The following is a 113,234-nucleotide window of genomic DNA, read 5'->3' as shown; positions in this document are numbered from 1 at the left end:
AGTTTCGGCTGTTTTTTTTCGATCGTGGATCTAATGACGTAGATGAGAGTGGAACTCCTTATATGAGCATTTCTCTCGGAAAAGCTCGCCCGCGCACACGTCGACCAGAGGAGAGCGAGACCGCGCACATCAACGCGCTTCAACAGGAAATCATCGGCGCCAGCGCTGCATAGGATTTGTTCAAGAATGTCTCCAAAAAAATGTGTATTTGGATGTGAGGGAAATCTTACCGTGTTCAGCTTTCCAAAGAACCCAGTGTTACAGGAAAAGTGGATGCAGTTTGTTTTTCCGGGGCAGCAACGGAGTGTACCAAGTGCGGTTGTGTGTTCTGGTCATTTCAGTGACGAATGTTTTATTAACAAGGCTCAGGTCAACGCTGGATTTGCAAATCGTTTGCTATTAAAACGTGGAGCGGTCCCAGTGTTAAAAGACCCCATTCATGTAAGTACAACTGGATCAGATTTCTGTCTTTTGCTGGAAATCAAGCACTACCGCTTGACTCTAGCTCGGCCTCCAGGACTTCGGCTTTTCCCGGAGAGAATCGGAAAGCTGTATTTTTCTTTTATAAATATAATAAAACTAAACACTTTTTGGAGATATTAAGGATGCACTACTACTCTATAGGTACTCAAGATTAACATGAGATTAGGTGAAACTGTGCATGTTATGTACCCTTTAATATTTTTGCAGAAACTGATATATTGTTTTTCAGGATTCTTTGATGAATAGAAAAATGGGAAAACAAAAACAAAAAACAGCATTTAGCCTACATTGATAAAATGATATGTAACATCAGTCACTTTTGATCAATTTAATGCATCCTCGCGGAATAAAAGTATTAACTACTTTCCAAAAAATTGAGCAGTAGTGTTTAAACATACAAGCAAGTGTGCTAATGCAAAATTTAAAAGGTATTTTCAACAAACGAAAGACCAACACAGATGTACAGGAAACTAATGTCGTTTATTTAAGAATCTTTTTACATGTCAATCTGGAGAAACAGATTCTCTGCTACTAACCAGACGTGTTGACAGCAGCAGCGATGGCATCATACCAATGCTTGATAACAAACAGGGGAGAAGGAAATAAGCAAAAGACAAAAAGGGCCCACCCTGGACGAGGCCCCTGGACAGAGCGGCGAGGCGCACGCATGCAGATCTGGTGGCTTGACCCGACTGAGATATTCACGGAAATGATGAACAGTCTTCAGAGTATCCAAACCCATTTCATCACACACTCAACAATCAAAGAGAAACAGAAAAACATACAAGTCTTTCACTGTCTTATAAGGCAAAAACCTTTATCCAATACCATTAGACAGCTAACAGAACAACAAAAGAAGAAAAGCAAAGGGTACACAAAAAGGCATGCATGAATGTACTGGAACAATATAAAATCAAGAAATTCTACATAGAGAGAGAGAGAGATCTGAAATTAGAACAAAAGCGACAGAAAAGGTCTGTGGTTTAAACTCATGTACAGTACTTGATTTCTGCCGAGTGCAACAGCAGAACGACACTCCAAACAGAACATAGTCACGTTAAAAACCAGTGACGCTATATGTGGGGGAGTGGATAGTAATAAAAATCACAATAGTCATTTTACAATTGCACCAGCCTGCAGTTATGGCTCAACACTCGTACATCGGGACGAACAAAGCAGCTGTTCCTGTGCCTAAGGCTGAAACTGCCCCATCAAAACCTGGCCATCTTACAAGAACTGTGATTGGCTAACACATCTAACCACCTGTATGACAAGCACTTACAGTTAATCCCATGAAATTTCAGTCAGGTTTAAGGAAATTACAATTTTGTATTTCGGGGGCAAAGCCAAGCGTTGGGTGAGCAATGGATTATTTTCACAATAAAAACCCATTATGTTCACATCATCTAGCGGGATTTCATTTCCGCTGGATGGGCTGGGTGGGTTCCTCCCTTCAAGTAAGCTCTTGGCAGCATGTGGCAGAGCAGACAATGATATGAAGACATATTTTTAAAAGCAGCTCACACCATAGTCACAGAATCACAAGACATCTGACAGCACAGGGCAGCTGAGCGTTAAGGGTACTTGAAATATGTCTATATGCGGTCAAATTGCTTTGGTATAATTGGTCAAAATCTGCCATTTCCATCACCGGGTCATGAGACTCCTGTGGCACATATGCACCGTCACAGTAAAGCAGTACAGTACGCTGACCGCCTGATTTAAAGGTCACCAGAAACAAGGGAAGCAAAATTTGGGAAGAAAATGTGCAAAGTCGGATACAAAGCCAGGCTGAAATGTGAATTCACTGAGCTGAGAGATTACCCGAGAGAAACTGTTTTGGAAAATATTTGTTACAAGAGAGTGCGAAACATAGAAAGAGAAAGACAGAGAGAGAATCAGTATCCCGAGGATGTGCGTATGCAAATAAGAACTCAATTATAATATAAAAAACAGGGAATTGTCATAAGAAAGGGCATCATTCAATCATTTTAACAGCCTATGAAGGTCATTTGCCCAAAATGAGGTGTCATGTTTTCGAGGCTGAAATCTGCATTGTCTTTTGATAGATCTATTCAAAGATTAATGTAATACCATTTAAAAACATGTTCTTAGGTCTCTTGCCTTAGGTTAAAGTAAGAGTACGGTCTAAAATGACATTTCCATGCATTTCTTGTTGTTCTAAATGCGTTTTCTTTTTTTCCAAATGGCTGATTTACAGCACACGACTTTAAATCTGAACAGATTTTAAATTACTAGGCATCATACAACAAGAACTCAGAGCAAACAACGTCATACATTGAACGACTGAGGATCACACTCTACCAGAACGAAATCACGCAGAAACAGAGATCTACAGAGGTGGAAGTTGTATTTAAATTAGCGCACAGATCTTATGGACTGTACTTCTATGATTCTTTTTAGTCCGCATTTAAGCTTGACAGCCCCTGGTCACAATCGGCTTTCATTACTTGAAAAAAAAGTGCTATTAACATTCTTTAATTCTAAACTTGTTCCATAAACGAAAGTCACACAGGTTTGGAAAAGACATGAGGGTGAGTAAATTATTATAGATGCTCATTTTATGGTTAATTATACTTTTAAAAGTAGATTACCATCATGACTTCATGGTTGGATTTATAATAAATTTCGGCTTGAAGCAAGAAGTTGCGACCATCTCTCCCCATTACTCTATTGTTGAGTTTTACACTATACAAAGTGATTGTTAGTATTTTGAAGTTTAGTAGAAATACATTTATTCCCATAATTACATTATGGGATATAATTCTAAAATACAAAGTCACCTACTAAATGCTTCTCACATAAGCATGTTATACCTCTTTGCACATAACTGAACAAGACCTAATGAAAGAATGAAGCCAAGAACAAAGTTTAAGTTTTAACACATCTTAACACAAGTGTCTAAAAAGTTGTACTTGGCTGATCCGACAAAGGATTCTGAGACGGGGTTTCCATGAATTGTTCCCTGAGAGACCCTGCCCTTATTTGCGGACAACTTTGTCCAATTTCCAATCACCATTTTACCGGTTGCTGATCTCCATCCAGGCATTCCTTCAGAACAGAAGATCTAATTATACACCTGAAGGGGAGAAAACTGGGAACATTTTCCCAGATCCTCTATATCTATAATACAGCTTACTCACTGGGCCCATCAGTAAAAAAAGTTGTCCCAGGCCCTGTGAATTGTAGTGACGGCCCTATTTCAAGAGTAGAGTAGCCCTGGCAGGTCAGACTAAGGTCTGACAGAAATGCACACATTCGCACACAGATTTGTAGACTACAGAGGAAAAAAAACAAATGTCAGGCCTAACGGTGATCCTCAAATTTCCAATTTTTCCACACAGTATTTTCAAGTAGTTCTGTTTTACAAATGACCGCAAGCGCTCACCAATACCCCTCCCCATTATTCCGCTCTTGTTCATCATGAAACATTGAATTCAAGACAATTTCTGCTCTAAAAGGGAATATTAACTACCAGGCTTCCCTTGCCAAAGGAATCCTATGACGTTTTTATATATATACACACGCATATATAAAAAAAAAAATCTGTCCAGCTTTGCCTCAAAGCATCCATGAACAGTTCAAGTGTTGATTGACTAAGGAAACAATTTTGAAATCCTTACGCCACTGGATCACAGTGAAGCATTTTAGTTCTTGCCTTATGGCTTGGCTGAGGCATGTGTTCCTCAACATGGCAAAACAGGCCAATAACGCCTCTCCTTTCTGATCCTTGCCAAGGGGTAAGAGTGACCTCAGAGCTGAGATGAAGAAATGCACACCAGACCACATAAAACCTGGTCCTGTTGCTTAAGGTACTCAGCTTAAGGTACTCCGAGAGAGACCCCCCCCCCCATCCACCATCCAAGGCCAGCCACATCAGATAACCTGCCACGCAACTTGTCCATACGCATTTAAAAACACTAATAAGTTAAAAACATAAAAGTCAAAGAATTGTCGAAGGCTGGCTGCCTAGTGAAAATTAATGGATGGTTAATTTTAAAAAGCTCCAGATAAGACGGGTCTTCAAAAAAAAAAAAAAAAAATTAGAGCTGTGTGTTCACAGAGACCAGTGCATCTCGTTAAAGTCCACGGCTTCACCCAGGTTGGCATCGGTCTCCAGTAAGCTCATAATGACTGCCATGGCTGCCTCATCAGTGCTTAGAGCGGCCAACCCAGGAACCCCCTCAAGATCCAACTGAGAGCTTCCCTCTGGAGGACAGACACAGAGGAAGAGAATGGAAAAAAACTAAGTGCCATATTTTGCCATATTTCATTTGGTTAAAGCAAAGTATTGCACAGTATCTTTAGCGCAACATAATTTCAAAAAGATTTCCACACTTATTTCTAAAAACATCTACATTTAATAATAACAACTGTAAAACATAAAAGTATTGATTTTAGTTTTTAATAAATTTGCCTTAGTCAACAGCATAGATTTGGCCCAATCATCATTCATCTGCCATGACAAAAATATTGATCAGCGTTTTACTAACGAATCATCAAATATATATATTTGATACCAAATAATAAGCATGATTCTCATAGCTTGCCTGGCCATGGTCATGAGTTAATTTCCTAGAGAAAGCAAAAACTGATACAATGTCTACCATGATTGCTTTGGATAAAAGCATCTGGCAAATGCATAAATGTAATTCATATTACTGTATTATGAGAATCAATATGAATGAGAATAAACAAAACAAAACTACATAATGTGAGAAAAAAGCTGTTTTAAAAAACAGGCTTAATTTTCTTTTTACAAAACAATCCTCGCTCCTCCAGGAAAAACCCAGACATGTTCTTGACAAGATATAGTATCTTTAGTACCACATGACTAAATGCAATATAGTGCTGTTTTATCTACCCATGAGATTTTCACCCGCTGTGAAGGGCCCACCCCGCGCTTCATCCTCTGAGCTTGATTTGCCAGGCATCTCCACGTCTGTTGCTTCCCCATTTGGCACCTTCCAGCATGAGGAGTACAGTTGTGTTAGAATACAACAAAGCACAAAACCAGTAAACTCATTTCTAAACACACAGACACAGTTGTTGGGCAGACTCACGTTGCTGCTGGCCTGCGCAAGGGCCAGTGGAGACTTGTCCTGCAGTACACTGAACGGACTTGTATTGCCGCTGGATGGTGAGGAGTTCATCCTTAAGAAAACAGCGTGACATCAGAATTCAAAGATCTTTTCTTTAGGGATGTGCAGAACTGCATATTATCAAAACTGACTAATTGACGCAGTGCTTCCAAGTATCTTTTGCCATGCAAACTGCCCGGCAACAACAGATAAGTACAGTACGCCAAAACACTGCTGCTAAAAAAATCTAAAGTCAAATCAGATTTTTTTTTTATATTAAATACAGAAGGAAAAAAACTTAAACTAATTGACCTTACAATTTAAGTCATTTGTTGGATAACTAGTTTACATTCAATCCATTTGCAATTTTCATTGCTTGTAATATTTCACTGTAAATCACGTATAATAATACTAATAATGGAAAGGAAGCTACATAATTTGGTTTACCTATTATAGTCCATTATCTCATTAGCGATTTGGGTCCCTATGCATCCAGCGTAAATCATGCCTGACGCACTGGAGATCCCTGGGATGATTGGAAATTGTTGAGACTTCTTGGCATCATCTACAAAACAAAACACAAACATTACTATCGGACCAGAGTCAGATATGTCGGGGGGGGGGGGGGGGGGGGGGGATGCTGTTTGACGTCCTTAGCAAGTGGACTTTGCGTCTGTCTTGGTAATGTCATCTGAGCAGCTTTTTTTATGCAGGCAAAGGGCATACAAGTACAGTTAAAAAAAGCAAAAAAGGTGATTTTATCTATCTAAAAAGGTGACTGGCTCTTTTAACTGGAAGGATAGACTTCCATTCATACAGCTGGCACATTAAATAATGTGTTTAACCAATTTGTTTTTCTATTTGTCTCTTTTCCCTTGTGTATGATCTTGCAATCCAATATGTAAATTAAAGGGACACGCCTAGAACTAACCATATTTACAACATTGGTAGATCTTAATACTCACCCTCCGAGGCCTTGGAACTGCTAGGCTGTTCGGCTTTATCCCCTGATCCACCTGGATTACTTTTACCGCTGAGTCAGGTGGAAAAAGAGTCGATAATAATCTGTTATCTCATCGATCTCAGAATATGGCTTCGACAGGTTGAATCATGACATTGATACCGAGTAATAGCAAAAATGCGCTGAAAAAAAAAAAAGGTACTTACGATATAACTGTGTTGGTTGACACTATGTATTCTACTTCTTTGGTCCAGGGATTTATAAAACTAAACCACTGACTTTGTAAGGTAACGAAAGAGCCATATTTCGTTTTGAACTTATAGCAATTTGTCTCAATCTTCTCTTTACTCCTCAGCACTGTAAAAAGGAAGCAACCAAAATGACACATTAAAGGGATAGTGCACCCAAAAATACAATTTTATGTCATTTACTCACAAAATTCAAATTCCTTATGACTTTTTATTTACGATAGAACACAAAAATAATGTTGAATGTACGGATCACTTATTTGCATATAATGAAAGTAAATGGAGATCCAGGCTGCCAAAGCTCCAAAATGAGCAAAAAGCACCACAAAAGCAGTCAATTTAACTCTTATTTTATATTTTGAGGAACTTGACGGGCCCTCATTCAGTTTCATTATTTGGACGAGTGGTCACTACCATCAACACATACAGGATTGGATTTACACGAGTGCAAGTAAACAATGAGCGTTTTTCTTTTTTTGTACTTGCACACGCATGCATGTAATCCAATATAAATCTACGAGGATCTCTCTGAGGCACTGGCCTTGCGTATCTGCCATTGAAAGCTGTTCTAATGTTCTTTAGAAGTAAGACTAATGATTAATGATGGATGATGAGGATTTGTCCTTCTCTGTTCTAGGCAATCTGCCCAGTTTCTTGGAAAAAACTTTCAGGAAACTATGTTTACAGCTCCAATGTTCCTAATAGTAAGAATCTAGATGCACTGTACCTTTTCTGTGTCTATCCGCCAAATGAGGCAGGTCGTCCAGATGGAAGTATTCATAGCAGGATGTGCCTAGCAGCTCCTGGGGTAAGTAACCCAAAATAATGGTGGCTCTGTGTGCACAATACAAATGGATAAATACTTGTTAAATACTTTCTCCTATCACAACATGCAGAGGCAACTGTAAGTAAACCATTGACAGGTTGATTTCCCAGAGAAAGTGTAAACACTGTGGCACTATCAAACCTTATCATTTGAGAATCTCGGCTATCCTTACATGACAGCAGTGCTGTGAGTTTGGGGGGGGACTATTAAATACTAAATTAAATACTAAATAAATACTATTAAATACTAAATAAAAATTACATAAATAAAAGACGGTTTCAAAGCATTCATTATATTTGGTACACCAGAAATGATACAGTTCATCTTAAATTATCAGCTTCAATTATCATAGAACGATTTTCAAACTTGAGCAGATTAAAAAGCAAAAAAAAAAGAATGATTTTTTTCATAATTATTCTTATTATATTAAAGTATTTGTATTATATATTTATATTTTAATTTGTATTATATTTTAAATAATTTACATAGATTACTGAAAAATACTGTTAAGTATTAATACTATTACGAAAAATGGATTATGATTTACTCAAATTTTCTCTGCTAGTAAATTTCACAAATAATTACAAAACAAACGGCAAGTAACATTGAATTAAGCATGAAATTTTGTAGTAGAAAGACTATTTTCTTGTAAATCATACTCCAATAATCCTTTTTTTACAACTTCAAAAAAACATTTTTTACAGTGTAGTTACTCCCCAACGTTACAACTAAATATAGTTTTCTCCCTTTAACAAGTGCCAAACTAATACAAGTTTTGATAAGAAAACACATGCCGCCCTCTAGTGAGAATGGCGTGTCCACGTAAAGTCAACTTACTACTGAATAAATGAAGGTAATTGCATACTGTGAGGCTATTTTTGTGCAAATGACTATGATTCAAAGTAAAAAAAAAAATTTTTTAAATCACATTTAGTTTGTCCTAAAACGAGGGTAAACTAACCGTTGATCCACGAAGGTGAATTTGCCATCCATGGCGTAGCGGGTGACAAATTCGGTGGGCTTGACCTTTATCTCTCCGTTGGCCTGCGGGAGGGTGTGGGGGTGCACACGGCCAACTGCTACCAGGCAACTAAAGTGGGAGCTCTCTTTGTCCACCTCGGCCTCCCCCTCCGTGCCCAGCTGGCGCGTGGGCCAGACGCGCATGTATCCCGTGCAGTGCACGGTGCAGTACCGCTGGGACTCTGATGGGGCAGCCAATCAACACGAATCAATTTACAGGTGAGCTGTGAGCCAAAAGTTCCATCATATGTTGTTAAAGAGGGACACAAGGTGCACGTTTCCTTCCCTTTTCGATTTGCTCTATTTAATCTAAAAACGTGTGGTGAAAAACATGAATTTTTAGTTATGAATAATTTTTTTTAGTATTGTGCCAAAAGTGACACACAAAGCTTAAATATAAGCTTTTGCTTATTTTGAACAAACTGTATTTTTAAAAAAAGTGTTGATAATGCATGTTTAATGCATAAAAATAATAAATGCATAGCTTTACGGGGCTGTCTGAATGACTAGTCAACTAACTGCTCGGGCCAGTTTGGAAAAGACTATGCTCACCAAGAACAGAAACATCAATGCTATCCAAGTCCAGACATCACAGCACAACACTTTCCAAAGTGAAGTCACTATCCAACTATCCAAGTTTGTAGGGATACAGCTGTCGGAATAAAATCCCACAAGCTGTGCTCACACTACTGCATGTGGCGAGAAGAAAGAAGAAAAGATGACGTGTGTAATGGAGTAAAATATGCAGGCCACGTCATCAACACGTCACAAAATGACCACTTGGATAACTGGTTCTCAGCAAGAACAGAGACATGAAGATGTTTTCCGCTCATATGCGGACTGAAGTCAAGGAAATTGAAACTTTATTTTAATTTCTACTATTTCTTTTTTTTTTTTACAAAGCAATCACAAAAGACTTCAGTAATGTGTTTCAACACAGTCGATTAGCTTCATGAACACAAGTCTCTTCTGATTCATTTAATGTCATCTCTGGAATTAGAAAACTACCTTTAACAACTTGACTGTAAAAATGTAATTCTACTGACCTTTCTTTTTTGAGGCACCAGCCTGAAAGTCCTTCTCCTCTTTAATGCTAACTTTATTGTACTTCATTCGGCAGAAGAATGAGCGCCGGGCTCCAGAGCAAAGCCGAGCTGCTCCGACAGGGAGATCAGCCTGCACCTGCAACCCCGCTACACACACACACACACACACACACACACACACACACACACACAAACACACACACACACACACACAAGAGAGAGTTGGATTGGTTAAAGGAATGCTTCCCCCAAAATGCATGTTCTGTTATCATTTACTCACCCTCATGTTGTTCCAAATCCTTACAAAAAAGCAATCCTATTTTCTTTACAAAAAGCAATTTTATGGCTTCGATGGGCTTCAAATGCAGCCCATGAGACATTTGGACTACTTTTAATTGTGCTTTTTTGCCAGGATCCAGGTTTGAAACATGTGGGAAGGTAATAAACGAATAATAAACTAACACTTTAAACACTCATGAGAGACTTCTTTCCAAAACAACTTTTAAATGGTAGTGTTTACTTTGTTTATTAAGCAGGTTGAACACAGTGTATACGGAAAGACATAAAACTGTCTAACACGGAAAGACATAAAACTGTTTAAGCACTTAAAAGCATTAAGGAAGCATGCACAAACTTGACACAGATAACAACATTTATACGGCCTAAATATGCTTACTTTTGGCATCTATGAGGCGCTCCCGTGGGTAGAGTTCAGAGGCAGACAGCTGTTCCTTCACTTTTCCAATGTCCTTTGGATGAACGTAATCAAACAGGCTCTGTCCAATTAACTCAGTCTGGGGAGAAAAATATTCAAATGAGCCATGATCTGACTAATATATTCTGCTAACAGTTCACAATATCATCAGCTTAACTGTTTATCATCAGGTAAACTAATGATTTTTTTTTAAAACGGTCCTCAAAATACTTCAAATATTATACTACCAGTAAAATGTTTGGACATTCTAGACTGATTTATGTTACTTGTGACCTCATAAAACCCTTTAAACAAAAATCTTAAGCTTAAAGGATTGAAATTGTTTTTATAGACATATGTGCACAGGACTGAATTCCAATTTAGCAACTTTTCTTCTTCAAAATAGCGACTAGCAACAAATCTAGCAAATTTTTGGACTGCTATCATACTCGTTCCATTGGCTGACAGAAAATATGTAAATAAGAACAGCTGTATTGGACATTTGGTGGCCATATATTATAGAAAAATTACAGTATGTGAGCACTGAGAGAAAACCGATGTAAAAAAAACGATGTAAACTGCAGACAGTTGGTGAATTGCGTCATCTGGTGACATTTAGTGATTTTTTTTTTGCAGCCTTTAGCTACTTTAAATTGAAAATACTTGGCAAATAGTTGGTCTTTTTAGAGTCAAATTCTCCTACCCGACAGTAGTTCAGGATTTTTGAAACGGATTCTGAGAAGAAGACAATTTTTCCACGATCACAGCCAACCACAAAGAGAAATCCATCCGCAGCCTGGACAAGAGAGAAGGAGAGATCGTTTAAGTTTAATGTTTAATTTCGCAATTGCATACAGTCAAAATGTCCTTCCACCCACATTATCAATAATTTGCTGTGATATTTCTTCTTCTATATTATGCATAGCTTCAAGACATAGCTCTATAAATTGTAGGATTTACCCTTAGGACAAGGTGCTTGAGCTCATCATCTGGGAGGAATGCAGGTTTGTAATTGGCTTCTGCAAAGGAGTTGGTCGCTCCTAAAAACAGGACTCCATTACACCACTGTATGGCCATGTTTGTTATGTTTTACGTATTCATGAGGAAAAATACATTCTCAAGCTCAATATTAATCTTTGTGCATGCTAGTCTACACAAAAAGCTAATTGTAAAGACAGTCGTCTAGGTACCTTTGAGTGATTTGAGGTGCTGGACAGCCATTCGTAACACAGTGAGCTTGTCAAGCTTTCGGGACATGGGGTTACAGGTGGGAATCATTGCTGCCAACTCGTCAATCAAGTTATTCATCTTATCTCGCCGTCGTTTCTCGATCTGACTGTGAGGTTCCCTAAAAGATGACATTATGTCGTAAGTACCAAGATACTCAACGTTGCTGAAATATAACGTCTATAAACTACTTAAGTCTTTGAGTTTCAATGGGAGTTGAAACTGCAAATAAAAAGGGGGAACAAATAAATAAATAAAGGGAGAAAAATAAAGGGGGTAAATGAGAATAAATAAATTAAAGTACAAATAAATAAATAATCCCCATAAATATTTAGAGACAATAAGTACCTGATGCACTTAATTTTTAAGTGCTGGTCGTCTCCTTCTGATCTATAAAATCAAAATAATAAAAGGCATACAGACGTTAAAAATAAAGAATAAAATTGTGGATCAAGACGAGTCATACTTAGTATCGATAATGGGCACAATACCTTTCCTGATCATCCTCCATATCCTCATCTAGATTTGATGCAGATTTTGTTTCTCTGGAAACAAAGTGGTTTGATGAGTAAAGTGACTCATGAAATGCTGCCGTGATTCAAATAGGACATTATACACAGACCACGCACTTCCCTTCCCAACACATCTCGACTCATTCAGAAAAGTAGGACAGGGGACAACAAGCCAAACAAGAGGATATTAGTCATACAAATCAGCCCAATATCTCAAACCCACATATATACTCTTTCTAGACACTAGAGGCTGGGGGGTATGGCATATCATCATTTATGTGGGAAGCACAGTTTTTTACAAAAAAATAAAAAATAAAAATAGAGAATAATACAAAAATCAAAGAGACAGAGGCAAGTTAATATGTTGTTAGGCAAACCCCAAAAGATCAGCTGTTTACAGCTTTAGTACTATGAAGGACTAAAAATGACAGAACGAAAAATAAAAAAATAAAAAAATAAAAGTAGAAATAAATAAATAAATGCAGAAATAATAGTAAAAATAAATACATTTTGGTAATATAAATGGCTATTTCTGTATTTTTACATGTATTTATTTATTTATTTATGCATTTCTATATGAATTTATTTATGTATTTATACATTTATTTATATATTTATTTATATATATATTTATATATGTATTTATTTATACATTTATTTATTCCTACATTTAATTATTTCTGTATTTCCACATTTCTACATTTATTTATTTCTGTATTTCCACATTTCTACATTTATTTATTTCTGTATTTCCACATTTCTACATTTATTTATTTCTGTATTTCCACATTTCTACATTTATTTTTCCCTGCGCATGTATGCTAATTGACAAATGGCTAAGCCACGCCCCCAAACGCGATGAGCCAATCACAGTATGCATAGCTAACCCAATACACTTCGACATTCTCTGCTTCCTCGTCCATTGCAATGCTTTGCAGTTTTCAGTTTTTATTAGTTTTTATGGTTTTTCTTGTCATTTTGGCTTTTAAACAGCGTGTGTGTGTGATTTTGGTTGGGTGACAGTTGTAGGTTACAGTTTGACAAGAGTTTACAGTTTGACAAAAGCACAATGTTGTGTTTTACACAAATATAAGTAGGCTAAACACTTTGCAGTGTTTTAATGATGTCCTGTATGAACAAAATGGAGTATGTTTTTATGTTTCCACTGTTCGATCGCGCCCCGGCGCCCGCTCTCTGACACACACACACACACACACACACACACACACACACACACATTCCAGCAATGCAATCTTGACATCGCAGCCTGTTCATTATTCTGCGCTCCCACCAAACGCGAATAGAGCATCAAATTTGCGCGTATCCGCATCTAGTTCGACGCTTGAACATTTTGAATCCAAAGCGAATAGGACGCGCGTATAAAGCGAGCGTTTGAAGCGAAATAGCACCAAACTATAACGTTTACACTGTGAACTGTAAATCTTTGTTCTGGAGCTGAAGCTTATCGGCCTTCTCAACAATAAAATTATTAATATAACCCTCCAATGCATATTTAAGGCCCTTTTGGTGACATCGAGATGATATATAATCTTTCTGTCTCCAAAAAATCATCAATTGCCTCCTGTGAAATGTCTCCTACTGTGACAGCTGCCATAGCGCCCGTTACCGAATGTTGACTGAGTGAGTGGAGGGGGCGTGGTTAGCCATTGGTCAATTAGCATACATGCGCAGGGAAAAATAAATGCAGAAATGTGGAAATACAGAAATAAATAAATGTAGAAATGTGGAAATACATAAATAAATAAATGTAGAAATGAGGAAACACAGAAATAAATAAATGTAGGAATAAATAAATGTATAAATAAATACATATATAAATATATAAATAAATAAATATATAAATACATAAATATATAAATAAATGTATAAATACATAAATAAATACATATAGAAATGCATAAATAAATAAATAAATACATGTAAAAATACAGAAATAGCCATTTATATTACCAAAATGTATTTATTTTTACTATTATTTCTGCATTTATTTATTTATACTTTTATTTATTTATTTATTTTTCGTTCTGTCATTTTTAGTCCTTCATATAGTACAACTTCTCAATTTGCCACATTAATAGAATTAAACAAATATGCAAGTATGTGCAAGTGACCAATCAGAATTAAGAGACAGAACTACCTATTTGTATTCATGTTATAAAGTTATACAATATGAAGATGTTTTTGCACTGCTGCCATATTAACTTATGAACAAAAATTACTTTTCCTTTTGTCTATTAACTTCCTAATAAACAAATAAACTATACAAAGGAGATAAACAGAGTTAAATAATAAATTTAAAAAAATATGTTTAGGAATAAATTACACTACCATTCAAAGAAAGAAGTCTCATCAAAGCTGCATTTATTTGATCACAAATACAGCAAAACAGTAATATTGTGAAATACTATTATAAATTCAAATAACTTTTTAATAAATAATTAAAATGTAATTTATTCCTGTGATGGCAAAGATAAATGCTCAGCATCATTATTAGTCTTCAGGGTCACATGATCCTTCAGAAATCATGCTAATATGCTGATTTTATTATTACAGCTGAAACTGCTTAATTCTGTTGTGAAAACCGTGCATTTATTTGGAATAGAAATGATAAATGTCACATTTGATAATTTTTTTTTTTAAAAATGTGCTCCTTGCTGGATAAAAGTATTAATTTCTTTCAAAATAAAACAACTTCTGAAAAATGGTGTATATAAAATTTTAATTAAATCATTATTTTTAACTTAATGTTTTATTATTTAAAAAAGGCAATACCATACTGTTATTTACATTGTTAATATACAAATCATTTCATCTTTAATTTTATTTTACTCTAAAAATAACAATATTGTGATATGCACAGTTACTGTCAAATTTTTGTCAAACCACCAGCCTCTACTAGAGACGAATAAAAAATATTAAATGTACTTACGGGATGTCCATGCTGCCTTTCCGTTTCCTGGGCAGCTCCATGCCTGAGGCCATGCCGATGACTGAGGTGGGGGTCATCAAACCAGACAGAGAGACGGAGAGGCCCTGGGGTTCCTCTAATGCATCTCCTGCCATTAGTGGGAGGGATTTATTTTAGTAAAGTGACAAAAAGAAACGTGCCAAAATATTGTGAAGTAGGCAGGACTGCACGTGCTACATACTGGAACCAGGGCACCGTGGAATAGATTTCATAACAGATTTTTATGTGAATTCAGAATGATACTTTTTGTCTGCGTGGCGACCTAAATAATAAACAGGACATTTTTATCTTGTGAAAGCAGTCACAAAGAATTTTTTTTTTTTAAAGTGTAATCTTAAAACCCAGAAACCCAGTTTATACCTGTTTTTTAGAGAGGAAGTTCAGAGAGAACTACTTGCTGTATTGAGGCAAGCCGACCATAAGCACAATACAGACAACCTACTTCACCACCGCTAGAACTTGCATCACTCCTTCCTTTATGCTCATCTATCGGCCCATTTAGACAATGAAACATCAATTAATATACGGTCTTTGGCTTCCTGTACAAACAAGGCTTCAAAACCAGAAGCCTTTCTGGCAGTGTATCTAGGTTTATTTACATTATATCCAGCCTGAGGACAAAACACCAGTCAAACAACATACAGTCATTGAGTTCAAACAGATTTACCTTCTTGGTTTTGGCAAAAAAAAAAAAAAAAAAAAGAAGAAGAATTTTTTTTTTCACTCAGCAGTATTTAATTACTCTTTCAAATGAAATTAATGGAATCTGATGGAAAAAAATCTCTTCAATATCGTCAATAGATACCATTTCAGTTTTGGTTTCTATTTATCGAAAGAAAAAAAATCCATGGCTTACTGGCCTAGTGTGATTATTAAAATGCAGAAAAGTGCAATTTAAACAAATATATTCAAAGTTAAAAAGGGTAAGTACTCCACACAAACTCTAGCAGGTGATAAGATAAGAATCTTTATTGTCATTGCACATCAGGTATACAATGAAATTGCAGTGCATAATAAATATATAAACATTAAAAAGAAAAAAAAGAGTGGCTTGGTTTACAACATGATTTTGCGGAGCTGAAATGCATTGTGAATGCAAAGTGCACCAGCTTCTCTTTACTGGGGAACCGAAGGGGATGACAACATTTAACAAAAATGGAAAGCATATTAAAAACAACAAACACAGGCTTAAACATTTTCTACCAAACTCAAAGTAAAGAAATGTAAACAGAAATGTTACTACTATATTATAAAATTCAATAATGATAATAAATTGTAATTATCATTATTATTATGACAATTAATAATAATAATAACTTTAATCGAAAAAAATTATACTATTGAAATAATAACAACAACTAGCCTAGTAGTCCATGATTAAGTAAAGTTACAATGAAAAAAACTCACTTCACATGAGGGCGGTTCATTTCAGTTCATATCGCAATCATAGTATTTGTTCAAATAACTGCAGTGTGACTTTTTTTTAAATCAAACTCCCTTTGGCAGCACTTTCTGCCACCAAGGGACATAATGAAGCTGTATTTGCCATCTGTTATAGCCATTGACCACAAAATCCATTCACAAACTCCCTGTGAGCAGAGCAACTTATTCATGAACAGGCTTTCACAGTGCAATCTGTTTTTCCCGCCTGCTTCACCTGTTCCTTTAAGCCTCTAAGACCAACAGACACACTAGTCCTTGGGCATGTGTACACGTGTGTACACGTGTGTGTGTGTTTTCACAGTGCCATCAGGTTCGGGCGACAATGGCACGGGCCAGGCCAAACACAGCTTGTGGCCCTGGCTCCTATATTTAACAGTCCTCTGCAAGCCTTGTGACCTAAATAGACTTTAACAGATCGGCAACAACCTGATTTTTAATTCTGCGCGCTGGAGTGAAGATCTGCGGTGGGATTATTTGGTTTTATGAGGCCGATAGGAAGGCCGTACCCAACAATGAAGAGCTCCGTCTTTCACTGGCTCATGATATTATCTGAACTCCACTGACCTGCATTTAGATGCTAGCGCTCATGGCAACTGCGTGTCATTTGCACAAGAGAAAGCCCATTTCACTGACTCACTATTCACACTGATGTGAAGATGTTCAAGGACCATTCAAACGCATACACACGCATGCATATGCGTAGGAATGGACCAATCATATTCCAAAGTATAAGTATTCAACCTCAAAACGAAAACATCACTCACATATTAACCTTACCTGCTTCGTTCTCAAAACAAATGCATTGTGAGTGTAATTATACTCTTTAAAAGCATTAAAAGCAATACACACCCACACTTTGCAAAAGTGCCTCAGTAGTCAAGTCAGTACTAGATAGTTCAACTAAATTACTTGAAAAAAACGGTCACTGTGAAAAATCACAAAGAAAAATGATCATGTCATAAGGTGAGCTAATTATTCATAAGCCTATACTTTACGCTGAGCTGCATGAGAAACATGTCCAAACTCAATTTATTTACTTCAACCACTGTGCAAAGAAATGTGACAAAAGTGCATGAAAGTAGGTCAGGGAATCGATTTTAGCACACTTTTGGCACCACACCTTGGAAGTATTTTGCGTTTCATCAACCTGAGTTAAGCATTTAAGTGACTGTTCAGCTAAATGTTTGACAGGTAAACACATGGTTCTATAATAACTACTGTAGACGCATTGTCATTTGTTAGCTGATCATAGTGTTTGTGTCCTGCAAAACTTTAAACATGTCAACATGGTTAAGTTATCTAGCTGGCTGGCATCTTTGAGGTTTTGCGAGTGAAGAATGATTTGTGATTCGCGGCCTGAGCTTAGACAGGTCATAACGTCGTGTTATCAGCTCTCTCATCTTTAAGTTGGGTATCACAAAAACTTGCGCTGCCAAATCAGCTTTTCATTTTCAATCAATTTATCACTCATGACACAAAAACTTAAGTAATCCCAAAAATAAGTCACAATAGGGTGATCAGAACCCCAACATTAAACAGAGGGTATCGTTTCCGCCAATGCATTGTTATGATTTTTCTTCTCGTAATTACGATATAAACTCGCAATTCTGACTTTTTTTCTCAGAGTTGTGTGATATACTGTAAAGTCGCAATTGCGGGTTATAAAGACAGAATTGTGAGATATTAATTTGCAATTCTGAGCAAAAAAACTAATTCTTTCTATCTTGCAATTCTGATGTTATATCACACAATTCTTCACAAAAAAAAATACTTTGGTATGATTTTTTTTTTTTTTTTTAACCTGCCACCAAGGGACATAATGAAGCTGTATTTGTCATCTGTTACAGCCACTGACCACCAAAATCCATTCACAAACTCCCTGTGAGCACTGCAGAGCAACTTATTCATGAACAGGCTTTCACAGTGCAATCTGTTTTTCCACCTGCTTCACCTGTTGCGTTAAGCCTCTAAGACCAACAGACACAATTGGGAGAGAAGAAAAGTCAGAATTGAGAGATAAAGGGCCCTATTTTAACGATCTGAAACGCAAGTGTCAAAGCGCAAAGCGCAAGTAACTTTGTGGGCGGGTCTTGGGCGCTCTTGCTATTTTCCCGGCGGGATAAATGACTCTTAGCCTGGTAATACCAAACTCTGCTACTTCGCTTTGCTTTGTAGACAGAGTCTGGCATGGCACAATTGAAAAGTGTTTTCTTTCTCGCGGAGGGCGCTTGTCTGAAGTTTAAAATCATTGGTTACCCGTAAGCCAATTACATGACGTTTGGTTATGGCGTGTGTTATGCGCATGCTCAGCCGCATCTAACTTCCACTGTAAACACATGTATGATGTATGTATGTAAATGTCAGTTATATGCAGATGACACAGTCATTTATGTATCTGCAAAGACTCCAAGTTTAGCTGCAGAAATATTAACAAATGAAATGATTGGTGTGTCACAGTGGTTACAGAACAGTTGTTTGACCCTGAATTGTACAAAAACTGTCTCAATGTGTTTTTCAATTAGAAAGAAGGAAATGAGTGGTTTTATAATTAAGATCAATCAAAAGGAAATTGAAACAGTTAATAATTTTACATATTTAGGTGTTATTTTAGACTCTCATTTGAAATTTGATATGCATGTTAAGAAGCTATGTAGAACAATCAAAACAAATCTGAATTGTTTTTACTTGATTAGACCATATATATCCTTGAAAGCAGCCAAGTTATACATGCATGCAATGATTTTTTCACACTTATCTTACTGTGTGACTGTCTGGAGTCAGGTTTCTCAACTGACTATTAAACCTGTTAGATCCCTATATAAACAAACACTAAAAGTTTTGGATAAGAAACCAACCAGATGGCATCACTGTAGCATTTTACAAAAATATAGTTTACTTAGTTTTGAAAATTTTATAAATTCATCTCTTATTAAAATGTTTTTTAAATGTTTAAATAATCTTGCGCCAAAAGTTATATGCAAATTAATATCAAAACAGAGTAGTAAGGGGATCGCTACGAGAGGTGCAACTACGCAGAACTGTATAGCACCACAGAGAAAAACTAAATTTGCACAATCTACATTTTCAGTTCAAGGTACGTTGTTATGGAACAGCTTGCCAGCTGAATTGAAAATGCAAACACAGTTGAATATTTTTCAAACAAAACTGAAAAAGTGGTTCAAACAAAAGCAGATATGTGAACATTGATGGTGGTACATAGTCTTAGTTGTTTATTTTATTCTATTTTATTTTATTTCATTTGTTTTTTTTGTTTTTTTTAGCCCAACCAGGGACTGGGGCTGCAAATTAGCCTCCGGCTAGAAGCCTATATGTAGAGCATCGGCTGCATGAAATTGTAGCAATGTTATACTGCATTGTCCCTGTTAAATAAACTAATAAATAAATAAATGCGAAAACAAAACCATGAAATACCGGAGTGAACATGGCTGTGAACGACTTTTGCAGATTATGTGAAGTAAATCTACGCATCCACGGTACAATCAGCGTCTACGTCACGGCTCTCAGCCCGCCCTCTGTTCGTTGATTGGCCCGGCCGTCCGAAGGCCGCTGGAAAACTGAAAGATATCTCAGGCTGCTATCTCAGACTGACTACAGAAATGAAATTGAGCGGAAGTAGGAAGTCTGACGTAGTCAGGCTACATGACTCTTGCACCCGGCGCCAATCTAAAAGGGGTTGGTCTGAAGTAGCTTCATTATTCATAGGTGTGGTTTGGGCGTAATGTGAAATAAACCAATCAGAGAGTCATCTCACATTCCCTTTAAGATCAGATGCGCTTTTTCCATAGTGGATTGCTATTGTAACGGCGGATTTGCCAGGCGCGCGCCAGGAGCGGTTCACAGCCGAGGAGAGCAACGCTCTCATCACGGCTGTAAAAGAGAGAGACGTTACATTGAAATGGAGAAACCCACCCAAATTAACTTCGGTTAAACAGGCGTATGATAATTTGGGTAAATGTGTAAGCTAGATGTATGCTTTTATAATAAATTGTCTATCTATCTATTGTAATAATATATGATTTGCAAAAATGAAAACTGCTGCTTCTGTGTAGCTGAGAGAATCAAAGTGCGCGTTGTGCACACGCTACATTGATTATGGCCAAGCATGCGCCCTTAAAATAGCATATGAATAACATGCGCAACACGCCACTGACTTTAAACTATTTTTTCCTGGTTAGTGGCGCAATTGTTTTCTAAACCTGCAAAATAGCATGAAGGAACGTTTGCGCCGGAACACGCCGCCTCTTTGCACTGAACCGCCCTGGGGAGCGCAAGTGTATTTCCTAACTTACCGACGTGCGTCTCTGAGGGAAAAGTCCGCTTTGCGCGGGTGCAAAATAGGAATGATACATGCGTCGGTGTACAAAGTCAATTGCGCTGGGTGCAAGATAGGGCCCAAAAAGTCACTGTGGCTGAGGGGTCTGCTATCAACCTGAATGGATTTATTTTCCATCAATGACTGGCTGAATGTAGATTACTCCACTTATTAAATGGCTACTTGCCAAAAACAACTAAATAAATAAATATATACACATGAAATATTGATTAAATAAACAGACATCTTGCAATTATTTGTTATGTGAGGTTTAAGCTTAAAAAGAAAAGCTATAGTTACTGATAAACTGAGAAATTGACAAATGGTTTAGTGCCTTATTAAAATTTTACAACAAATGATTGATTATTTAGATGAAAACCCATGTTAATTCTTCCCATGGTTAAATAAAACACTGGCGCATTCCTGTCACTAAAGCCAAAATGTCCATTACTAATGTCTAGGTTGTTTAAAACCACAAACCAAGCCAGTTGAAGCATCTTGGCAATAAACAGAAGATTTTCTGTAAGACGAAAGCAAAACTCAGAAGGCACTGATGTTTATTTCCAGAGTTTTTCATATTAATGTAGTGAAAATGACTTCAACTTTCCCTAATTTCAAAACGCGCAAGTTTTACTCTAGAAATGTGAGAATCCATAAACGTGACAAATTAGTTTAAAAAAGGCATTCAAGTTTAGACATGACCTAATTTTTCTAACAAATTACAAAAGTGCCTTGCCTCCACAGCTGACAATTTAGAACACTTTATCATTTTGATAATTGGGCAATTAATACAGGGCTATAACCACCACATAAGCTAGAGCACTATTTTAAAAAGCATTTACTAATTAAACTAACTAAAAAATGCAAAAATAAAAGTATAAAAGTATTATGTAGCTGTATAAAAGTATCATTCTTTTTACAAACCATACATATTTCTAATGGAGTTTCAGTCTCACGCTTTTTCGTGTTTACCTCTTAATGTATAAGAAAAATTGTGGCATAGACTTTTAAATTTTAATGTACTAATTATTATTGCTTCTAATCCTTTTATCTGTCAATTACACTTTATACTGCATGTTTTAGTTTAGAAAGTTTGATTATATTTTATTATAACACACCTAGTCACAGATTTTAATGACAAGAAATTATTTTGATGTGGATTTGCTATAAACTGGATAAACTTGCTTGATGCTGTTACTTCTTTAACATAAATAATAATCACTATACAAACATGAATAACCAAGAATGTGAAACTAGGTAAGACAATCAGTTAAAATGCTTAACATCTAAATAGCATAATCAACAATCACATGATTTTCTGATGTCTAGACATGTAGGCAACCGGAAACCATCTCTTTGACAGGAGAGGAAGTCGAGTGCAAGCCATAAAACTGACACAAAGAGTTGCGATGGGATAATCTGAAAGACTGACAGCCAAACAATCACTCCTGACTATGATCTCCAGGATTAAAAAACAATGTTGTAAAGAGGGTCCTTGAGAACGAGACCATGAAAAGAACTTTAATCAAACGCGTACTCAAAATAGCCTCGCCATTCAAATCAGAGAAACTCTTCAAGGACCATGACAAAGTGTAAATTCAACACTTACAGGAATATTACAGAAACTTCCCTGTAGCTCAGAATCAGGTGTAGCAAGCCATAGTGCAACACATTTCATCTACATCATCTACATCTACAGCTAGACATGCAGTGGTCAAAGTGTTGATTAAACAGTGCAAAAGTATCGTAATACACCCCTGTTCTTCTGACCTACTTTTATGAATACATAAAGACTATGAACTTCTATTAAAACATTTGATGTTTTATGTCTGTCTGTCCGTCAGTGTACTGTATACCTCCCATACGTATTAATACTGTGATGGATTTTTTAATTAATCATAACTAAATGTTTCCAAACCCTTTGGTCAAAAACACTCAGTCAGTGTCTGTTTGTTAGTGAATCATGTCTGAATATAACAGTCTTCAGTCAACTCGACAATACATATACATATTATGTGTGTGTGTATACAGTATGTACACACATGCACACAAATGTATAACATAACAGTTTTTTATGTCAGATGTGATTAATCGATTTGACAGCACTAATATATATTAAATATAATAAATTAAATATAAAACATTATATATAATAAATAATATATTAAATATAATATTATAAATATAGGACTTCAGCTCATTCTATGTGCATTTTTCAAAAACATTTTATTCTCTTTATTATCTCCAAATATTAATATATATTGTCATTGAGGTATACCCCACATTAAATCATTAAGAAATGAAGGTATTGATGTTATGCTGTCTTGTTCCTCCATGAATAATTCCCAGACAATTTGCCAGGGCAAACTTGTCAGCCAAGTTATAATTTATCAGATGGGCCAGAAAGTAAATAACTGACCTGAAAAAACGCCTATCAGTGAAATGACTGGAAAGTTGAAACTATAACTCAAAAGGCCAGTTACCTAAGAGACACACTTTCCAGATAAGACCCTAAATTCCAGTCACGTTTCTCAGTGTTGGGGAAGGGAGGGGGTGTCTGTCACGAGACCAGACAAACCAAACTGGCAGCAGATTTAGGTTACACGTTTAGCAGGAATTATTAGCACAATTGTCCTATTACATTAAACAGCTTTGTTTCGGATTGTTTATAGGCTAGTTATGCAAAGGCTAACTGATTGTGTTAGGCTGAAAAGAGAAAGCAACGCCTGAAGAAGAAGAGGGCATCACAGCCCAAGCCTGCACGTGCGCTGTGTAAGTGTTTGACCTACATATTACACAACCGTCACGTTACAAGGCCACGTTACAAGAAATCAGACTACATCAGGCAGCACGATGACCTCACAATGCGAATGATTCACATTTACGTCACAACAACATGCAGTTTCACTCATTAAAGAGGACACTGAATTCACCAGGGGAAAGGCATCTGTGCTAGACAGAGTTTTTGTGATCTTTTGTGTTTTTGTGAACTCATTTCACTATCAAAACAGTGAATGAAACAGCATTGCAAGTATGAAACCAGCATTATAGCCTAGTTTTCTATTTGTAAGCTAATGGTTGAGAACCGAGAACATATCAATCTTAAAATAATAAACCAAAACATTTTTTTACTACTTTTTGATTGGTTATGACAACGTTCCGATATACATGGGGTTTGTGGTGATCAGTAATATTTTATAAAAAATAATTGAAGGAATCAGTTAATAGTCATCTTCTGTTTGTTTACCATTTAACTTACTGTTTTCTTTTAAACGCATTTATGTCTCAGTTAATAGTCAGAATTTTTTATTTAATTTTGTGTTAAACAATAGAGTGCTGAGTTCAAAACATTATTCCTCAAAAGTACTATAAAAGAATGGCTAAATTTGTTAGGGAACATGAATAATTAAAACATGCAAACAGAAACAGAACAGCTACATTACAATTTCCAACCCTTATACGCAAATGTAAACACAGTAAATCGTCGTGTTTTTCCGGATTCGATTCTTTTTTTTCGATCCTCGGAGTAGGTTTAGGAAAATATAGCCTATATATAAAAATAGTTGGCCATTTAACGAAACAAAGTTCAACAAAACAAAAAAGAAAAAGTCGCTAGTAGCATCTAATGTAAATACATTTATTAAGACGTTTAAAATAAACCACAACTGAACTGACTGAATGCGACGGCAGCCAATCAGCCAAGGCCTCGCAAAATATCTACAGAAAAACATGCTACATTTAAAATACGTGCCTGTCAGTCACATTAAAACCAGAATATATGATTAAACGCGGCGTTAAAGACCAAATGTGCCTCTGAGAGCAGCTCCAACGCAGCCCTGCCTGTGTTTGCTAGAGTTCGCTCTACTGAACTACTGACCTAGTTTCGCTGCGAACGCGAGTGTGCAAACCAATCAGCGGGGAACACCGAGATCTCCCCTCTCCTCCGCCCGGCCGGCACACAGCGCAATTACACCCAACTTCATGCGGACCCGTTGAGGGTGGACTAACTTGCATTGTTTCAGGCTGCGTTACCTGTCTTTTCCCCCGTCGCTCCGTCACCGCCGCCAGCCGCTGTATTCCTCGCCGACATGGCTGGAGCCGGTACGCCGCGGCCCAGGACTCCGACGCTGCATGTGGAGAACCCAAGGCGGTGGTTATTTGAAAAAGGGGGGAGAGAGAAAAAGGAGAGGGGACGGCGGAGGGGGAGGACGGCGAGGCCTGTATATTGATTCAATTATTTTTCTTTTCAACTAACTGAATTGGGAGGGTGGGCTGAGCGTAAAAACGTGCGAGGAGAGGACACGATGTAAGCAGGACAGTGGTTGAAATCCCGGGAAACGCGGAAGACGACGGCGCACAATCTCCTCCTACCATCATCACACCGCCTTCTCGTGTCCTTACCCTCACGTTACTAACCTAGTAAGTCACGCGATATGTTACGCAAGCCGAGAAAAATGCGGTCACGGATGCGATGGCGGTATGCGGGTCCCGAACGGAACGGGTGCTGCTGGACACTGTCATCTTTTCGATTGCAGCAATGTGATTCGACCATGTCGCATTCAGCTTCTGCACCATCATATTTATATTTAGACCAGAACTGTTTGATTTATTAAGTCATTACCTGAAAGTACATAAGTAACATAGGCCTGTTGTTTTGATTATTTGTTGGGGTAAGTTTATCAGTAGCCTAGCCTATTTAAAAAAAATATATATATAATATATATATATATATATATATATATGGTTAAGAGTGTCACCATATTTTAAAACATTTTATGTCATAAAAGGAACGAATGTAAGAATGTCTTACATCGCCTGTAAATATTCTCTTATGCCCATTTGTTTGCAGCAAATTCATATTTTAGATATCTGCTATTTTGTCTACCTACAAAGACTTACAAACCACATTGACATTTTAAAATTGAGCATGAATTCTACTGTTTTGTTTTTATTCATTGTGGCAATCAAATTTCAATAGTCGTTTGAGTAATCGTTGTGTATAATGCTTTCACCGGGAAACATTATTTAATGAAAAAAAAAAAAAAACATTTGCTCGTTCATGCTGTTAACTAAATTAATAAAAACGATGATAGCTATATAGGTAATAATATCTTTGAAATAAAAAAGTGAAATGTCATGTTTTTTTAACATGAAACGCCCCTTTATATAATGTTTTTAAATGTCTATTTAAATTTCATACATTTTTTTAGAGGAACTATTGTATATTTGAAAATCGAGTGTGTGTGTGTGGTTGTGGTTGTGGGGATGGGTGGGTGTCACGTGAAAAAATAAAGACTGTTATTAATGCGGCATCTGTTCTTATTTCGATTCTAATCATTGTGATCTGAAGAAACTACATTTAAATGTATCTTATGGAAGTGTCTGCATTTTTTTAGTTCAATTACAGACGTACAATGCAACAAGTAGGCTACAAGGTAAATATAAGTAATTGTAGTAGGATACATTTCAGAGTAGCCTATGTGAAACAGAATAACAACATCTAAAACCTAAAATGAACACACACACACACACACACACACATATATATATAAAGAACTGCATTTATTCAAAATAAATATTTTCTAATAATATAAATCTTCTTTACTATCTAAAAGAAATTAAAAAAATCTCTTATTTTGAATAAATGCAGTTCTTTTTAACATTTTATTCATCAAATATATTAGCAGCAGAACTGTTTCCAACACTCATAAATCAGAATATTAGAATGATTTCTAAAGGATCATATGATAGACTGGATGTGACACTGAAGACTGGAGTAATGATCCTGAAAATTCAGCTTTGCATCACAGAAATAAATGATAATTTAAAGTATAATAAATTGAAAACCAATTATTTTAAATTGTAATAATATATCACAATATTACATTTTTTTCTGTATTTTTTATTAAATAAATACAGGCTTGATGAGCAGAATAAACTTTTTTCAAAAACATTAAAAATAGTAATGTTTCCAAAACTTTTGGCCTGTACTGTATATATATATATATATATATATATATAAGACACAACTATATTGGGATAATAAGTGCTAATATTAGGGCAGTAACATTCATTTGAAAAGCTTTAACATTTTTATGCTTTTTGTTTTGTGATCTCACGTTTGTAAGGGTTTCAAAGTATATTGTGAGATCAGCAATAAAAAAGGTAGCCTAATATATATATATATATATATATATATATATATATATATATATATATATATATATATATATATATATATATATATGAGGGTTTATTTTGAGTTATTTTTGTCTTATGATTAAAAAACTGCCAAAACCGTACTACCCTCCCTGTTTGCATCTACACGTTTGATTAAGCATATAACCAACTCTGAATGGAAAATTGAACACTAGCGCCAACTAGTGGACAAGAGTTGCACATCTTAATCATTTTTATTTTACTCTGTTGATCTCATAGATGTGGCTACAACTAAAACTGACACTGCTGTTTCATAGCCACAAACAACACAAATACCCACAAGCAATTAAATAATTATTTCCAAGCCTAGAAAAGTAAAGAATTTCTGTAGTTTAGTCAATTTGCTCAGCTCTCATGTTTCACCAGGTTGCAAGTTTTTTCTCTATAAATATGTTTTTAAAAGCCCTTATAATAATGACGAGTCACAGGAAAAGCATAGGCTACATAAAGATAGCGTGCTTTGTGATATTTGCATATAGTTCAAAATTATTATTTTTTTATTTGTTGCGTCTAATGCTTTAAACTGGCCATAAACTATGATGTATGATGCAAGACAAATGCTTCATGAGTTTCTTTTTAAAACCCTGATAGTCTCCAGCTCAAATATAATTGAACACTTATAGGGACAGTTCACCCTAAAAATTAAAATTGTGTCATCATTAACTCACCCTCAAGTTTCTTTTTTCTGCTGAACACAAAAGAAGATATTTGAAAGAATATGGGTAACCAAACAGTTAATGGGCCCCATTGGCATCCATGGGGGGAAAATTCTATGGAAGTCAATGGGGCCCATCAATGTTTGAACTCCTGTGAACCACTAGATGTCACTCTGTTATTTAAAAACAGAAAGCGTCGTGGACAATAGTATCACTATATGGAAATATTAATATAGAACTTACTAAATAATAAATAATTTTTAGTAAAAGTATATGGGTCACTGACATGGAAACTTTTTGCCATGTTATTCAAAAAACATAAAAATTAAAAAAATTGGTAACATTTTACAATTAGGTCTCATTGTAATAATTAACAAACTAACAATGAACAAAACATTTGTTATGCTATGTATTAATCTTTGTTAATGTTAGTTAATCAAAATGCATTGTCATGTTGGTTCACAATGCATTAACTAATGTTAACAAATACAACTTTTGATTTTAATAATGTATTAGTAAATGTTGAAATTAATTTTAATTTTAGAATAATAAACGCTTTAGAAGAATTGTTCATTATTAATTCATGTTAACTAATGTTAACAAATGAAACCTGCAAAGTGTTACCAAAAAAGTAAAAATGTCTAACGAGGTTTAATTTCTTGAGAAAAAGAAATTTCGCCATAAGACATAACCTTTTATCATTATTTATTTTGGGGGAAAATATTGGAGCAATATTATTAAAATTCTAAATTATTTTGTCTGCCAAATCATTGTCTGTATTGCGCAGCCAACAGGTAGGAACCTTGTTATGTGACAAAAAAAAAAAAAAAAAAGACCTTCATGACAGTGTTTTCAGGTTAGTACGGTACTGATTTTGAATTGATGGTTTGTTAAAAAATAAGCATGTGCAGTATAAGTTTTTTCTACTATAAGTCTGCACTGTATATATTCAATTTGCAGATGTTAAAACCAACACTGTGGACAGTTCATTCCTCCAGAGTCCAGGCCAACACTTTAACATTGATGATTTTTATTCACATTGTGTGTAAAGAATCTTCACTTTTTGAACACCTGTTGATTTTGATTGCATATGAAAATAGTAGGCCTAGCTTAAATCCCGATTTCTGCAGGGGTCTTGCACTGAATGGCAGACCTTCACTGAGACAGATTTTATTTATGGCATACAAGCATCGGTGAAACAGAGCCTGGGAGTCCAGCGCAACACCATACAGACTCCCAATGAATTTTTTAGACCTCAATATATGAATTTTTAAAGCACACTGCGTTTTTGATGATTATTGCGTAAAAGAGGCTTTCGCAGGAAAAAAGGTGCAGTGCTTCACTCACAAAAGCAATAGAATTCCATTGCGAATGTGAGATTTGAACATTGGCACTCACAGTTTGAACCTTTATGTCAGTGCTTGGTTGTTGACGTTGATACGTTTGACCCGTGAACCCCTGGAACGGTTCCTCGGGATAAGGGTTAGACTGGGACTGTAGGACGCAGTGTCTTGTTACACCTGCTCATATCATACAACCTCGAGCCTGCGATCCTTGACTTCGCTATCAATATTTGATGAGTTCTGCTAGTCACTCTTTTTGGCCTGCTGTTGTGTAGCCAAGAAGACCGAAAAGGGAGGGGTTGGAGAAGAGGCAGGTGTTCTGTCGGCATCTTCTGTCACTGTCTGTGAAGGGACCGATGAGAACGTTGGAGTTTCCATTATTGATGTATGTCAGCATAACTTTCGCAATGCTGATACACTGAACCGAAGACACCTGGATTCGTCCCGTTTCTCTCCTTGTGCCTTGGATGTTCTGTGGCCAAACCGCATGAAGGATTGTACCCAGACCGTCAAAAACCAAAGTCCCTCCTCTTCTTCCTCTCTGTGTGTCTTCTTGTCGTCCCTGGCTCGGCATCTCTCCTCCTCCTCCTCCCCTCCAGCACACCTAGAGCATCTCAGTCCAGCTCGGGAGAGGATGCGCACCAGCGCCTAGTGGATATCCTGCTGGTTTTTTCTGCAAAAGCAGAAGAGTGAGAAGACAAGTGTTTGAGGGACAGAAGTGCAAGGGAAGGAGAGATGCCACTGGGGGGGTTTGCGGGTCTAAAGGAGAAGCTCAACCCGGGGAAGGAGGAGTTGAAGAACAATGTGGGCGACTCTCTGGGGAACCTGCAGAAGTAAGTGTGATGGCAGTTGAATTGGAAAGGAAGATGTGAGAAGATTGCTTGTGCACATTTACTGCATTTTGGTATAGTGAATGAAATTGGAAATTATATAGAATTTTGAAATCAACTCAAAATTTATTGAGCAGCTGATTTTTGAGAGAAATAGCCTATAATAATATTAATATATATATATATATATATATATATATATATATATATATATATATATATATATATATATATATATATATATATATATAAAATGGTAAAATAAATAAAGTACAGGATGTATAGTACATAGATAGATATGATGTTTATAATAGGTATTTGGATTTTGGTATAATTTTGCTAAATATATATATTTTCAATAATTTGTTTTCCATAATGTTTAAAAAACTGCTACAAATTGTTTCTCAAAGAAAGTAAGAAATAAGAAAACCTTACATTATAAATGTAAGATTCATGCTTTTAAAAATATCTCTTCATCATCATGCACAAACCTAATAAATTCACTTTGAACCTTGGCCAGTAATTCAAAAACATTATATAGTGTTATAGGTATGTATCCATACATATTTAATATCTAGTTCATCTGAAGAGATTAAAAAACTGAAGATTCCATGTAAGAGCGAGATGTATGTCTCTTAAATTGCATGCACATTAGACAGCTTAATATGTGAGATAATGTAAATAATTTCCTGTGTCTGAGTAATATTGCCAGGGAATCTAGCTTGTGATTGTGAAAACTGAATATATGGGTACACCAAATAATAAAGTCATGCAATATTTATTTTCATTCCTACTTAAAAACTGTACCGTACATTTAGATTTGTGTATTAACTAACCAAATGCACCATATTTTAATGAATAAGTCAAAGTAGAGTTGTGTAACAGTTGCTCTAGAGCACTGCCATTTCCAAAAACAATATATTATATATGAATATAATTAATTATATGTATTAATATAATCATTATAATTAATTATAATTATGTCCATGATAGAAAATAAGTGTAGTGACAGTTTATCACAGGTATTATTTGCGAAAATGCAATGCTCAGATAGAATGGTATCTACATCTGCATCTTATTTTTACTTTTTTGTTGTGAAATGAGAATAATGTATTATCTTGGCTAAATCTTTCTAATTTGTAAGCTGCTATTGTCTGTTGATGGCAACAACAGGGATGCACATTGAGCAGTTATATAGCCTACAACATGACGTTATGATTTAAGAGGTGATATAGGTTACAGTTTTTTAACTCTCCACATCTGTGTTATTGATTTTTTTTTACTTTTTTTTTATCTTATGGCAATTCTAAAAAAATTAAATGAAAAAAAATCTATACTTATACTAAAATCGAAATGATAAGAAGTGTCTGGAGAGACGAAAAATAAAGTTTTTCTGATCTGAATAAGTGTGTGCATTGTTCACAATTGAAAAAAAAAAATGTGTGAGGTCCGTTTCGAGTGTGTGCAATACTTTTGTGCAATAACAGCGTTAACAAACATACGGCTCTTAAAATGATTCCTCTTGATCTGCCAGTATCCAGCTTTTAGTGAGCTCCTTCTTCTGTGTATGGAAGAACTCAGGTGTGCATTTCAAAATAGACAGATGAAAGTAATTCCTGTGAGGTGGGGGATGAGAGGAAAGATGCAGGTTCAGTAATGGAACAGGTGCGTGCAGGCGAGAGGGGGGAGCACCAAACGCAATGTGACCTTTTCTACTCCACACTCTGGAAACCAAAATTTACTCTGTCCATCCAGTACATCATAATATGGGGAAAGCTAAAGATAAATTTGCAATCCAAAAAGCAGTCCAGTTCAAAATGTTGCCACGGCATCTAGCACACTATCACTACATCACCATGCACAATATTCAACCTTGGCCAGAAATTCAAAAATCTTATAGCTTTATTGGTGTCCATCCATACTGTATTTAATAAGACATAAGACGAGATTAAAAAGCTGATATCTCTTATATATTTCTTGAACATTAATACAAAGTTTTGTCATGAAACTCTAGATGGCGAAAGCTGATAGCTCCGTAACTCATTCTGCTTGCAATCTTATCATTCTCTATAGGGCCTAGCTGATTGGTTCCTGCTGTATCAGTAGCCAATGAGGTTTCATAAACACCTTCCCAAGCTCTACCTGTATATATCTGCTATGGGTAATTCATATATGCTATTGTACAGCAGCAACATCTTACTTGCTCACAGCAGGGTGTTGGCAGTAGCAAGTCCTGTAAACCATTCAGAGTTGCCAAACATATCGGCATTGTCATCCATTACCATGCCAAACACTCCGAGAGTTGTCATGACAGAACTCAGTTGTCTGTGAACTCAAGCCATTTCTAAACCATTTGTTATCCCATGGTAGGAAGATTGATGGCACTAATGTGGATGAAGAGGACAACATTGAGCTGACAGAAGATGGCCGGCCGGTGGCAGCCCCTAATCGTAGCCCACCCCTTTTGGATTGTGGCTGCTTTGGCCTTCCCAAACGTTACATCATCGCCATGCTCAGCGGACTTGGCTTTTGCATCTCGTTTGGCATCCGCTGCAACCTCGGTGTGGCCATTGTAGAAATGGTTAACAACAACACTGTCTACATCAACGGGACTGCCGTCATGCAGGTGAAACCAGGAAAATATCCAATGAAAATAATGGCATTCCCATACATCCCTCATGTTATTTTTAGAACAATCAAATTTATCTTAATAATTTACCACAGTTTGTATCTGTTTTCTAATCAGATGTGATTATGTGAATGTGTGTGTGTGTATATATATATATATATATATATATATATATATATATATATATATATATATATATATATATATATATATATATATATATATATATATATATATATATATATATATATATATATATATATATATATATATATATATATATATATATACATCTCTCTCTCTCTCTCTCTCTCTCTCTCTCTCTCTCTATATATATATATATATATATATATATCCTATATAAATACACTATATATAATTTTTTTTTCACAAATTAAAAAAAATATTTTCCAATCACACACACACACACACACACACACACACACACATATATATATACTGTATATATATATATATAGGAAAATGATTGCTTAATTTGATCATGGTAAATATTTTTCTCACACAGTCAATTGGTCTTAATACATGAAAATATACAGCTTTAATATATTTTTTTACATAGTGAGTCCCTATAATCAGTTCCTTGGCACGAAAAGTTTAGACAGTTAAGACTATACATTTTACTTCTTCAGCTATCAAGTTCAAAGGACAGATTCTTTATTCGCATCAATGATTTGTTTGGTAGTTAGCGGACACAATTTCCTGTAATTTCCTGTCATGAGAGATATTGGGATGAAGACATGACTTACACACACATATTAACAAGGTAATTTTACTATGTATGTCTTGTTATAAATCAACCTGAATTTTCCCTATTATACACAAAAATGTGCAACAAGTTTGTATTTTTTATTCTTCTTCTTTTTTTATATATTTTCAAGCTAATATGGTCTTCTCTGATGTTTGTGTCCTTTAGCCAGCTCAGTTTAATTGGGATCCCGAGACAGTGGGATTGATACATGGCTCTTTTTTCTGGGGCTACATTGTCACTCAGATCCCCGGAGGATTCATCTCCAATAAGCTAGCAGCTAACAGGTGAGCCTCATCTTGATACACAGGCCTCCATGCCCCGTTTGGAAGGAAAAACGCATGTTATAGTATAACTCTCATATTACATTCAATGTTCAGAGGTGTTTCAAGACCCAAGGGACCACAGTGGTCAGGGCCGCAAGGGTTAAATTTGTGCCGTGTGTTGATTAGAGGGGCGATAGCGGTCTTGTAATAAAAGCCTCACAGGAAAAGAGGACACGTGGCTGACAGAGTTAATAATGAAAGATCCAGCAGCAGATCTCTCGCTGAAACACCAGCCACTAGAATATTACAAGTGTCACTTACACAGTGTTTTGGAAAAAAAAAAAAGAGGCAGATGGATGGATTAAATGGAGATAAAGGATAAATGAATGAACCAAAATGACTCTCTTCGGTGATGTAGCTGTGTGAGAGTGTGCAGGGCCTCTAAAATCATTAGAATCACAAGCATCATGCCCATTCAAACTAATGGGATTTTTAGCAAAGTGGATTTTGAATGCAAAAATAGGTCTGTGATAATTAAATTGCAAGAATATTCAATATTTGGTCAGTCCAGTCAAGTTGCACTGTCCACAGGTCATTTGCACATGCATATATGATCAGTCAGGATTTGAACCTGTGCATGCTAAATAAAAGCTGTACCACTAGACTAAATAGTTCAAAAATGTTTACCTATGGTCATGTCATGTCATGTACTTAAAGTTCCTGAATAAAACAAAATATATTCAACTGTAACTCCAATATTCATTTAAGATGATGGTTGCACTGACGCTTCAAACTATTCAGTGAAATTCTAATGCATTTTGATACTGTCTTGTGATAATGAAGTTGCCATGAAACGGAAGTTGTGATAGTCTTTTGATGTATGTCCGAGTGAAACAGCTTCTTGAACAATATATATATATATATATATATATAGGGCAGAACTTGGTTTTGTCAGTCAGGAATTGATTGGATCATTGTAGTTTTTTTCCCCAGATCATAGCTATAATCTCATTTGAGTGACAGGTTGTCCCGCCCTTGAGCTAGTAAACCCATCATCAGAAAAGATATGTTGTTGCATGTCCCGCCTTTGTGCCAGTAAACCCATAATCAGAGAAGATATGTTGTTACATGTACAATATATTATAAATCACAAATAATAAATCCTGCAATATTGCATAAAAAAGCAAAACTTGTCAATTGGTGACTTTAAAAGGTTCTGTCACAAGGTTCAAGTTACAAAAATTACTCTTTAGGTGTCACTAATTTACTAATGATTAATGTCTTAATGTCTTTCAGAATTCCAGAACTGTTGTTAGATTTATTAAATTCAGTTATTCAGATACCATTATGGAATTATATGTGCATGTTTTTCCACAACAATCCTATTTAATTCCACATTATTTATGGCTTCATTGATTTTACATTGCTTCATATTTCAATTTAATACCTGAATTAACTAACATACCAAATGTCTCTGAATTGTTTCTCAGGGTGTTCGGAGCGGCCATTTTCTTGACGTCATTGCTAAACATGTTTATTCCGTCAGCTGCCAGGGTTCACTACGGCTGTGTCTTGTTTGTGCGAATCTTACAAGGTCTGGTGGAAGTGAGTGGTCATCAGTGATCTTCAAATCACATCTTCAAATATGTCACGTCATAAATTATGAACTTTTTAAAAATTAACTTACATATAACGTAACTTTGTATATTACATACTCATTGTAAATGGTACGTTATTTATTGATCAGTAAAAATGTAAATTCTGTCATTCTCAATGAATTTTTTTCTATTCACACAAGATCAGAAGAGAATATTTACATAGTCTTTTTCCATATGCTTATTTTTTAAGCTCTACAAATAGCTTAAGGCACCATAAAAGTAGTCATGGTAGTCATTTGAAGCCATACGATACAGTAACTTTTGAGTGATGAAGGTTTATTATTCATTAAGTCATTGGGTGAATTGTTTCTTTAAGTATTAAAGTATCAAAATGGTCATTAGAATCAGCCATTTTGGTTTAAAAAACAACAGTGCATGATGTTAACAGGGTGTCACATATCCAGCCTGCCATGGGATGTGGAGCAAATGGGCTCCTCCGTTGGAGAGAAGTCGTCTGGCTACTACCTCATTCTGTGGTGAGTAGGTTTGTGAAATAGGCCTATTATTTATAGAAATGGTCAGGAGACGTTTAATGTTTTAGAAATTACAAGAACACACAAACTATTTACTTCATCAATGTATTTATTATCATTACCAACGAAAAATGGTTTCAAACGAAGCCAAAGCAGAACAACCATTACGTCTCTGATCAACACAGTAGTGGAGTTTGTTAAAGGCACACTATGCAGTTTCCGTTTTTCTCAAACAGCGACCCCTAGAGTCGCTGTGGAGTACTTGTATTTAATGTTACTGTTGTAAATTCCACTCACGCAGAGCCGTCTCTGCACTCTTCAGACCGCGCTTTCTTCGTCGACTCTGCCTCGTCTGAAATGCGTGCTAGTGTCTTCCATAGAGGCTGCTTCATATGTTGTTGATGTATGTGACGGCGTGCCGTAAAGCAAGTCGTGATTCTCGCGAGATTTGTCAGGGCGCCACCTCTCAAACTTGCATAGCTGGTTTTGCAAGTGGCGTCCCCCTCCCCCTCCCCCGCTTTGCTATCAGGATGATTTGCCCTACTACGAGTTTGTTTACCATCGAAATGATTTCGAAGCTGTTATATTAAGGTACAAATCTTGCATAGTGTGCCTTTAATTTGCTGAATGAATCACTGTTTGAATCGTTGAGTGAATGATTCAATGGCTGCATCCGAAAACTTCAAAAGGGATGTGTTTGTACCTGTTTCTGCATTAGAAGTAAACACTCAAGACTGCTCACAGTCCAGTTGACCAGTATTAGAGCCAACTGATATTCCAATGCTCATTGCCCCTTGAAATGCATTCAAATAGCCATATTCCACAATAAACAGGTGCCATGACAACCTCTGCTTCAAACAGCTCTTGACATGACAACTAAATTAAGATCCGTACACAGCTTCACCTTCTGTATGTTTAAGAACCTTTCTCCTGATGACACAAATTAAGCAGCGCCCTCTTCTATTTTCAAAAGCTCACTCGAGAATCCTCTCCTGCGCCAAACAGGAAGGTTTGCAAGTGCATCCCAGTAATAAAATATACATTAAGGCACCTTTTCATTAAAATCTCATTTCCTGCAGCTGTGCTGCTTCAGGCAGAGGCACGTGTTGCACGGAGGTGTGAAGTTGTTGCACATGCAGATCTGTTCCTCCTAAGGACTTGAATGCTTTCGGGCATTTATCGCTACAAAGTTTCCTCAAATTTATGAGAATCTGAAGCTAAATGTAAAATTTATTACAGTAAAAATTAGGGATGAACGATATATCGGCCACCATATGGGTATCGGTTTGTTTTTAATGTTACTGTTACTGGCCTAAGAAAATCTGCCCGATATAGTAAAGCCGATAAATGATAGATTTCCTTCAAGACACTTCAGATGCGCACTGTTCACCATGATGGTTTTGAATTGCTTGAAATATGCTTGAAATCAGTTTAAAAAAGGAAAATACAGTGAAGTGCAGTGCAAGTCTGTCATATAGGCTACAGAAAATTATAATGAGAACATTATAATTGTGTGCTTGAGACATGGCTTTTAATGGTGAGACTTTTGTTTTTGTAATCAGGCTCTCAAATATTATATAATTATTTGGATTTAAATTTATCGGCTTTCAAATATAAAGAATTATTGGTTATCACTATTATAATAACAAAATATTATCGGTGCATCCCTAGTAAAAATTTACAAAACCAAATCTGCTTTCTCAAAGCTGAACCACTCGGTTTTCCTCTGTCATCTAAAAGGAAACCCCCGCAGTGGCTTTAAATGATTGAACTGTCATGCGAGGTGAATATTACAGGTTGATTAATGTCCTCCCTTTTAATTGAACTTTCTTAATTACACTTGTGCGTGTGTGTGTGTGTGTGTGTGTGTGTGTGTGTGTGTGTGTGTGTGTGTGTGTGTGTGTTCTGGTTGACAGGATCTTATGCAGGAGCTGTGATAGCCATGCCACTGGCTGGAATATTAGTGCAGTACGTGGGCTGGCCCTCTGTCTTCTATATATATGGTGAGTTAGGATAAGCTTTTGAAATGTATTGATAAAGAATGATTTATACACCAAAAATAAGCGATGACTCCAATGATTTAGATTGATTTCCCAGTCAGCTGTATAGCTCATCATTCCAAATATGTACATTTACTACATTTAGTGGACAGTGTGATAATGTGACATTCAAAGATCAAGTGTGTGATACATAAGTGATATGTGGTTATGTGCTCATATCCAGGTGTGTTTGGCATTATATGGTATATCTTCTGGCTCCTGCTGGCTTATAATAGTCCAGCAATACATCCCACCATCAGTGAAGAAGAAAGAAGATATATAGAGGCCTCTATTGGGGAAGGAGCCAATTTAATGAGTTCTACTGAGGTAGTTCTAAGTCTTCTGTCATGCATTTGTTACAACAAACACATTGTTATACAGAGAAGGAGGTTTTTCCCCATATATTTATTCAAATATTCTCTTTGTAGAAATTTAAAACTCCTTGGCGTAAATTTTTTACATCTATGCCTGTCTACGCCATCATTGTGGCAAACTTCTGCCGCAGCTGGACCTTCTACCTCCTGCTTATTAGTCAGCCAGCGTACTTTGAAGAGGTCTTTGGGTTCCCCATCAGCAAAGTGAGCTGTTATGTGATTTATACAGAACTATCAGTGATTTAAATGAACAGTCCTTTGCAATAACCAATTCCCGCTAAAAATAGGCTAACTAATTGATGTTGGACTGTTTCAGGTGGGCCTTTTGTCAGCGGTGCCGCACATGGTGATGACGATCATTGTGCCCATAGGAGGTCAGCTGGCTGACTTCCTGAGGAGTCGGAAAATCCTCTCTACTACAAACGTGCGAAAAATCATGAACTGTGGAGGTATGCTAAGCTCTCCATGAGGCCCTGCCCCAAACTCACACCATTGGCTGAGAATTTACTTGCACATACACTTATGGTTCCATGAAGAACCTTTAACATCCATGGAACTCTTCCATTACAAAGTTCTTTACAGTGGAAAAATATTTGATTACAAACAGGGTCCCTTTTAGATATTCTCTTGACTGTACATAACGTTCCACCTTGAGTATTAGTAGAGTTTTAGGGGTAGGATTAGAGTTAGTAGAATAAGGGGTTAAGGCCGGGTTAGAAGAATAAATTGGCATGTACTTGCAAAGTTACTTAGTCAGTAGAATGTCTGTTGGGGGAGCATCAAAATAAAGTGTTAGCAGATAATAAGCAGACAGTTTACTAGTACTTAGTAAACTTAGAGTTAGTTGACATTTAGGTGCAAAGTTACTTATAGTCAACAGAATGTCTAAAGGGGACCATGAATATAAAGTGTTACCAAATGTTCTTCCCATTATGAAAAAATGGTTATTTTAAGAATTTACTGAAAGGTTCTTTGGGATAACCAAAATGGTTAATTCTTCTATGGCATTACTTTGAAGTCCACCTTTTGGAACCTTTATTTTTAAGAGTGTATGCATATTTTATTGGGATAAGAGAAAGTATAAAAATACACACATTTACATGTAAAAAAACAAAACAAAAAAAACAGGAGCAGTTCACACGTAGCGCGTTATTGCTTTTAAAGTCTCGTTTTAAAGGTTAAACTTCATAGTGTTTAGGGTCACCCAAAAAATTAAAATTCAGTCGTAATTTATGGTGCCTTCACGTGCTATGGTAATTATGGTAAATACCAAAAGCCGACATGGAAAATGCACATGAACACCCCCTTATGTGGTATTTTCCACTGGGCAACTCGTAGAATATTTTGATGCACGAGTTGCCGAGATGAGATAACCTTTGACCTTTTCAAAATGGCGGAGAGCAATGCAAGAGTCGTGAATACTGTTAGCGGATAGTTTTTGTAGCCTATACAATGTTGTGTCATTAACGATTGTAATATAATGCGTTAACACTCAATTTTCAACTTCGCCGCAATTTCCTTGGTTCATATGTAATCATTTTATGTCATGTTTTATTTTTTTTTAATTATTAATTATTTTTTAATCACCAGAAAGCACCACATTTACGTTTTTTTTTTTTTTTTTTCATTTTTGTAACGATAAAAAAGATACTCTACTGACACAGACCTTGCGGATACTACATTACGACAACAAAAGCACTTGAACACAACACACTGGTAAATACCAGTTCACAAGTGGAAAATATCATCTTTTCCATAGCACGTGAAGGCAGCATTACTCACTCTCAAGTACTTCCAAACCTGTATGAAGATGATATTTTGAAGAATATGGGTAACAGTTGATGGATCCCATTGACTACCATAGTATGGGAAAAAAACACTATGGAAGTCAATGGGGCCCATCGACTGTTTGGTTATCGATATTCTTCAAAATATCTTCTTCAGAAGAAAGAAATTCATACAGGTTTGGAACAAACTGAGGGTGAGCAAATTACGACAGAATTTTCATTTTTGGGCGAACTATCCCTTTAAGAGGCTATTCACACAGAATGCATTTTTGCGATTAAAACGCGAGAAGCACGCAGGGCAAGGAACGAGAGCAGGTATAAAGACACACTGATCTGACTTCTGCCATCATCCATAGGTTTTGGCATGGAGGCCACGTTGCTGCTGGTGGTCGGGTTCTCACACACACGTGCAGTGGCCATCTCATTCCTCATCCTGGCAGTGGGCTTCAGTGGATTTGCGATATCAGGTGACTCATGAGACGGGTGTCAGTCACCACAGTGTCAATCAACATCACCCTTTGCCGTTTTGCTTTGTTTGATTCTAACCTTTCCTTCAAAATATGGCAACATATATTTTTTTCTTGAATGTTTCTTTGTTGCTCAGTTATAGGAGAACAACAACAAAGTATAAAGTGCATGATGATGCAACCTGCAATATTAGTTTCTGAAATTACACATGAGAACATCTAAATATGTGAAATGTATTTCTGTTTTACATCACAGGATTCAATGTAAACCATCTGGACATTGCTCCTCGCTATGCCAGTATTCTTATGGGCATCTCTAATGGAGTAGGCACCCTGTCTGGCATGGTTTGCCCCCTCATCGTCGGAGCACTTACTAAACACAAGGTACTAAATCAGATTATCCTTGTGCATAGAGAACCATATGTATTATTTTTCTAACCTAAGAGATACAAGCTCACGCAACATGTCTTTTTCCTTATATTAGATAAAGGGAATTTTTGAGTGTGTGAATATTCCTGGGTATTTAAATACATGACCATATTTATAGCAGTGTTGCTCAACTCGTCAGCCGGGGCCCACTAGGGGGCCTCAGTAAACTTCCAAGGGTGCCTCAAGTAAAAAAGTATTTAAATTAATAATTGTTATTAATATATTAAAATAATTGATCTCTAATCTAAAATAAAATATGTAAATTGAAATGTATTTCTTATATAGTATTAGGTAACACTTTATTTTACAGTGTCAAGGAGTAAAATAAAGCTGATGGTGGTTTACATCGTTACATGGTTTCATTCAATTCATTAATGTAAGAAAAGAAAAAAGGAATATAATAAAATCAACCTGACTACATTAGGATACACCAGCAAAAATATATTTCATTGATCAGATCAGGTAGAAATTGAAGAGTTCAGATGCAAAAGCCTCTAAGTGCCATCTGAAATTTTCTTCTAGAATGATCATTTTTATCAAGCTTGTATATTTAAGTTCAATAATTTCACTTAAATGGCAATGCAAATGACCTATTAATTGAAATTACTGAACTTAAATATACAAGCTTGATAAAAATGATCATTCTAGAAGAAAATTTCAGATGGCACTTAGAGGCTTTTGCATCTGAACTCTTCAATTATACTTTAAGGTAACAACCGCACATTTTCACTTTTCTACAGTGTAGTGAAGTTATTATAAAAACTAGGAAAGTAACCAGAAGGTTTTAGGTTCAATCCCCAAAAGTTGTGATACATAAACTACAGAGCTAACAAGTACACCATCAGCTTTATTTTACTCCTTGAATAAAAAATAAGCATATTGCACATGTATATAATATATTGCATATCCTCATTACATTTCTGTCTTTGACAGACTCGCCTGGAGTGGCAGCACGTGTTTATGATCGCGTCCATGGTGCATTACACTGGCGTGATCTTCTATGCCATCTTTGCCTCTGGTGAGAAGCAGGACTGGGCTGATCCTGAGAGCACTAGTGATGAGAAATGCGGCATCATCGGGGAAGATGAGCTGGCCGACGAGACCGAACCCAGCAGCGACAGTGTCCTGGCGACCAAGCAGAAGACCTACGGAACAACAGAGAACTCTGCAGGCCGCAGGCAAGGATGGAAGAAGAAGAGAGGCGTGACCATGCAAGCTGATGAAGAAGATCACGGATCAAATCATTATGAAAATGGGGAATATCAGAACCAGCAATGACATTTTGGTTATCGAACGCCCAAGACTGAATGGTGAGGTGTAGGAGTATTTATTTAAGCAACTGCAGAAATAACCCCAACCAGCGGCTACAGCATTTCACTTGACGTTCGACACAACAGTAGATTTGAGTTGTGAAGAAATATTTTGGATGGCTTCCTTAATTATTTCACCCTGCTGTAGAACCTGAAGGAAGAGTCACATGAGACAGATCTGAGTAGATAATTTGACATGGAGATTTGTAGCCGTGAAGAAAGTGGAGTCAACTGGAGTCTACACTATCATTCTAAAGTTTGTCTTTTTTTGAAAGAAATTAATATTTATCCAGCAAGGATGCATTAAATCGATCAAAAGTGACAGTAAAGACATTTATAATGTTACAGAAGATTTCGGTTTTCATATAAATGCTGTTCTTTTAAACTTTCTTTTCACTGAAGAATCCTGAAAAACGTATTACGGTTTCCACAAGGAATGAAGGATCATGTTTTAAGAATGATTTCTGAAGGATTAGAATGATTCAAATGAAATTAGAAGGATTTCTGAAGGATCATGTGACACTGAAGACTGGAGTAATGGCTGCTTTGAATGAATAAATTACATTTTAAAATATATTAAAATAGAAAACAGATATTTAAAATGTAGTCTATATATAGTGGTCCCAAAAGGTGGATATTAAAGTGACACTTAAAAAATGTCTGAATGCCTTTGCATTAGATAATAAATATCAAACCGTGGCATCTGCAATCAAATAATTCTAGAACTTTCTCAAAACGGATTTCACTGTTATTTGCAGATAGTCCTAATTGTATTTATATTTTTGTGAATCGTTTGTTTAAAAAGTGTGCTTGTGCTATATTTCTAAACATTTCTAAAATAAGTGCCACTAGATTTGATATTTTTTGTACCTATGCAATGACATTCATATATTAAGTCTGGCTTAAGTGTCCAAATACTTTTGAGGATACTGTAATTTAGTCTGGAAACAGAACAAAGAACAACAAACACATGCATTGAAAAGCTTTACAGTAAAATAGACCATGCCAGAATAAATTCAACTTAATTTTGTTCCAAAGGCTTTTTATATCTACCGTATTATAAGGCTGACAGCAAAAAAATGCATCAGTTCTTTTTTATTTGTCAGCTATGCAAACAAAGCAGACGTATAGTTCATAAGCAGGTTAAACATTTGTCCATGGCTTTTCTTGCATGCAGTTGTGCAGCCTCCACAAACCTTTTTGCTGGTTTGATTAACACTTCTCAGAAAATATCGTTCCTTATTATCCTGAAAGTTAATAATGGTCTGAAAAGGGAAGTGTATTTAGTGGAGTGCCTTTGAAAAATGCCGTATGACCACCATTAATATCTCATTGTTCAGTTTATCGTTTACATATGTTTAGGTGGGAGAGCATGGATGAAGTTTATGTGTGGTTGAATATGTAGAAATTAACCATTTTAGTACTGAAGAACTTATTAAATTGAATATGGATTTCATTAAAAAAAAAAAATCCGCAATGTGCCTGATTTTCCCCCACCTTTCTTTTTTGCACAATACTGGTTATGAAAAGACATTTCATCGCTTACATGGATGTTAAGATGATAGTTTGAAATGTGCACTTTACCATTGCATCATTGTAACTGATGTCTCTTTAAGTGTTTATTTGGAGGAGAATAAAAAAATGCTTTCAATTGATCTTTTACTTTAATTCAATTATATGTGATGGAAAATAATGCCATTTTAATATGGCTCAGATTACATGCATAATTCATTCTGTCCGGCACATTACATTGCAGCAGCGGTTGCCCTTCTTTAAACAGCATCTTATTCTATTAATGAGTTGAGTGTGGAACAAAAGAAATCGAAGTACACGTAACCTAACTCACGCCATGTTCTTTCTCAGAGAAAATAGATGCTTTTCAAACAGCTTGTTTACACTGGGATTCTTAAATTAGCTCACTTTGTCTTTGTTGGGAGCTAACAGAACTTTCCTGGTTTCTGTCATGTGGGAGTAAACATCCTTCGCATTATCGCTATTCTTAAACACATGTTCACACTCACAGCAGCATTTTACAGTGTACACAACAAATTAGTCTGACCACCCAAAGCTTCGTGAACTACTTGGCAACAAATATTATTTTTTAATAATCTCTTTAATGGGGCGTTAAAAAGACACTTTGGCTACGTTCACACTGTCAGTCCAAATCTGCTTATTTGGGTATCCAATCTAAATCATTGTGTATCGCAACTTTTTAGATCCGATTTGTGTGTCCATGCTGCTCTTCCATTTTCCGGAATATCTGCATTTGTTTCTATGGCAATGACGTTGAGTTGGTAGGTTTACGCCAAAGACAACAACAGCAACATAGAGGGGTTTGCATTAGATGTTGTCTTATTAACAACATGACAATAGCTGGACTACTGCGTCTTGAGGCGGCAGCAGCAGAACAGTAAGAGGTTGGAACGTGCGGCTTTTTTCTGTGCTGTCGTCTCCACCGGTTTCAAAACAGGTCTCCATTATATTGTCATTTTCTGCTTGTCTGGCACTTTGCAACGACACAACCTTGTTTCTGCAGCAACTTTCAGCATGTTTCCTATAACAACGTCTGACGTTTACGTTTTACTTGGCGTGAGAAAGTCACCTAAACAACGCAAAAATTCGATCAGAGATAGACATTTGAATGCATTTCATGCATTTTTGGCCGTTCACACTTGCTAAAGCGGATCTGATTTCAATCGGATATGCACAAAAATAGGATTTGTACTGACATTCACAGAAAACTGCCGAGCGTAAAAAAAACTTACATTTCATAATTGGTCCAAAAGATTAAATAAATATAAAAAAATTATAAAAAAAGTTTACTCTCAATTAATACAAGTAAAAAAATAAATAAACAAATGTAGTCTACTGAAAAGAGTGTTCTCCCTTGATGGGTTTATTTTAGAATATTATTTATGTACTATAATAGTTTTTATTAATATTGAATTATAATTGTAAAAGGTTTATTTAGGTTTAATTTATTTCATTTCAGTTTTAGTTTAAGACAGTCTCACCTTAGTTTTAGTTTTTATTTGGTTAGTAAAATTAGTTTACTATTTTTTTAAAACATTTGTCTATTTAATTTTTTTTATTTAAATATTTATATTTGATTTAATTTCAGCTTTATTTCACTAAATAATTTTTTTTTAATAATTGTATGGATAAACTAAATAACCCTGATGGGTTGCCATGTTTTATAAAAAGAAAATTCAATGAAATCCCTAATGCAAATTTTATTTTATCCAGTTTAAGAACATTAAAGAAAAACTTTTAATGTAACTGCCACCATAAAATGTGCAAATAAAACATAAAACAGTGCCACCATAATCAAACGTAAACCGTATGTGGAAACTGTTATTCAGCCCTCAAGATTCAACTTCTTGAATCTCTAGTTCCAGCACAACCTAAAGAATAGATCAGAGTAAAGTGACACTTCAGCAATGTGTGTTCATTAATTCAATGCACCATCATTTGATGTGCTTGGTTGACTATACTACTACATGATAACAGGTCTTTTTTGGGTAAATCTTGGGAAAGTTCAAGGTTGTGGACCTTGTTATGGTGTGTAATGGCATTTTTTGCGCCACAGTCCTTGACAGCTCATGTTTAACATGCTGATATGCAGTCTCTCACTGGGTTGTAGTACTGTTTGATGGTCTTATCTCTACATCTACCTTTTATGATTTGATGTGTGGTTCTAAAACAGTAAGCACTTTTTATTTGAGATTAACTATCAGATATCAAACATAAAGGGGCTTTAGGTGATAGCTACTCTCCATTATTGTACCATAGCTGTAATTACTCAGAATGTATTAGAGATAACACATTCTTGCATTTGAGACCTTTTAGTTTGCTTTGGCTTAGGTTTATCAAACTACATACATGGAGAAAGATTAAGCGCTCGCTACATTCACTTGGGCACCTCAATAAGACAGCAAAAAGTATTTTTGATGGGAAATTTCATTTAAAAATGTGTATTTAAATCTGTTAAAATGGACTGTTGTGTGTGCCGCGTGACTCACAAAATAGCTGAAGTGTTTGATGATAGCGTTAAAAGATATTTAAATGGTGCCATGAGCGTGTCCTTCACACAAGGCCATCCATACCTCCCCCACCCTCCATGCTAAGAACGACTGCCAGCCTATGGCAAAGGTTTTGTTTATTTCAGAGTGCTGTCTGTTGACTCAGAAGGGCCCTCTCTGGATGGAGCAACAGCCGGTAAATGATTAAGAGCTTGTTTTTAGATACATTTGCAATTATACTGAGATGCAGGACTTCATCACGTTTTGGTCAAATTACACCTCACAAGTAGGGTGTGACTCACCTAAATGTCACGGCATAGAGAACAAATTATACTCTTGGTTTTATATAGAACCTTATAGGGTTTCTGTCAGGCGCTTCATATATAGAGCCTTTTAAGAGTTTCCATCATTTTATGGACTTACTTTTAATGAATTAATTTAGCTTTAATTAATTTTTAAACGTAATTATATTTTATGAATTAAACAGCGTGTAAACATACTTTATCAGATCAAATTTAAATAACAACATAAAAATATTATGCATTTTTTAGCATAAAGTGTTCTTTAAAATTGAGTCAAGATCCCTTGGGTTTTACCACATTAAAACATTTTTTCGAAGAGTACACCATCTATGCATTTGTACACAAAAAAATTGATGAAGGATTTAATTTGAAACTATTTGAACGGCTAGTATTAGAATTAAATTGCTATAAAATAACGGCAAATAACACATTGAATTTAACGTGACATTTTAAGTAGTATTTTCTTGTAAAATATACTTTAATAGTTTTATTTATAGCGTCTTTTTACAGTGTATTGTGGTGATTGTCTTAATTTATTTCGAGAAATATATTGGGGGTTCTGCAAACAGTTTTTAAATTTTGTTGCATTCAAGTAGCAAAGTATTTATTTTTTTGTCAAATCAATTCTTTTTATTCATTTATTTAGAGGACCCAACATAATACAAAAAATGCAAAACATTTTAGAAATGTAATCCAATTTAATGTTTTCGAAAATTATAGTTTAATAAGCATAATATTACATTTTTTTAATGAATTTTGATTAATGAAGTATATGGAGTGTTTCTAAAAAATTCCTTGGAAGATTGAAAACATTCTAATAATCTCAAAGTTAGGAACACAAATGATGCAAACGTTTCTAGTAAATGTGCATTTCAGTGTATAGTATGGAACGGTCTTTGAGAAGCGCAGTGAAACAGATCGTCTAAAGTTTATTTCCAGCAATTGACACTAGTGTCAGCCTGCCATGTGTTACCAAATGTGTCATCATGCCCGTTTAGAATATCATGAGCCAAGTTGCAGTATAATTGGTCATTGAGCAATTCAGCAGACCCTGAAGTAGTCTACTGTTCTCTTCATGTAATATGAAATGTGACCAAATTGCAATGCATAATTTTGAACCAAACCATCAAAGATCAAGCTTATAATTTGAAGACAAGTATCGGATATCAAAGTTTTCAGTCATGAGCCAAAATAGAGCTGATGTGCTTCTATCCAAATGCTTTGAATTGCATGAGAGACTGGCGTTATTCAGTAATAATTGTGTTTACATGAGCGGTATGTGGGGGTGCACCACTGGGGAAGAATGTGTTGGGAAGAAGGGTGTGCTGGACGGGTTATCTCTCACTATTAAGGAGGTAATGCTGCGTTTGTAGGCCTGTCAGCCAAAGTTTGGAGCACATGGGAGAGGGAGGGACTGCTACTACTCATGAGTAGAAACAGAGAGATCGTTTAATTAATAACCACTGTCCCTTTTCCCCATGACCCCATCCGAGAACTGTCTAGTTACACACAAAGCTTGATGCCTCTTCCCAAATACTGATGGCTTTGAATATCAAAACGGGACCACAGAGCACACAGCGTCTGTTAAAGCAATAGGTAAGAAAATAACATTTCTGATATTTGTTACTAAAATAAATCAGCTTTGATAGCTTATATAACTTTTGGCGAGGGTGGGTGAAGAGATTTACTGATTGAAATGTTATTAGACCCTCCGTGTGTATGAGCATGTGAGCTCATGGGAAATTATAGATTGGATTAATTGCATATAAAAAATGGGAAACTGGTTGTTGTGACTGATGTTTTAATCAATATCGCTAATGGGTGAGGCCTGGTCTAATAGTAGCTTGTGACACTGTGGCCTTGTCCACATATCCTAAATCACAACACTGTTACTTTTCTTAGAACCAGTTTCATCTTGTATTATTTACAAGAAAGGCGTGAACATCATAAAACGGCACTGTTGATGGAAAAAGAGCATTGCTGCTGGGCGTAAGATGGTGTGTTACCTCCAACGTTTTCAAAGGAATGGTGCTAGAATTGCTTTATACAGTTTCAAAAGAACATAAGAAGAAATGCTAATTTTGATATTTTAAGAACTTTTAAGCACACACAACATTTTCCTTCCTGGACAAGTTTGTTCAGTTTATGGTTTCTTAAAGTAATAGCACTGTGAAGTAAAGTAATTAAAACCTAATTTCATAGTGCTGGAAGTTAAAGTAATTAAAACCTCATTTAAAGTCCCAATGTAGTAAAACTTCTGAACATTAATCTAATATAGATTTCATTTCAGCCACATAAGGTAGGCGAACACTAAATGGATCCATCTCTACCTGTCAAGATTATAGGTTTTTATAAGCACTATGTTTTTATAAAAATGATATAGTTGCCTGGTCTAACCTGGCCTATAGAGAAGAATCTGAGATTACTGGATGAAATATTGTGCTGTGCTATCAAAACATAGAGTGAATAATCCAAAAGACGACGATAGCTAATTTAGCTATTGAAAAACATGGAAAAAGCAGACATCATGAAATTTAGTGCCAGATTGTTCAGGTGTGCCAGAGCTGGAACTGGTGCAAAGGTCACTGCAATTATTTCTAGCATTTCCCATTGAAAAAAAAAACCCACGATAATTATGTCCTGCATATCTGAAATGACTTCCAACAGTTACAACCATAAGATTAACAGGACATTGTCCTCCTAAATGGCTTCACAAGAGAACCTGAATGAATTCTGAATGATATTGCTGTAGTATAAAAGGTTAATCACTGTTTTTTGTCCTGAATATTGCACCTAAACCAAAGTGTAACAATTTATGTAAAGTGTTTTACTAGATTTGCAATAAAACCTTCCTCCATATGCAAGTAAAGAAATCACTTCCTCCATTTGTCTAGAAGAAACAGGATTAACCCCATCATTTCCATTCTGAACTGAGGGATCTTTGGACGCCAAGACTCAACACACAGGCTTCTGAATGAATGAGTGGGTGGGCCATGACGTCAATGTGGTGGGACCTTTACAGATCCCAACCAGCGATGCATTCCCTCTATCAGAGGGTTCACACTTTTTTGGTGAGTAGGCTATATTGGAAATTCACACTGATTTCTTTCTTATGTTTTGCTAATCCTATATATTTTGCCATGGGTGATGTAATAAAACTATGAGTCAGAAACTAAGCAAATATCTGTTATAAGCAAAAAAGTGAAACTGTCACCTTTAATTTTACCACCACGCGTCAGCATGTTTTGTCCTATGACATTTATAAAACTAGATCGATCCTACCTGTTATAAGACCGGGAACTGTGACTGTCAGGTTAATGAGCAACTATAGCAACCTTTGTTCACACTAGCACTTCTGAGGATTTCGAGTGTTCAGGAACAGTAATACTTTGTGAAAAGAGACACAAAGACACATGCTGAGGAGTTGAAGGAATGTAGTCGGATGATTAGGAATCGATACAGCTAATGATCATCAGTACCCTTACTGGGTTGCACTGAAATGGCCATGGTTCAGGAGAAGGGTTCAGGTCGGTACCACTCATGATACTGACACAGTGCTCATAATATATTGTGTTATGAATATAGTACAAACTTTTTAGATGGCTTTTTACTTGAAAGTTATTGAATTGCCATGCAAGTTGCAAGGAGTTTGTTGTGAATTTTTTTTTAGAAACTGAACTACATTTGGGCATAAATGTTTTTTTCATATTTGTTAATAATGAATATAAAACAGGAAAAGAGCAGATGACCTGATGACTGAGCTAGGCTAGAAACATATTTAATGCAAGCAACATTTTTAGACACTATTCTAACTTTATTTCCAGCATCATTGTGTTCTGAAATTGTTCAGACCACAATTCATAGCGCAATACGTAAAAGAAAGTGCTTGTAAAATTCTCAATGCTGCCACATGAGACACTGTATTGGTTATTAGCATAAAGTAAAGTATTAGCATCTTTTATGGTCAAAATGTGAAGAAAATCTTGCTAAGCAAGTTAATTAAAGTCAACATGTTTAAATAATAAATAATAACAAATGCGGTTTAAAGCCGCAATGTAATAGCCTGGCAAGTCAGGCCTACATCAAGATGTTAGGTCTGGCAACTCACCATAGACACGGCTCAATCCGAGGGGCGGGATAAACGGCTGTCTTTCAAATTCCCTCTGCACGCAATAGGACAGCGCTTCAACCAACCAGAACGTTTTCCCAACAGCGGAGCTAACGTTAGTTGATAGATTCAACTTTTGAATCTGGCCGACAAAACTACGAACACACTACTTCCTTTTTTAAGAATAACTTAAGTGCCGTTCTTTGCTCTTTTCTCTAAGAAAAACTTAACTCCAAGTCCTCCAGAGTCGCGGCCAAAGCCGATTCGAAAGACTGTTCGCCAGCAGCAGCAGCAGTTCTTTGTTTTCAAGTAGCAGGGAACCGTCGCAACTCTGTCGTCATTATGTTAAGCCCGCCCCGCCTACTCTATACACTATGTGATTGGCCTGACCCAATTTAGGTTTTTACAGCTCCGAAAGTCAACGGAGAGTTGCTAGACTATAAATTTTGCTGCCGCTAGGGTGCGTCTAGATTTCTAGGCTAGCAATGTAACAGAAGTAGCAACAAATCTGTTCTTCTGTGTTAATTATTGAACATGAAAAAAAGGTAGGCCGGGTTGTATCCATCGGTTCAGTTGTTGATTGGATGGAGGCAGATCTGTATGCGAGCTTGTAGTTGATTGTAAGAAAGGGGCGGGGCTTATACGAAATAATTGGAGAAGTACGGCATACAACATCAGAGAAGTCTGTCGTTTCAATGGAAAAATTAACAATTACAAGCTCAAATTAAAAAGAAATATTACACATATGCAATGATGAATCGATCAGAATAAGATGACTAAACTTAGTTTAGAAAATGGATAGGGTGAGTTTTCAATTTATGCTGACTAGATATTTGAAATGAATATAAGAAGATATTCCCTTGGAGTGGAAACTAATGCATTGGCTCAGCGCTTTTGTATCCATTTGTGTACATGCATAAAGTGTTACTTGTCTTTAAGGATGCACCAATATAAAAATTGTGGCCTATACCGATAAACGATATCTTGGCCGATAAATCTAAATCCAAATTTGTATATAATTTGTGGTCTCAAGAACACAATTATAATGTTCTCATTACAATTTTATGTAGCCTATATGACAGATTTGCGCTGCGTATTGCACTTAACTGTATTTTTTTAAGTGATTCCAATTATATTTCAAGCAATTCAAAACCATTATGGTAAACAGTGCACATCTGAAGGAAATAATCCACTATTTATCGGCTTTAATATATCGGCCAGATTTTTAATATTTAATATTTAATATTTTAATATATTTAATATATATTAGGCCAATAACGATACAATTAAAAATAAACATATATCGGCTGATACCAATATGGTGGCTGATATATCGTGCATCCCTACTTGTCTTGTTTATTAATAGAGCCGAAAAAGTCTGCAAGTGAATGCTTTTAAACCTACTACCCACAAAAGTGACAATTATCAAATATCGACAAACCAAAATTGTTATCAAAAAAATATAAAAAATCTATAATCAAAACCCTCAGACAGTGATCTTGTGTATAAAAAAAAAGATCTTGGTTAATGATTTCTTGTTTTATTTCTGGGTGTGTTCGACTTCTGTATTATGTACAGTACGTGTCACAAAATCTCCTGCTACTATATAGATAGAGGCTGGTTATGTTTTTAATACTCACTTATCAGTAGTGGAGATTGTAATGGCTCTGAGGGTGTCTGCAAGGTAACAGTACCTCAGTGTGTTGTAGTTTCACTAATCGTCCTGTTGGCATAAGAACTATTAGCACTTTGTGCTGGGCTAAATCAGTAAGGTTAACCTGATCTTTGCTTCTCCATGACACATGTAAACTGACAAGCACTACTCACTCTTGCCATCTTCTCCTCAGATATTCTGGCAGAACAGAACAGTCCTTTGCTACATGACCAGGAGGTCATGCCCTTCACCAGCTATCCCAGCATGCAGTACACCTCGGTGGAGCCCTCCATGTCATCACCATCATACTACTCCAATCAGCATTGCTACTCACAGTACAGTGGGGAGGATTGGTACTCTACATCCAATGTGTTTGAGATGAGGAAAGGGCCGTTGGAAGGCAGCTTTGATAATGAGCTCGACGAGTCTTGCCCTATAGTCCCGACTGCGTGTAAAAGGTCCAGACACGCAACCCACTCCGGAAGGAGCAAAGGCGAAGAACTGTGTGTTGTCTGTGGAGATACAGCATCAGGGTATCACTACAATGCACTCACATGTGAAGGATGTAAAGGTGAATCCCATTTTACTTTTATTGTGCAGCCGTTATTTGGCACGCTCAGGCTTTTCACAGGGCTGGGAACCATTCTTAGTTCTTATTCAGATTCGGTTCCACGGTTCTGTTAATGGTTCTCCCACGTCCACGGAACACCGCTACTGAATGAATCAGACAGCTCGATTGCCAAACTAATGAATCTTTTATGCTAGTTCTTTTTTAAGTGAATCAAAAGTATGTGTGTTGGAGCAAGGTTGGAACTAAACCATGAAGGACTGTGGCCCTCCAGGAACTGAGTTTTACACCCCTGTGTAAGCCGTTTGTGTTTAATTCAATAAAAAGAACCGATTCATTAGATTATTATTATCAGAAATCGGACTACACTAGTTTTTGATTCTCCAAATATGCTTAGTCATTAGTTCGGGAACCTGACAAGACTGGTTGTGGTGTATGGTTTTGCTTGACTAAAAAGAACCAGCATATGAATTATAGGTTACTTTCGGGAATCGGATCGGACTACATTTCCGCGCGCTGTTTTTCAAATGATCCTGAAGGACTTTATTAGCTGGATCAGGTGTGTTTAATTGAGGTTTAGGCTAAACTCTTTATGGCTGTGACCCTCCATGGACTGAGTTTGACACCCAGGCTTAACTATAAAGGCTATACTGAGATCAGTATAGTTACAGGTTGTTCATATGACAACATGTAAAAATAAAGATACAAGTTATGATTTTCTCAGTAGGCTAATAGTTTTTATATAAATATGACTCATTTAAATATGTTGAAATGTTAATATGGTGTTAGAGTTGCTGTATAGCTATTAGCCTATTATTGGATTGCATCTTTTTTTTTTATTTACACTATGTAACTTTTGGCCCTCTAGCGGTTAAAAAACAAAACTGTATTTTGCGAAAGAACAGTGTTTTGGTTATGCTTCAGCTGTGTGACTGTGCAGATGGTTCTTTCTTCATAACTATAAGAGATAAAGATTATCCTACAGCTCATAAAACATTTACTACTAAGCTTTAGAGACATAACCAGTTTAGAAATAGACACGGTAACTTGCTTCCTTGAAAATAAATTCCAGCACATTGCAACAGTAACCCAATGAAATGACGCTTCACAGATAATGCTCCACAATCTGTTACATATGGCAATGTATCTGTTCAGTAACATTCCTATACTCGCCTGTTGAGTAATAAAAACACAATCTCTCGCTTTTACAACATTTCAACTGAGTTCTCGCCATTTCCGAAAAACCGAGCCAATTGTTGTTCGTTTTATTACGAGCTCTGACTCATTCTCCTTTTGCCAGCAGGCTCTGTTCGGAGGTTGTTGTTGTTTTAAACGGGTAATTCCCCGGAGGTTTAAGATTTAGCTACTCCATGTCAACCTTTTTGGTTTGGTTAGCTGGTTGTGATAACTTACCTAATACCTAGAAAGTAGCTGGGACACCGGATAGGACAAACGCACACTCGAGTGACGAAGGCCTACGCAATTTCCCGCGAAAACGATCCCGACTGGTAAAAAAACGAAAAAAAAAACAAACAAAAAAAAACCGTATAATAGGTTCACCATAGTAAATCAGGTTAAAACATGTTTTGCAATAAAAATGAATGACGTTTTGTTAATTTTGAACAAAGAAAGTTCTCATCATTTGCCTTATATATATATATATATATATATATATTATTTATCTGACCAGCCTGACATAGCAACATAGCAACAATTATTTTTGCTGTATTATTTCATGCAAGAGACATATAAATTACACATAAACTTTAAGGTCAAACATAGCTTTGCCATTATTTTTTTTATTTGATATAGCCTATAACGTGCAGTTGCACCCTTTGTTCTGTGACCTCTTTAAACCTTCATATTGCAGTGTGCCTAGTCTTACAGTGTAGCCATGGCTACATAACTTATGAAGGACGTAATACATGACATGTATAGCCCATGCATGCGCCAATTTTAGCTCTTTGGAAAATCATTGGCTGAATGACTGCAAGTGTAATTCCACCTGTGCATGGACAATGCCCAAAGGGCAGATTCTGGGCTATGTGTCCCGAGTCCCATAGGGTTGGCTGGGTTTGCACCTTCACGTTCAGTTTGGATTGGGTTCCCTCTCAGCTTTCTGCTGAATAATGATGTAGGCAACCAGAGCCACACGCCGCCATGCAAAGTTAATGTGTGTCATTGTGCTCATGGGCTCATGCTGGAATAATTACCTGTTCCAAAAACAACTGCACATGTTTGTCTGCTGCCTAGAACTGGAAATCAAGCATCCAGGAGTATCGGTATTACAGTACTGAACGTAATGTCTTAAACATTACACCATATACGTTACATGTACTGGGCTGCAATGAACCTATTCCTTGATCTGTGTTTACAAATTGACCTTCTTGTCTCTGCTAATAGTCTAGGCTTGTAGCCACTTTTGCTTCTAGCATTTTTACTATAGTTTTCAGAATAAGAGAATGGTTATAGAGCAAATTATTTAGCAATGAATTTTGCACCTGAATGCTTTTGTATGTATATTCTTGCCATCTCTGTGTCAGACAAAACAACTAATAGTATGATGGGTGCCCCCCCCCCCCACCCACCCCCAGAACAGTGGATTTTAGGGGGTACATTGTCAAAAAAAAATTGAAAAGGAAGACGTCCATAACTCTGTTATTGATGCAATGGTATTTCTTCTAGGTTTCTTCAGAAGGAGTATCACAAAGAATGCTGTATATAAGTGTAAGAGTGGAGGAAACTGTGAGATGGACATGTACATGCGCAGGAAATGCCAAGAGTGTCGACTCAGGAAGTGCAAAGAGATGGGCATGCTCGCAGAATGTGAGTAAAAGCACTGCAAACTTTGTAAACTTTGTTCCTCGTCAGCCTGAAAGTCACGCAATAATGTGAAATCAGATGAGACACTTTGATCTGTAAAACATTTTCAATAAAAATACAAAGTTCTGTCTTGAAACTCTAGATGGCACAGGCTAGATGGCAATAGTTCCTAACTCAACCTGCTCGTAATCACATCATTATTTATAGGGCACAGCTGATTGGTTCCTGCTGTATCAGTAGCCAATGAGCTCACGTGCTGAACCTTCAAATACATGGCGAGATGTTGGGATCGCGTTCAAACAGAAGTTATTCTTTATTGAGCGTTGCTGCAGTTCGTCCAACAATCTGACTAACGTAACTTTACATGGTATCTTATAGGCATTCAGTGGGCAGTCCTTAGAGGTGCGGGCAGTCCTTAAGGGGCCGTTTACACCTGGCCACTTCATGCGTTTTCTCAGATCGGATACATATCCGATCGTGAAAAGACCAGGTGTAAATGCCCTCCGAAACGCATTCGAGACAGATTTGAATCCGATCGCTCAAACCACTTCAGGAGGTGGTCTGGGATTCTTTCGTCCGCATTCCAGACGAAACTGGACAAGTGTAAATGCATCTGTTTGTGGAAACCACATATGTAAATTGTACTCCTCCCAAAAATGCTAAAAAATAAACGTGTGAGAGCGTGTTATAGGCTATATCTAATGTTATAGCCAGATATGACGATGCTACTGGAACACGCATCGCCGCAGATAAGAAGCTGAGCATCTATTCATTAAGCCAACGTGCAAACTATCGCAAATCAAAGTGAAAGTAAGTCGCAGACGCTTAATACACAATCATCATCATTAAAGTAGAGAAACCAATGATCTTACCAGGGCTGTTGCCGCTCTCTCTATTGCGGTCTTTGATTTTGAAATTTTAGCTGATGATCAATAAAATGCAGCTCATATCTGTTGCTTTCGGTGACGTGCACTCCATTAAATCTGCATATAGCGCGGGAATTGAAGATCGGATTTAAATCCGTTTCGCAAAAACACATTTATGTGACCAGGTGTAAATGGATTCGTTTTGATAAATCAGATAGCTATCCGATCTGAGAAAACGCATGAAGTGGCCAGGTGTAAACAGCCCCTTAAGTCTTGACCTTAAACACTGCCTTAGAGATGACCACTAAATCTAATCATCTAAAGACAATAGAGGCAATTACCCCCAACTGAGATAATGGTAGGCCTACCCCCCAAATTGTATAAAAAAACACATGGTCACCAGAACTAAGACTAGGTAAACATTCACACAGTTCAACTCTCAGTAGGAAGATCAAAGACTAACAAAACCCTTTCAAAGGAAACTATGTTAAATCTAATCAGTAAATGGATGCCCTCATGTTCACCTTGAATGCCCAATACAGTATAGTTCACCTTTTTTATGTGATGTTATGTAAGGAAGTAGGATCAGCAGATCTAAAACATATTCTTAAATTTGTAATCCTACAATAGGATGGATGAAAATATTGAATTGTTACCTAGAATCATTATTTTTAATTAGCATACAACGAGTCTGTCGTTCAAAAGATATTGTACATAAACCTTGATAAGAAACAGATTGCTTGTATCCAGTATGTCAATCTAGTTTATGCATCTCTTTTGTATTTGCATCCTCAGGCTTGTTAACCGAAATCCAGTGTAAATCCAAAAGACTGAGGAAAAACACAAAAGCCTCATCTGACGAAAGTATAGGGGATGATGTTGGTGATAGTAGAGATGCTAAACAGGTTGTATCTACCACAAAACCCTCCCAGGTAAGAGCGCAGGTACTGATCGAGTTATTATTATAATCAGTTGTGAGTTTCTAGAAAAACAAATGATGCAAAAATGTCACTTTTTGATTCGTTCAACTTTAGTTTTTGAGATACAGTTTCCTTGATGCCATGTTTGTTATAATATAACTTTTCAGGTATAATTGCAAACTGAAGTTAAGTGTGTTCTATGGCAACTTTTATTGAAGTGCTATAAAAGGTTAAAGGGCAACCTCAATGATTCTCTTCACCATGGTGACAAAATATCATTCTTCTCACTTTTGCCCATATATACGGTTACAAAAGTTGGCTCGTTGACACCACCACCAAAAAAAAAAAATTGACACCACCAGTCTTTATTCTTTAGTCCACGTATCTGAATTCCCCCTGATCCAAATGCAGAAAAACAAAAGGTTTATACATTTTGACTTTTTGCCACATTTTCTCATTTCAGGAAAATATAGAACTGAGCCAAGACCAGCAGGCTTTAATAAGTTATATAGTTGACGCTCACAACAAACATCGCATCCCCCAGGATATGGCAAAAAAACTGGTATGTCTTCTGGAAATAAAAAACCCATCAACCTTACGCCCTTACTTATCTTATTTTAGATCACAATCTTTTATCTTTTTATGATTCATTAATGTACAAAGCATTCAAATGCTACTGTTAAAATCAGTAAACAACTTTACCTTTTCTTATCTCTGTTAAATCATTATATAACCAAGGTTATTGCCACCCCAATGTCACAAAACAGTGGCTTATATTTGCATGCTGATATTTTCCCCCCTTCTAATGTCCATAGCTACAAGAGCAATTTAACACAGAAGAAAACTTCCTTCTACTGACCGAAATGGCAACTAGTCACGTCCAGGTGCTGGTTGAGTTCACAAAAAACATACCAGGTACTGTTATTTCTAATTCTAGGATTCTAGAGTTGCTGCCTTAAATTTTTAAGTACAATCAACTTGGATGTTTAAGTAATTTCAACTTCAATATTACATTAAACTGACTTTTAGAAAAATGAGTTGAGTCTTGTATAACTTATAAAAAACAGCTAAAGCAATGTAAAAACAGATGTTGTCATAACTTATTGATCATATAATTTCTTTACAGTGTATAGTAGTTTCTATACAAATTGTTTGAAAAAAAAAACAAAAAAACAAGATCACATAGTTCAAGATAAGGTCATGTGACACTTTTTATATTACACTGATGTCTTATGAAGAGGTTGCAGTAAACTCCACCAGTTCTAAGTAAACATACTCAGGTTCTTGTTTTCTGAGCAGGTTTTCAGTCTCTGGATCACGAAGATCAGATCGCTTTATTGAAAGGTTCCGCCGTAGAGGCGATGTTCCTGCGTTCGGCCCAGGTTTTCACCAAGAAACTGCCCAACGGACACACAGAGGTGCTGGAGGACAGGATCAGAAGGAGCGGTAAGCTCATTATTTGGATTGCAGCATAATTTACAGCATGATTCATGAACTGCTTCTATGGAGTGTTCAAAGGATTCATGACTCTGGGATTGGGTTTCAAACTTCTTGTTGAGCCCCTTAAAGCCCAGAACAAAGTTCATAAAGTTCAATGGGCTCGTTATATTAATAATGTATCTGTCCGCCCTAAATAACCTCAGGAAATTTGCCATTGATAATCGCGTGGTGTATGTTACACGTGTAAAAGGACACTAAAAGTCCATCTGGTTTCGGTTTCACAGAAGTCTAAGCACTGGATGACTGCCAGGAACAGCATAAAGAAGAAAGCCCTCATACAGCATGTTGCTAGTGAATATCATATCTTCTGCTTTATATCACATCGAATTGTGTAGAACACTTGGTTGTGTTACAGTAGGGTGCACAATCAATTCTCTCTCTTAAAAGCATCTTAAAGGGATAGTTCACCCAAAAATACCAATTCTGTCATTGTTTACTCACCCTCAAACAGTTTCAAACCTGTATACATGTCTTTGTTCTGCTGGACACAAAGGAAGACCAAGCAGATTTCATGCCCCATTGACTACCATAGTATTTTTGTTCCTACTGTGGAAGTCAATGGGGCTTATCAACTGTTTGGTTACCCATATTCTTCAAAATATATTTTTTTGTGTTCAGCAGAATAAAGAAACCCATACAGGTTTGGAACAACTTGAAGGTGAGTTGTTGTCAACTCTTTGTTGTCGCCCCACGTTTACTCCACGCTGAATCACCTTTATTTCAAAGACGGTTGCTTTCAGCCTCTCAGTATTTGAAAAGCTGTAACGATTCGTCCAGTTAGTGATATTTCTGAACAGACAGATGAATGCAGAGTGGTGTACACCGTTTTGAGTCCTCCAGCATGGGCTTGGGAATATTCACGCAAAAGGCCAGCGAGGGAAAAATAGATGCACTGTCTAAAGAGACTATTGTTCTCTATCTAAACATCGAGAGGCCTATTGTCCTACTCTCTGGCTCTCAGCGCCTCTGACATTTCTGCAGCGTGAAGTGCGTCAGTGTCAGTGTTTTTTTTTTTTTTTGCTCTCTTTTTTTGGAAAGTTATGACAAAGGTTATCCTTTCATCTGAAGGGAAATGAATGAAACTGAGAAAGGAGTCTGCGTGCTGTGATCATTTCATCTCTCGAGGCGGGTGGCGACTGTTTGTTTATACTGAGTTTTTGAAAAGTTCGTTACACTCCAGCACTGTTTTTCTTTAATATTAACATTTTGGTAAGCTGAATTGTTAAGTCATGTTTTTAATGTCCCAGCTGCATCAGTGCGTCTTCTGTGTGTCGGGTTTCCCTGATTGGTCGGTCTGTAAAGCAAACCCTTACGGCTCTTCACACTGAATGCTTTACATCAGAAAAGAGCTCTCGGCTTGCATAGCCAGCAAAGTATGATAATTATATCAATGATAATGATAAAGACAAAGACCTCGCACAAAACACAGGAAAGCCCTTCAAATACAGGCTTCAAATGAACTGCTGTTACCGAGAATCCCACTGAATGTGGAAACGCACAGCTGTGGGGATCCGAGGCCAGATTCAGATCAGCTCGGACCTAACAGACAACACAAAGCAACAAGGTCACGACCCTTGATGATCTTATTTCTCGTTTTTGTCATATTGTATACATTCCATACAAAAGATATGAAATATTATTTTAAGAATGGATTTTAAATTCATTTTATTTTTCTTATGCCTCACTGACAAATTGTTTTTGTTTTTTTAAAATGTCATTTAAATAATAAATCTAACCAAGCTTAAAATTAGAGATATAATCTTTTAACTTACTATCACAAGATATGAATATTTCTTTTAAAGGGTTAGTTCACCCAAAAATGAAAATTCTGTCATTAATTACTCAGCCTCATGTCGTTCCAAACCCGTAAGACTTTCGTTCATCTTCGGAACACAAAGACCGTCAATGGAGGGACAGAAATCGCTACGATTTCATTAAAAATATCTTCATTTGTGTTCCGAAGATGAACGAAAGTCTTACGGGTTTGGAACGACATGAGGGTAATGACAGAATTTTCCATTTTTGGAATGTATTTTAAATTGTTGTCTTTGCCTTATCTCACAGACAAATAGTATATCTCATTTAAAGTATAATTCAAACCAAACTTGAGTAAAATTTATGCTGAAAATTCAAGATGTAATATATGAAAACAATTGAGTCTTATTATCTTACAAAAATTTGCTTAATATATCATGTTTTAAGAATATTACATATTGTTAAAGGGAAAACAAGAAAATGTAATTACGTAAATAGTGCATAAGATTAAATATAGCCATGAATGTTTATTAATGATGGATGGGTGGATTCTGGATTCTGAAATTGTGTGATTCAGTAAATCCATAGGACACTCATTGTTGCTTTTAAATATAGGCAACACTGCCACCCCGAGGCCCCAGAATGAAACAGGTCATTTCTAAAACAAATACATTTTGTACATTCAACAAAGACAGTTTTACAACTGAATACTTAAAAGTGTGACTTAGATTTATTTATTGAAGTTTAATTCATTAAAATTTATGGAGGTATGATTAGTGTCACGTGAAAGAATGCATGCTTCATTTAACTTTAGTAATAGCCAGTATGTAAATATGCATTGGGCTCAGCAGGTTATTTTTAAATGTAATTATAGCTTCTAAGAAATATGTTTTTGAGTGGTTACAGGTGGCTGAGGTAATAAATGACTGCTGTTTTCATGTTGTCATTGCTGGACTTTCAATAGAGTGATTTAGAAAACAGTTGCAAAGCTTGGTGTGTATCTTCATGAATCGCTTTATTTCCTCAGGAATATCTGAAGAGTTTATGACACCCATGTTTAACTTCTATAAAAGCATTGGGGAGCTGCAGATGATGCAAGAGGAACATGCTTTACTTACTGCCATCACAATCCTCTCACCAGGTGAGCAGATATCGGTCACTTAACGTTCTAAATAAAAAGTTGCAGAATGCTGATTAATTAGTTTAGTTTGGTTTATTTCTTAAAGGAGAACTCCGGTCAATTTTAACATTGAGCTCATTTTTTTGTACATTTGGAGTGCTGTCAATACAGAGAACAACGGCAAAAATGATGTTATTTAAGCCAGCGAATTATTGTTATTTAAGCCAAATAATAAAAAAATACCTGTTTACATCCTGTTTTTCGGTTGAAGTCCAAAGTAGTCGATTGCCGAGTTCACGTGCATAGGTTTAGTTACCTATGATCACGCGCGTGAACTCGGCAATCGATTACTTTGGACTTAAACCGAAAACAGGATGTAAACAGGTTTTTTTTTGTTGTTGTTTGTTTTTTATTGCGCTGGCTTAAATAACATCATTTTTATACATATCTTTCACATCTACTGCAGTCAGATTCACTCGTGTTCACTCAGAAGGAATCACTCACATTTTCTGTGCACTTGTAATGACACATCAAGGATGTTAAGAGGCTAAAAGCAGGTTTAGTACTTGCCCCATTGAAGTCAACGGGGTGCAAATTTTAAAAATAGAATAACTCGGTGTAGGCAACACCGATTTTTGTCGTTGTTCTCTGTATTGACAGCACTCCAAATGTACAAAAAAATGAGCTCAATGTTAAAATTGACCGGAGTTATTATTATTATTTTTTTATGTTGTCTTATGCTCAACAAGGTTGTGTTTATTTGATCAAAAATACAGTTAAAACAGTAATATTATGAAATATGAATACAATTTCAAATAACATTTTTCCATTTTAATTAGGGGTGCACGATATATCGGCCGCCGATATAATATCGGCCGATATGGTCATTTTTTTTACACATCGGTATCGGTCCGATGTCAAAATATGGCCGATGTGAACAGGCCGATATTTGACGTGTGAAGCTGAAGATGAAGTTGATGTAGAGAACGTGCCTGAGAGAAATACACATTTCACACAGAGATGACATAAGCAGAGAACAGTCTGTTTTCTTTCCTTTTGAATTGTTCTGTTTAAAAATAGAAGTTTCAAGCTTTCTATATGTTCCCGGTTCTGTGAGGCAGGTAGGTTTCGGTTAATTTATGAGACGCGCTGCTCCAGGTTCACGCGCCGTTGCCTCTGTCCTGATTAAATATTTTCTAATATATTTACTTAATCCAGAAAATTCGTTGATGAAACATTGATCAAAATTAAGATACAATGAATACAAAACGAAATTAAATTTAAAGACAGGCTTTGTGCTTTCTGCTTGAGGTCTCTGTGAAAGTTTTAAAGCAGTTTTTTAGTGCCGCTTTCAGAGCGCTCACGTCTGTAACGGAGAACTGGCCCGCCGCCCGTCCGTACATTGTTAATGCAGTCCAGTGCGACATATGTTTTTTTCCTCTTCATGACACATTTTTGACTGATCGTTTTTTGACTCGTGGATATTTGAATATATTGCTTGATATTTGATACCCGTTCAAATTTTGTTTTTCTCAAAAGTGACAGCACGTGTGATTTGTGGATTAGGCTACTGATAAGTGAGAGTGAGAAACAGGCGTTTATTTATTCATTCTCAGTGTTGAGAAACGTAGCCTTCATGTGTTATTGTGTTAATAAAAACTAAAGTAGCCTACCTTATGTTACATATTTATTTTTGTATGAAAACTAGCGCGTTCGTTACTTATAGATTAAAAAATTAGGCTACCGTTGTATCAGTGCTGCGCGAGCTCTCTCTCACAAACACGGACGCGCGCACAGAGAGAGAGAGAGAGAGAGAGAGAGAGAGAGGATAATTGTAAAATGAAAAATTGACGGGCTAAGTTTAAATTTTGTTTTTGCTTGTTTGTTTTTTTTCTGTCAAAATGTCAGAAAGCATTTTGTATTATCCATCCGTGTTTTTAAATTTCATTAAATGACGGACGTTTTACTGTTAACACAGCCCATATGTCGGATTCGTCTTATAGCCTACTTGTTATTATTTTTAGAATAAGTGATTCGTTATGCTATTATTGGACTCCTGTCTATTCATTGTCAACTGTTTTCTATAAATATGTTTGTATTGGCTAACATTTATTCAGCTAATGCGTGTCCTGTTTAAAATGTGCAATGTTCAAAGGCAAAGACAGCACGTCACAAGAAGCCCTTTTCCCTGTGGTATTTTTTAGTATCATATTTGGATATTGGAATAATAAATGAAGTAGCCTATCTTAATTGTACACATGTTCCTTTTTTTTATATATATATTTATATTTTTTTACTGTTTTCTAAGGGTTTCTTCATTTTAGACAAGTTGACCAGCACACATTATATGCAATATAATGCATGTGTGTCCTATGTGTGACATATTTTGCACACAGGTAAAGGTGCCCAATATCAGTAATTTTTTAAAGTAAAAAAAATGTGTTTTGGAAAATAGCTCTTTATTTGATAATCATTAAAATTTGTTTTCTATACAGAGATATCGACATCGGTAAATATCGTATCGGCCATAACAGCAATATTAATATCGGTTATCGGTATCGGCCACAATTTTCACATCGGTGCATCCCTAATTTTAATATATTTAAAAAAATGAATTTATTCCTGTGATTCAAAGCTGAAATTTCAGCAGTCTTCAGTCACAGTATCCTTCAGAAATCATTCTAATATGTTGATTTTGAACCAAGATGCTATTTTGTAATGTGAGCTATAGTTACAGGACAGTTTTTAGTGTAATCGTTTGTCTGGAGCCGATGTGCTTCTGCCGAATAACAACAAATTCTTTTTTGTATACTCGTGTACTTTTTGTATGTTAATTTTTTGTTCTTTCGTTCGTCATCTTCGCTTTATTTTTCGCAAAGCATTATTTTGCTTCTCTTCAGCTATAATAAAGAGACATCCACTCTTGCACTGCATGTTCGTGCATTTTGGGGGGCGGAGCAATGACAGGAGGGGGTGTGTTTCAAATATCAACAATGTTTCAAAGAAATTGCTTACTGTACCTTTAAACTATCTAAAACCCACTTTTGGTTCTTATGTAATAAGCAATTATGCAATTTGTTCAATTCTAATAATAAGTTAAATGGTTAATGATTAATAAGTTCACAATAGAGAAGCTACCACATTTTTGTCATTGTTTTAAGCTTTAGAGGGCCAAAAAAAAAAGTGTTCCATTTGACTGAAACTGTTCTATCTAACCACAGACAGGCCATATGTAAAAGACCAGCAGGCAGTGGAGCGTCTGCAGGATCCCATGTTGGAGGTGCTGAGGAAGGTCTGTAAGCTACAGCACCCTCAGGAGCCCCAGCACTTTGCAAGGCTTCTCGGTCGTCTAACTGAGCTTCGCACCCTCAACCACCACCACGCCGAAATGCTAGAGTCATGGCGCATGAGTGACCACAAGTTCACCCCCCTCCTCTGTGAGATCTGGGACGTTCAGTGACTTTGTGACAAAAAATGCAGGGGGAAAAAATGGGTGGATGAAGGAGAATACCAAAGACTTTTACAAAGCTGCCAAATAAAGGAGTTTACACACTTTTGAGAGAATTTGACTGTTAAAGTATAAAATGTAAACGCTATACATTGCCAAATGTCAAGTAAAGCAGGAAGTAAAAATTATTTTAAGACATTATCAGCTCTTGAAGAAAAGATTGAGGGACACATTTTGATATTGTAATACCTTTGTAAATGTTTACCTGGCCTTTGCTACTTGATTTGTTTAAAATCTGCTTAATCTGAGGATTACATGGCTTTTTACACTTTATGTCTGTTTGTGTATTGTGTAATTCATCTAAATATTTTAAGGTTCTTAAAATCTGTACTTCCTGAACTGTGGTCACTCTTTTCACATTTTGAAAATCATGTAGATTTCCAGTCTTCTTTTGTGCATAAATATGTGTTTATCTGGAAGTTGGTGTTTACCACTGTATACTGTATAAACAGCATTATGAGTACATTCATACATACAGATTCAGTGATACACTATATGGCCAAATATATGAGGACACATCAACAGAACCATGTGCAGAGCACAAAACCATGAAAGTTCACCCAAAAATGAAAATTAGGTCATTAATTACTCACCCTCATGTTGTTCCAAACCCGTAAGACTTTCGTTCATCTTCGAAACACAAATGAAGATCTTTTTTATGAAATCTGAGAGCTTTAGTTTCGGTCCCTCCATAGACAGCTACGTAAATGCCACTCTGATGCTACAAAAAGTTCATAAAGGGATCGTAAAACTAATCCATATGAGCGGTTTAGCCCAAATTTTCTGAAGAGACATGATCGCTTTATATGAACAACAGATTTAATTTAGGCTTTTATTCACATATACAGTACCAGTCAAAAGTTTGGAAACATTACTATTTTTAATGCTTTTGAAAGAAGTCTCTTATGCTCATCAAGCCTGCAGTTAAAAAAAAAAAAAAAAAACAGTAATATTATGAAATATTATTACAATTTAAAATAATGGTTCTCTTTTTTAATATACTTTAAAATGTAATTTATTTTTGTGATGCAAAGCTGAATTTTCATCAGCAAGTACTCCAGTCTTTGGTGTCTTATGATCCTTCAGAAATCATTCTAATATGCTGATTTATGATCAATGTTGGAAACAGTTGTGCTGCTTAATATTTTTTTATAACCTGAGATACTTTTTTCAGGATTATTTGATGAATAAAAAGTTAAAAAGAACTGTATTTATTTAGAATAGAAATCTTTTGTAACAATATACACTACCGTTCAAAAGTTTGGGAACAATAACTATTTTTTTAAAGAAATTAGTACTTTAATTCAACAAGGATGCGTTAAATTGATAAAAGGTGATGGTAACGATTTATATTGTTAGAAATGTTTTTATTTTGAATAAATGCTGTTTTTATGAATAAATGCTGTTAACGTTTTACTCATCAATGAATCCTGAAAAAAGTATTCCAAAAAAATATATTAAACAGCACAACTGTTTCCATCATTGATAATAACTGAGTATCAAATCATCATATTAGAATGATTTCTGAAGGATCATAAGACACCAAAGACTGGAGTACTTGCTGATGAAAATTCAGCTTCGCATCACAAAAATAAATTACATTTTAAAGTATATTAAAAAAGAGAACCATTATTTTAAATTGTAATAATATTTCATAATATTAGTGTTTTTTTTTTTTTTTTAACTGCAGGCTTGATGAGCATAAGAGACTTCTTTCAAAAGCATTAAAAATAGTAGTGTTTCCAAACTTTTGACTGGTACTGTAAGCATAGACCAACAAACAAACAAAAGGTCAACTGAACCTGCTTGACGCGCGAGAACAAACCTCTTGCGGTAACACACGAGAATGAACCTCATTGGTTGTCGCACGTCAAGAGAACATTCTTGAGCTTCTGTTTACCACAACTGATGTGTGATTTGATCATTGTTTAAATGTGAATAAAAGGCTATATTCAATCTGTTCATCATATAAAGCGATTGTTTCTCTTCAGAAAATTTGACTAAATCGCTCATATGGATTAGTTTTGGATTTCAACTCTTTGGTATTTAGGTAGCTGCCAATGGTATTTAGGTAGCTGCAAAGTGGTATTTAGGTAGCTGCCAATTGAAGGACAGAAAGCTCTCAGATTTCATCAAAAAGATCTTAATTTGTGTTCTGAACAAAAGTCTTACGGGTTTGGAACAACATGAGGGTGAGTAATTAATGAAAGAATTCCATCCAATACGTTTTCATCAAATTCATGAGCAAGTGAAAAAAGTGAAGGGTAGGCTAAGTGGAGATGTGATGGTATGCCTACATAGCCAAAAAAGCAGATGATACTATATGGCCAAAATATGGACACCTGAATGCACCCATGTGTGCTTTTTTGAACGGTATTTCAAAACTTTAATTATATAGGATTAGTCCTCCATTACAATTTCATTCTTATAGGAAGGCTTTCGGTCCCACTAAGCACGTTTTCACACCTGGCTCGTTTCGAGCGTTTGTTTCGGATCCTTAAAAAACGTTTTTTTGCCTTATTTGTTGGGTTCGTTTAGGCATTCACACTCAATTGAAAACAAACTCTGGGGCGGTTCGGTTGAGGTGAGAAAGCAATCCGACCCAACGGACCAACAAACCAATATAAATATCACCGATATAATAATAATCTGCGGCAGTGTCTGATTCTGTAAGCGAGCATGTCACAGATGAAGAGTGCCTCTTCATCTTAAAAATTGCTTTTCTCCGTGCATTGCAAGAATGCTGTCCCAACAAAGTCTGGATTCCAGTTATAACTGCATTATATATCAGGACAGCTACAGATAATGCCACTATGAGCTTTAAAGGGGTCCTATTATGCTTTTCACTTTTTCAAATTTAGTTCGAGCATAATAAATATCTGCAAGATTACAAAGCTCCACTCCAAAGGGAGATATTTTATTTAACAGAATCCACTTTCCAAGAACTACAACGAACGACTCGTTTGGAAGTCATAATGTTACTCATTTAAATAATCTCCACCCATGGAATATGCAAAAAGGAGACAAGGCCTGGTTGAACTGCACTAGAGAAGACTGTGTTGTTGTCGCTATGTCAAAGAGGCACTGACTACCACAGTAAGAAAAAAAAAATACTTGTAGTAGTCAATGGGGCCAGAGATCTGCTTGGTTACAAACATTCTTCCAAATATCTTCCTTTGAGTACAGCAGAACAAAGACATTTATACAGGTTTGAGGGTGAGTAAATGACAGAAGTTTTATTTAGGGATGAACTATCCATTTAAATGTCTTATTTGTCATCCAAATGTAATGGCCTTACATTTAAGTTAATGATTTGTTTTTGTTTTGTTTTTTCATTGTACTTATATTTAAAAAATATCTACCTGTAATATAGCTGTAATTAATTTCTGTAATAATTACAAATAATTTGACCCTTCCCATACACCTGTGCCCAACCTTAAAAGGTTAGTTCACCCAAAAATGAAAATTCTGTCATTAATTACTCACACTCATGTCGTTCCAAACCAGTAAAACTTTTGATTAAATCTGAGAGCTTTTGGTCCCTCTTTTGACAGCAACATGCAACTACCACTTTGATGCTTCAAAACATTCATAAAGAGATTGTAAATCTATTCCAAATTAATTGAGCGGTTTATAGTCCTGTCATTATAAGCCAAAATGGGGGACAACCTAGGACAAATTGCAACAGAAGCAAACTCAACTGATTTTGTATCCTCGATATGTCCTGAGTAAGGAAAATAAAGCCCCGAAGAATCCCATTCGGGGAAAGTTTCGAAAAAGAGTCAGTCCCATGGACCCAGCCCCAAACCCCATCTCTGCAATAATAATGAATAAAGGCTGGTTTAAAGTACTTCTTCCTGCCTCTATTTATTAATGCTCATGGGTAGCCTAAATGGGTTCCATTCAGACCTTAACATACTTAAGTCTTTTACTGTTATGTGTCAACAAGATTCAACAAGACAATTTCACCTGGCTGTACCCAATGTTTAGAATGTTTAACTGTGTGACGAAGAGACCAAAGTCATTAACTGAAACATTCAGCTGTCAACTGCTGTTAAGTGGGCTGAACAATAGATAAGTTTATTGTTAGAATCTGAACAAATCTTTTTACCTGGTTTTGTGAACTGAATCAATTGACTCTTTTGTCTCCACAGAGCAATTAATTCACTATTCACAGTTCAATTCAATGTTCTACAGAAGGAAGTCATGCAGGATTTATCATGATTAAGTTGCAGAACAGATTTCATCACTGATTGATTTATATTGTAATAATCACGGAAATTCGTACGAATTCAACGAGGTGGCTAATTCGTACGAATTCATACGACCTCACTCGTATGAATTAGTTTTTTGCTAAATCGTACATATTTTACGAATTGCCAAATTCGTATGAATTCATACGAATGACCTACCCCAAATTTGTACGAGTGAGGTCATACGAATTCATACGAATTAGCCACCTCGTTGAATTCATACGAATTAGCCACCTTTTTATCACTCGTACGAATTTGTACGAATTGGTCGTGAGATCATGTTGCTTTGTTTGTATTGATATTGTCGTGCAAAAGAAGAATGCAGACAAAGGTAAACTCTGAATGGAGTGTATTGAATGACACCGGTTATCAGCAGGTGAGTCTCTGGATTGCAGATACAGTAGTTCTGGTGATACTTGGCATGTGAATGAAAGTCTTATCTTTTGTAGGTGACAGAGAGAAGTGACCGGAGACCGAAGATGACAAAGGGACGAGACGAGAAGGTTCGATGCATAGGCCTAGTTTTCCACAGGTAGGTATCGGGTATGAGTGTGTGAAGCAGACTTAAGTGGAGTGGAGCTGATGAAGGTGAATGATGGCAGGTGTGGATGATTGATGAGTGTGGGAGCTGGGAAATGTAGTGCAGTGGTGACAGGACTAGTGACTAAGGATTGTGACAGATATAGGAGACAACAACCTACGACACAACTGGATCATATATGATGAAAAAAGTATTCTAGACAGGCTTCAGATTCAGAAACAAATTACTTGAGTCAGTTTTGTAAGGAATAATTCTGAGTAGCCAAATCAGTCAGATGAATCCGTCAGAAAGCTAGTTCCATGCCTCATAAATACAGCCATCTCTGTAATTTGACAAGGACAGTAAAAGATTAACTAAAATAGATCATCTTTAACTTTTAAAGTTTAAAAAGTGTTTGCTGGGTCTCAAGATTGATTACACCTCTCTTGGTGGGTCCTATGAAAGCCCTTGTCCTAGCTATGAAGTGAAGTTACAGAATCATAGTCTTCCTGATGTAAGAGTTTCAGAAAATAATTTGATCAGAGGCCAACTCTTTTTTCAAAATATCAATTTCCTTGTTGTCTCATGAATGTTTTACTCGTAGCGTATTAATGGAAACCCTAGATCATGAAGGGATTTCTCCCTTAAATTTTAATTTCCTTCTTCCTTGTACACTGACCAGCCGCAACATTAAAGCCACATGCCGTATATCATGTAGGTCCTCATCAGACTGCCAAAACAGCTCTGATGCGTCGAGGCATGGACTTCACTTGTCCTCCACATGTCCTCCACAAGTCCTCTGAATGTTTTATGTGATATCTGGCACAAAAACAATAGCAGCAGATCCTCTAAGTTCTGCAAGATGCGAGGAGGGGTCTCCAAGGATCAGATTTGTCCAAATGTCTGTTCCCCAGGTAAACTATGCACATGCACCTGGGCATCCACCTGATCTTAAAAAATGTGATTCATCAGACCAAACAACCTTCTTCCATTGCTCCATTGCCCATTTCTGATGTTCAGGGTCTACAGCATTACAGTTGGCCCCCCACCCCCCAATAAAAGTGTCACTGGGCAGTTAGTAGTCAGTACATTTCACACTGTGCTTATGCTTGCATAACTTTAGAAACATTTCTTCCTTGTTTTTCTAGATGAAAAGCCCTTGATAACCCCTACTACTACTCTGTCTGAACGTACAACAGGATCTATCAACTATAACCATAGTGACATTGACTAAAGTAAATACAATTTTAAAGTCTTATCACATTTGAAAAAGACGAGGCGAATGTTCACTCATCAAATTAACCGACAACAGCTTTAATACCTGAGTGAGAGCAAAGCATTTGAGTCGCACCAAAGACTTTATATAAGAGACTTTGGTCGCACATACATAACACTCACAGAGGCAGTTCAGTGGAAGACAGTGACCATATCTAAAGTTCACCAGTTGTCCTTACTTGCACCACTTTTGCTATGTACTAACCAATGCGTACCGGGAATACCCCACAAGACTTGCCATTTTGGAGATGATCTGACCCAGTCATCTTTGTCCCTGGTCAAAGTCACTCAGATCTTTTCGCTCGCCCATTTTTCCTGCTTCCAACACATGAAATTCAAAAGCTGACTGGTTCACTTGTGGCCGAATATATCCCACACCTTGACAGATGCCATTGTAACGATATAATCAATGTTATTCACTTTTCCTTTCAGTGGTTTTAATGTGGCTGATCAGTTTATATCTTTCATTTCGACAGTTACATTAATGTTCTTTGCATATGCTCATTTGGTCTTTGTGTGCTGTAAGTCAACTAGTTCTTTCGCACGGACTCCATTTCCTTATGCATATTATGTGCATGAGAATTACCCCCCAAATTAATGCCATTAGTTGGAAGCAGAGAATTTTCTAGAATGTCGCTGTATAGTGTGGCATTACAATATTTCTTCCTTGTAATTGTGTTTCATAGAAAAATCCGTTAATTAGAAGGGATTTACCACATTTGTTTAACCAAAGTTGTATATCCGGTAAGTCGCTTAAAATATTTGAGAAACTCTTTTCATCATCAAAGGGAGTGGGAAATTAAACTGAACATGGAAAGGTAGATGATTTATATGTAAAGATTAATACAGAAGTCACAGCAGAAACTCCTCCCACCTGTTATAAGGCTCTGGTCTGTTTTACATATGGTCAATCAAAGGTTTTTGCTGCCTTGCAAACATCACTATGGAAAAGCAGCAGAGACAGGAATTCAGGTAATCATTTTTTTGTTTTTCATTTATCAAACTTACATTAAATAATTAAAATTAAGATCTCCACAAACATTTAATTATGCAGCTAAATGCTTATTTTTGAATTTAACATTTTTAATATTCCACTTTCTCTCAAATTGATTTCTTTATAAAGAACAATTCTTTACCTATTCCTGGCATATATTCCTTCAATCTCTCTAGCATGATAAATACCAAAAAAAATGTACATCTTTTAAATTTTTTCGTTCAAGTGAACTTTAAATTTTCCATTAAGCTATTCACTTTTTTTCTTCCCAAACAGGCGGCCTTGGGATGCGTGCAGAGAAGTGCCGATCATTCAAGATGAGCAGATACCAAAGAAACGAGTGCGGTGTTTGAAATGGTTCTCGTGTGCCATTGTTGGTGTACTTGTCTTTGCCCTTGCGCTGCTCAGTAAAGTGAGCTGCTTTTATAATCATTGGCTAATCATTGGGTGATAGGATAACAATTAACTATACACAAAAGGCTCGGTTTGACTGAAACTATTTTTTTTTCTTTACAGACATCATTTTTGCTTTTGATAACATTTGGGAACAATGAAACTGAGATTATATGTTCAGAAAAGAAGCCAGCCGCCCTACTTGGCATTGGCTTTGTTCTAGTTGGGCCGAGTGTTCTCCTTTTGCTAAAAAGCACATGGAAGTTCATTTTCAAGAGTGCAGCCATGCCCTCTAAAAAAACTGTTTTTTGGGTAAGCAAACAGAGTTTTTGTTAAACAGATGTATAGTAGCAGAGAAACTGATTGTTATGGCAGTAACCTTTCTGACTTTGATTTGATCTTTGCTCTAGGTCCTGTTTGTTGAGTTCCTGGTAGCATTGGGAGCTGCAATTCTAACAGTAGTAGCCATGCCACACTTTGACATTGTCACCAATGTGATGATCCTAAACAGTGTGAGCATCCTGTCAGCAGTGTTCCAGGTAGTCGCTGAGTGCCTCGCCAAAGAGAGGAAGCGGCTTATAATGCTCCCCGTATGCTCCATTTTCTTTATCGTCCTGGGTTATGTGCTGTTTGCAGTCAGTTATCTGGCAATCGAACATTCCCCTCAGATGAGAATATCAATTGGCCTTGCCATCGTGGGGACCATCTGTGTTTCTGTGAACTGGTGGGAAAACTACAGCACGCTCTTCTCCATCTCATGTCTAGAGGACATTTCCAAAGACATCGCTCAGTCCCGTAATGTGGTGTGCATCATCTCCAGTTTGATGAGAATCCTGATTACTTCAGCTGTGGTTGTAACTTATGTTCCTCTGTCTGGTCAGAACTGGGAATCGGTCAAATCCGTCTTCGAAACAGTCATTATTTCATTGGTGGCGCTCCAGATTTTATCCTCTGCACTGTGCCGCTGGTTTGTAGTTGTGGCTTGCAAGATGCACTCCCTGCACCGCAGCTTCGCTTTGCCCATGTACATGGCCTCGATTGCAGTTTTGGCAGTGTTTTTGAGTCCACTTGCATTTAAACTCCCAGAGTCTAATCAAACTTCTACTTGTTTTGAGAACGTTCAGTCGAAATCCAGTGATACATTGTTGCGCTTGATGTTGACTGATGCTGCAAATACTCTACAAGCCAGGTACATTGTGGAAAACATGAGTACAGGAGGACTGGCGTGTTTGATCTGCTCTGCTCTGAGCTGGTGGTTGGGACTCATGCTCAGTACATTTTACATCTGGTTCCTGAAGCTCCATCGAATAGAAAGAACCCAAGATCTGTTCGTGCGACGCATGTATGAAGGAGCGTTTCTGGAACAGTCCATGTTGCTGAACACCCGTTTTGAAATCCGAAAGAAAATCAAGGAGAAACGGTGGTAAGTGTTTCAACTTTCTAACTCTAAGTATGGTTGCATATTGTTCATATCAGCCAATATTAGAGATTTTTAAATGATCTGTATCGATGTTGAATGGTGCATTCTCATTGTTTTTTACATTTATGTTATCTGACTCTTACTTCATGTCCATCAAATGTTAGTAATTAAATGAAATGTATCTGAGAGCGACCTCTGAGGAATTACAATTTTCCTTTGGATTTCTTAATATGTGTTCCTCAGCACAGAAGAAACCATCAGAGTGTTTCTGTGTGCAACGATGTGGCATGAGACCTACGATGAAATGATGAAGATAATCATCTCTATGTTCAGGTAAACATACACTTACTCATTCAGTCTCAATTGAATTGTACTTGTAATTGAATATTATTTCTTTTACTACCAGGCTCGATAAATACAGGCCCAAGACCGACAAACACAGAGACGTCGAGTTTGAATTCCATATTTATTTTGATGACGCTTTCGTGGATGTTGATAATGGAAGGCAGCGCCATGCAAATGAATACGCTGAAATTCTTGTGGATGTAATTAAAGAAGTTTACACGTAAGAATCCTCTTTATTTTGATCTGTTTATGGTTACTGAGAATTTATGGGAAAAACTAATCTAATAATACTTCACATGCATTAGCATTTTTAGTGAGGAGGATCCATGTATATTCAAGCAGACGCCACCACTACCATGGCAGAAGATCATAAACACCCCCTATGGAGGTCGTCTGGAATACACCCTTCCTAATGGCAATGTGATAATGGTTCACTTCAAAGACAAGCAACTTATTCGTCACAAAAAAAGATGGTCTCAGGTAAGGGTCATGCAGCTAAACACAGGTGCAGATGTTTTGCGCTCAGAACTTCAGTAATCATCTGTGTTTGCAGATAATGTACTTGTATTACATTTTTGGTTGGAGACTTAACAGACAGTACTTCAAAAAGTTTGAGGTAGGAGAAGAACTGGATGACCTTAAGGAGAAACTGAAGGTTAGATGCTTAACTTTAAAGTTCACCACTAGTATTTCTACAGAATAATACAATATCAGCTAGACTTTGAATGTTTTTAATGCTCATTAGAGAGAGAAGGAGAACACGTATATCTTGGCCCTGGATGGAGATACTGATTTCCAGCCGTCCGCAGTCATGCTGTTAATTGACAGACTGAAACTCTACCCAGAGGTTGGGGCTGCCTGTGGCAGGATTCATCCAACTGGAACAGGTTGGATATATATATATTAATTATAAACCATTTTTATCAGGTCATTTTATTGTTTTTGATTCATTACTGTAAAATTTTCTAAACATCTAGAATAGAATAGTTTTGGTTCAGTAAGATAAAAAAAAAAAAAAAAATCAAGATAACAACCAAATATGTCTGAGCTGTATGTATTATCTGTAGGGATAAAGCCCGTTATTATACCTATAATCATACAGTAGGTGGTATTTTCCACCAAATTTATCTGTCATTTGGTAGAAACTAGTCGCAAATATAGACATGCACTCATCTTTGAAAACTATGGAAACATCTACATTAAATATGGTACAATGATTAACAATTTTGCCGCTTGATGACCATTGTAAAATCTGAGATCCACTCATCTATTCTAAAGAAAACTGCACTTGCGACTACTTATGTATAGTATAGATTATAAAGGTGATAAACTGACTAATAAGATATTATGCTTAAAGGGCCCATGGTGTGGTATCAGAAGTTTGAATATGCGGTAGGCCACTGGCTGCAAAAGACCGCAGAGCACGTGTTCGGCTGTGTACTGTGCAGCCCTGGATGTTTCAGTCTTTTCAGAGGAGCCGCACTCATGGACGACAACGTCATGAAGAGGTATACAACTAAAGCAAGTGAAGCCAGCCACTACGTCCAGTATGATCAAGGTAATGTCTACATGAAGCTAACCACATGACAAATAATATCAGTTCAGCCTAGACTAAACAAATTCACCTCTTTTCGGTGTAATTTCAGGTGAGGACCGCTGGTTATGTACTCTGCTTCTGCAGCAGGGGTGGAGGGTTGAGTATAATGCAGCATCTGATGCCTACACCAATGCGCCTCAGGATTTTAAAGAGTTCTACAACCAGCGCAGACGCTGGGGACCTTCTACCATGGCCAACACCATCGACCTCTTGGGCTCAGGAGGACTGACTTCTGAGAGGAACAGCTCTATCTCAAAACTTTACATCTTGTACCAGATTATCAGCATGGCAGCTTCCATCTTGGGCCCTGCCACTATCTGTCTCATGATATCAGGTAAGGATTTGCTTGCATAGAAAAATTTACAGTAATTTATTTGCATTAGATTCATTGTGCTGTTTTATGGCAGAAAAAAAGGGCTATTAAAGGGCTATTAAAGTGCTTTCTTTACCTTGCAGGAAGCTTTGTGTTCATTTTGGAAATCGGTGAAAATATTGCTCTTGCTTTGGCCGTAGTGCCCCCTACACTGTAAAAAAAAAACCTGTAAAAAAACGGTATTATTCCGGCAGCTGGGGCGCCAGAAAATTACCGTAAAATAACGGCAAAAAACAATCACGTTAAAATACAGTAATTTTCCATAATTAAATAACAGATTATATCTTTAATATTACATTAAATCTTATGTAATTACTGGGATTTTTAATGTTTTAAAAAGTCATATACACCTTTAAAACAATTAAATACTGTAAATTTAAGGTTTTATAAAATTATTTTATATAATAATGCTGTCTATCTACAGTAATTTTCTTTTAATATAGTTTTTATGTGTAAAATAACAATGAAATTATGTATAAAAAATGCACACAAGTACATAAATTCAAATACAAATGTTTGTAAATTTACAGTTTTATTTTTTATTTGTACAGATCCAATTTCACAACATCTCTAATTACGTTCTTAATAATAGCAAATGTACAGTCAATTTCTTTTAAATTAACTAAATGTATGAGTACAAATTACCTGCATATTTAAAGTATTAGTAATTGAACAAACACTAAACATCAAGATAAGTGATTGATAGGAAATATAAGCTTAGTATATAATTTAGAACATGTAAAAATATCCACAATAAAAAGCAATTACCGTATACCTTTACAGTATAACTTATTTTAACATTTACAATTACATTTTATCCAAAGTGACTAACCAATTAAGATAATAATTAAAGATAATAAAAAGCAACAAGTGCAGTGACAAGTCCCAGTTAGTCTAGTACAGTACACATAGAAAGGTGTTTTTTTTTTTTTTTTGTAACAAAGATTAAGTATTATTGGGTGAAGTGTTTATGAAAAAGATGGATCTTTAGCAGTTTCTTGAAAATGTGTTGCGTTGCGCCGGTCATTCCACCACCAGGAAACAGTCCAGGTAAATGTCAGTGAAAGTGGTTTTGTGTCTCTTTGGGATGATGGCACCACAAGGCACCGTTCACTTGCAGAACACATGCTTCTGGAGACACACAGATCTAAAGTAGTGAGTTTAGGCATAGGGCTACCTTTAAAGACAACTCTTGCTGCAGCATCTGGATCAGTTGCAGAGGTTTGACTGACACTGGAAGAGCTGCCAGGAGGGCATTACAATAGCCCAGTCTGGATAGAACAAGAGGGTTGTGTAGCTCTGATAGGAAGGGCCTGATCCTCCTAATGATAAGGCAAATCAGCAGGATCACAGCAAGTATGTTTTGGCTGAAAGCTGAACCATAAGCAGTTCTGTCTTGGCAAGGCTGATTTAAAGGTGAAGGTCATTCATCCAGCAAGAATTTTCCATCAGGTAGGCTGAGATGCGAGCAGCAACCGTCAGATCATCTAGCTGGATTAAAAGATATGTGTCATTAAGATAGTAGTGATAGGAAAAGTCATGTTTCTAAATGACAGAGCCCCACTAAGCAAAGTGATGTCCGAAAGACGTCTTTTCAATGTCTTTGTTACAAAAATCAAAGGTTGAAATGCCGTCCACTGAGGAGCCAGAATGAAAGTTATGAAGTCTTTTTTTGACGTGTTCTGCACGTCCGATATAGACGTTCATCGAACCTTCGTACAAGGTTAAAACTAATTAAAATGTGGCCATTGTGGACATATTTCAACATCATTTATGGTCTCATTTAGACATAATTACTTTGACTATTGCTGTCAGATGATCTTAGTGAGAATTAACAGAGGTTTAGATGTTGATATTCGTTTAATTTGAGGTGTCACCATTGTGGCGATCCGTGTTTGCTTTAGTTGGGCTCTTGGTCCCCGTTCCTTTTACTTTAACTTTTCTTTGGCTGCTGTAACAGTGTGTTTGTGTAACACAATTGTTGTGGCAGAGAAAGCCTAGAAAAAGTTTGAGGTGTTATCAGTTCAATGTTGATGATGACATAATTATCACAAAAATGGGCCTTTAATATTGTGTTTAAAGTTTTGTGTTTATATTTGCCATTAATAACCAACAACCTTGTGGAACTGCATTATTGGTGAAGGTGTATTTATTTGAAGGTGTGTAAAATGCATGTGCACATTATGTTTTGAGCAAGAGTATCATACAGTCACACACAGACATCAAGATTGTGCATATGATTTCCAACAATGGTGACAATTAAAAAAAAAGCTTCATGCTGCAATGCATGATGGGTAGCTTTCATAGTACAAAACTCATCCTTAATTCCCAAGCTTTTTTTGGTTGTCACCGTTGTTGTGATTCATATCCAAAATCTTGATGTCTGTGTGTGACTGAATGATACTCTTGCTCAAAACATAATGTGCACATGCTTTTTACACACCTTCAAATAAATACACCTTCACCAATAATGCAGTTCCAAAAGGTTGGTGGTTATTAACGGCAAATATAAACACAAAACTTTAAACACAATATTAAAGGCTCATTTTGTGATAATTATGTCATCATCAACATTGAACTGATAACACCTCATACTTTTTCTAGGCTTTCCCTGCCACAACAATTGTGTTACACAAACACACTGTTACAGCAGCCAAAGAAAAGTTAAAGTAAAAGGAACGGGGACCAAGAGCCCAACTAAAGCAAACACGGATCGCCACAATGGTGACACTTCAAATTAAACTAATATCAACATCTAAACCTCTGTTAATTCTCACTAAGATCATCTGACAGCAATAGTCAAAGTAATTATGTCTAAATGAGACCATAAATGATGTTGAAATATGTCCACAATGGCCACATCTGAACTAGTTTTAACCTTGTACGAAGGTTCGATGAACGTCTATATCGGACGTGCAGAACACGTCAAAAAAAGACGTCATAACTTTCATTCTGGCTCCTCAGTGGACGGCATTTCAACGTCTGATTTTTGTAACAAAGACATTGAAAAGAAGTCTTTCGGACATAATTTTGCTTAGTGGGTAGTTAAAAAAAAAATAAAAAAATAAAGAAAGATGGGTGGAATCTAACACAATCGTAATCTTGCTGTAGCAAATCCAAACCTTGTGCATACTTTTAGTGCAATCATATGGAATCAGAAGACTGTTATGAACATATGGAATCAGAACCGTTATGATTTTTATGTTTTAATGAATTCTTCCCATACCTTGTTTGCCATGATCATCTGCTTTCCACGTGACCTGAAATCACACACACACACACACACACACACACACACACACACACATACACACACACACACACACACACACACACACACAAGTTATTTTAAAACTCAGTATTAGATTTACACATGTCAGAATATGTTCCATTGGGACAATGCAAAAACTCAAATGACTATGATCTTGAAGCTGAGCTGGAAAGGCTAACAGTAATATTTTGAGCTGCCATGTGATTTTAGCTAAGTTACATTTATAGAAAGTAAAGTTAAATGAATATGATTTACTGTGACCTAGCTGCACACCTAGGTCCTAGGGGTTCATCATGTTGTATTCATATTCTAGTATTCCTGTTCTAGGCTTTCCTGTATCATCAACAAGTACCTTAAGTTACAGTATTTTGATTTCTTAACGGTCTTAATAAAGTTAGTCATGTTAACTATTACGAAATAAACAAAAGAAACACGGTAGGCCTATTTTTAGTAAAACTGTGGCTATTACAATGGTAAAAAATCAGCTAAAAACGTGTTTACTACAATTTTATTATAATAAAATAAAGTATTTTTTTAAGAGAAAAGTTTTCAGCTTCCAGACAGTGTTTCAAAATATCCCGCCATTTATTGATTTAATGTTACTGACTATCATAACGAAGATTTTATACACAATTATGGACTTTAATATGAATAACAAGTCTACTAAAGATTGTTTTAGGTCTTTAAGTTAATAAGTAGAGATGTGGGTTGGGTTCAACTGATCTTTCTTAACACAGATCGATAATTAAAAACGCATGCTGCATTTTCAGTGTTTTGCCCTGACCCAGTTATAACTGAACATCATTTAAGAATGCTAACGTTAGCATGGAAACTGTCTAACCACTTAACACAAATGTAATATAAAATATCGTACACACATGTAGTATGAGACTCTTACCTCAGCCGTTGATCGGTCGGGATGAGGTCCGCTGTGACGACGAACCAGGCTCACTGAAAAAGGGCGCATTATTTCTGGACTGACTGACAGACTACAAACAACTAATATGTGTTCAGCGCTCCTGCTCACGGCTGGTTGCTTCTGTCGAATACGATTATAGCTTTGAACCACTGTGATCACAATCCACGACTACTTCACGAGCGTAGACTGAAACTTCAAATCTCCCGCTTGCCCTTGACACAGATCGACGACAGAGACAGATCTGTAGCTAACTGTTGTGGGCGGGACTAGCAGCAACGAAACGTAATGGCGGATAATTTGAATCTGCGCGCGCGCGCGGGCACACACACACACACACACACACACACACACACACACATACATACAAACGCACACAAAGCCACGCAGATTTGGAAAAACGATTCATAAAAGACATAAAATATAGGCCTAAATGAAATTTTCGGGCAAATAGCCTACAAATGATGATCAAAATGAACATCTATTTGCAAGACAAAATTAAAAGACTATAAATAATTAAATAGGCTTGCCTAATGTGTGTACAAATCTTAAAACTCACTTTAACCCCCACATGCTTAATAATCTTTAAGGAAAACATGTTTAGTGACTGCTGATTTCTGCAGTTATACCTTATTTTCTTTGTTTTCTAATTCCACAGAAATAATCTGTAAAATATTACTTAATTTTTTATGTAAAATTACACATAACCCTATAAAATTACAGAGAATTTCCTTTTAAAAACGTAAAATTAATGTAAAACCAAAATAAAAGCAATTACCTGTAAATTTAATAGTGGACCTTTAAATTACAACAAATATCTGTAAAATAACAGGTATTCACTGTATAATGACAAAACGACAAAATTCTGTTAAAAAATACAGACCGTTTCCTGTAAATTTACAGTTTTTTTTTACAGTGTACTGTCTATCTCATCTTGTGCTTCAAACTGACATCTGACATGCAGATTAAAATTGCAGCAATTATGAGTGTGTTATACGCATTTCTCATGGCGGGAACAATTCTCTGCATCATAGGTAACGACTATGTATTTTTTCAAGCCTAAAAAACTATTTAGAACATCAATATTTTTAGACTGCACTTACTTTATTTCCTCATTTCTACTCTCATAGGGGATTTAGTGAGGCAAAAAACTTTTCTGACCCCCAGTGGTCTGTTCCTCATCGGCATGGTGGTGTTGTACATCATTACGGCAGCTTTACACCCTCAGGAGTTCTCACTGGTCATCTATGGGTTGTTATACTTCCTCTGCATTCCCAGCGGGTATTTACTCTTGGCCATTTACTCTATAGTCAACATGAACAATGTCACGTGGGGCACTCGTGAAACCGGCGGCCAGGCTAAGACTACAGCAGTCGACACCATCAAGAAGAAGGTCATGAATGCCACATGTTGCAAATGTCCATGTTTGGAATCTGAAGAAGATTCGAGCAAGGAGATACTACCTGCAGAAACCATAACAGAAACTGAAAAGCCTTTGGATGTTCCTTTGGAAACACAAAGGTAAAAAAAAAAAAAAAAAAAAAATACACTACAGCACAAATTCACATTGTTTCATCCCATTTCTATCCACCTGTGTAGAATTTTTACATAGATTTGAAAAAAATAAAATTAACTAATTAATAACTTTCAGATTACAGTGGATGTTATTAATACTACTATCACTAATAATACTGTATTCCTATAATGTAGGGCAGAGGAGTTCCCACTCAGTGCTCATCAAAGTAAGTATGTCTTCCACACTTAATATCCTAATATTCTAGCTGTTGACTTATTGAATTAGATTACAATTAAAACGGTTATATATTTAATTCCAAAAGCTTGGATTGAACATCTACAGATGAAATCTTATGACTTTCCCTTGCATGAATCTGCGCTTCCAATGGTAAGACGAATTGGTAGAAATAAATTATATTATATTATATTATATTATATTATATTATATTATATTATAATATATTATATTATATTATATTATATTTGTTTATAATTTTTTATCATTTATTTATTTTTGCAAAATAATTATTGTTATTCTGCCATAATACATGGCTCCATTTGAATGGACGACGTCAATGGAGAAACTCGCTTTTTTTGCCTGTGCTAACTGGCCCTGCCCTTGGTTGCTGCAGATATGTCAGGTGCATAGTGCATACACATAATATACATGTACTGTTTCACCACATGCAGGATGAAATCGATTTCTGGAGAGAATTGCAAAAGAAATATCTAGAACCTCTTAAAGAGAATAAAGAACAACAGGAAAAAATAGCTAATGATCTGAAGGAACTTCGAAATAAGGTAAGCCTCATAAGCTTGATGATTGTATGTCAATATGCAAAAATGACTTTGTATGTGGTTTTGTCTATATGCTCTGGAACAGTAAAGTTTTGTCTGTTCTCTTTCATATAGGTTACATTTGCCTTTTTCTTCTGCAATGCACTTTGGCTAGTGGCAACTTTCTTCCTTGAAACAATTGGTGACTCAATCTCCATAAAGATCCCAAAAATGTATCCTAATGGGACTCGATCCCCAACAGAAGTTTTTTCCCTTGATCCAATTGCACTGATGTTTCTACTGAGCTTCGCATTATTGCTGATAGTGCAATTTATTGCAATGCTATACCACAGGTAACTAAACATGCACAAAAGAATAAAATCACTATCACTGATTCTTTTATATGGTTAAAATTGCCAGACCTTTTTGTTTTAGTGTTTCACTAAATCACAAAGTGGAGATCATGCAATACATTATATATAAAACAAGTCTAAAGTCTGAAGATAAATCATTCCGTTTTATTCCTATTTTTAGTAATGGTGTATTATGTTCTTTTGTTTCAGAGTCTACACATTAATCCATTTTGTGGCATATGCTGATACAGAAATTAAAGCTTGTAGAAAGCAGTCACATCAGGTGAGCCAATGGATCCACACTAAAAATTGCCATTTTAAATGTTTTTTTATTTGTATTATTAACGATGTCCACGTTTCAATAGGTTGCACAGATCCAGGACTCAAACCCCCAGTATGAGACGTATGAGCCAGATACAGCCTTATGGTTTCAGAACCCCTCTGTTTTGAGAAGAAATGTGACTTCAGTATAAGGATTTGTATTTAAATCTAAAGATTTATTGTCCTATAGATACTAATGTAGCACAAATAACATTTTCTGAATTATTTAAGGAGTTTATTAATTTATTAATTATTTAAAATTTAAAGAGTAAAAAATTTCAATTCATGATTTTTATTGAGTTAATTACATGATATGCCAACTAATAATCAGATTAATCACAAGCAATCACCGATATTGGGTAGTTTTTGCTAAATATTACATTATTTCTGCCTACTAAAGCTTTGGATATGAACATTACTAGAGAGTGACCTTTTAAGGAGATTATGTTACTTGTTAAATTAACAATCCTAAAAAACATTTTAAATGATTTCTTTGAACATATTTACTGTTGAGTGTATTTAAATAAAAATGATCTATTATCTTTTGTAATCGTCTCTCATTGTGACTCCAGAGGTTTTAATGTTATTGAAGATCACAGTTTTATGCCATCATTGATGTGACATATGAATGGTGCATTTAAATTAATGTATTAATTAATTATAGAAAGGCTGATGGTAGTGTTTACTTGTTAATGTTTAAATGCCAATTTGACATATAAATACATTTATAAGTTATTAGGTTTCAAATACTTACGATATTGATCCTCACAATGTTGGCCAAACACACACACACACCCACACACATGGTTAAGTAAAGTTTATTTAGATTAGTTTATATCCAAAATAGTAAATACAATGGTACAATAAAAATCAGCACCAACTATGTCTATGTAGAGCATTTTGCCTCTAACAATATGAGAGAGTCACAGTTGCATGTCTTTCTAAACAATTATACAAAAATGGGAAGCCTTTATAACAGCTTTCAATAATAAGGTACTAAATATGATAAGCTTAGATCAATTGTTCAATTACATTCAAACATGAATATATATGAATTCCATTTTAACGTACATTCACTAGTGATCTGCTAACCATATGCAATGTAATGTTTGTTAATGTCATTAATGAAAGTTGTTGCCATATCTTTAAGTTTAACCTGAAAAAATTATACAATATTTACATAATAATTTGTGATGTGTAAAAGCACATAACAATAGCACTATGTTAGAGGAGCGAATGTATTGGCAAATTTAGTACAAAAATAAAAGGTTAAAGGCAGAGCTATGAATTATTCAGTACTGGTTCTTAGGGGAAAGTTCTGTCTATGTTCATGGAATCGGCATAAGGATAGACCAGGAATCCAAAGAATGTTGTGTAACGTCCCTGGTTGCTGTAAACGGCGTATCCGTCATCCTGCTGACTGTACAGCCAGACACTGTCTCCTCTTTTCAGTGACAACAGCAGACTCTGACTCTGCATCTCTCTCCTCCGTGACAAGTCCTCGTCGAACACCATGGCCCGCACCTCCCCTCTGCCCAACATCAGCTTCACCGACAACGCCCGACGAGGGTGTTTCCCCACCGTAAACGCGAAGAAGTACGCACCGGGGAAGTGGCAGGTGAAACGTCCAGAAGTTTTGTTAAAGTGGCCGCCTATGTTAACGTATTCCACGTCAAACGGGAGAGCTTCTCTTTCCCGATGCCCTCTGCTTTCACCCAGCACTGATGATGTTCTTGCCACTGAAAACGCAGAACGTGGTTCCTCAATGGTTGTTCTTCTCCAGTCATAATGGGCATCTATAGGGGGAGGACAACCTGGAATATGGAGGCCTGGAGGAGATAGGTGATTACTGAGATCTCCAACAGATGATATGGAGTCTGGGTAGACGAGATAACCGCTAAATGTGATGTACGGTCCAACGTTGCTGTAGATGGCGTAGTCGGGATTCTCCTGAAGCAGAAGGTAGACCGTATCCAAGGGCTTCAGACTGACCATCACGCTCTGGCTCTGCACCTTGCGACCCTGGTTCCAGTATCCGTCGTACGCCATGGCCTGCACCTCCATCCCGTTCTTCACCAGCATGACAGACAGCATCTTCTTGGGAAACTTTCCCACGGTGAACGAGAAGTAGTACGCACCAGGCAGGCGGCATCTGAAACCACCCGTATCTGGGTTGAAGTCATCACCGATGTTGACGAGAAGGCGGTCAAAGGTCACGACCCGCTGAGTGCCACCCAACACGCTGCTGCTACGTGTGGCGGAAAAGGCCGAGCGCGGGCCTGAAGTCATTGGGGGGATGTTGAGGGATGCTACACAGCCCAGACATGTGACCAGCCCAAGTAAACAGGACACACCACTGCTTGGTCTCCATAACGTCACGCCAGATGCTGTAGAAAAATACATTATCGTTATCAAAAGTCTTCAATGTCACTTCTTGGCAATGTTGAAAACGTAAAAAATAGTTCTCAAACAACTCCAAGTAATATTCAAAAATATATCAGTGTGCCATTATGTACTTTGCACCAAAGATACAAATTGAAATCTTTAATGCTGTATAATACTTTAAAATCAAACATTTTCCTTGAATTTGTTTAATCATGTGATTAACGGGTGTTAATGGGATGTTTTAACTCTGGTGGTCTTCAGTCAGTAGGCTATGACATTTTTTTCAATTTATCTGAATTATACGAAATTATATCGCTATATGAACACACAAAAATGTGGATCTGATTAGAAAAGGCTACATTGTCTTTAAAAAAATTTTTTTCAGTTAAAAATGGCAGCCATAGGAAATGAATGGGAAATATAAAAAATACTGTCTGTGGTACTGTCTACAAATCAGCCATGATAAAGTAGTATTTGATATTGTCTAAGTATATATACAAAGGGAAAACCTAATAAAAGTAAGTAATGTCTAAAAATGCCCTTATAAACAACTGGGGAATACCCAGCCAAATATATATTTGCAGCCATCTAGTGGTTGCACTATAGTATAACATGATTTTGACAAGAAGACACCAATCTGCCTTCCATGCATTATATTTTAAAGGGATAGTTCGGCCAAAAATTATATTAAACCCATGATTTCTCTGGCCGAGTGAGAGGGACTCACTGGACTGATCTCTCCTGTGATTCTGTGAGAGGGACACTGGGGCTTCTCTGGCCGTGTGAGAGGGACTCACTGGACCGATCTCTCCTGTGATTCTGTGAGAGGGACTCTGTGGGGCTTCTCTGGCCATGTGAGAGGGACTCACTGGACCGATCTCTCCCGTGATTCTGTGAGAGGGACTCTGTGGGGCTTCTCTGGCCGTGTGAGAGGGACTCACTGGACCGATCTCTCCTGTGATTCTGTGAGAGGGACTCTGTGGGGCTTCTCTGGCCATGTGAGAGGGACTCACTGGACCGATCTCTCCTGTGATTCTGTGAGAGGGACTCTGTGGGGCTTCTCTGGCCATGTGAGAGGGACTCACTGGACCGATCTCTCCTGTGATTCTGTAAAAGGGGCTCTGTGGGGCTTCTCTGGCCGTGTGAGAGGGTTCTCACTGGACCGATCTCTCCTGTGATTCTGTGAGAGGGACTCTGTGGGGCTTCTCTGGCCGTGTGAGAGGGACTCACTGGACCGATCTCTCCTGTGATTCTGTGAGAGGGACTCTGTGGGGCTTCTCTGGCCGTGTGAGAGGGACTCACTGGACCGATCTCTCCTGTGATTCTGTAAAAGGGGCTCTGTGGGGCTTCTCTGGCCGTGTGAGAGGGTTCTCACTGGACCGATCTCTCCTGTGATTCTGTGAGAGGGACTCTGTGGGGCTTCTCTGGCCGTGTGAGAGGGACTCACTGGACCGATCTCTCCTGTGATTCTGTGAGAGGGACACTGGGGCTTCTCTGGCCGTGTGAGAGGGACTCTCTGGACTGATCTCTCCTGTGATTCTGTGAGAGGGACTCTGTGGGGCTTCTCTGGCCATGTGAGAGGGACTCACTGGACTGATCTCTCCTGTGATTCTGTGAGAGGGACACTGGGGCTTCTCTGGCCGTGTGAGAGGGACTCACTGGACCGATCTCTCCTGTGATTCTGTGAGAGGGACTCTGTGGGGCTTCTCTGGCCATGTGAGAGGGACTCACTGGACCGATCTCTCCTGTGATTCTGTGAGAGGGACTCTGTGGGGCTTCTCTGGCCGTGTGAGAGGGACTCACTGGACCGATCTCTCCTATGATTCTGTGAGAGGGACTCTGTGGGGCTTCTCTGGCCATGTGAGAGGGACTCACTGGACCGATCTCTCCTGTGATTCTGTGAGAGGGACTCTGTGGGGCTTCTCTGGCCGTGTGAGAGGGACTCACTGGACCGATCTCTCCTGTGATTCTGTGAGAGGGACACTGGGGCTTCTCTGGCCGTGTGAGAGGGACTCAATGGACTGATCTCTCCTGTGATTCTGTGAGAGGGACACTGGGGCTTCTCTGGCCGTGTGAGAGGGACTCACTGGACCGATCTCTCCTGTGATTCTGTGAGAGGGACTCTGTGGGGCTTCTCTGGCCGTGTGAGAGGGACTCACTGGACCAATCTCTCCTGTGATTCTGTGAGAGGGACACTGGGGATTCTCTGGCCGTGTGAGAGGGACTCACTGGACCGATCTCTCCTGTGATTCTGTGAGAGGGACTCTATGGGGCTTCTCTGGCCGTGTGAAAGGGACTCAGAGGGATTGCTTCGGCTGCATGTGGATGGTCTGCTTTGGTTTAGACAGATGCCAACAGTTTCTGCTAAAAAAAAAGTAGATGACAATAAAGACAAAATACTAAAAACCAGTGATGTACCGAGCCGATCTTAAGGATCAATATCAGGGCTGATTAAACTTTTTTTAACTGATCAGTATCTGCTATCCTAAGCCCAATCCCTTATTTTATATCAGCTATATTAAGTGACTCAGACCGGGGGCACAAAAAATTGGATTGGGACATCCCTACTAAACTTTTACTATGCACTAACTTTCATGGAACAAAATTTAAGTTTAGTGTTGAAATAAGACAAGATTTTGATTTAAGTTCAGCAGAAAAAAAGGGTTGAACAAACACCACCCAGAATGCACATTCTTCTGATCTTTCTTGGGTACATCAGGAAGAAAGAGATCATCTACGAGGGAAAAGGTTATAGATACTAAATATCTCTGACCATAGGCTCCATTCAGTTCATATTTGTAAGCATCATTGGCAGGCATAAACAATTTATCAATTTCATGTGAAAATTGTTTTTTAAAACTTTGTCAGATACCTGTGTGCTCATGTATTTAGGGCCCAGCAACAGCCACCATTTCAAATCCATTTACATTAGTGTCAGGAAGGTCTGCAATAATTTACATTCAATATTTTTACTTTTGAGCTATTAAAAGTTTCAGTCTTACACAAAAGGAAAACAACTAAAATCAAAACTCTTTTTAATTATCTTTATGGCTTTTAAGTAGAAAATCAAAATACCAGAAGGTACACCGAACTCTATGAAAGTTTTATGGAAATGATCAAAAATGCACTGAATGGTAACTTAAAAATAAAATGCAGGTGAGGAAACAGTTAATAATAAACTACCAACCCATTTGATAATCAGGATAGCATCAGGATAGCTCTTCTTCTTTGACTTCCTCTTTTCGGGGATCTTTAAAAAACGTTGTGCAACGTTTTGTCGGGGCGGAACGCAGCCCTGTAGGCTACTCCCATTAACTGGAACAGGTTTTCAACTGAATATTACACCCACATATTATGTAATCAATCAGCATATTGTTGTGTAACTTCACCTATTGGAACAGTATAACATATTACAAACAACTATTGCGAAAGAATGATTTACAAAACAACGATTGCGAAAGCGTGCACGGATTATGAATTAATTTGTTCACTGTTTGTTGCGGCAAACGGCTCGCTGTCACGCCCCTCATTATACGGGACGATTGGCAGGTGAAGCTGGTTGTAATCAGCTTCGCACACCCTTATGCTGAGTTCAGACTGCACGATTTTAGCCCCGATTTTGGCTCGCCGACAGGTTTTGAGAAATCGCCGACAAATGCCCGAAATCACAGGCAAATCAGTGCTCGTTCACGCGAGTGACAATCACGCAGTGTGAATGAGCAAAGACGCAATCTGAGAGAATCACCGACGAGTCGCCGACGCCCGTGAGATATTTGGCATGCTAAATATCTGGACCTGTCGTGCGATTCAAAATCCTGCTGTGTGAAAAGTGTTCTGACTGAAAACTACATCGGCGATGACCGACAGCCAATGAGAGAGCAAGATAGAGCAGCGGGGAGTTCGGGGAGGAGTTATAGGCCACAGTATCAGTATTTTAATAGATATTACAATTATATCAAACAGAAACAAAGCACAAACATTTGCTTGGCCAGCAGCAACAGCAGCACATTGCAAAATTATTTATTTACCCCCAACTCTCTTTGCAGAACACACAGTCCTTGCTCCCCTTGTCTTCCCAGATATTTCCACATACATAATATGTTTTTCTTTTTCTCCTGTTCGCAGCAAATCAGTGCACAGGTAATTTGGATCGCAAGCTTCTTGCACGCTATCATTTTTAATAACAATTTCAGTCTCGCGCAAGAGCTGCTGTCTTACGCACGCGGGATTTTGTGCTATTTTCTTATCACTTCTCGAGTGTGTTTGGTTGCGAAATGTAGTTTGCGGACCAGACAGAAGTTGTCGGCGATTCTTCCTCCTGAAAGTCATGCAGTGTGAAAACTCCTGTCGCCGATGCATCGTGCAGTGTGAACATACCAGCAACTGAATGTTACCCCAGATAGTCATGCAGTGTGAAAAGAACAGTGACCCGACTACTTTGAAAATCGTGCAGTCTGAACTCGACTTTAGTTTGAAAGTGTTTGTGCTGCTCATTTCATGGTGTATTGTGAGTAGCGTGGACACAGTGGAATCGTTGGGTCAAAGACTGTTTAAACTACACAGGATTGTCTTGATTTCTGAGAGACTGCCGGTAAGAGGAGATATGTGTTGCACTAACAGCCGCGTTTGGTAGCTTCAATTAACTGTGCATGTTATGAACTTGGGGACTTATAACAATTATTATGTTGGTGTCTGTGATTGGGTTAGTGTATAAATTGTTGAGCTTAAACACATAACAGTGTTAATAGTCACTTTTAAGAAATGTATTTGTAAATAATAGTATGCTCAATTTGCTGCAGATAATGTTTGTCCAGAGATTCATTGTCTTAGAACATGTAGCCTAATCGATTCATTTATTAAAATGTTTATTATGGGATATAGCTAATGTCATTTTAGATGAATATGCAAATTTGGTGAGAAGCTGATTCTTTTAAAACATGGTGTAAAAATGGTGTAAGTAAAGTAGTATTGTGCAAATGGTTACTAAATTGAAACCACATTAATTATGTATTCTGTGGGTTTGTGTTGGTTTGATTCATGTGCATTGCTGTAAATATTTACACTGCTTTGTTGTGTTTGGTTTTAAAGGTTTTTCACCTACTGAAATTCTGCAATAAATTAAGAAAAGGATATTTAAGTCTCGTCCTTGTGAGTGGAATCCAGTATTTAACTCAGAGATCAGGACCCCCTTTTTCAAGTGTGGGACCGGTGCAGCTTAAAACACTTGACAGTGAAAAACCGCTCCAGGCCCCAAAAGCGCCAACGCTCCAGGCCCCAAAAGCGCCAACGCTCCAGGCCCCAAAAGCGCCAACGCTCCAGGCCCCAAAAGCGCCAACGCTCCAGGCCCCAAAAGCACTAACGCTCCAGGCCCCAAAAGCGCCTACGCTCCAGGCCCCAAAAGCGCCAACGCTCCAGGCCCCAAAAGCGCCAACGCTCCAGGCCCCCAAGCTCCAGCCTCTCCAGGCCCACAAAGCTCCAGCCTCTCCAGGCCCCAAAGCTCCAGCCTCTCCAGGCCCCAAAGCTCCAACCTCTCCAGGCCCCAAAGTTCCAGCCTCTCCAGGCCCCAAAGCTCCAGCCTCTCTAGGCCCCAAAGCTTCAGCCTCTCCAGGCCCCAAAGCTCCAACCTCTCCAGGCCCCAAAGCTCCAGCCTCTCCAGGCCCCAAGGCTCCAGCCGCTCCAGACCCATGGCGGAATCAAGGTCCTTGCAGCAATTGAAGACAGAGAGAAAAACTGCTAAAAGACTTTTTTCCAGGTTGGTTAACTCGATTGCTAGATCAAGTTAGAGTATGTCAGCGGAGGAACTTAAGGAGGCTCTAAGTAAGATTACGCTGGAGTCAGTTAAAGTAATTGAAGCAAATGATGAGTTGGAAGCTGCCTACATTGAAGCGCGGGATGGAGAGGAACAGTCTATCGTAGCAGAAGAGCAAAGGGAAGACACCAAAAAGTCAACAGAAGAGTGTGAGCAGAAGCTGGAGGAGGTGGAGGGTATACTGCATAAGGCTCTTTGGGAAAGGTTTGGCAGCCCAGAACTTTCTCTGGCGTTGGAAGTGGCAGAAGAGGAATGCAAGCGTCTTTCATCTGTCCAGCCTGATGTAAAACTAGACGTGTATGATTTTATGCTTGAACACCTGGAAGGGCGGGTTAAAGCTGCTAAGGAAGTTAGTAACCAGTGGAGCCGGTGGGCCCCTCCTGAGGAGCAGAAGGACATTCAGTGCCGGATGAGGGGGCTGGAGATTTGCGTGCCTGGATTGATATCAGGGAAGGCCGCCCTAATACAGGCAAAGATTGAACTAGAGGGGCAACCTGTCACAACCCACTGTCCCCAAGTAGCTAGCATCAAATTGAGGCCGACAGCGCTCCCAAAATTTGATGGAAACAAATGCAACTTCCACCGTTGGAGAAAGGACTGGGATGTACTCCAGAGGCAAGGAGAGCCGACTGGTTCAAAGGAGGTCAGGAAGTTTCAGCTACTAGACAGTCTTGAAGAGAAAGTAGCAGCAGATCTCCGCCTTTCAAACTAAGGGACTGCAGAGGATATCTTTCAGATTCTGGGAAACCGCTTTGGAAATAAGACAAGAATAGCTCTGGAGATCATTGAGGAGCTACAGTCATTACCTCCAGTAAAAAGCCACCAACCCAGAAAGATCGTTGACCTAATACAGATGGTTGAGAAGGCTTTACATGACCTAAATGAGCTAGGAGAAACTGGTGCTCTAAAAAACCCCCTTGTTACGAAGTCACTGGAAAGTAAGTTGCCAGAAGTCTTGAAAAAAGAGTGGTTGGTTTACGCAGCAGAGAAAAGGGGTGAAGCTGAACCAAAAGATCGGTTTGACAAGCTACTCATATTTCTAAGAAGTCAGGAGGAGATTTATGAGCAACTGGAGCAATTAAGGGATGATGAGCCTAATAGGAGAGAGCTAAGGACCCCGCAAAAACATGCTCGAACAAAAGCCACCAAGTCCATGGGTCCCCAAATGGGTTGCATCATCTCAGGAGAGAGTGGCCATAGAAGAAAGTTTACTACTGTAAGAAGTTTAAAGCTTTGAATCCTGTAGAAAGAAAAGCTGCAGTAAGTAGGATTGGAGCCTGCGGAAGATGTCTTGAGGTCCACACAGAAAGCGAGGAGTGTAAGACATTCTACCTGTGTAAGAAAGAGGGTTGCAAGGACAAACAAGGCCCAGGTCATCACTACTACCTGTGCCCCAGGCCTGGAAATAATGGCATATCCCAGAGGAGGCCAAGATCCAGTCCAGAAGGAGGAAGGAGCTGGAAGGGTACTGATGTCCAGGAAAATTTCCTGAATAAGCTGTCCCCAGAATTGGCCCAGCAATGCAGAGAAGCCTTCTGCAATTCTGTATCAAGGACACTCAATTCAGCTGCAACTGGGGGGGGCTTGTTGGCAGAGAGTGGTCTTCAAGAGTTCCCCGTTATAATGATGATCCTTGAGGTAACTGCAAATGCCGTGCAGAAGATCGGGACCTTGATAGATCTGGCTTCGGACACTAATTATATTACTCATGATGCTGCGGATGGGTTAAAGCTGAGGAGTGAGGATGTGACTTTGATTGTTCATGGAGTTGGAGGGATGCAAGTTACAGTGAAAACGAAGAGATATCTTCTGAAGATCTGGGTAAATACCCCAAAAGGCACTTTGAAGTCCCATCAACTTGTGTGCTATGGGCTTGATAGTATTGCAGAGGTTCATCGTCATGTGTCACCTAAGGAACTGCAGAAGTTCTTTCCTGATGTCCACCTCCAAGAGTTAGTTAGACCCTCACAAATCAAGCTTCTCATTAGCCACAAGGAAGGCCGACTTGTACCTCAGAAAATGCGTTCCGTTGGGGACCTTGTCCTGTGGGATGGTCCTCTGGGCAAGACGGTAGCAGGTTCGCATCCAGATCTTCTCGAAAAAGTTACTGTCACAGCCCATGCATCAAGGACGCATTTTGCACGCTCTATGCGAACGGCAGCTATGAGTTACAAAGAGCTCACTTGTAAGACACAAGCTCATATGCCCCAAGCCACTCGGGCTTCCACATCTGCCGTTTGTCGAGATTTTCTGGAATGGTGGAGGTGGGATAGCATCGGCGCTGCCTGTGAGCCTCGGTGCGGTGGTTGCCGTTGTGGGAAGTGCCAGCCTGGGGGAAAGGAGATGACTCTGTCGGAGGAGCGTGAACTGGAACAGGTAAAGAGAGGGCTGACTTATGTAGCTGGAGATCATCATTGTGAAGGGCCTCATTGGCACGCTAAGTACCCTTGGACAGAGGACCCAGTCTCTTTACAAAATAATAGAAGGGCCGTTGAGGCGACGTTTCTGAGAACTGAGAGACAACTAGCCAAGCAACCAGAATGGAAGGTGGCCTATGGAGCACAAGTCCATGAGATGGTCCAAAGGAAAGCTGCAATCAAGCTGTCAAAAGAAGTGTTGGAGACTTGGACCGGACCAGTGTGGTATATCAGCCATTTGATCGCTCCAAACCCCCACTCTGTAACTACCCCGGTCCGCCTTGTTTGGAACAGTAGCCAAAGGTTCAGGGGCCAGAGTTTAAATGATCTCCTCATCAAGGGTCCAGATGTCCTCAACAACATCCGTGCGGTTCTCCTGGGCTTCAGAGAGGGCGTCTTTGCCGCACTCGGTGACATCAAGAAGATGTATAATTCAGTCTGGCTTGAAAACCGGGAGGTGCACCTCCATCGATTTCTCTGGAGAGACTGTGAGAGTGAGGACATTGATGAATATGCAATCACAAGAGTCAATATTGGTGATAAGCCAGCTGGTTGTATTGCTATGGTTGCTATGCGAGAGACTGCAAATCTGCGTAAGTTCAGCCACCTTAAAGAGGAGCGTAGAATATTGGAGGAAGACACATACGTGGATGATGTTCTCACCTCCCATAATGATCAGGGCCAACTTACGCAAATGACATCCAACATTGAGCAAATCCTTGAGTCTGGAGGGTTTCATATGAAGCCGTGGGTCTACTCTGGCCAGAGTGGACTGAGTGAACCCAAGGACCAAGAAAAAGGAGGGCCTATGACTATGATCCTCCCAAATCAGCTTACTGAGGAAGATAATAAAGCACTTGGTCTTGGCTATACTCCTGAGGACAACAAGCTCCACTTAATGGTGGCTGTGAACTTTTCTAAGAAGAAACAGAAGATGAGACTGGGCAAAGACCTGCCAAGGGAGGAAGTAAGAGGGCAGGTACCCCACCCATTAACTCGCAGAGAGCTATTAAGTCAAGTCTCTGGCTTATACAATCCTCTTGGTCTTGTGACTCCTGTGAAGCAGAGGGGGGCCATTCTTGTTAGGAGGGCGTTTCAGGAAGCAAGAGCAAAGTACAGTTCAACCAAAAATACCTGGGACTTAGCTTTGTCTGAGGGACTTCGGCAAGATGCTATTTGCCTCTTGGAAGACTATGCTGAGCTGAGCAAGTTAAAGTTTACTAGGCCCCTGACACCTCCTGACCCAGGTGCTGAACCATGTGCTGTCACGTTCTCCGACGGCAGTGAGTACTCTTTTGGAGCTGTATTATACCTGTGTTGGTGTACCAGACAAGACGTTATTATACGACTAGTTGAATCTAAGGCTAAGCTGACACCATTGGACCAGAAGGGAGATGCGGTCAAAGCAGAGGTCTGTGGAGCTGTTTATGCAGCCCGGCTGAAAAAGTATTTCCAGAGGCATAGCCGAATCCGTGTGGAGAGGTGGTATCACCTGGTCGACAGTCAAACTGTTCTGGGGGCAGTCCAACGGGAGAGCTATGGGTATCAGACGTTCTTTGCCAACAGAATTGGTGAGATCCAAGGTAGCACAAATATCCAGGACTGGTGGTGGATTCCCGGGCCACTTAATATTGCTGACATCATCTCAAGAGGAGCTTCTCCTAAAGAGTTAGATGAAGGCTCTGAGTGGCAGATGGGCCCCAAGTTTTTAAGCCTCCCTGAGAGCGAGTGGCCAGTAAAGTCTGCTAAGGATGTCGCTGTTGCAGCCAGAGAAAACATCTTAAGAATCCAGAAGAAGGCATTCGTAGCTACGCTTACCCGGACAAGCGTAAAGCAGGAACCGAGGCAGTACCAGTGTCAAATTCCAACAGACCTGCACAGACCACCTGCAGACACTGCGGTTACCTTACTTGTTGATGTTAAACGATTCAGCGACATAAGACAACTTACAAAGGTAATTGCTCAGGTCTGGAGAGCGTCAAAAAAGCTTCTTCGGGTTAAGGCTGACGGAAGACCAAAGTGGGAGGCAGTCCAGTCAACTGGCATCATCACAGTGACCGAAAGAGAGGATGCCTTCCGAGATCTCTGCCTTGCAGCTCAAGAGGGAGTAATATTTCCCACTTCCACACTGAACCGGCTTGTTGTGTACAAAGATGAAGCAAGTGGACTTTTGGTGTGTGGAGGCAGAGTTCAATACTTCAAAAAAGATCATACAGCTGTGCCATTGGTGCCTTTTGATACCTGGCTTGGAACGTTGGTGGCGCGCAAGAGTCATCAGGAGGGGCATGAAGGGGTTGCTGGAACCTTATTGAGGATGCGGCGCGTGGTCTGGATTGTTCGAGGGAGAAGGCTCGCTCAGAAAGTTATCGACCAGTGCATCATCTGCAAGAAAGCAAGGGCTCGAGTCTGTGGGCAAGTGATGGGTGACCTACCTGTGGAAAGGTTAGGGCCTGCTGCACCGTTCCAATTTACTGCCATTGATCTGTTTGGACCATACTTGGTGAGAGATGACGTTAAGAGGAGGGTGTCCATGAAGGTCTGGGGTGTCGTCTTCTGTTGCATGGCAAGCAGAGCCATACATGTGGAGCTGGCCAATAGTCTGTCTACAGAAAGCTTCTTGATGGCCTACCAAAGATTCGTTGCTATCAGGGGGCATCCCCTCAAAGTGTGGTCTGATCCTGGGACCAACTTTACTGGTGCAAGGCCCGTATTGGATGAGCTGTATCATTTCCTGCGACACCAAGAGACGAGAAGCCTGGAAGAGTATGCCGTAAGAAGTGGTACGTGCTGGGTTTGGAAGGTGCTTCCCGCCGATTCGCCACATCGAAATGGGGCTGCTGAAGCTGCAGTGCGGATCGTAAAGAGGGCTTTTCAAAGTCTGGAAAAGTCAGTTGGGCTTACCTTCAGTGAGTTCCTCACAGCACTTCAATTGGCGGCGAATTTGGCTAATGAACGCCCGATCGACGCAAGAATTCAGAGTCGTGAGGACCGCATCCAGTATGTGACGCCAAATGCGCTTCTTTTTGGGCGTGCATCTCAAGGTGGAGACTTCAAAACCTTCAGTTTTACCAACTACCCCTACAAACGTCTTCAAGAAATTGAGGCCCAAGTTAACAGCTTCTGGAGAGCCTGGTGCCAGCTTGCCGGACCAAATCTTTTCATCAGGAGCAAGTGGCATGTTACAGAGAGGAACATAGCTGTAGGGGACGTCGTTTGGCTTTGTGATCAGAACGCACTGCGGGGCCAGTTTAGGCTTGGAAGAGTTGTCGCTGTTGCTCCGGACACTAAGGGTGTTGTAAGGGATGTTGATGTCCTGGTTACTCCGGGCCACTGTGTTCCAGTCCATTGTCCAAAGTCTGTGGCCCTAACTTTAGCATCTCGTGACAGGAAGGGGAGTTCCAATGGCACTATACTGCGAAGGGATATCCGGCGCCTTGTCGTTCTCCTTCCAGTCGAGGAGCAGACCCCTTGATTAGGATTGCCTGGAAGTTTAGCGACCTTTCCGTGGTTGTACGGAATGCTCGAGTGGGAGGTGTTGCGGCAAACGGCTCGCTGTCACGCCCCTCATTATACGGGACGATTGGCAGGTGAAGCTGGTTGTAATCAGCTTCGCACACCCTTAGTTTGAAAGTGTTTGTGCTGCTCATTTCATGGTGTATTGTGAGTAGCGTGGACACAGTGGAATCGTTGGGTCAAAGACTGTTTAAACTGCACAGGATTGTCTTGATTTCTGAGAGACTGCCGGTAAGAGGAGATATGTGTTGCACTAACAGCCGCGTTTGGTAGCTTTAATTAACTGTGCATGTTATGAACTTGGGGACTTATAACAATTATTATGTTGGTGTCTGTGTTTGGGTTAGTGTATAAATTGTTGAGCTTAAACACATAACAGTGTTAATAGTCACTTTTAAGAAATGTATTTGTAAATAATAGTATGCTCAATTTGCTGCAGATAATGTTTGTCCAGAGATTCATTGTCTTAGAACATGTAGCCTAATCGATTCATTTATTAAAATGTTTATTATGGGATATAGCTAATGTCATTTTAGATGAATATGCAAATTTGGTGAGAAGCTGATTCTTTTAAAACATGGTGTAAAAATGGTGTAAGTAAAGTAGTATTGAGCAAATGGTTACTAAATTGAAACCACATTAATTATGTATTCTGTGGGTTTGTGTTGGTTTGATTCATGTGCATTGCTGTAAATATTTACACTGCTTTGTTGTGTTTGGTTTTAAAGGTTTTTCACCTACTGAAATTCTGCAATAAATTAAGAAAAGGATATTTAAGTCTCGTCCTTGTGAGTGGAATCCAGTATTTAACTCAGAGATCAGGACCCCCTTTTTCAAGTGTGGGACCGGTGCAGCTTAAAACACTTGACACTGTTACCGCTGTACGTATAGCTTTTTTTTATGTATAGTTCTATTTTGCTAATAAATTCTGCATTCTATTTTGGCTATCTAATTGTATTAGTGCTCCAGATAAAGATTTTTGTGATCGCCCCATTACATTATGAGGTCCTCGAGTCTATCAAAAACTTAAAGATTAATAAATCGCCAGGTGTAGATGGCCTCACACTTCAGAATTTTATCAAAGATTTGCAAAAGATTTGGCCCCTTTTTTATTAGAAGTAATTTATAAATGTATTAGTGTGGGATCTCTTCCCTCTACCTTAACACAAAGTTTAATAACTCTTATCCCCAAGCCTAAAAAAGACTTATTATTAAGTCTTTTAATCGTGGGCTCCTGCTGTAAATAACAATGTGTCATTTTTCATGATCGATGTATGTTTCATGAAGATACGAGTAAAAAGGTCAAGTCTAAGCTACCTCGCTTGGCTATATACAGTAGAGATGCGCGGTTGGCGGTTACAGCCGCAGACTTATTATTGATAATTGGTGTCCAATTAGTCTTTTAAATTGTGATTATAAAATCATTGCTACAATTTTTGCAAAACGTTTAAAAACTATTTTAGAAGACATCATAGATGAAATGCAATCAGGCTTTCTAAAAAACAGACACATTTCAAACAATATCCGGCTGGTTCTTGACCTGTTAGACTATTCAGAGTTAGTGAAGGATGATAGTTATATGCTTTTTCTGGACTTTTATAAAGCCTTCGATTCTATTGAACATGGTTTTATATTCAAAACTTTAGAAAAATTTGGTTTTGGGAACCTGTTCATTAGAGCAGTTAAAACTTTATGTCAATGGGAATTCTTCCATTAAGCTTAAACACGGTACCTCTCCAAGATTCGAATTGCAGCGGGGAATACGTCAAGGTTGCCCCATTTCGCCATATTTTATATTGGCTACTCAATTATTAGCTAATTACATTAAAAATAGTGCCTTGCAAGGAGTTGCTATCATGGGAAAGGAGATCATCATCAGTCAATTGGCCGATGATACTACCCCTTTTCCTAAAAAATTCAGACCAGATTCCCTTGGCCCTTGATACTATTAAAACATTCTCTGATGCTTCTGGGCTTCATCTTAATGTGCTCAAATGTGAATTAATGCCAATCAAAGAATTATCTGTTTTATGAGTGTTAATCAATTATCAGTATATGTAATATCCAAGTCAAAGAGACAATAACCTACCTTGGAATAATCAAGTCAAGTCAAGTCAAGTTTATTTATATAGCGCTTTTCACAACAAAGGCTGTATCAAAGTAGCTTCACAGCAATAAATTAGAACAATACATCAATGTTTGTTTCTAGTGGAACGTCTACGTTTGGTAATGCTGATCAATAGTATCGTTGATTGATTAATTAAATTAAATATCCCCAACTGAGCAAGCCAAAGGCAACAGTGGCAAGGAACCGAAAAACTCCATCAGGTGACCTAATGGAGAAAAAAAAACCTTGGGAGAACCCGGGCTCAGTCGGGGGCCAGTTCTCCTCTGGCGTTTATATGCTAGAGGTCGGATTTAACTGTAAGATTAAAAGTATTATATGAATGCCTGGCTGAAGAGATGCGTCTTTAATCTAGTTTAAAACTGGGAGAGCGAGTCTGAGCAACGAACAGTATCCGGAAGACTATTCCAGAGTTTTGGTGCTAAATGTGAAAATGCCCTCCCTCCTTTGGTGGATCTGGATATCCTAGGTATGACCAAAAGCCTCGAATTTAGTGACCTTAAAGAGCGCGATGGATTATAGGGCGATAGAAGATCCGTTAAATAGACTGGAGCTAAGCCGTTTAGGGCTTTATATGTCAGTAGCAATACCTTGTAATTAATACGGGACTTTATAGGTAACCAATGTAGTGATGATAAAATCGGTGTTATATGATCATATTTTCTTGATCTAGTTAGAACTCTAGCGGCGGCATTTTGAAATAACTGTAGCTTGTTTATTGAGGATGCAGGACAACCGGCTAATAACGCATTACAGTAATCTAGTCTCGAAGTCATGAATGCATGAACTAACTTTTCTGCATCAGAAACAGATTTTTTACGTAGCTTAGCAATGTTTCTAAGGTGGAAAAAGGCTGTTCTTGTTACATATGAAATATGATTTTCAAAAGACAGGTTGCAGTCTAATATAACACCCAGGTCTTTTACTGTAGACGATGAAGTAACAGGACATCCTACTTTGTTAAAGTTGTATTGTGAGAGGTTTTGTGGGTGGTTTTTTGAACCGATAAGTAGTACCTCTGTCTTGTCTGGATTTAATAAAAGAAAATTACGCGTCATCCAATCTTTTATATCTTTAACACACTCTGTCAATTTGGATAATTTAGCGTTTTCATCCGGCCGTGATGAAATATAGATTTGAGTGTCATCAGCATAACAATGGAAACTAATTCCATGTTTCCTTATAATATTTCCAAGTGGCAGCATATATATTGAGAATAATAGAGGGCCTAACACAGATCCCTGCGGCACTCCATAGTTTACTGGAGTTATGATAGATTTTTCTCCATTTAAATAAACAAAATGGTAGCGGTCAGATAAATACGATCTAAACCAGCTTAATGCTTGTCCTTGAACACCAGTATAATTTTGTAATCGATCTAAGAGTATTGTATGATCTATAGTATCGAACGCAGCACTAAGATCAAGTAAAACTAATATTGAGATACAGCCTTGGTCAGAAGCTAAAAGTAAATCATTTGTGATTTTAACGAGCGCAGTTTCAGTGCTATGATGCGGCCTGAACCCAGACTGAAACTTTTCATAGACGTCATTTTCTTGTAAGAAAGAGCCCAGTTGAGCGGACACAACTTTTTCTAGTATTTTAGACATAAAAGGTAGATTTGAAATGGGTCTATAATTTACTAGATTATTCGGATCTAATTGTGGTTTCTTAATGAGAGGTTTTATAACTGCCAGTTTAAATGTTTTTGGAACATAACCTAAAGATAAAGACGAGTTAATAATATTGAGGAGAGGCTCTTCCACTACAGGTAACACTTCTTTCAATAGTTTAGTTGGTATAGGATCTAGTAAACATGTTGTTGTTTTAGATGAAGTAAAAAGTTTAACTTTTTTTGTTCTATAGTTGTAAAGCACTGTAATTGTTCTTGCGGGGTGATAATTGAGGCTGAATTATAAGGCGCGATTGAGGATTGAACGTTTACAATTGTGGTTCTGATGTTTTCTATTTTCTCAGTGAAGAACTTCATGAAATCATTACTACTAAACTGTAATGGAATATTTTGTTCAGGAGACATCTGTTTATTTGTTAGTCTCGCCACGGTGTTAAATAAGAACTTAGGATTGTTATGGTTGTTTTCTATTAGTTTGCGGAGATGCTCAGCCCTGGCCGCTTTATAGTAATGTAGTAATGTCATTAGTAATGTAGTAATGTAGTAATGTCCAAAAACTCAAAACTTAGATGTAATTTAAACTTTTTGCCCATCATAGAGAAAGCTAAAAAAAGATTTAATCAGTGGCTTCAGAGAGATTTATCTTTGAAAGGAAGGATTCTTCTCTCCAAGGCAGAAGGCATCTCACGTCTGACATATGCAGCCATCTCATTAGACCTTGATAGAGTAATATGTAAAAAGATTGATCAACTACTATGTAATTTTGTATGGAAAAATAAGAAGCATTATATAAAAAAATCTGTTTTGTCCAACAGTTTCAGTAACGGCAACCTCAATTTTGTTGATTTTGCAACGTTAAATAATACTTTTAAAATCAACTGGTTGAGGAATTACTTGAGAAATCCATTCAGTATTTGGAATATTATACCAGAATGAATATGTCTTTTCTCAGTTGGGAGGTTTGAATTTTCTATGATGTGTAACTTCAGCATTGAGAAGATCCCTGTTGCTCTCTCTAATTTCCACAAACAAGCACTATTAGTGTGGTCTATGATTTTCAAACACAATTTTTCTCCAACCAACTACTTCATTTGGAATAATAAGAATATTTGTTATAAACGTAAGTCCTTATTTTTCGAAAATTTGTTTAAGAATGGGATCAATCGAGTTAGCCAATTATTTAATCAGGATGGTTACTTATTTACTTATCAAGAATTTTTCTCTCACTATAATATCCTGTTACTCCAAAACAGTTTGCCACTGTATTTGGTGCTATCCCTAATGGTGTCATTATGCTATTTAAGGGCCATAATAGTTTTTTTCAAAGTTTTGAAATTCCTCTCCCAGACCCAGCTGACACGTATGTAGGCAGGATATGTTTTAAATCTACATTAAAAAATAATAGAGGTATTCGTCTTCTTTTTCTCGATGATTCTGTTTCCACTTCTCATGTTGTTACAAAATGGAACGCATTAGTGGAAAATATTTCATGGAAGAAGGTTTGGACTCTCCCTAACAAGTACCTATTGGTAAATAATGTCAAAGAGATTTCTTTTAAGCTTATTCATCGATATTATCCTGTCAAAACGTTCATGATGTCAAAATTTAAATTAAGTATAGATGCAAATTGTACTTTTTGTGATTCAGAACCAGAGACTTTATTACATCTTTTTTGGCATTGTGATCATTCAAGAAAACTTTGGCAAGACATATGCCAGTTCATTGTAAACTATAAATATAAAGACTTTGAGATTTATTTCAAGGATGTTTTATTTGGGTTTTTCATTTTTGAGAAGCAATATGAGAATTTATTTTTTCTTTGCAACTTAATTATTTTGCTTGCAAAATTTTTTATCCACAAGCGTAAAACTATGAAAGTAACCCCAAATTTTTCTCACTTTCAAGAAGATGTTAAGATTTATATAAAATCCTTATCTACCTCTTGTAACAAAAAGGCAACTAAAACTTTGAATATATGCTCATTTTTTGGTGTTTTTGTATACATATTTTATAATTTTTATTATTATTATTTTACTACTATTATTTTATGTTTTGTGGGGAGAATATTTATTAAGTTATTTTTTTAATTGATACTTCCTTATTTTGTAATTTAATTTGGTTTATTTTCTTGAATTTATTTAGTTATTTTCTCTTTCTTTTTCTGAATTCAAATGTGATGTAATTCTTATTCTTATCAGTCCCTGAACCTCTGGCTTTCTTCTATGGATTATGATTTCTCACTTTTGTATTTTATAAATAAATGTTTAATAAAAAAAAAAAAAAAAAAAAAAATAACGAACGTCCATACTGACAGAGAGTGGATCGTTAGACGCCAGCTGGGTTTTTTTCTGAGGTAAGTACTTTTTACTGAACAAATTTATTTTATAAGTTACTTTTACAAAGTAAACCATTACCAATATCAATTAAATATAGTTACATTTATGAAGAAAGTAAATAATAAAATCGAATAGGCTTTTAATAACAGCTCACAGGACAGTCTAATTTTCCTCGAAACTGCCGCTTTAATATCCCATTAAATGCCATAGAATTGAATGACTGCCTTTTCCAGTAGATGGACCCAATCTAATATTTACACAAACAAAGGTCTTTTCGGTCTTTTTTACGACCAGTTATGGCATATTTTACTCGTCGTGTGTGGCGTTTTGAAGTAAGTTAGGCCTAGCGCGTTTTCTCAAAGGCACTCTCTCGCGCTCTCTCTGCCCCAGGGCAGATTTGTAAACCGTAGTTGCTTTGGTTTTTCAATCCGTACCCGTTTCGCCCCGTGGCTCAAAAGGGACACAACAAAAATAGGGACACATGAGAAAGCCAAAATAGAATGCAAAATGTATTGACAAAATAGAACTATACAGAAAAAAAACTAACTTATGTTCAAGTTAACAGTGAGCAAATTCATAATCCGTGCACGCTTTCACAATCGTTGTTTTGTAAATCGTTCTTTCGCAATAGTTGTTTGTAATATTCAGTTCCTGTGAAAAGTTGTGAAATAGGCTATGTTCCAATAGGTGAAGTTAAACAACAATGCTGATTGACAACACAATATTTGGATGTAGGCTAATATTCAGTTACTGTGAAAACCTGTTCCAGTTAATGGGAGTAGCAGTAGGCAATTGATACTTTGCAGTCACATGATATCTGGCGGGCAAAAAAGGCAGTTTGTGCATCCTTCGCACAACAACTATGACATGTCGTGTACACCTCAAAACACCAACTTTGGCAAACTGGCAACGTCCTGGCAAGATCCTTGATTAGTTTACTGGTTTTCGTTACTAGAGAATTACGTTCTTGCCCCAGCCAGTACAACATCACGTGCAAAGTATCAATAAACAGGTGATGTGTAGAGCTGCCAACTCTAACCGACGCATTCACCGTGAGACACTGTTATAATATATTGGCGAAACAGATTTGCCAAACCAAACGCTCCTAGACACGATGTAAGAGATGTGACAGTATAAATGCTGGATTCACTCTGCACAGGACCAAAATATGACATGTTAAAATAGTAAGGTATTTAAAGCAATGTAAAGGCAGACTAATTAAAAAATATTCATTGCAAAATATTTTTTTTTAATTCTATGCCAGTTATTGGTAAAACTGTCATCTGATTGTGTAATTGATCAATCTAGCAGTCATCCTAGATCTGTCATTTATCATGTTCATAACATATAGCATAGGCTAGTCATTTGCCAATAATCATTGCTGAAAAATAATGTTTCTTCTATTTCTCTCTTACATAAATGTATTTCTCATAATGCAACAATCAGATGCATTAGCCTATGTGATTAACATATTGTAATGCATAACTTGCAGGGCTCTACACTTTTACATTTTATTTTCAGTTGTACACTTTTTTTTCAGGATTCTTTGAATAGAAAGTTCAAAAGAACAGCATTTATCTGAAATAGAAAGCACTACTGTTCAGTTTTTTTTGGTTGTTGAATGAAATTAATACTTTAATTCGGCAAGGATGCATTAAATTGACCTAAAGTGACAGTAAAAACATTTGTAATGTTACAAAAGCTTTCTAGTTCAGATTTGAGTTTGAAGGGCCATAAAGTTACTCAGTGTACTTTTAACGTAATTGTACATTCAGGCAATTAATAGAGTTGCCTAACAAGGGATGTGCAATAAAGCTATACTATTTAAACTAACTCGACTGGTAATAACTGCTGTTGCCTAAGTTGATTCCTTGTCTGTCCATGAACAAATTTAGATTAAATAAACTCATGACCATTTCTCACACATTTTCTCTGTTTTTTTGTTTGTTTGTTTTTTCAGATCAGCCATGTCTGTGGTGAAGTAGTGAGTTTGACATGTAATTAAACTCGAGGTTCTGTGGGGTGCGGACTGGATCGATTCCATTCCTAGAGCTTCCAGACAAATCTTTGGGGTGCGGACTGATGGGGCAGTGAACCCGAGGTTACCCCGTGAGTCAGTCCTAGAGCTTCTCATGTATGATTTTAGGGAAAAATCAGTTTTTTTGGATACGTTGATTTCTTAGGCGTGCCGCAAGAACACCACAGACACAGTGTAATCACCATGGGAAAATCTCAGAGTAAAACTGGGAGATATGAAAAATATGATACACTGGTGTATTGCCAGATGAGAAGTTTATCTATGTATTATCTTTTTACTCTTTTAATTCATTTTATAACTGTACTGTACATCTTTTTAAATTGTTTTTATAACTGTTTTAAAGTGCCCCTATTATGCTATTTACTACAACACTTACCTACAACAGGTTTACGTGCATCAAAGGTAAAAAAAACTGTTGAATTTTCTCATAATATACATTTACACATCACCACATTTTTCAAAGATTTTTAAACGGCTCGTCAGATGAATCAATCTCTCTAAATCCCTCCTTTCCACATGCTACTGGCCAGACAGCTCAGTCTGTTGTGATTGGTTTACTGCGTACAGCGCGCGTGTCTTAACCCCTTAACCCCGAAGTGTTCCCCCCGCCAAAAAAAATAATAATCAAATTACTAAGCAACCACTGAATGGAACAACACAAAATAGGTATCATTTTAAAGCTTAGAATCTCAGCTTTTTAATCACTTTGATCAACTCCTAACGAGTGCTGAGTTATTCCTCTAAAACCGAGTGTACCCCCGTAGGCGCCACCTAGCTGCGAAATTAATAATCATTATATTTTTCAAAAATATTACCTTTATCAACTTAAAATAGATGTCATTTGAAAACTTAGAGTCTGAAATTTACAATGAGTGTAGCCAATTTGATAAACTCCTAAGTAGTGCTGAGTTATTTGCTGATAAATAGAAAATTTTTTTTTCATAATTTATAAACTACGTTTTTGTACTACATACTGCAATATGTCAAAAACATCATACAGCTCAGATAGTCCTGTGTCATATGTCATTTGAAAGGTCTCAATGAGTTGAATCCAACAAGCATAATTGTTTTAGGCTTTTTACTAAACTTGAGTGAGGTTTTTGTAAAATAAGCCCTTCAAGAGACCCATGTGTAAACCATATATGGATGCTGAATTTTAGGCACATTTCCGCTTGTAACTTCATGAAACATGCTCCGATTGCGGACAATGACACATCATTATTCACAGCAGATTGTTAAGATTAAAAAGAGCCCAAACTCACCATAATCCATCACTCAGAACTAAAGATATTCCTCATGGAGTTCTAATACACAAAAAATCCACACAAGTACTGTATATTAGAGATGCACGGATGAGCTATTATTTCATCCGCATCACAAAACTCATCATCCGTCCGCCATCCATCCGCACCAACGTTTTTGACCAATTTTCAAAACCGCACCCGCCCGCCCGCCATCCGCTGATTGCTGTATACATAATATTTTTCATTTGATTGGTTCAACCGCCCGCCACCCGCCCGAATTGAATTAAAATATTATTTTTCGTCACGTCATCCGCCCGATCCGCGGTTTATCCGCGGAGTCTGCGGCTGTAACCGCCAACCGCGCATCTCTACTGTATATAGCCAAGCGAGGTAGCTTAGACTTGACCTTTTTACTCGTATCTTCATGAAACATACATCAAAATGACACATTGTTATTTACAGCAGGAGCCCACGATTAAAAAGAGCCCTAATTCAATATATTCCATCAATCAGATCTAAAGATATTTCCTCATGTCGTTCTAACACAAAAAATACCTCAGATGCCCCTATCCTAGTATATACTCATGAAGCACTTGCGTTAGGTTTTCACTTATAACTTCACGAAGCATGCACAGATCGTAGAAAACTGCACATCATTATTTTCAGCAGACTCTCACGATTAAAAAGAGCCCAAACTCAGCAAAATCCATGACTCAGATCTAAAGATATTCCTCATGGAGTTGTAACACACGAACCCCCAGAGGCGCACATAGATCTTTAAAATAGAAGTAACACATATGTCGCATTTAACTCATAACTCAATGAAGCATGCATAAATTGTGGAAAATGGCACATAATTATTTACAGCAGATTGTTAAGATTAAAAAGAGCCCAAACTCACCATAATCCATCACTCAGATCTAAAGATATTCCTCATGGCGTTCTAACACAAAAAATACCACAGGCGGATCTATGAAGTAGCAATAGCAGTGATGCTATGTTGTTTTGATGTGACGTTTCAGCTCAAAACTCAATGAAACATGCATGGATTGTGAAAAATCTAAAATCTTTATTGACAGCAGATTCTCACGATTACAACGATCCCAAACACAACATAATCCATTGCTTTGATCACTAGATATTCCTCACGAAGTGATGCATACTTGGCTAAAAAACAAGTCTCTCATCTTTCCGGGGTGCAAAGTCTTTTGCAATTTCCCGGAACCGTCCGTGCTCGTTTTCAAACGTGGAATAACACAAAATATGTATCATCTTTAAACTTAGAATCTCAGCTTTTTAAAGCATCCAAACACTCCAATCAACTCTGAACGAGTGCTGACTAGTCTTTCTAAACCCACGGGCGCCACTTAGCTGCAAAAATATTCATTATCATATTTTTCAAAAAAATTGCCTTGATTAACACAAAATTGGTGTCATTTGAAAGCTTAGAGTCTGAACTTTACAGTAAATGTAGCCAATTTGAAAAATTCCTAAGTATTCCTAAGAGTTATTTGCTGATAAATAGAATTTATTTTTCAGAATCTATAAAATACTTTTTTGTACTATGTACTGCAATGTGTCAAAAACATCATACATCTCATGAAACATTCAAAAATCGTTGAAAATGGCACTTCATTTTTTACAGCATATTAGTACAATTAAAATGAGCCCAAAATTAACTTAATCTATTGCTTTTATGACAAGATATTCTTCATGGTGAAACAATTTTAAAAATGCCCATGAGGGGGCGTCAAGCACTCAACAAAAAGGCTATCTTGGTTCCAAATGCTGTAACTTTTGATTCCTTCATCCAATCACCACAAAATTGTATCCAGATGCAGCTCATATGTAGAGGGACTTCCCAAAAAAGAATTTTCCTCCTACCTTATTATATATATATTGTCTTTTATTAGCAGTTTCTCGGCAGGAGAATGTCCAAATGTAATATAATTTATATTTTCAAAAAATTTGAAAAGTGTTATTTCAAACGATACCTACCTTTTGACTCTCCTTGCTATAGTTTTGAAGTTATGAGTCTTTAGTTTTGTGTATGTCACTCAGAAAACTATTTTTTTTTATTGCCTTACAAATGTGTGAGGACTAAACAAAAAGGCTACCTTTGTTCCAAATGCTGTAACTGTTGAGTACTTTATGCGATCACCACAAAATTTTATCCAGATGCAGCTCACATTTAGGGGTACTTCCCCCAAAAAAGATTTTTTTCCCCTACCATATTTCCTTCCTGAGTTATTGCATTTCAAACAAGAGAGATATGCAAAATCATAATAAAAATGATATATATATTTTTTGTATTTATCAGTAGTTTCTAGGCAGGAGAATATCCAAATGTAATGTAATTTATATTTTCAAAAAATTTGAAAAGAGTTATATCAAACGATACCTACCTTTTGACTCTCCTTGTTATAGTTTTGGAGTTATGAGTCTTTAGTTCTCTTACGAGAGTCCTCTCGTACTGCGTTTTTATCAAAACGCTACGGGAAAAGTCTCTTTTCACGAAACACTGAAGCAAAAAATTATCCTTTAATTTTCATATATGTAAAACGCGTTGCGGCAGCAGCAGACAGCTATGGCGAGACGGCTTGCTCGCTCATTGGCTGCTCTGCGGCAACTGCTTAAGCCTATCGAGCGAGGCCTGGGATGACATCAGGCCAATGAGGGCGCTTCGCGCCCTCCTCGCCACTTCCCGCCGAAACGGGCGTGGCTTACCTCTATAAAAGGAGCTCGAGAAGGCTGACTCACTTGATTTTAATCTCTTCAGCGAAGCGCACGCATCGCTGGATCACGGAAGCAGCGTCGTTGAAGCAAGCACATAAGCGGGACGAGCCCTCGAAGCCGCTGGCCAACGCCGCCTTCTACAGCCGTACCTGCTGCGCTTTCCGACGCCTATATCCTTTCATACTATTGCTTTTCTGTGTGTGTGTGTGTGTTCTCTGCAACACTCACCCCTAAAAGAGCTGCGTCTTTTTAAAGATGCCTTCCTGCGGCTCGTGCCGAGCCCCACTCACCGAGGGAGACAAGCACGTCATCTGTGTTTCCTGCCTGGGTGAGGACCATGCAGCGCTCGCGCTCGCTGACGGCGGATGCCCTCACTGCGAGCTTTTGCCGATGGTGACTCTGAGGACTCGCCTGGCATCCTTTTCCAAGCCTGCATTCACCGCCGCGATGCCGCGCCGTAAGAAGCGCCGCTCGCAGCGGGTCCCGGAACCCGCTCCAGCCCGACCAAGCTCGCCGGTTCGCCCGCCAGCTTCACCGGCCTCTCTCGAATCACTTCCTGATGCCCAGCGCCCGCAGTCTGCCGCCGCTTCATCAGAGGAAGTCGGTTCAGAGGCCGCGTCGGGGGAGAAGGATTCCTGCTCTCTGCTAGCTTCAGGCAGCGAGGATTGGGCGAGCTTTGAGGATCTCGCGCCTCCTGCCCGCAAGCCCTCAACGAGAGCCAACATAGAGACGGAGCTCATGCGGGTACTCGCGCTGGCCGCGGCGAGCCTCGGCCTCGAGTGGTCTGCACCGGAGCCCCCCTCTCGAGCCCGGCTGGATGGTAGCTTCCTCCCTGGTGAGCGCACTTCTCCGGAATCTAAGCCCGCTCCTTTTCTTCCTGAGTTACATGAAGAAGTTGCGAAGGCTTGGAACGCGCCCTACTCTGCGCGGACGCGCTCATCTGTGTCACCCGCATTTTCCTCTCTGGATAATGCCAGTGACCGAGGCTACCTCTCTCTTCCGCCGGTGGAACAGGCGATAGCGACCCACCTTTGCCCGCCCTCTGCTGGACGGCGGACTAAACCGGTGTTGCCTTCCAAAGCCTGCCGCATGACGTCGACGCTGCTCGCGCGAATCTTCTCCGCCGCTGGGCAGGCCGCGTCATCGCTACACACCATGGCTACGCTGCAGATTTACCAGGGTGATCTCCTCCGTAAGCTGGACGAGATGGGACCTGACGCTATCTGCATCGCGGATTTAAGGAGCGCTTCAGATCTCACGCTCCGAGCTACTAAAGCCGCCGCACAAGCCATGGGACGGTGTATGGCTTCCGCCACTGTCGCTGAGAGGCACTTATGGCTGACGCTCACGGAGATGGCCGATTCCGAGCGCACTGCGTTTCTCGATGCCCCGCTGTCTTCCACCGGCCTTTTTGGTTCTTCTCTCTCCGAGTTCGTGGAGAGATTTACCGAGGCCCAGAAAGCGTCTCAAGCCTTCAAGCACTTCCTGCCGAAGCGCTCCGGTTCTGCAGCGGTTCGTGACAAACGGACTCCGCGGAGCTCTCAGCCCCCGCCTTCGGCCGCCTCTTCGCAGCAGCCACAACAGCGCAGCTCGAGGCCCCGCTCTCGGTCCAGCGCCCGGCGCCCCTCTTCGCGCGGGCCGCGATCGAGGGTTGTGGTAAAACCGGAAGTGCCGAAGAAGTCCTAGCAAGCCTGGGAAAGCGCAGGTGTGTGAGTCCCGTTGCGGCCGGCCTCCCACCCAAGCGCCCCGCTGTTTCAGTCCCAAGGTTTGCGACTGTTCCAGTGTTTTCTGCAGAGAGCAAGCCTGCACTGCCGCCCGCTTGCCTGCGCACAAAAGCCGTTCTCACGGCTACCCAGATAAATCTCAAAAAGAGTGTATTTTCTGGTGTCCCGGCCACGGCCGATGGTGCTATAAATGTAGTCTCGATGCCCACTCCTCAGTGCCCATCACTACACATAAGCACAGCCCTACACGTAGGGCCCGCGCACATAAAATCGACTCAGGTCGGTTGCGCTTCCAGCATAGTGAGAGTGCCCACTTCCCAGTGCCCACGAACACTATGTCTAACACATCACAGGCTCTCTGTAAAAACGAGAACTGTGAGCGCGCGCTCTGCTCAGGCAGACGCAGCGCCCAAAGCAGTAAATGTGCCCGCTCCCAGCCCACATCTACTCGCTCACATGGGTCCTATGAGACTTTCTCAGTCCTCCCTCACTCAGCTAAGCACTGTAGTAAGGTCGAGGACGAGCGTCTCGCCCGCTGTATTAAGCGCGCGCCCCGCCTCAAATGCCACAGGCATAACGCCTATGTTTGTATCCCCCGAAGCGCCTCTGTCGCACGGCGATCAGAGCGCGCTCCGTATCCAGCCCCTAGCCAGCCATGCAGAAGCATGGGCAGCGCTCCCAGGGGTTTCGGACTGGGTGCTAGGCATTATAAAGAGAGGCTTCTCGCTACAGTTTTGTCGACGCCCTCCCCGCTTCATAGCGCGCGTCGAAACTACGGTCTCGTTGGAAGTAGCTCACCTACTTCGAGCCGAAATATCAAAACTGATAAGCAAAGGGGCGATAGAGCGCGTTCCCCCAGCTCTAAGCGAAGGGGGACTGTACAGCAGATACTTTCTAGTCCCCAAAAAGGACGGCGGTATCAGACCCATACTGGATCTAAGACGGTTGAACAGAGTATTGGTGAAACGCAGTTTCAAAATGCTCACAACCAGCAAAATTCTCGCGCATGTTCGCCGAGAAGACTGGTTCATGTCAATAGATCTGAAGGACGCGTATTTTCAAATACAAATAGCGTCACACCACAGGCGATACTTGAGATTCGCCTTCGAGGGTCAGACATACCAGTATACAGTCCTGCCATTCGGCTTGTCCCTAGCACCCCGTACATTTACGAAATGCATGGACGCAGCGCTCGCTCCTCTCAGACTCAGAGGCATGCGAGTGCTGAACTATTTGGACGACTGGTTGATCCTAGCTCAATCACGATCACAGCTCGTGGAGCACAGAACCATTTTACTCGATCACCTCGAGAATCTTGGTATCACAGTCAACTGGACAAAGAGTTCATTGAACCCCAGTCAAACGATTTTGTTTCTGGGCGTCGTTCTGGACTCACAGTCTATGACAGCGCGGCTGTCACCACAGCGCGTGTTGATCATTCAGCGCGCGGCGAGGTCTTTCCGCCGCGGCGCTGTCACCCCGCTCAGGAAGTTTCAAAAGATGCTGGGTCTCATGGCTTCAGCATCGTCAGTTCTCCGGCTGGGCTTGCTCCGCATGCGCCCGCTGCAGTTCTGGTTGAAAACGCGGGTACCGCGCAGAGCGTGGGCGACCGGTCGATTACGCCTCAAGTTCGATCAGAGCTGTGTTTCAGCCCTGGCGCCTTGGACGGCGGACG

General features: G+C 38.0%; 5 protein-coding genes across 5 annotated transcripts; 3 read left to right on the top strand and 2 right to left on the bottom strand.

The window, feature by feature from the left end:
* Positions 1–950: 950 nt before the first annotated feature.
* bmal2 (basic helix-loop-helix ARNT like 2) lies at positions 951–24,989 on the bottom strand. Its single transcript, XM_081373061.1, has 17 exons — positions 24,917–24,989; positions 15,070–15,196; positions 12,099–12,152; positions 11,956–11,997; positions 11,571–11,728; positions 11,341–11,420; positions 11,084–11,176; positions 10,363–10,480; positions 9,687–9,833; positions 8,582–8,822; positions 7,522–7,628; positions 6,753–6,903; positions 6,551–6,618; positions 6,033–6,150; positions 5,568–5,658; positions 5,369–5,468; positions 951–4,713 (listed from the first exon to the last, which is right to left on the bottom strand). The coding sequence occupies exons 1-17, from the start codon at positions 24,972–24,974 to the stop codon at positions 4,562–4,564; spliced, it is 1,905 nt and encodes a 634-aa protein (XP_081229187.1). The 5' UTR covers positions 24,975–24,989; the 3' UTR covers positions 951–4,561.
* A 4,848-nt stretch (positions 24,990–29,837) lies between these two features.
* slc17a8 (solute carrier family 17 member 8) lies at positions 29,838–42,098 on the top strand (the record flags this gene model as incomplete). The annotated part of the gene is made up of 12 exons (XM_081372808.1): positions 29,838–29,935; positions 32,303–32,558; positions 33,496–33,614; positions 35,084–35,198; positions 35,640–35,727; positions 37,641–37,727; positions 37,948–38,090; positions 38,192–38,341; positions 38,454–38,586; positions 40,281–40,391; positions 40,648–40,775; positions 41,754–42,098. The coding sequence occupies 12 exons, from the start codon at positions 29,838–29,840 to the stop codon at positions 42,096–42,098; spliced, it is 1,773 nt and encodes a 590-aa protein (XP_081228934.1).
* Positions 42,099–47,944: 5,846 nt separating this feature from the next.
* Positions 47,945–65,693, top strand: nr1h4 (nuclear receptor subfamily 1, group H, member 4). Its single transcript, XM_081372559.1, has 10 exons — positions 47,945–48,050; positions 49,349–49,525; positions 52,410–52,787; positions 55,470–55,610; positions 57,269–57,405; positions 57,857–57,955; positions 58,209–58,308; positions 58,693–58,839; positions 61,676–61,789; positions 64,990–65,693. Exons 2-10 carry the CDS (start codon positions 49,429–49,431, stop codon positions 65,226–65,228), a joined length of 1,452 nt encoding a protein of 483 aa, XP_081228685.1. The 5' UTR covers positions 47,945–48,050; positions 49,349–49,428; the 3' UTR covers positions 65,229–65,693.
* Positions 65,694–72,267: 6,574 nt separating this feature from the next.
* On the top strand, positions 72,268–83,282 carry chs2 (chitin synthase 2; the record flags this gene model as incomplete). Its single annotated transcript, XM_081372807.1, has 16 exons — positions 72,268–72,296; positions 72,595–72,730; positions 72,835–73,023; positions 73,122–74,131; positions 74,375–74,464; positions 74,538–74,696; positions 74,782–74,956; positions 75,030–75,131; positions 75,222–75,363; positions 75,834–76,034; positions 76,123–76,407; positions 76,530–76,582; positions 81,598–81,667; positions 81,764–82,026; positions 82,839–82,949; positions 83,061–83,282. The coding sequence occupies 16 exons, from the start codon at positions 72,268–72,270 to the stop codon at positions 83,280–83,282; spliced, it is 3,237 nt and encodes a 1,078-aa protein (XP_081228933.1).
* A 1,119-nt stretch (positions 83,283–84,401) lies between these two features.
* On the bottom strand, positions 84,402–89,285 carry LOC308694417 (complement C1q tumor necrosis factor-related protein 4-like). The gene is made up of 2 exons (XM_081371928.1): positions 89,172–89,285; positions 84,402–85,986 (listed from the first exon to the last, which is right to left on the bottom strand). Exons 1-2 carry the CDS (start codon positions 89,173–89,175, stop codon positions 84,905–84,907), a joined length of 1,086 nt encoding a protein of 361 aa, XP_081228054.1. The 5' UTR covers positions 89,176–89,285; the 3' UTR covers positions 84,402–84,904.
* Between the last annotated feature and the right edge of the window lie 23,949 nt (positions 89,286–113,234).

Source organism: Scardinius erythrophthalmus (genome assembly GCF_964197995.2).
Source record: "Scardinius erythrophthalmus genome assembly, chromosome: 8".
Classification (NCBI taxonomy): Eukaryota; Metazoa; Chordata; class Actinopteri; order Cypriniformes; family Leuciscidae; genus Scardinius; species Scardinius erythrophthalmus.
This window is presented reverse-complemented; position numbering and strand designations above follow the sequence as displayed.

Coding starts and splice junctions, on each gene's coding strand:
- bmal2 (XM_081373061.1), bottom strand. CDS start 24,974: ATGTCGGCGAGGAATACAGCGGCTGGCGGCGGTGACGGAGCGACGGGG. Junction 12,153..15,069: donor AAAGGCAGCATGGACATCCC/GTAAGTACATTT, acceptor CTTTGTTTCCAG/AGAAACAAAATCTGCATCAA. Junction 10,481..11,083: donor AAATCCTGAACTACTGTCGG/GTAGGAGAATTT, acceptor TTTTCTCCCCAG/ACTGAGTTAATTGGACAGAG.
- nr1h4 (XM_081372559.1), top strand. CDS start 49,429: ATGAATGAGTGGGTGGGCCATGACGTCAATGTGGTGGGACCTTTACAG. Junction 58,840..61,675: donor GGACAGGATCAGAAGGAGCG/GTAAGCTCATTA, acceptor TTATTTCCTCAG/GAATATCTGAAGAGTTTATG. Junction 61,790..64,989: donor CATCACAATCCTCTCACCAG/GTGAGCAGATAT, acceptor ATCTAACCACAG/ACAGGCCATATGTAAAAGAC.